General features: G+C 42.6%; 1 protein-coding gene and 1 pseudogene across 3 annotated transcripts; both read left to right on the top strand.

The window, feature by feature from the left end:
- Positions 1 to 14722: 14722 nt before the first annotated feature.
- Positions 14723 to 17873, top strand: LOC148010277 (trihelix transcription factor ASIL2-like). Of its 3 annotated transcripts, none has more exons than XR_015689683.1 (3): positions 14723 to 16308; positions 16404 to 16921; positions 17215 to 17873. XR_015689683.1 is itself a non-coding variant. In XM_087672703.1 (2 exons), the coding sequence occupies exons 1-2, from the start codon at positions 14937 to 14939 to the stop codon at positions 16415 to 16417; spliced, it is 1386 nt and encodes a 461-aa protein (XP_087528829.1). In that variant the 5' UTR covers positions 14723 to 14936; the 3' UTR covers positions 16418 to 17176. The 3 variants fall into 3 exon arrangements, 1 of the variants encoding a protein (XP_087528829.1); XR_015689682.1 differs by having other exon boundaries at positions 17247 to 17872; XM_087672703.1 differs by lacking the exon at positions 17215 to 17873 and having other exon boundaries at positions 16404 to 17176.
- Positions 17874 to 42611: 24738 nt separating this feature from the next.
- On the top strand, positions 42612 to 124868 carry LOC148010276 (uncharacterized; annotated as a pseudogene).
- Positions 124869 to 144179: the final 19311 nt, after the last annotated feature.

Raw genomic sequence — 144179 nt, 5'->3', positions numbered from 1 at the left:
CTCTCAAATTGGCTGAAAGCTACATGCTTTCTTTTACATGTCATCCTAATCTAGAAGTTGTCTATAGTTTTATGGATTTTTACAAGAGATAATATCTAAAATATCAAAAATTGGCTAAAATCTAATTTTTTTGAACCATGGACACTAACACTAATGTCTAAAATGGCATTGGCTCTCTAAATCAATAAGAAAGCCACACTCTAGATTTTTTTACACGGTGTACGCATAGTGGCACAACATCCATGCCCTCCTAACCTGCACGTCCTCTGGCATGTGCCAAAGTCTTACGGATTTGCAGTGTTAAAAGAAGTATATTTTGCCATGTCAATGTCTTCATCTTCTGCCTCTTCTTCTTCCTCTATGTCTTCATGCTCTTGAATTACATCCAAGTCTTCTAACTCATATGTTGAACTTTCTCTTTGTTTGAAGAGCTTGATTCTTTTTCCAGCTATGGGTATCTTCATGCTTGTTCCATCCAATTCAACTAATGAATATGTGGCATTGTTATGAATGACCTTTACCACATATGGGCCAAACCAACGCTTTACCATCTTCCTAGAAGCACTATATTGATTGTCTAGGTTACTGTCATAGACAAGCACCCAATCATTTTCTTGAATTGCTCTTGGCCGAAGCCGATGTCACTTATCAAATCTTCTTTTGTTCTTTAGTCTTGCTATCTTTAGCTTCTCAATAGCTGCTTGAACATCTTTAGGCCTTCTTTCTAGCTACCATACATGCAAAGTCAGCAACTCTTCTCTACTGATGCCTTCCTCCCAAGGTAGAAGACTCCATGTGAGAATAGATTCTTCAATTGGCATAATTGGTTGTTGTCCATGCATAAGTTTAGCTGGCATATAGTCAGTCACTGTACTGTGAGTAGTCCGGTCAGCCCATAATGCAAAAGGTAGCATTTTAGGCCATTCTTTGATCTTTCCTCTACAAGACTTTGCTAGAGCTTTGAGAATAGGTTGATGTTCTCTCTCACTCTTTCCATTGCCTTCAAGGTTGTAGGCTGATGTTAAAGCCAACTTAATACCCAATTGAGCAAAGAAGTTGTGTGCCTCATCAACATCCAATTCTCCTCTATCTGCAGTTACTGTACTCACACAACCATATCTACAAAACACTTCTTCAAGCAAAAAACAACAAACAGCTTGAGTGGTCTTGGTTGTTAAGGCTTTGCCTTCAACTTGATTGGTTAGATCCTCTCTTGCAAGCACTAAATACCACATTCATGAAATTCCTTCATTACCTATTGTTGCAATCTTTTGTTACCTAAAACTCGAACAAGCACTCCTTTCTTCTTCTTTGTGTGCTTTCATAGATGCCCTTCTTTAAGAAAAAGGCATAAGCTTTCCTCTTAATGTGCTTGAACTCTTCATCAGTCCAAGACTCCTCCTTCTTCATTGTGCTCAAATATTGGCAAATCTTCAGCTAATCTTCTTCATAATCTTCTTCAAGGAAATGAACTAGAACTTGAGCAATGCAATGAGCATGCTGGCTTCTAGTTGACCACCCTTCTTCCATAGATAAATCTTTGATCTTTGTTGCTGTATGTTGATTTACGACAGTACCTTTTCCTATTTTTACTGTAGTTAAATGCTATATCATTAAAAAGATCAGCTTCACCTGCAAGATTCAGCTTTGGGTTTGTATATGCAGCAACTGAAAAGGTACTTTTAGCAGCCATGGAATGAAATTCAGCAAGTATAGATTCTTCAGCTTCATCTTCTTCTATAAGCTCTTCTTCATTGTCATATCTTGCACGTGATAGCATGTCAACAACTGGATTCACCTTTCCTGCAATATGCTTTAATTCGGGGTTGAGAGATTTAATATATGCAATCCATCTTAGCATAGCAATGTGGGTATAGAGCAGTTGGCAATCATGTCCAAGAGTGGAAGACAATCAGCTTCTACCACTACAGAAGCACCTATAAAGTATTCACGATCACACTTTAATGCTGTTACAACTCCCCACAATTCCCTTTTTACTTGTGCATACCTTCTTTGATGTTCATTGAGAACCTTTGCTCCAAAACGAACTGCAAACCTATTACCTTCAAGGTCTTCTTGGCCAATATCTCATCCTATCCCAATTGGACTTGTATCCACAGTAAGGATGATGGGTTGACCATTTGAATAATCAGCCCTTTTGAGAGTGGGGGCTAAAATTAACAGCTTCTTTAATTTACGCATAGTAAGAGTATGCTCTTCCCCCCAAGAGAATCTTTGGCCTTTTCGTAATAATTGATAAAGATTTTCGGTGACATGAGCAAAATGTAGTATCCATATGAGGAGATAGAATACACATGCGCTAAGAAATCTTCTCGCCTATGAGATATTTGTGCATTTTTCTTGCATTTTGCTTGATGGCATCTATCTTGATTGGTGAAGGTTTACATCCATAGGGGCCACATAGATGTCCGACCACTAGGACTTCTTCTACTCCAAAAATTGACTTAGCTCCAGAAAGGGTAAGATGTACCTCTTCTAGTCTTGTCAAAATCCTGTCACAATCATGAATATGGTTAACTACAAATGTTATGCAGCCATCCTCATCAAGCTCCTCATTCTTTTCATTGACTTCACGTCCCTTGATAGGTACATCATCAAGAAATGGAAGAGTAAGTTGTGGAATAAAGTCCCTTAAGACTTTGTGCATGGCATTCATCAGATGGGCTATGGAGTTTGTTGCACCTTGTGGTAGAGTGCACATGCGGAACAATCCAAGAGGTGTCTTCATTGTGGTAATGTCTCGGCTTTCTAATGAAAGCTGAAATTGGTCATATCCTGAATATAGGTCGCCCATAGAATAAATTGCTCTACCTGCAAAAGCTTCAGCAAACTCGTCAACAATTGGACCCGAACCAACATTTTGGATTGTGACACGATTAACAGGCTGCAGATCTTGGATGAATAGTAAAGATCCATTTGTCTTGGGCATGGTAAACCATCGATTTGAGTAATGTGCTGAAGAAGGTTCTATAATCTTCATTCTAATCTTTTCATTTAGAAGTTCCAGTAATTTGGGAAAATGCGCCCTTGGAACAGGAATAGGCTTGAGGTTCCAAGGCATATGTGGGACCGTAAAAATGACCATAGGAGCCACAATATTTGGATCCACACAGCCTATTTCACTTGGTTGAAATGCAAAAGCTTTTCCATGTTTCATTAGCATTTGCATAAAAGAGTGTTTTTCAACCGACGAAAGGAAAGAATTTTTACCTATTTTGAGCTCTTTTATACTTTCAAATGTGAACTTGTGACCAATGTTAGAAGGATCGCGAAAACTTGGCTGATTTGCTGCCCTATCAGCCAGCCCTTCACTTTCAGGAGGTACTGGGACTACCACAGACTTGACTTTCTTATCCACCGTCCACTTTCTTATCCGTCTGGTATTTTGTCTCCACTTGCACTTCAGCCTAGTTGAGTAAACCAATGTCTTCCTGCTCAACAAATTCTTGAATTGTTTGATAAAAATCCAATGTACATACTTCTATGGACTGATTTTCAGCCTGATTTTCTGTATGAGCATCTGCATATATTTCAACCAATGTGTCAATAGTAATCAGTCCAAAAAAAATACCCGAAATATCTTTATTTTCAGCCATCATGTCATAAGTTTTCAGCTCCCTTTTACATGACATAAATATTTTCTTTCAGCTTTAGTCATGGCTGGAAAAGACTTATAACAACCCATACTATTGGTTGTACATACATACAGATTTGCTAGAGACACAGTTTCTATAGCATAAGGAGGTTCAATATTTTTACATCACGCACTACCATAGCCTCCTTTTATAGCAGTGTAGCCCGAAAACCCTTGAATTCTTGGGCATTAGGAGGCATAGGATAATCATGCAGTCGATCTCTGTTTCTATGATGGTTAATACACACAGTAAGAAATTGGACATCTTGTTCATTATCCTTGCTTCGGATTCAAGCATAGGAAGAACCATCATCAATAGCTTTTGTTTCCAAGTGGGCTTCAGAAATGTAAGGTTGCCTAAGAATGATAGGGTAACTACAAGAGTCTCGAACAAAAAAGTGAAAATTGTCTTTTATATCTCCAATAGTTACCTGCACATTAGGACATGCAGCATATAACTCTCTAGAAGAGTTGTTTGCAGCTCTCATTCGCCAACCTGGATCAACATCTATGGGCCATCCGCCACTTTCATAAAGACTCCTTGCCATTACGTTTATCTCCGAGTCATGGTCTAAGAGTGCAATACATGGTGTTTCTTTTTCTCCAATTTTGACGACTGTCTCCGTTGTTGCTGTTGCCCAATGCGTACGGGAGTAGTGACTACTTGGAATGAACCGAGCCTCTTCCTCCTCATGCATGTGTTGTAGACAGCCTTCTTTTTGAGAGGTGGGCTGCCCAATTGGTTTGAACCAGCCGACCATTACATTTTCAGCTATCACTTCTTTAATTTTTGCATTCATGCTTTCTTTATCTTTAGCTTCAATTGCTGTAATTAATTCTTTAACTGCTTCAAGATGAATTCCTTGTGAAGTCAGCTTCTCTTCATCCTGCACAAAAACTTGAAGAACTTGCAAAAAAGCGTGCACTGTTTCTTCAGCTTCATCACCAACATATTGTCTTTTCCTTTTTATTACATTAATAATTACATCATGGAATTCACGTTTGGCAATTCCAAGAATTTCTCCTAAGGTGAATTCAATTTTACTTCCCATTTGTTCTTCTAGGACTCGTTTGAGATCAGTTGCAGATTCTATGTTAGACTGTAATTTGTAGCCTGGCTGCTTGCCTTTCTTCTTTCCTTCGGTCTTCTTTGTTTGTGGTGCATCTTCCATCTCTTGATCTGGGGTTATATTTTCAGCAAGCTTTGGTTGTTCAGGCGTTCTTCTAGTTATCCATTTTGGAGGGCCATGAGAAAAAGGCCCTAGTTCATCTTCTCTTCTTCTCTTTTCTTCAATCAAGACTTATTTATGATTGAGGTCAGCCAAATGTGCAAAGGCGAAAAAAGAATCTACTGGTTCTTTCCAACCAGTTTTCCTTGAATGCATTGACTGGCGTTAGCCAAATCTTCTTTGGCTGCTTTATCACGTTCCATTTGATCTAGTGCATGCATCCATACTTTGGATTGCACATTAGCTTTACATGCTTTCAAACTTGATTTAGTTGACTCAATTTGTAGCCCATAGGTAGCTGCATCAATTGTTGCATAGGCATTATTTACAGCTAAATCTTCTAAACTTTTCTTCATTCCACCATTGCCAATTTTTGGCTCTACTGGAAGACCAGTTTCAACTGCATGAATTTTTCCGTCTTTCCAAAAGACGAGCTTCTATGCTTCAGCCTCACGGAAGGCAGAACACTCCCTCTTGTCATGTTGTTGGTTGTCATACCAAATATAGCGCCTCTTATAGCCTTCTCTCATGGGTCTTTGAGCTGATGTTCATCCTCGCTCTTCGACTTTGACATCCAGCTTCTCTACTTTAGAACTAATTTCTATAAGATTCAGATGAAGGTCATGAATGCTTTTAATGAGTTCATCCATGACATCATTTTTAGAAGGAATAGAAGAAGAAAGAGTTGGTTAATTAGTCAAAGGAATAGGGGATTTTGAAGGTTCAACAAGCTTCATCAATGGAGTTATTGAAGTTGAAGTAGAGCCCAATCTTAGTCGCATTTGCTCTCTTCGAGCAATCATGTTAACTGCATGAGTAACATCTGTCCATGCAGTCTTGACTCCTGATTCAAAGGTAGTATCTTCTAGGCGATCAGCAAGCTTCTCTTGCAGAATGGGATCTGTAGCCTTAAGGAATAATTCAATCTTCTGACCTTCCATACTTTGTTGGTCTTCAACATCAAGTTGTCCAAATTTACTTTCAAACTCATGGTATAAAGCTGTTGCAGCTAAACGTTTGTTGGGTTTCTCAACCTAATCAATGAAACTTTTCTTCATCATTAGGCCAGAGTCTTCTAAGAAGAATTCTTCGCGTAGGGCTTTTTTGAATACAGCAACACAACTAGCATCTCACTGAAAAAGACCATGGATTCTTCCTTGGAGACCATGCTTGGCTAGTCTGGCAAAATAGAGACTCCATGCATGTTGCGATACACCAAAGAAGAGCATTTTCTCAGCATATAAGCAAATAAAAACAAAGACATTTTGACCATTAAATTGTTTTAATTCACGCCCAACTTCCTCTAGGGCCTTGATAGCTGTGGAATCAATCTTCTCTTCGTCTTGCCTTTGTTGTTGTTGTTGTTGTTATAACATTTGGATTTGTTGTTGCTAAGTCTACTGCACTATGCACACCAATTGTTGTAGAGTATCTCCTAAAGAATCCCCCATCTTGGAGTTCTCTTACACCAACCTTCACGTCGGGTTCACCAATGTTGCAGCACGTAGGATTGAAGGTCACTACAAGGGTTTGGCAAGAGAAGAATATATGGAGGTTCAAGAGCTTAGACTCCGAAGATGGTAGAGATAAGAGAAGGGTTGAAGGTTTCAAGCCAAGTTCTTGAAGATGTTGATAGAGCTTCCAACTTTGATGATAGCATAAACTTCCCCTAACACGATGTCAGTGTGTTTGGTGTCGAGAGTCCACCACGGGGGTAAGAGACAGCAGGGTGAAGGTAGATTCAGGGAGAGGAGTAGAGGGAAGAGAAGGGGTTCAAAGAAATTGAAGACGTAGAAGAATACTCCCAAAAAGAAATAGAAAATGAAGAAGAATACGAACAGAGATAAAGAATGTCAATTTCTTTCGGCATTATGAGAAGATATAACTCTAATAGACAAAAATGTGTATAAAATAATACCTTCCTCTATGTTGCTCAGATCGTCAATCTAATGCTTCCATTGGCTCCGAAAGGGGGGTAAAATATCCACACACCTGGCCAGAATTCTGCCAGATCACTCCTTCTTCATCTCCCCCTTCGGAGTGCTGTTCACTACATGAAAATAGTGATTGCACGTTGGTGATTTCGTCAATCTCTCTTTTTACATAAAATCCTCTCAAATTGGATGAAAGCTACATACTTTCTTGTACATGTCATCCTAATCTAGAAGTTGTCTATAGTTTTATGGGTTTTATAAGAGACAATATCTAAAATATCAAAAATGGGCTAAAATCTAATATTTTTGAACCATGGACACTAACACTAATGTCTAAAATGGCATTGGCTCTCTAAATCAATAAGAAAGCCACACTCTAGATTTTCTTTTACATAGTGTGTGTGCGTAGCGGCACGACACCATTACGCTAAATACCATGCGCGATTTGAAGAACCGTTCTCATAGCCAAGTTTTGAACTACTTGCTCTGGATTTCAGCCCAACGATAAATCTATGATGTGCTTTAGGGTCTATATGGTCTCTGGGTCGATTTCAAGGGTTAGATGTTAAAATTTTGAAAAAACCAAATTCGACCGAGCATGTCCAAATTGTAGGGCTCAAATGTCCAATTCAGCCCGTCTGAATGGCCGAGGGCCGAATGCCACTAGTCCGAATGTGGTTGTCCAAGGGCCAAACAGTAGTGGGCCGAATCAATCGGGGCGAGGGCCAAGTGGTTTGTCCGAATGGGTTCGGGCAGAACGACTGAGGGCCAAGTCAGGTCCAAATGCAAAGTTGGTCTAAATGATAAATTCAACCGGGTTGAATGTCAACTTGTCCAAGTGGGATTGGGCTGAGTTCGTAAGCCCAAGGGCCAAATCAAGTGGACCAAATGCCAAGTTGGTCTGAATGGTCAATTTAGACGGGTCGATTCGGATGGGCCGAGCGGTGGGCATTCAAGTGGTAGTGGGTCGAATGGCCGACCTGGGCTGATTGGATGTGGCAAAATTATCATTATTATGTAAACTTGTCCAAGTGGCAACATCTGAGTGTTGCAGTGTCCAAGTTGCACACTTGGACGTCCGAGTCGTGTACCCATTCGAGTCCTGCTAGAGTTTGAGTGGTCTGCCATGTAAAAAAGGGGATAAGGGGATGACTGCCCAAAAGGGATTTAGGGTTTTATATATGAAGTTGAAAAGTGAATGTGAAGCCAATTCTTGTGTGTGGCCAAAAGTAGCTCTCCTCTTCTTCTTCTTCTCCTTGTTCTTGCTTGCTTGAGCTTGTGCTTGAGAGAGGGAGTGTGAGAGTGTGAAGGAGTGAGTGTGTGAGGGTGAGGGACCGTTGTGGAGAAGCTCTCCATCTTCTCCTCTCTTATTCTCTTCTCTTCTCTTCTCTTCTCTTGCTTGTGGCAATGGAGCTTGGAGTGTGGAGCTTGAGGATGGAGATTGCTTGAAGATTGCACTTGGATCGTGGAGCTACCGGAGTGCTCAGGAGAGGAGGCAACTCGATCGGGCATGGAGGTCAGCTCACTACACTCATAGAGAGAGATAGCGTGTCGGCTATGTGAGAGGTAGCCGTTAGTGCTCGGTTTGAAATGCTTGACCAATAAGAAGTTCATGGGTCTTGGCGGTTGAGCGTGAGCTCCCAACATTTTCGTTCCATTGGCGAGACCAACGAATTCAAGTCTTGAGTGCTTGCACGCTCTGAATCGAGCATTGAAGTAGGGTTTTCCTTGAACAATGCTTGAGGTAGATAGGTAGGAAGTGAAGGAGTTTGAAGAGGTATTTGATCTCCTTATAGTAAGTAAGTTTTTGGTTTTTTGGATTTGGAAAAGGATGTTGGAGTAGTATAGGTATTTGCTTTGTGATTTGGATGCATTAGGGTAGGAAAAAACAAAGAAAAAAAAGAAAAACAAGCATTGGGATTTCTGCTATCATGATGGGCAAGAGGGTTTGATTTGTTTGCCGATTTGCATTTTGGAGTATGCCGTATGACAACAGAAATCCATAGCTTTGATCTGGAGGTGCGTGCAGTATGCCGTGATCTAAATCATGTGATTCAACATGACTTGATAGTCTAGGAATGAGTGCGATCACAAACCATTAGTAGCTTATTCCTCTAGAGACCTAGACTAATTGACCGGACCTGCTACACCTCAGACCATACACCTAGAATATTGTAGAGACCAAAAGAGACCATCGAGAGTGGATGTCACCCATACGAAGAAGCTGTAGTTAGTGGGAACCAATTGGAAAGAGTGTGATCTACATTGTATTATTTCGATTGAATTTGCACACTGCAAACATTTGACGTGCACTAGATAAGCTGAAAGTCTAATTTCTCACAATAGTGCACTTTGAGGAGCACACTACTAGCATCTGAGTGCACATAACATTGAAGATTGTTTTGAACAACAAGGAATGTACACAAGATAAGATACGTTGAACGAACCCACTAGTAGGAGGAGACCCTAGACATTGAATAGTGGCAAAAAACAGTTGTCATCGAATGTAGAGAGACTTGAGTCGTCGAGCCGCTTAGGGGGGCAAACAACAGCAACATGCACAATTAGGGATGCAGCTCTACCTGACCTAATCAATGTGACCAATGCTCTAGTTGCTCAAAGAAACTTACAACATGTTAGGATCTAGCACCAACTCGAAAAATGACGAGCTTGACTTTGGAGAATTCCTAGTCGACATCCAGCAAATGATAACCCGGTATGACCTGTAAACTAAAATGGAGCATCACAGTAGACCAGCCAAAGACATCATAGCTGATCTTGAGGAAGAGCAAAAGTTGGCAAGGAAAGCATTGCAAGGCATAGCTGCCTACAATCAAGAGCAACAAGCTCAAAAAATGAGATAAGACATAGAAATGTGTGAGCTCCAACGCGTCTTAGCACTCGCCAATCAAAATAGGATAGGCCCCAACACAGAGAGGGAGAGAGCACTAGAGACCGTGGGCCCTTTTTCCCATTGTCCTCCTATCTTCCTAGCTTCCTTCCTACCACCCATCTACCTTTACAATTCACAGAGGTGAGAGCCCGATGCTCTTAAAATAAATCATGGTGGACCTTGCGCTCTTTTACAAAAGTATTGACTTGTGCTTAATGTTGATGATATGTTTATAGTTGGGAGTGCTCATGCTAAGCTAGATGCTTTAAAGACTTAGCTCAAGAAAAGCTTTGAGATAAAGAACATGGGGCATGCCTCACATATACTTATTATGTGCATCACGCACAATCACTTTGAGAAACTTGTCTACTTGTCTTAGAAGGAGTACATATATCGAGTACTTGAACGATTTCATACACAAGATGGTAAGCCTATTGGTTGTCCTTTATCTTTTCATGTAAAGGTTAGTTAGGTCGATTGTCTACAGTCAAATGATGAGAGCACCAAGATGTCTAAGGTTCCGTATGCATCCATAGTGAGCAATTTGATGTATGCCATGATAGCCACTCGCCCTAACGTAGCATTTGTAGTGGGAGTTATGGCATGTTATATGGCTACATGTGATAGGTGCCATTGGGATGCAGTGAAGGGTATCATGGGATACCTTGGCGGATATATGCATTTCCTATGGTAGCCAAGATATCAGAGTTATGGGTTACACTAACTCAAATTATGCAGGACATGCAGACAATAGGAAGTCTATCTTTGGGTATGTCTTTACCTATGCCGGAGGTACTATCTGTTGGATGTCCAAGGTACAGAAATGCATGGCATTGTCTATTTGAGTACATTGTAGCCATTCAGGCTTGCAAGGAGGCCCTATGGTTAGACTATCTCGTTGTAGATCTTGGTATGACAATCAATCCTATATTGCATTTGGATTTGATGAGTGCCATTCAATCGGCATGTAATCTAGACTTCCATAATACAAAGACAAAGTACATTGAGGCACACTATCACTTCATCAAAGAGGTGGTAGAGGACAAGTCCATTGAGCTTATCAAGATCCCTACAGATATAAATCCTAACAATTTGGTCATTAAAAGTCTCCCAGTGGGACAATATACCTTCCATAAGAGGTTGATGGGTATACTAGGATGAGATGACGTCTTTCCTCATCCTATTGTACTCTATGTACATATTGTATTTTTCTCATTTTCTTCCACTTCTTATATTGAGGCACATTCACCTTTAAGTGGGAGGTTGTTGGGGGTTAAAGGCCGGCTATGCCTAGCCACCTACATTTACTTGTATACAGACATGCACACCTATACACTATAGGTGGTGGGTGCCCATCACTGTCACTTTATTATTTATTAGTGACAAATATAATAAGGGAAGGCAGGCCACACATTGTGACTGTTGGAGTTCTCGCACACTGCTCTCTCTCTTCTCGCTTGAATCTCCATAGGTCTTGCCCTTTTCTTGCTTCTACTCATGCTTTCACCTTCCGCTCCACCTTTCAATAGGCTCACTTAGCAACCATATAAAACACATGGGTTTTTTCATAAAATCCATATGGATTTGTACCACATACCATGTTCTCTAACTAGTTCATGGGAGCACAAAACATTGATTATTTAGTTCAAATTTGGTTTTGGCAATTGAATAAATATAATCAATGATAAACATCATCATCATAGTCAAATGTACAACCCTACAATCTGCTTATGATGCTAGAACCAAGGGTAAAAAATAAGGGACCCCAATGATTTTTTATTATAAATAGGTGGGCAAATGCTTTGTTCATGAAAGGCCAATATTTAAAAAAATGAGACAAAATTTAACTAGAAAACATTACTTTTTATTGTTTTGGAGCGATCTATTTTCCAAAATATCCAATGTTTGTATGGGGAGGACACTTACTTTGTGGGTTTTAAAGCCCAAAAATTTAGCAATCTTACCACTAAAACCTTTAAAAAATAGCTATTGGGCTATAATTTGCCCTAATTTATTTTATACTAGCAACTAAATCCTAAGAGGAGCCTTTTGACCCTTAGAGAAAATATGGAATCTAACTTGGCACGAGAAGTTGAGACTTACCTCCTCTAGAAATCCTCCACCTTAATCAATCATTGTGCATTATCAAGATGATTGTGTCTTGATGAAGTAGGGTGCCTACATGTCCTTATCAACATCTATTGAGCCAAAACAAGCAATATATGGTGGTAATAGAAATCTACAACAATGGAGCAACAATGTAAATGGTGACTCTATTGCCACCTATCTTAGTGTAAGTGTAATAGAAAAGAAATACGTCACTATTTTCCTTATGTAAAATGATTTTCCATTGCTCATCAATGCTTCTAAAAACTTTCCACATCTCGAGATCTTAGGTAGTATACATGTTCTTCCTTTACAACACATGCATATATATCTATATCACAAAATTTGCAGCTGTCATCACCACCAACATTGAGTTGCCACGAGAACCAAGAACACATTTATCATATTGTCGTTGATGTTGCTCACCATCATCTCCTCTAAGAAATCTCCGTTATGTAAAATGCCTCATTTCCATGGAATGAAACTATGTATGAGTAGACAAGAAGAGGAAGAGAGACAAGGATTGGAAAGAGAGAGAGAGAGAGTGTGTGTGTGTGTGTGTGAAGATGAGACTTTTATTGCTTGCGAGATCTCTTGACAATTGAATTCCTTAGAGGTGGGGGGTTGGCCTTGTACAAGGTGATGTGTGATATGAAGAGGTGTGAGTGACGAGGTGTGAAAGGGTGTGAGGAGGAGATCTAAAGGGGTGTTATCACGAACCTTCATGGATGAGTGTTGGGGAAGGGGGACATGTAGTGTCTTCATAGCTAGGAAATGGACACCATTCCTTTAGTGGGGGTTGCAATAATGTAAACACCTGCATTCCATAATAGACTTTCAATTATTCCAACCACTACTCTCTATAAGTCTCTAGAGGCAAAGTCTTTACCACTACTATAAAATCGGTTTGAGTCAATATGATGCTCACATGTTTGAGAGTCTTATGGGGAGAAATTGAATGATTTGAATGCTTATGTTTGATTATTGGATGGTGTTTGTGTGGCCAATAGTTGAGGTCCATGATGGACTAAGCTCAAATTGTGAGAATTTATATTAGTGTCATATGGAAGGAAGTTGCTACCACAATATGAGAGGCTCAACTTAATGAGTGTAAATTTATTGCTATGAAAAGTACAAGGTGCAATTTTTGCAGGAGTTTCGAATGGGGAAGACCTTGACATATGTGTTGCAATACCTTCCTCATAGAGCAAAGTAAGTTGAGAGTAGAAGATAATACCTCTAAGTTTAAGAAGTTGCATTGATGATTGGAGAAGACTGAAAGACCAGCCTAGTAATCCATTAGTGGAGATATATATCAATGGTCCTTGAAAGGATTTGTGGCATTTTGTGATGACATTGGATTTTGGTGCATTAACATTGGGTAATGTAGTGGTTATTTGCATAGAGCAAGTGTGTTGCAAATTAAGCTATAGTCTTGATGATGAATATATATAAAATGTGCCACAAATAATGAAAGTATCAAGATCCATGCTTGAATGAGAAAGCTCTAATAAAGTGGGTTTTTTGAGTCGAAGAGCTTCAATGGTGGGGTTCATTGTTCATTCGACTTGTGAGCTATCCTATTTGCACATATGAAAATGCTTATGTGGCTCTTGCATCCTATCTTGGCTAATATTTGGAGGGGAGGCACCCCCCTTTGTGGGTGCTTAGGCACGTGTATCTTATCTTAGGAGAAAAAAAGTAGAGCCTTAATAGTGAGTTTGATTTGCAAGAACATCTAGCAAGAAGATTGGAAAGTCATGGAGTGTGGAGGTGGCAAAAGCAAAATCTTTGAAACGAGAAAGCTTGGATGTGGTCTCTTGACTCAATGATTTTTGCACAAGTTTAGGAATTCTTTTGCTCTAGAAAAATTGATTGTGCTTTAAATAATCTATAGCGCGAATTGTGTGCCATTGGTTTGAAACCAAAATTTGATTTGAAAGCAAATTCTCTCATACTATTTGTTCTTTACATTTTTGTGTGGTCACTTTTTTGACACAATGGTTAAGCTCAGTTTCTGGTTTTGTATACCATAGGAACAACTCCTTAGGGTTACCTCACATCGATGTGCAGTGGGGATAGTGGGAATGCAATACCCCCACTTGCACTTGCTTGCATTGAGAGTGAGTGGGAGGAGTTGGGTTTGTGAAATCCCCAAGAGTTCTTGCTAGCACTCACCAAAAGGGATGTTTTAGTAGCGTTTTAGCAGTCTTAACTAATGGGAAAAGTCGAGATGATGCAGCACCAACTCGTCGAACAAATGCAACACAACTCCTACAGAATTCCTTTAGGGACAATACTAGAAATGGAGGATTTCAATTTAGCCTCTTGCTATCTTGGGGCTGTGTTGCACCTCGTGGTGTCGGTGCGACACAGTTCTTAGATTGTAGGGAGGGCTGATAGGAACAACTCCCTAGTCTTTATTGGCCCGGAAGGAGCTTCATGTTCTACCTGCTCCAAAAGATGACCCTTCGGTGGGGTCGTAGCGGTGGGGGGCACCGAAAGCCCATGTGAAGGCGCGCGTAAAAGCGGCCCGGGAGGGGTGGGGGGTAGGTAAGTAAGCACAGCCAACGTGGCAGGGGCTGGCTAGCTGGGCAGAAGGCGACGGGGAACGGCGGGTGCGCGAGGAGTAAAAAGGCGTGATGGCACGGAACGGGCGTCAAACATTTAAAGCAGAAGGGGGGGGGGGGGGTAAAAAAGAAAGGCAAAGGGCCGGCAACTGCCAAAGCGGAACCGGATCACTACAATTTAAGAAAAAACCTTAAAATAAATAAAAGGAAGCCAGGAAAGAAAAATGCTTTTTGTCCTTGGGCGTCGGGGGGCCGTCGTTATCGGCCTCGTCGTCGTCGCTTCTCTCTCGAAGTTGGGCCTTTTGGGGGGGGGGTGGGGGGAGCGGGAAGGGGAAGGGTAAGGGTGAGAGAGAGAGAGAGAAAGAGAGAGGGGAAACGTTCAACGTTTTCTGGTTGCCCGCTCGGAAGGCGGAGCAGGCCGGCCCTGTCTTTGCCTGACGTTTCTCTTCTGTGTGTGTTTTCGCGGCTACCTGAGAAGCTTGCGTGCTTATCATTATTACCTACTCGACGACTTCCACTACTACTTCTACCACGACTACAACTACATGCATGGCTCCGCCTGCACCCTCTTCTTTTCCTGTGCCGGGGGGCCGCGACAGCGGTAGTAGCGGGGGCAGCAGCAGCGGCGTGGGCGGCGGAGACAGCGCCAGCAGTGCCAGCGCCAGCAGTTCTCCCCCCTCCGCCGCGGGTGCCCCTCCCCCTCCGCCGCCCTCGCATCCTGCTTCTACTGCTGCCTCTGCAGCCACAGCAGCTGCCCCTCCTGCTGCTATCCCACTCGCGCCTCCTCCCGTCTTATCCGTCCAGCAATTCCCCGTCCTCCACTACCAGAGCCAAATCCAGCAGCAGCAGCGCCTCCTGTCCCTCCACCTCTCCTCCGCCTCCTCCCCCTCCCCCCCTCACCTGCTCGCCCCTGCCTCCTCCTCCCCCAAACCCCTCCTCTCCCTCCCTTCCGATCCATCCCCAGCCCCAGTCCCCGTTCCTGCTCCAGCCCCCGCCCCGGCCCCGGCTCCGCACTCCCGTGACGACTGCTGGAGCGAGGGTGCCACCCTCACCCTCATCCAGGCCTGGGGCGACCGCTACCTGGAGCTCAACCGCGGCAACCTCAAGCAGAAGCACTGGAAAGATGTCGCCGACTGCGTCAATCGGCGCGCCAATGGCTCCAAGACCTCCAAGACTGATGTTCAGTGCAAGAACCGGCTGGATACCCTCAAGAAGAAGTACAAGTTGGAGAAGAGCAAGATGGTCACGGGTGGTGGCCCTTCCAAGTGGACCTTCTTCGAGCGCCTGGATGATCTGATTGGCCCCAACAAGAAGCCCAAGAAGCCTGCCCCGCCACAGCCTGCACCTGCACCACCTGCGGCCGCCACTGGCATCAATTGCAGCAGCAAGCAGCCTGCGCCGCTGCGGCCGCCATCCCCAAACAAGAGGCTCCTGGAGGAGGTCGAGCAGAAGCCAGCATCCCTCTTCTCTCCAAACCCTCCTCCTCCCGCATACACTTCCGCACCGACGCCCGCTCCCCACCTGCATGCCAATCCTAGCCCTAACCCTAACCCTAACCCTAACCCTCACCATTTGTCGGCCGGCGCCGCCCCTGTGGCCGCGGACACCATCTCCCAGTCTAAAGACAGTCCTGATACCACTGCTAGCTGCCCCAATGGCATTCCTAACAGCAACGGGAAAGGCATCAAGCGCAAGAAGTCTACTGACGACGATAATCCCTTTAAAGAGCTGGCCAAAGCCATCCTTAAGTTTGGAGAAGTCTATGAGCGAATCGAGACGTCCAAACAGCAACAGCTTATGGATCTTGAGAAGCAGAGAATGGAGTTCACCAAGGATCTCGAGCTTCAGAGGCTGCAGTTGTTTATGCAGACACAGGTGGAACTCGCGAAGCTGAAGCACAGTAGCAAGCATGGGAACACTGGTAGGTTGCTAATCACAGTATAGGTGCAGATTGATTCAATTCCGCCCTGTCCTGAACTGTTTGTCTGGTTCTTGCATTTGGCTGGCTTCTTGCAGAGCACTATTTGTAAATTGGAGATAAGCCTTTCTGGACATCTCTGCGCTGCTACACTGCTGCATCACACATCTTTGGTGTCCATTGTGGACCGTGGAGCGTGCACATCAGAAGGCTCTTTAGAGATCTTCGGGAGAGATCTATCTCTTACTAGATCTGTTCTTGTAGATGCCTTTGAATCATATGTTCTGAAGCAGCTGTGATATGGGTTCCAGAAACCTCGTCATGTTCTTTTTCCAAGTTAGTGAGAAGATAGGTGGACTAAGAAAGTGAAGAGCATTCTCTCATAATGGTGCAATCATGTGGAGCGTATGAAATGGGCTGCTCATAGGGTTATGATTCAGTCCTATGTGAGCAACTGGTAAGATGTACAGAACTGCATGTATCGGGAGAAGTGAAGAAAGGTCATCAGGAGGGTTGTGGATTCAGTGTTGTTAGCTCCATGGAGCCCACAGGTTATCAACAGAGCTCTTGAGCTGGTGCTAGTGCAACCCTGTCCCTTTTCTTGCGGTGAGATAAGGTAAGCTTTACCTGCTTGTACCCAGGAATTGGTGCCCGTGCAGTATCATGTTTGGTGTATGATACTTCCCACAGAAAATCTTATGCTATTTCAAGACGGGTCCTTAATAGGATTCCAATATGTAGCTAGTGGGCAAGGGGAACAGCTCCATTTTGCTTAGTGTTAGTGGATCACGTTATTATCCACAGATTCACACTTTCTTTTGATTGCAAATGTACAGTCTGCCTATTAATTTTGGATTTGAGATGTTTGGCTCTAAGGGCTGTTAATAATTCTCTAGGTGTTTTGTGCAGCTATAAAGCACTAAAATTGTTTCTTTTCCAAGGAATGGCGATGAGATACAAACTATCTGCTGTGCAAACAATGGACCTGAGTTCAAACTGAAATGAGAACTATCTGCTGTGAACAGGGAGCTCAGTTTTTGATTCTTAGCTACCCGTGCTGAAATGAGATAGAAACTATCTGCTGTGAACTGTGAATTGGGCTTCTTATGTTTTATTATCTACCCACTGGAATATTGATTCAAAAGTGGCGTGAATTAAGACTGATCCATTAAGGGGAAACCCATATGTTTGTGCTTCTTTCTCCATTATTCCAGTTTTCTCCACGTCTCCAATTTGGGAACTGCTGGAAAGCTCCTCCAGACTTTGATGGGCCGGAAGGATTCCTCCAAGCTCTGACGGTTCCATTTGTAGACCATTTGTAGAAGCTAAGATAGTAGAAGCTTGGGTTTCATGTGATTCTTGTATGTGTTTGAAATTTGGCTTTGTAAGAAATGCATGTTTCCATTCCCTTAACTTCGACAGATAGCAACACAGACAAGATCTATGTTCCATAAAGGAACGTTTGCTATCTCTGCCAAAGTGATGGTGTTCAAGTGACCAGAGTTTAAAGCCAATGAGATCAGTTGTCTTTCTGGGTTGGCACGCATTGGTCTTGTCCGCAGTACTCAGTTTGACCATTTGTTCTCCACTGGCATCTCAAATTACTGTGTTATAAAGCAATCCATTGTTTTTTTGGTTGCCTATTAGCTCTTCAACTTGTTCCATGGTACAAATTGGCTGGAACATCATGTGCTACTATGTTGATACGACCTCTGGGTGGAACACCAAAAGGAACGCGATGAAGTAAATCATATGCAAGATAACAAATTACGATATCGGGAGTTTTGGTAGGGGAGACTGCTGCCCAGTAAGTACACTATTCCATCTCTCGTTCAAGGATAGGAATTGATATTCTTGCCTCTTTGCCTGTGTCCAGTTGAAGTAGGGTAGTGCCCTTAGCGGAACTGGCAGCTCAGTTTTTTCGAGGGGGTTTATGAAGATGCCTTAGTGTCATGATTTTCATCCTCGTGCATGGGACTTTTGCCGTCTTCCTCATCATTTGAACTTTGCCTTTCGCTTCCATTAGGGTCTCCACGTCCTTGTCAATCTTAATGGGAGAAAGAATCCATGTTGGCATGTACGATGCAATAGATGACCTAGAAGGTGCATGCAGAGCAGAGTGACTTGTCCTATGCGGTCCTTGAGCACCATGAGGTCGCATATGGGGGGTTTGTAGGCTATTGCCATCTTCAATGGTGAATTGCACTCGTTTGCAAGTGTATTAATGCCCATGGGTGCATGAAAATGGGGTGGATACCTTGGTAGTGATGTTTGGATGCAACGATGGAAAGGTGTATGGGGCAAATTTGTGCAAGTTGATGAAAATACGAGTCCATACAATGGAAGAACATGAATGCAGCGAGAGAGGGAAGAGGTTGAAAAGAAAGAATAGAAAACTTGGAAATGAACTTTGAAGAATGTAGAATACAATGTGGATTGATTAGTCCTTGCATGCAACCCAAAGTATTGGCTTTGATACCATGTGAGTGTGCAATGGAAGAACATGAATGTGAAGCAAGGGAAGTGAGAGATTGAAGAGAATGGAAGAAGAGATCTACATAGAGCTCGAAAGATTGTTGAATATAACGTGGAACGATGAGTTCTTGCATGTAGCTCAAAGCATCAACAAGGACATCGGAATAGAGTGATCACAAAGATGAAGACCAACTATGAATAGTTAAGGATGCTAAAGTCCAATCAATTGCAACATCATGATGTCGCATAGTTGACTTGCTCTTAAGGGTGCATTCAATTTAATGCACTTGGTTGGCAAAATAGTTGGTCATTAGCATGAGGTTGATCACAACAATGTGGATGTAGCCCTTGGTCATCGAAAAACAAATGCAATGAGTTGGTTCTCTCAAACAACTAGTGTGAACATAGTAAAATTGACTAAAAGTGATTGGAAAGTGTAATGCACTAAGATGCACAATTTAGAAAGCGTAGAAAACAATCAAAAGCTCCCATGTCTTTGTCAGACTACACTGATGGAGCTTCCAACTAGGAGATGATAGATTGAAATAATATATGATAACAAAAAGGAGAGACGTTGCTGTGATGAGTGAGGAAAGGGGCTACAAAAATAAAAGGTGGTTGATAGGGTTGGGATAAAGCGAGTTTAAGACAAAAGCATGAGATGGTTTTTGAAAAAGCGCATGGGAAATGGAAGGTGGTGGGAATGGAATGGAAGTGCATGTGGGAATGAAATGGAAGCTTTGAGTGTTGGCTTGGCTTTCAATGGGTTTTGGAAAGGTAGGTCCCTAGACTAATGTGGCTAATAATTTTCTCATTGTCAAACATTTAGCTCTCATCTATATTGAAATGTGAAGTCATGCTTTTAAAACAATGTTGTACATGCAATGAACTAGGACACCAAAGTTTGGTGTATTGCAAACGTTACGAAACTAGCAAAACATTTGGTTGGTTAGCATAGTGTAAGATTCAAAGTCCTAATGCACAATTGAACAATACATTAGAGAATAAGAAAAGCAAAAGGCATCCTCAAATTTTAATAACAGTATTCTAATAGAGGTTTGTACAAGTATTGTCTTGGAGAGCCCAAGCATGAATCAACACTCCTAATTCATGTAGTTGTCTAATCATCCTATTTGTTCTATTTGGGTAGCTCTTCACTTCATCTTGATCCCCTTGGACAGTCTTCACCTCACTCAAGTAACAAACTCTCTAGCTTATCTTGATCTCACATGCTCCAACATGTTGGTAACTCGTCGAGCAACTTGCATGAATAGAAGAAGAGTATGACATTGTTGGTGCAAATTAAGTTGATCTCCATGATATTTACACCATGATGGTTTTTGTCACGAAGATGTGAAATCTTGATGGTTTGCTTAGCATTTGAATAAAGAGTTAATCAAATATGCACATGTGACTTGAAATATGTGAGGTAAATGTTAGTTATTTCACAATAGGACCCTTGAGATGTTGGTGCCAAAGGCAAAAGTTATAACAAGTTATATTGCACAAATATTAGGTGGTACTTGGTGTTAGAATTTGCCCCACAACCATAAGTGTTAGTTGTGATGCTAGGGAATCGCCATTAATTAGCTAATTAATACATACCAATTTTGAGGCTAATGAGTGCTCAGGATCACTTAAATGATAAATTGACCTATCCAATTTAATTATTGGCTAGTCGGAGTATTTTTTTGAGCCATAAATAATTATTAATTTATTTTTTAAAATTAATATTTTAAAAACTAATTTAATAAAGTTAAAAAATGCTAAAAATTAGATTTGGAAGGTTGGCAATGAGCAAAATTTGCCCATGTAAGTGGAGAAGGTTAGGGGATGCTGAGAAAGAGTTTGTTTAGCCTTGTGTAAGTTGAGAGAGGAATTTGGCTGCTATTACTGCTATAATAGTTGACATGTCATTTTCAATCAATAAAAGACTCTCTAGGAGGCTCACAATCTACCAAGAAGAGTCTGTATCAGTAGGCGACATCTTGGGAAGGTTGGTTGGCAACTGGCGATAACATTTTGGGCTAGAGACGTTCCATTTGGGCTTCAAAGCAACGGGCGACAACAGTAAATGCTCTTGGGAATAGGATATCAATTGATATGAAAAGATTATTGTGATGAAACTTCAAAAATTCTCTCTTTATAACATTCTCTTTCGTCCTCTAGCCATTTCTCATCCTTCATCAACAATTTCCAACAGATTTAGCCATTGGAGGTGAAAATTTTGGTGAATCTTTATTGTAAACCTAATTTATAATAGAAATTAGGGTTTGACAACCACCTTTGGAATCATACTAAAAAATTAAAGGTCGAGAGATATGAATTTTAGTTATTAAAATGAAGGCAATTTTAGGAGTTTCAAGTGGCCATTCAACTAGCAAGAAACATTTGGGGTTGAATTTGTTATCCAAGAAGCACACTCAAAGATCAATCTTCGAGCCAAGGGGAAAATTGGTTTGAAGGATTTCTAGTGATTTGTGATAGCAAGACACACTTGGATGAGCAGAGGAGATTAAAGAATCTCAATGTACTCCATCCATTTGCAATAAAAGATAAAGAAATACCACGAGGGGTGTTTGTTTTAGGGTCAATAGCTTATTTATTGTTCAAGGTTAAGTGGTCAATTGTGCATTTCAATTTATATGCCTTAATTACTTGATGTAATTATTGATTAATCAAATTAATACCACTCTCTTCGAGGAGGAAGATCGGTTTTATAGTTTCGTTGCCTAGATATCATCAATTTCCTTGACTTGATGGGCCCAAGGCACATGATTGAAGGAAAAAGCTTTGCTATGGTCCTAAAATTGTATTCAACTGAGCATTTACAATAGTAAGCATGCCTTCTTACAGTGGGATGGGATCGACTAGTGATGTGGCATATCATTTTGAAAATGCACGTAATGAAGGGAAAAATGCAATACCTAATCTTGGAACATGTTTACAACATGGACAACAATTAGAAAATGTGGTTGTTGACCAAGAAGTGGGTCCTTCTAGTCCGTAAGATGCTAATGACCAACAAGGAGGTGAAAAATATAATGGCCAATCTAAGGCTCAATTGGAGGCAACATGTGATTTCTTTAGTCAATTTGCCAAAGATCCATAGTTTGAGAGATTTATGAATCTCTAAAAAGGACATTGAGGGCAAGAGAAATATATAATCTTCAAAGACATACAATGTAGGAATTTTAGTGTTTCCACACATGATCATGAGCTAGAAGGCATGGCTATGGACGATGGTATTGCAAAATGCTCATGGTTGTGTGGAAAGAAAAGAGAAAGCATGATAGACAAGCTATATGCAAAGTAGAATGATCTTCATGTTGATAAGAAAAAGAATTGTTTCTACGATGAGAATGAGCCTCTTATATAGGCTAAGGCAAATGGATTGCTTATATCATCAATGATGTCATGATCACATGGATTCAATTACTTTTCTTAAAGATTCTAAATACATTCCCTTTTTTCACCAACTAGAGGAGGATTCACATGAGCCTATTAGAGAGGCATGTCTCAACACCCTCCTTGGCTTGAATAATAGGCAAGAGATGGGGCTTTGTAGCTATACCATAGTATGGCTACCAGAAACACCTACATAGGAAGTAGTAGTGACTTTGAGCCCTACTCGGTTTTCACCTTACGTGTGATTCCCTTTACCCAGTGGTAAACCCTTACGTGCAGTGTCACGAGGGTGTAGTCCTAGAATGTGCCTATGTTGTACTATTTTTTTCATTGAATAATACAAGAGTATACCTTGTCTCACATATCATGTTATCTTTATGTGCCATGTTGACTGAGATATTGAGTGCATGTACATTACACTTGGTATCAGAGTAACTCTTGCTCGAAGTTGAGGAGTGCTCATGGAAGTATGAGAAAAGATCCACTGCATGAGATCGTATCATGACACCCCATGTTGCATCATTCCACATTGTGTCAACCCCCATCGTGACGTCTCTCGGCACGATGACCCCTTGTGCGATGATCCCAACACGAGTTACCATCTAAAGATATGACACGGCTTCCCCATGGCACAATGACCACCTGAAGGCAAAACACAGCTTCTTTGCGATGACAACCCTAAAGCTGAGACATGGCTTCCCACAACAACATGGAGGGCAACAGAGAGAATGCACCCATCCTAGTGGTTGAAGAGAGGAAGAAGAGCCAATGTAAAAAATGGAGAGAAGCTTATGAAGAGAAAGTAGCCAGATTACGGAGGTAGTTTAGAGGGCATGTCAGGCTTGTTAGTCTCAATCGCGAAGAACATGCAAATGAAGGAGGAAGAGGAGGAAAAGAGAAGAAAGTTTGAAGAGGAGCAATGATATAGGGAGTGGATGATACAACAATAGGAGGAAGACAAGAGACACAAACTACAAGAGGAGATAGATAGATTGTCAGATAGGTTAGCTAGGGAGGAAACATCTAGGAGGTCTCAAGACACGAAGAAGGACAAGGAGAAGAAATCTAAACTAGGAGATAAGAAAAAGGACAAGAAGAAAGACAAGAGACAAAGTACAAGGATGGAGAGGAGAGTGATAGCTCAGAAAATGACTATGGCAAGTTTAAGATGCCTCAACCCACCAAGTACCACGGAGAGAGAGACAGGTTGATTTTGAAGAAATGGATTGCGGAGGTAGATAGGTACTTGAAGTATACTAGAATAACTAAAGATAGAAAGGGAGAAGTGGCAGCCATCTATTTGGAAGAGCTGCTAGTTGGTACACCTACTAGAGCAAGAGCAGGGACGCATTATCTTCTCATGGGAGCAAGTACAAGAGAAACTCAAAGATTACTTCATCCCAAAGATGAAGAAATTTAAAGTTAAAGATGAGTGGAGAAATCTCAAGCAGGCACAAGGAAAGATGAAGGAATATGTTAGCAAGTATAGACAATTGATGTTGCAATTCCCAAACATGGACATATATACATAATTGCATGGATTCCTATTCGGCATGCAGAAGTGGGCTAAAATTGATATAAAAAGACAAGAACCAAGGAGTTTGGCAGAGGCCATGAGTATGGATGAAATATTAATAGACTTAGAAGGGAGGAGAACAACCCAAGGGAGTTAATCTTGATTCAACACCAACCTTACCATCAACTCTTCGATCGTAAGACCCAAACCCCCAAGAGGCCCCATCTCAGAGATTCGAGGTCAAATCCTAGGAGTAACCCCATCCACTTCACATTCTACCTTGGTATAAAAAGGGGAGCATTTGGAAGGTGGGGAAACAACCATTATAGACAAACTCCTAGTACAACTTATAGGTTTGCATGGTCAGACACATCATGGTGGAGATCCCAAGCCTCTTAACCACAGGAGTTAAATGTTTCAAGTGTGAGGGACTACACTAGTAGAACAAATGTCCCATCATGGAAGAAACAACTTACAACAAGTGGATCGAGAGTAATAGTTACAAGTGCTTATGGTGGAGAGGAGCACCAACCCTCGTTCATTTAGGAGATTCCCAATGGAAGTGAAGAGAGCCTAGATCACCCAAGAGTGGAAACAGTTGGTGCATGTCCCCAATGCATGGTAGCTCAAGTAGTAGCTGTACACCATATATACATGAAGGGATGAGTTAGTGAAAGGGATCAAGCAATCGTGGTAGATATTGAAGCCACTCACAATTTCATTACACCAGAGTGTGTAGCAAAATATGGGCTAAAATTGTATAGGGCCCTAGAAGGACTAACAAAGAAAGGAAGTAAAGCAAGTGTTTGCAGTACAAGTGGAAGTTGGAAAATGGAAGGCCATGCTCAATTTTCAAGCAATATCAATGGATGACTTTGAAGTTATTTTGGGTTTGGAGTTCTATGACAAGTATGTGATTGCAATGTTTGGCAAAGGAGTTAATGAGATGCTGCTAGATATGCAAGGAGAGGTGTAAGAATTCCATGTGAAAGAATGCAACTTCCAGGTAGGATGCCAATCAAAGTATAGATGAAGGAGAGCAAGCCATGAGTCCCTTCCTAAGCTACAACATGAGGATCTAGCAAACCAAGAGCTCTAGTTCAAGCAACACAACTGCCACTCACAAACATTAGACCTTGTATCATGACTTGCAATGCCAAACATGTGGAGAAATTAGTGAAGGAGGGAGATATGGTGTACTTATGCATGATCATACTTGTGGAGAATTAGGTCACCAAGGGTCCCAAACCACAAGTTGGCAACAAAGAAGTGGAAGAGATACTTAAGGAGTATACATATGTGATGCTTGCGGAGCTAGCCAAAGGCTTACCCCCCCAAAAGAGATGTAGACCACAAGATTGAGTTAATCTGAGGGGCAATCCCACCAGCTAGGGTTCCATATCGAATGAATCACATCAAACTGATGGATTTGAAGAAGCAATTGCATTAATTATAAGAGCAAGGATTTATGACCAAGCAAGTCCCCATTTGGTGCCCTAATATTGTCTATCAATAAGAAGGATGGGAGACTCACATTCTATATAGAATATAGGGCCCTCGACAAGATCACCATCAATAATAAATATCCCATGCCCTTAGTTGAGGACTTGTTAGATCAACTCCATGGAGCAAAATATTTTAGCCGCCGCAAAGACCTTAGGCCAGTCTTCATAGCTAAAGAAGATGTCCCAAAAACAACTTTTCGCACTAGATATAGAAGCTTCAAGTAGCTAGTCCTAGGCTTTGCACTAAGTAATGATTCGGGAGCTTTTTGTAGCTTAACAGGTGGAGTATTCAAGCTAGAGGTAGATGTGTTGATCATTATCTACTTAGATGATCTATTAGTCTACAGCAAAACTTTAGAGGAGCATAAGAAACATTCAAGATTAATCTTTGAGAAACTAAGGCAGCACAAATTATATGCAAAACTCAAGAGATGTGAGTTTGTAGTGAAGGAGCTAGAATTTCTAGGGTTCATCGTAGGAGAAGAAGACATCAAAGTGGAGTCCAAGAAAGTTGAAGCAGTGAAGGAGTGGCAAGTCCTGAAAATAGTCAAAGAATTTTAGGGTTCATTGTATTATGTAGAAGGTTTATAAAGGATTACAATATGGTCACGGACCCACTATCCCACCTAAGTAAAGAAGAAGGAAATTTCACATGGGGGAGTTGTAATATCTCCGTGCTCCCCCATAGGAAACCAACCCCCCCCCCCCCCCCCCCCCCCATTCTGCCAGGCGACTGGCTGTGAGAAGAGAAGGTAGGAAGAGAGAGGAAGAGAAGAAGGAGAAGAGGAGAGAGAAGAGAAGGAGAAGAAGAAAGGTGAGAGGGGGAGAGAGAGAAGAAGAGAAGAAAAGAAGGGAGGAAGAGAGAGAAGAGGGAGAGAAGAGAGAAGGGTAGAAGAAGAAGGAGAAGGAAGAGAAGGAGAAGAAGAAGGGTGAGAGAGAAGACAGAGAAGAGGAGGAGAGTCTAGGGGAGATAAATAGAGAGAATATAGGTTGAGAGAGAAAGGTTAAGAAAAACAAATAGGCAGAAATAAAGGGAGAAGGTGAGAGGTATAGGGAGAGTGAATTGATAGTGAGAAAGAGAGAGATAAGGGACACGGATAGAGTTAGATTTTGTTATCCTCCCTCTTGACTATCATCATCACCTTACCCTCTTGATATCATATCCGCAATTTTTGGTTAGCTACTTACCATGGCTCCCAAGCGTCGCAAAGGAGTGAAGACCGCGGGAGCTACCATAGCTTCTCAAGGGACAAGTACAGATGGAATTCATGGTGCAATTGGAGCCGTTGGAATTGCGGCCATTAATGGAGCACCGGGTATAGCCAACGCGGGAATTAGCACAACTCTAGACCCCGTCTCGTGGAACCAGGTTCTCCTTGGCCTAGGGAAGAACTATTGATTTCATTCCGCCACATGAAATGATAAGGTTTTCGTAATATGTCATGATAGACTTTCACTTATTTTAGTGCATGATTTGTTAACTATAATTCATGGTTTACTTTCGTGATTAAAATAAATACATGAAATGTTAGTTTCCATTCATAGGATGCAACTGCACAAAAGCATAGAGGAATTGTCATCTATCTTGCATTCCACGCGGAAGATAGGTCTTGATCTTGCATACCACAAATAGGCTGTCTTATCCTATGATAGCCAATGTTTATGTTTGGAGAACACATGAAATGTTAGGGTAAATTGCATTTAGAATACTAACAGGTTCTTAGAATTTCATGGATCGCTTACAATGAAAGATTTTTATGCATTATATGATTATCTTTTACCTATGTTAGAGCATAGAGGTGATAAGTGATTTGAGTTTAAACTTTTATATACTCAAGTCACATGAGACCCTGAACTTTAGGAACAAGTACTCATTGCCAGATATGAAGAGAGTTAAAGGTTGTTTAGGCTTTACTAACATATTAAATGCACCATGTGCATGCGAGATAAGTTTGATTAGAAAATTCTGCATAGCATTGCATTAAGAGAGGATGGAAAGAATGTATGACAAGTCTTGTAATATATTTAATGTGCTTTAAAGATTACCAAGTATGTTAAAAGACGTGCAAGAAAATTGAGGATTCACAACTTGGAACCCTAGGATAAAACCCAAGGGAAAGAGAGATTCAAAAGAAGTTGAGTGATTAAACACACGTGCTTATGAGTTGTTTTTAAGGATCTTGTCTTAGATTATTGGAAGTGGATATCCTCCAGGTTTAAGCTAGGCTAGTAAGCTGACTCTAAATGGAATGTGGATCAAGGCTTATGCTTGGTTGTTTTGAAAGGATATTTCTAAGTGAATTGACTGGTTGCCTTGGTAAGAGGAGATCCTACTGAGGACAAGTGGTTTATAAGCAAAGTGATTGCTTGATGTAGAAAATGATATTCTCTTAATTGGAAAACCAAAGGTATGTTTTCCCTAGAAATTGTTGCTATGCTGGCTGCTTTAGTTGTGATTGATTTCCTAAAGGAATAATTAAGGAAGGATGGCGCTAAACCCCCCCCCCCCCCCCCCCCCCCCCGAACCGCCAAACCCTAACCAAGGGGGTTGTGAATCCGCGCCAGGAATGTGGACCGAACCCGCCGTGAGAGGTCCCTTGGTGGAAATCACTTGGCGTAGGACGATGCTTGGGTGCCAGTGGGGGCTTTGGCCGTAAATCCCAATGCCTCCGAGCCCTACACAAGTGTTCTACGTGACTCGAGATGGGATCTCGAGGGCTTGATACTAGTTAGAAGGTGGAATCTTGGGAGGATAAACCTTCGGGTTTTATTGCTGGGAGACATAAGGATTTTTCTTCGGAGGCAGAAAGGAACACTTAATTCTCCTGTATGGACAGGAGGCAAACCTTAATCTTAAGATAAGTTCAAAAAGTGCTTGATCTTGTTTTATCTTGTCTTCGTGTCAGTGTCCTAAATTACGTAAAAGAGCCTGCGACTAACGGGTTAATCAAGGAAGCTGCTTTTACGTGTCAAACATAACATGATAGGTAATTAGATAACTAAAACAACCCGCGAGGGAAGTGTGGTGGATGTGACCAATGGGTCTATCCTAAGGAAGGGTGGTCTCGGTTAGCCTAGAGCTTTCCTCAAAAGGAAATGTTAACGAGAAATGTTAGGGAAGGACGGACGATGACCTTAGACAATGTTGGTTAGAATCCTGATTCATACTGTTTTAGGGGATCGGAATGGCACTATGCCCTACGGGCGGAGAGGTCGAGCGATGCATCCCTCTCGTTTCCCATTCTCTTTGAACCAAGTGCGGTATGAGTCTGCTTGGGTCTAGTTGTATCTACGCAAAGTGGGACAACTGTAGACCAATGCTAGAAGGCTATTAGGAAGACTCGACTGCTAGGAACTCGGACTTCAGGTCGATTCTAGTGGGAACGGCCGGATAAGTTCCGTTGTGGGGCAGACTCGAGAGACCGTAGTTAGCAAACCCTATATCATTCCTTGGGAGTGTCGGGCGACATCTTCTAGATTGATCTCTCGATGGGCTGCTAAGACGTGTCCCACGATTTAAGGGACGGGCACATTACAGTTGGTATCAGAGCAAAACTTCCTAATGATGCATGATTGATTAATGTTCAGATCATAGACATAACCTAAATAACCTAAGTGGTATGGCTTGATTGTCAGGCACCTTCTATACCTACAAATGTTGACATGCAAGAGAAGAAGTTCCTTCTGAAGCAAATTAAGCCACCCGAGTTTGATGGTAAGGGAAGGACCGTCCAAACTGACACCGAGGTTTGGATCGAATCCATGGAGGATTACTTCGAAGCAGCAGGGACTGTACCCGCTAACCAAGCGATGCTCGCCAAACTGAAGCTTACCGACGAAGCAAGACTTTGGTGGAAGCAATGGTGCAGAGACCAAGGGATCTCGGCAGGGTTAGTTACTTGGGAGAAGCTTAAAAGAGCTGTGCGAGGGAGGTATCTACCATCTGCCTATCGCGCATAGAAGATGAACGAATTCTATGAATTAAAGCAGCTTGGACCATCCCTTGATGCATACTATTCAAAATTCGTATCTCTCTTAAAATACACGCCAAAAATGGATATGGCGCAATAGGTGTCAAAGTTCTGTGCTGGGTTAAATCCACCCATAAACAATCGATTGGAATCAATGCACCCAACGGACTTGCAAGACGCATTACTCCGAGTGAATTCAATTGTCCAAGAGCTTAAATCAGGCAACTATGATGTAGACGACTCACAGGATGAAGACAAGAGGTGCCACAAGTGCGGTGAGGTAGGACACATCCGTAAGAGATGTCCCAACCACCGATGTTTCCATTGCAATGAACTAGGACACATCCAAACAGATTTTCCTGAGTTGGACCTTGAGGGTAAGGAACATGCGGTCAAACGAAGCCGTCTAAACTCTGCTTTTGGCGCACATTATGGACCACATGATGATGAAGGCTTTGAGCCTGTTGTAACCTTTGAGGATGACTAGATATCCTAAGAAGATCCTCTTGAGATAATAAGTCTTGTACTTGGAATAAATCCAATTGAACCCTATGAGTTGTGACAAGTTGTCACTTTAATAATTTGAGTAATTAGAGTAGCGCAGCGGAAGCGTAATGCGCCCTAACCCACAGGCTCTAAGGCCTAGTAGTGCTTGACTCCCCCAGGTCTTTTCGAGATGAGGACATCTCGAATCCTCTAAAGGGGAGAGGATGTAATATCTCCATGCTCCCCATAAGAACCCCCCCCCCCCCCCCCCCCCCCTCAAGGAGAATTTTCAATTAAAAAAAAAAACCCTCTCTCTCTCCCCTTGCCGATTGCATGGCGGAGAGAGAGAGAGAGAGAGAGAGAGAGTGGAAGTAGTAAGGAGAGGGGGCATGCAGCTCCCTAGGAGGCGGGAGGACGTCGCCTCTCCCCCCCACACCACCTCTATAAAGCCTCAATGGGGGCTTGTCGAGGGGGAGGGAAGCTCCCCCCTCCTCTGAACTATCAGCTGGCACCTCCCCTCCAGCGCCGTCACCTACAACAGCCGCCCCTCCGACTGATGTAGCAATGGCCCCCTCCCTCCATTTTTGCAACGCGCCCCCTGTTGGCGATAACAGTGGCCCCTTCCGTTGCTGTGAGCTCTTCCCCCCCTACGACACTACGGCAGAACGCACCCCTCTAGCGGTAGCAACAACTGCCCACGTGGAAGCCTGGTAGGGAAAACCCCCCCTCCCTTAGATGATCATTTGAGACCCCCCCCATTCCGCCAGGTGACTGTGAGAAGAGAAGGTAGGAAGAGAGAGGAAGATAAGAAGGAGAAGAGGAGGGAGAAGAGAAGGAGAAAAAGAAGGGTGAGAGAGGGAGAGAGAGAAGAAGAGAAGAAAAGAAGAAGAAGGGAGAAAGAGAGAGAAGAGGGAGAGAAGAGAGAAGGGTAGAAGAAGAAGGAGAAGAAGAAGGGTGAGAGAGAAGAGAGAGAAGAGGAGGAGAGTCTAGGGGAGATAAATAGAGAGAATATAGGTTGAGAGAGAAAGGTTAAGAAAAACAAATAGGCAGAAATAAAGGGAGAAGGTGAGAGGTAGGGAGAGTGAATTGATAGTGAGAAAGAGAGAGATAAGGTACAGGGATAGAGTTAGATTTTGTTATCCTCCCTCTTGACTATCATCATCACCTTACCCTCTTGATATCATATCCGCAATTTTTGGCTAGCTACTTACCATGGCCCCCAATCATCGCAAAGGAGTGAAGACCGCGGGAGCTACCATAGTTTCTCAAGGGACAAGTAAAGATGGAATTCATGGTGCAATTGGAGTCCTTGGAATTGCGGCCATTAATGGAGCATCAGGTATAGCCAACGCGGGTATTAGAACAACTCCAGACCCCGTCTCACGGAACCAGGTTCTCCTTAGCCTAGGGAAGAAATATTGATTTCATTCCGCCACATGAAATGATAAGGTTTTCATAATATGTCATGATAGACTTTCACTTAGTTTAGTGCATGATTTGTTAACTATGATTCATGGTTTACTTCCATGATTGAAATAAAAACATGAAATGTTAGTCTCCATTCATAGGATGCAACTGCACAGAAGCATAGAGGACTTGTCATCTATCTTGCATTCCACGCGGAAGATATGTCTTGATCTTGCATACCGCAAATAGGTTGTCTTATCCTATGATAGCCAATGTTTATGTTTGGAGACCGCATGAAATGTTAGGTTAAAATTGCATTTAGAATAGTAACAGGTTCTTAGACTTTCATGGATCGCTTACAAGGAAAGATTTTTATGCATTATATGATTATCTTTTACCTATGTTAGAGCATAGAGGTGATAAGTGATTTGAGTTTAAACTTTTATATACTCAAGTCACATGAGACCCTCGTGCACTTTAGGAACAAGTACTCATTGCTAGATATAAAGAGAGTTAAAGATTGTTTAGGCTGTACTAATATATTAAACGCACCATGTGCATGCGAGATAAGTTTGATTAGAAAATTTTGCATAGCATCGCACTAAGAAATGAAAGGTGAGAAGGATTGAAGCTTGCACGCAAGCTATGGTGGGAGAGCAAGCGCAATAAAGAGAGAGACAAGAAATGGGAACTCCAATAGTCACAATGTGTGACCGGGCCTTCCTTTATTTACTAGTCACTAAAAATGAACGTAAAGAATAAAGTGACGTGACGGGCACCCGCCACCTACAGTGTGCAGTGGTGGGTACTGTCAGTGTAGTAATACAGGAGGCGGCACGGCAAAGGCGCCTTTACCCCAACAACCTCCCACTTAAAGGCGAATTTGTCCCAGTGAGAGAGAAAAGAAAAGAAAAAGACAGTATAATTGTACATAGGTACAAGGGATGAGGAAAGGCAACATCTCATCCAACGCCCATGAATCTCCTGAGGAAGACAAAGCGCTCAATAGTGAGGCTTTTCGTGAGTAGATCTGCAGGATTCTCGTCAGTGGAGATCTTGACAAGGTCAACAGACTTGTCCTCCACGATACCACATATGAAGTGATACCTCACCTCAATGTGTTTCATCTTGGCATGGAAGACCGGATTCTTAGCCAACTGAATGGCATTCATAGAATCCAAATGCAGTGTAGGTATAGCATCAATCCCAAGGTTAGCAACTAGACGGCCTAGCCATATGGCCTCCTTGCAAGCCTTAGTGGCTGCAACATACTCGGCCTCAGTGGTAGACAAAGCCGTACACTTCTGAACCCTGGACATCCAAGAGACAGTACCTCCAGCATAGGTGAATACATAGCCAGAAGTGGACTTCCTACTATTTGCATGTCCTGCATAATCGGAGTCAGTGTACCCCACGACCCCTGTATCCTGGCTGCCATAGCAAATACACATATCTATTGTGCCCTTCAGGTACCTCATGATACCCTTCACGGCATCCCAATGTTTCCTACCAGGTGTAGCTATATAGCGTGCAACAACACCAACTGCAAAGGCAATATCTGGACGAGTGGCTATCATGGCATACATCAAACTGCCCACGGCTGAAGCATAAGGGATCTGGGCCATCTTGGCCCTCTGCTCATCTGTCTGCGGACAATCAGCCTGTGATACCTTCACATAAGAAGGCAATGGACAGCCAATAGGCTTTACGTCCTACATGCAGAAGCGCTCAAGGACTTTATGAATATACTCCCTTTGTGACAAGTAGAGGAGTCCCTGATGCCTGTCGCGTCTAATGCGCATACCAAGTATGTGAGAGGCCTGTCCCAAATCCTTCATCTCAAAGCTCTTCTTCAGCTGAGATTTAAGAGCATCTAGCTCATCATGAGCTTTCCCTGCTATCAGCATATCATCCACATAGAGTACCAAAATAAGCAATGAACCATCACGGGCTTTCTTCGTGTAAAGATACGGATCCATAGCACTCCTGCTGTAGCCCTGTGACTGCATAAAGGCATCAAACTTATGATACCATTCCCTAGGTGCCTGCTTCAAGCCATAAAGACTTTTCTTCAACTTGCACACTAGGTGCTCCCTGCCAGGTTCTGCAAAGCCATTAGGCTACTCCATATAGATCTCATCATGCAAGTCCCCATGTAAGAAAGCCATCTTGACATCCATCTGATATAGATCTAAGTCAAGCTGAGCAACCAAAGCCAAGACCAAGTGCAGGGTGGTCATCTTAACCACAGGAGAAAAGACCTCATCAAAGTCTACACCATGCTCCTGCTTAAAACCCTTTGCTACCAATCTAGCCTTGTATGCCGGCTTGGGATGTCCAGGGGTACTTTTCAGCTTGTACACCCACTTGCATAGCAAAGCCTTCTTGCCCTTAGGCAAGGCAACCAAACCCCAAGTCTCATTTTTATGCAAGGAGTCAATCTCAGACTACATAGCCCTCTCCCAGGAGTGACTGTCACCCCTGCGCATAGCCTCATCATAAGTGAAAGGCTCTCCTGCATCTGTAACCAAAATATAATGCATAGAGGGCTGAAATCTATAAGGTGGACGTCTGTCTCTAGCAAACCATCTCACTGCACGCTCTGCTGCCTGCCCAGCTGCTTGTCCAACACCCTGACCATGAGCATCTGCTGCAGCTGTAGGCTGTCCAACTGGCTGTGCAGGAGCTCTAGGCTCCTCCTGAAAGATCACTCTGTGGATCTCAACCACCTTCTCAGGCTGCCTGTGCATCTTGTCTTCATGGAAGACTACATCATGGCTGCGTACTATTTTCCGCGCCTGCGGATCCCATAGGCGATAGCCCATCTCTCCTGAATCACCATAACCAAGAAAGATGCATTTAATGCTCTTTGGATCCAACTTACTCCTCTTGTCCTTGGGCACATGGCAGAATGCCTCACATCCAAAGACACGGAGATGCGCATAAGAGGGTGGCTTACCAGCCCAAAGTTTCTCTGCAACCTGGAAATCCAATCCACTAGAAGGCGATCGGTTTATGACATGCACTGCCGTACTAATTGCCTCAGCCCAAAAGCTCTGTGGTAGGCCTGCATGGCTAAGCATAGAGCGGACACGCTCCTGAATAGTCCTGTTCATGCGCTCAGCCAAACCATTCTGGGCGGGGATGTAAGGGGCGGTCAACTGACGCTTAATGCCACTGTCATCACAAAACTGCTCAAAAGCATGTGAGACATATTATCCCCCATTGTTAGTCCTAAGGCATTTCAGCCTATACCCAGTCTGGTTCTCAACAAGAGCAAGCCAACACTGAAAGACTGCCAAGATATCGGACTTTTGCTTTATGGGATAAGCCCACACTTTCCTAGAAAAATCATCAATGAAGGTAACAAAGTACTTCGCGCCACCCATAGACATACACAGCATGGGCCCATAAACATCTGAATGCACCAAAGCCAAGGGCTCACTCATGCATGGCCTACCCGATTTCTTATGCGTAGACCTATTCTGCTTACCATAAAGACAATGATCACACGAGTCAGAACGTGCATAGTCCAAAGGCGGAAGATACTGCAAACCAGATAACATTTTCATTCCCTTCAATGACATATGTCCCAAACGGGCATGCCAAAGTGATACATGTGGGATAGAACCCACTGCCAAAACATGGTCTATAGAAGACCCAGATACAACAAGAGGATAGAGGCTGCCAGCCTTGGCGCCTCTAGCAAGCACAAGTCTGCCTCTAGTAATCTTCCAGGCAGAATCCCCAAAACAGACATGAAACCCTGTATCATCCAACTGTCCTGCAAACATAAGACTGCGCGTAAGCGCAGGTACATGACGTACATCCCTGAGCAAAAAGGAATTGCCAGTGGAAAACTGCAACTGGATATCTCCACAGCCCACAATACCAAGAGACCTGTCATCTCCAAGTCTGACTGATCCAGATACAGTATGGTAAGAGTGAAACCACTCATAGTAAGGCGTCACATGGAAGGACGCACCTGAATCCAATAACCAGCACTGTGCATATATACTAGGTGTCTCAGTCAAGTGTGAGGCATCAGAAGAACTAGCTGCAAGTATGAACTCATCATTACCATCGGAATCCTTGGTCTGCGTGACATTAATTTCTTCAATCTTGACACTGGACTTCGCAAGTACTATGCTGCGATCAGAGGACTTCTCCTGCACTTTCTCTTTCCCCTTATCCTTGCGCTTCTCATTGCGGAACTCATGACACTGTGGTCTGATATGGCCCTTTTTTCCACAACGATGACAAGTGACATTATCGTTGCGCCCACGCGACTTACTACGCGACTTTCCATGAGATTTAGACCGACCCTTCTGAGAGTCATGGCCACGGCCATTCCCACGTTCATTTCTGTCATTCCTGCCTCTAACTGTCAAAGCATGTGAAACACGAGAGGCATCCAATTTTTTGCGATTAACCTCTTCCTGCAGAAGAGCACTCTCAACATCATTCAGTTTCAGAGTAGCACTAGAGGCACATAGGGCATTGCGGAATACATCCCATGACTCATTTAGAGTCCCAACCAAGAAAAGAGGAGTTACTTTTTCTCTAAAGGTGATATCCTGCGAAGTCAGGTTCTTCAGTATAGCATGAAACTGGCTCAAGTGAGCAGACATAGTCGCATTATCCTTCATGCGCAGATCCATAAGCTGCTTCAACCAGTACATCTGACTCGCCAAACTTTTCTTATCATAAAGATTCTTGATCTTATTCCATAGATCCCATGCACTTTGTGCTTCCTCAAATACATTATAATGTACCTGTTCAGTGAGAGACAATACAATCGTGGACTTGCATAGCTCATCAAGTTCAAGCCAGTTGTCATTGTCCATAGTTTCAGGTTGCTCCCCACTCAACCGAAGTGGCTTAATTTGAGATTTCTGCACCGACCTGCCAAATTTGACTCTTCCAATAAGATTAGTTGGTACCATCCAACTTTGTGATGTTAAATATGGCATTATCAGTCGAAGAGGACGCCATAATGCAGGCTGGAAATGCACAGACAATGTAAAACTGCTGGCTGTTTTACTACAGAAAATGCCCAAAATCCACTGAAATGAGCTCCAAATGGCGAGAAAAGTGTGCCAGAAGATGCTATCCACTTAGTACTAGGTGCGGTACACCAAATCAGGATATTTCAGCATAAAAAATACTGCTCAGTCCACCAATAAATGCTTGCTGTAAGAAATTTTAGAATTGCAATAATGAGAGCAAACTGTCCCAAAATTGGATCTAATGTCAACTAAACAATGCTAGGTCCAAAGCCGGCATAAAGAGGACAAAGCAAAGCCAAATGACAGTGAAAATACATGAGCATAACATCGAGAGATGTGAAATAGCATCTGCCAGTAAGAGGCACACCCCCAGACAATCTAGGCAAAATGTAGAACCAACTGCCAAACCCTGACACAAATAGGTGTCTGCTCAAAAGAAAGCGGATCCAAAATTGAGACTCAGCTCATAAGCATCCTGTGAACCAAGTATACTCAATGCAACATCCAATCATCGGAGTATAATCCCAAAGTCTCAATACATCTATAACTGCTCGATGACATAGACTGCTCCAATAGCATGTAATCCCTGCTCAAGGTCAAGTAAGCATGCAAGATGCTCCCACTGGCACAAAAGGCGTACAATCGAGTTAAGGGCTCAAGCAACCCAAGACAAAGTACCAGTGACAAGTGACCAAGTCAATGCGTCATACGCTTCCCAAGAGCATGACATACATGAAGCAACTGATGTAGCAACCACTAAGCAAGACATAATCCCAATGGCAAGATCTTTGTCAAGTCAATACATCCAGTAGTAGCAAGCCAAAGTCAATATTCTTGTGAGTCGGAAGTGCTCAAAACATCCAAATCAGAGCTCCAAAATATCTGTCAAGCATGGACGAACTAAGAGGCATCAACCACGGACCAAAGCATGCAAGTCGACCAAACTACCAATGAAAAACCAATAACAACGGAGAAAATGCGATGCTCAAAAGCATTCCGGAATCACGATCATGAGTTCAAAGTCGATCCACAAAGTGTAATACATCATGACATAACCCATAGCATACATCCGGTATCGATAGAGAAGCAATACATGTGACAAATGACCTTCAGCCTGCTCATGTACAACAGCTCTAAACAGTCCAAAACTATCAATTTCCAGCCCAAAAACAATGCCAAATCATGGGCAAATTGAATGCATACATTCCCAAGACATTAGGCATCATGTAGACCGCATACGGACATCAAACAAGGTAACCAGAGTAGAGTATAAGCATCAAATGCCAATGCCAAGTGTGGCTGCCCTGTTTCTAACACTGTATAACAGTAAATGATAGTCCCAAATCAGCCAATATTTCAGTCCAAAATCATGGCATAATCATGTGCATACATTCCCAAGGCACTAGGCATCATGTAGACCGCATACGGGCATCAAATAGCACAACCGGAATGGAGTGTAAGCAACAAATGCTAATGCCAATGGTGCTGCCCTGTTTTCAGCCTGTTATGATAGTCCCAAATCTGAAGAAATCAGCCCCGAATGATCAAGACCAATGCCCAAATCTTGAATGACATCAAACATGAAGTCTATAGCCCTCTTGATCAAGGTAGAGAGCAAGAAGCAATGGCCAAGTGTGGAGCTGAAGTAGACGACTGCTAACAGCCTGGAAAAAAATGGCTCAATCTGCCATGTTGGTGCTGAACTTGCTATTGCTCCACGTGGGCTGAAAGGGGGTAATGGGGGGCTCAAGAAGGGCCTATCAAAGGCCTATGACAAGCCTCTTTGAGCCTTGATAGGTGTAAGGCACAATATGAGGGGAATAAGCTTCAAGGGTTTGAAGCCATGGCTGCCCTTGCTGTTTGCAACCTGTAGAATGAAATAAAACCCTGAAAGAATGATCAAATACCTCAGTACCAATGCCTTGAAGGTGCCTCAATAGGCCGAGAAGGTGCTCGGGAAGCCGGGGAGTGATGGGAGCTCGGGGAGATCAGATATGGCTGCCGGGATGGAGACCCAATGCGTGAAGGGAGTCAATGCGAAGGTAGAGAAGCACCGAGTTGAGCTCGAGCAAGAGGAAGCCAAGCTCTGATACCAAGTTGAAAGATGAGAAGGATCGAAGCTTGCACGCGAGCTATGGTGGGAGAGCAAGCGCAAGAAAGAGAGACACAAGAAATGGGAACTCCAACAGTCACAATGTGTGATCGGGCCTTCCTTTATTTACTAGTCACTAAAAATGAATGTAAAGAATAAAGTGACGTGACGGGCACCCGCCACCTGCAGTGTGCAGTGGCGGGTACTGTCAGTGTAGTAATACAGGGGGCGGCACGGCGGAGGCACCTTTACCCCAACAAGAGAGGATGGAAAGAATGTGTGACAAGTCTTGCAATATATTTAATGTGCTTTAAAGATTACCACATATGTTAAAAGACGTGCATGAAAATTGAGGATTCACAACTTGGAACCCTAGGATAAAACCCAAGGGAAAGAGAGATTCAAAAGAAGTTGAATGCTTAAACACACGTGCTTATGAGTTGTTTTTAAGGATCTTGTCTTAGATTATTGGAAGTGGATATCCTCCAGGTTTAAGCTAGGCTAGTAAGCTGACTCCAAATGGAATGTGGATCAAGGCTTATGCTTGGTTGTTTTGAAAAGGATATTTCCAAGTGAATTGACTGGTTGCCTTGGTAAGAGGAGATCCTACTAAGGACAACTAGTTTATAAGCAAAGTGATTGCTTGATGTAGAAAATGATATTTTCTTGATTGGAAAAGGAAAGGGATGTTTTCCCTAGAAATTGTTGCTATGCTGGTTGCTTTAGTTGTGGTTGATTTCCTAAAGGAATAATTAAGGAAGGATGGCGCTAACTACCCCCCCGCAAACTGCCAAACCCTAACCAATGGGATTGTGAATCTGCGCCCAGAATGTGGACCGAACCCGCCGCAAGAGGTCTCTCCGTGGAAATCAGCTGGCGTAGGACGACGCTTGGGTGCCAGTGGGGGCTCTGGCCGTAAATCCCAATGCCTCTGGGCCCTACACAAGTGTTCTACGTGACTCGAGATGGGAACTTGAGGCCTTGATACTAGTAACAAGGCGGAATCTTGGGAGGATAAACCTTCGGGTTTTATTGCCGGGAGACATAAGGATTTTTTTGCGGAGGCAAAAAGGAACACTTAATTCTCCTATATGGGCAGGAGGTAAACCTTAATCTTAAGATAAGTTAAGGAAGTGTTTGATCTTGTTTTATCTTGTCTTTGTGTCAGTGTCCTAAATTACCTAAAACAGCTTGTGACTAACGGGTTAATAAAGGAAGTTGCTTTTATGTGTCAAACATAACATGGTAGGTAATTAGATAACTAAAACAACCCTCGAATGAAGCGTGGTGGATGTGACCAATGGGTCTTTCCTACGAAAGGGTGGTATCGGTTAGTCGAGAGCTTTCCTCAAAAGGAAATGTTAACAAGGAATGTTAGGGAAGGATAGACGATGACCTTAGACAATGTTGGTTAGAATCCTGATTCATATCGTTTTATGGGACCGGAATGGGACTATGCCCTACGGGCAGAGAGGTCGAGCAATGCATCCCTCTCGTTTTCCATTCTCTTTGAACCAAGTACGGTATGAGTCTGCTTGGGTCCAGTTGTATCTACGCAAAGTGGAGCAACTGTAGACCGATGCTAGAAGGTTGTTAGGAAGACTCGACTGCTAGGAACCCGGACTTCAGGTGGATCCTAGTGGGAATGGCCGGATAAGTTCTATTGCGGGGTAGACTCGAGAGACCCTAGTTGGCAAAACCTGTGTCATTTCTTGGGAGTATCGAGTGACGTCTTATAGATTGATCTCTCGATGGGCTGCTAAGACGTGTCCTGCGATTTGAGGGACGGGCACGTTACAGTTGGTATCAGAGCAAAACTTCCTAATGATGCATGGTTGATTAATGTTCAGATCGTAGACAGAACCTAAATAACCTAAGTGGTATGGCTTGACTGTCAGGCACCTTCTATACCTACGAATGTTGACATGCAAGAGAAGAAGTTTCTTCTCAAGCAAATTAAGCCACCCGAGTTTGATGGTAAGGGAAGGACTGTCCAAACTGACGCCGAGGTCTGGATCGATTCCATGGAGGAATACATCGAAGCAGCAGGGACTGCACCCGCTAACCAAGCGATGCTCGCCAAGCTTACCGATGAAGTAAGACTTTGGTAGAAGCAATGGTGCAGAGACCAAGGGATCTCAGAAGGGTCAGTTACTTGGGAGAAGCTTAAAAGAGCTGTGTGAGGGAGGTATCTGCCACCTGCCTATTGCACACAGAAGATGAACGAATTCTATGAATTAAAGTAGCTTGGCCCATCCCTTGATGCATACCATTCAAAATTCATCTCTCTCTTAAAATATGCGCCACAAATGGATATGGCACAACAGGTGTCAAAGTTCGGTGCTGGGTTGAATCCACCCATAAACAGTCGATTGGAATCAATGCGCCCAACAGATTTGCAAGACGCATTACTCCGAGCGAATCCAATCGTCCAAGAGCTTAAATTAGGCAACTATGATGTAGAGGACTCAGGGATCAAGACAAGAGGTGCCACAAGTGCCGTGAGGAAGGACACATCCATAAGAAATGTCCCAACCACCGATGTTTCCACTGCAATGAACTAGGACACATCCAAACAGATTGGTCCTAAGTTGTGGTCCTAAGTTGGACCTTGAGAATCAGGAACATGCGGTCAAATGAAGCCGTCTAAACTCTGCAGTTGGCCCACAATATGGACCACATGATGATGAAGGCTTGGAGCCTCTTGTAACCTTTGAGGATGACTAGATATCGTAAGAAGATCCTCTTAAGATAATAAGTCTTGTACTTGGAATAAATCCAATTGAACCCTATGAGTTGTGACAAGTTGTCATTTTAATAATTTGAGTAATCAGAGTAGCGCAGCGGAAGCGTGATGGGCCCTAACCCACAGGCTCTAAGGCCCAGTAGTGCTTGACTCCCCCAGGTCTTTTCGAGATGAGGACATCTCGATTCCTCTAAGGGGGAGAGGATGTAATATCTCCGTGCTCCCTGTAGGAACCCCCTCGCACCCCCCCACCCCCCCACCTCTTAGGAGAATTTTCAAAAATTTTAAAAGTTTTTTTAACCCTCTCTCTCCCCCCTGCCGATTGCATGGCAGGGAGAGAGAGAGAGAGTGGAAGTATTAAGGAGAGGGGGGCATGCAGCCCCCTAGGTGGCGGGAGGATGTCGCCTCTCCACCCCCCACACCACCTCTATAAAGCCCCAATGGGGGTTCGTCGAGGGGGAGGGAATCTCCCCCCTCCTCTGGACAATCAGGCGATGCCTCCCCTCTAGCGCCGTCAGCTGCAACAGCCACCCTTCGACTGATGTAGCAACGGCCCTAAGAAGATCCTCTTGACATAATAAGTCTTGTACTTGGAATAAATCCAATTGAACCCTATAAGTTGTGACAAGTTGTCATTTTAATAATTTGAGTAATCAAACTAGCGTAGCGGAAGCGTGATGGGCCCTAACCCACAGGGTCTAAGGCCCAGTAGTGCTTGACTCCCCCAGGTCTTTTCGAGATGAGGACATCTCGATTCCTCTAAGGGGGAGGGGATGTAATATCTCCGTGCTCCCCATAGGAACGCCCCCCTTGCCGATTGCTTGGCGAGGAGAGAGAGAGAGAGTGGAAGTAGTAAGGAGAGGGGGGCATGCAGCCCCCCAGGTGGCGGGAGGACGTCGACTCTCCCCCCCCCACACCACCTCTATAAAGCCCCAATGGGGGAGGGAAGCTCCCCCCTCCTCTGGACTATCAGGCGGCACCTTCCCTCCAGCACCGTCACCTGCAACAGCCGCCCCTCCGACTGATCTAGCAACGGCCCGCTCCCTCCATTTCTGCAGTGCGCCCCCCTATTGGCAATAACAGTGGCCCCTTCACTTTCTGTGAGCTCTCCCCCCCCCCCCCCCCCCTACGGCACTACGGTAGAACGCCCCCCCTCTAGCGGTAGCAACAACTGCCAACGTGGAAGCCTGGTAGGGAAAACCCCCCCCTCCCTTAGGCCATCATTTGAGACCCCCCCCCATTCCGCTAGGCGACTATGAGAAGAGAAGGTAGGAAGAGAGACGAAGAGAAGAAGAAGAAGAGGAGGGAGAAGAGGAGTAAAAGAAGGGTGAGAGAGGGAGAGAGAGAAGAATCGAAGAAAGGAAGAAGAAGGGAGGAAGAGAGAGAAGAGGGAGAGAAGAGAGAAGGGTAGGAGAAGAAAGAGAAGAAGAAGGGTGAGAGAGAAGAGAGAGAAGAGGAGGAGAGTCTAGGGGAGATAAATAGAGAGAATATAGGTTGAGAGAGAAAGGTTAAGAAAAACAAATAGGCAAAAATAAAGGGAGAAGGTGAGAGGTAGGGAGAGTGAATTGATAGTGAGAAAGAGAGAGATAAGGTATAGGGATAGAGTTAGATTTTGTTATCCTCCCTCTTGACTATCATCATCACCTTACCCTCTTGATATCATATCCACAATTTTTGGCTAGCTACTTACCATGGCCCCCAAGCATCGTGAAGAAGTCAAGACTGCGGGAGCTACCAAAGTTTCTCAAGGGACAAGTAAATATGGAATTCATGGTGCAATTGGAGCCGTTGGAATTGTGGCCATTAATGAAGCAGCGGGTATAGCCAACATGGGTATTAGAACAACTCCAGACCCCGTCTCACGGAACCAGGTTCTCCTTGGCCTAGGGAAGAAATATTGATTTCATTCCACCACATGAAATGATAAGGTTTTTGTAATATGAAAATGATAAACTTTCACTTAGTTTAGTGCATGATTTGTTAACTATAATTCATGGTTTACTTCCATGAGTAAAATAATTACATGAAATGTTAGTTTCCATTCATAGGATGCAACTGCACAGAAGCATAGAGGACTTGTCATCTATCTTGCATTCCACGCGGAAGATAGGTCTTGATCTTGCATACCACAAATAGGTTGTCTTATCCTATGATAGCCAATGTTTATGTTTGGAGACCGCATGAAATGTTAGGGTAAAATTGCATTTAGAATACTAACAGGTTCTTAGACTTTCATGGATCGCTTACAAGGAAAGATTTTTATGCATTATATGATTATCTTTTACCTATGTTAGAGCATAGAGGTGATAAGTGATTTGAGTTTAAACTTTTATATACTCAAGTCACATGAGACCCTCCTGCACTTTAGGAACAAGTACTCATTGCCAGATATAAAGAGAGTTAAAGATTGTTTAGGTTGTACTAATATATTAAACGCACCATGTGCATGCGAGATAAGTTTGATTAGAAAATTCTGCATAGCATCGCACTAAGAGAGGATGGAAAGAATGTGTGACAAGGCTTGCAATATATTTAATGTGCTTTAAAGATTACCAGGTATGTTAAAAGACGTGCATGAAAATTGAGGATTCACAACTTGGAACCCTAGGATAAAGCCCAAGGGAAAGAGAGATTCAAAAGAAGTTGATGATTAAACACATGTGCTTATGAGTTGTTTTTAAGGATCTTGTCTTAGATTATTGGAAGTGGATATCCTCCAGGTTTAAGCTAGGCTAGTAAGCTGACTCCAAATGGAATGTGGATCAGGCTTATGCTTGGTTGTTTTGAAAAGGATATTTCTAAGTGAATTGACTGGTTGCCTTGGTAAGAGGAGATCCTACTAAGGACAACTAGTTTATAAGCAAAGTGATTGCTTGATGTAGAAAATGATATTTTCTTGATTGGAAAAGGAAAGGGATGTTTTCCCTAGAAATTGTTGCTATGCTGGTCGCTTTAGCTGTGGTTGATTTCCTAAAGGAATAACTAAGGAAGGATGGCACTAACTACCCCCCCGCGAACTGCCAAACCCTAACCAATGGGATTGTGAATCCGCGCCCGGAATGTGGACCAAACCCGTCGCAAGAAGTCTCTCCGTGGAAATCAGCTGGCGTAGGACAACGCTTGGGTGCCAGTGGGGGCTCTGCCCGTAAATCCCAATGCCTGCGGGCCCTACACAAGTGTTCTACATGACTCGAGATGGGATCTCAAGGCCTTGATACTAGTTACAAGGCGGAATCTTGGGAGGATAAACCTTCGGGTTTTATTGCCGGGAGATAGAAGGATTTTTCTGCGGAGGCAAAAAGGAACACTTAATTCTCCTGTATAGGCAGGAGGTAAACCTTAATCTTAAGATAAGTTAATGAAGTGTTTGATATTGTTTTATCTTGTCTTCGTGTCAGTGTCCTACATTACGTAAAAGAGCCTGTGACTAACGGGTTAATCAAAGAAGCTGCTTTTACGTGTCAAACATAACATGGTAGGTAATTAGATAACTAAAACAACCCTCGAATGAAGCGTGGTGGATGTGACCAATGGGTCTATCCTACGGAAGAGTGGTCTCGGTTAGCCGAGAGCTTTCCTCAAAAGGAAATGTTAACAAGGAATGTTAGGGAAGGACAGACGATGACCTTAGACAATGCTGGTTAGAATCCTAATTCATACCATTTTATGGGACCGGAATGGGACTATGCCCTACGGGCAGAGAGGTCGAGCGATGCATCCGTCTCATTTTCCATTCTCTTTGAACCAAGTGCGGTATGAGTCTATTTGGGTCCAATTGTATCTACGCAAAGTGGAGCAACTGTAGACCAACCCTAGAAGGCTGTTAGGAAGACTCAACTGCTAGGAACCCAGACTTCAGGTCGATCCTAGTGGGAACGGCCGGATGAGTTCTGTTGCGGGGTAGACTCGAGAGACCCTAGTTGGCAAACCCTGTGTCATTCCTTGGGAGTATCGGGCGACGTCTTCTAGATTGATCTCTTGATGGGCTGCTAAGACGTGTCCCGTGATTTGAGGGACGGGCATGTTACAGTTTGTATCGGAGCAAAACTTCCTAATGATGCATGGTTGATTAATGTTCACATCATAGACATAACCTAAGTAACCTAAGTGGTATGGCTTGACTGTCAGGCACCTTCTATACCTATGAATGCTGACATGCAAGAGAAGAAGTTTCTTCTCAAGGAAATTAAGCCACCCGAGTTTGATGGTAAGGGAAGGACCGTCCAAACTGACACCGAGGTTTGGATCGAATCCATGGAGGATTACTTCGAAGCAGCAGGGACTGCACCCGCTAACCAAGCGATGCTCGCCAAACTGAAGCTTACCGGTGAAGCAAGACTTTGGTGGAAGCAATGATGTAGAGACCAATGGATCTCGGCAGGGTCAGTTACTTGGGAGAAGCTTAGAAGAACTGTGCGAGGGAGGTATCTGCCACCTGCCTATCGCACACAGAAGATGAAAAAATTCTATGAATTAAAGCAGCTTGGACCATCCCTTGATGCATACCATTCAAAATTCATCTCTCTCTTAAAATACGTGTCACAAATGGATATGGCACAACATGTGTCAAAGTTCTGTGCTGGGTTGAATCCACCCATAAACAGTCGATTGGAATCAATGCGCCCAATGGATTTGCAAGACGCATTGCTACGAGTGAATCCAATCGTCCAAGAGCTTAAATCAGGCAACTATGATGTAGATGACTCACAGGATTAAGACAAGAGGTGCCACAAGTGCGGTGAGGTAGGACACATCCGTAAGAGATGTCCTAACCGCCGATGTTTCCACTGCAATGAACTAGGACACATCCAAACAGATTGTCTTGAGTTGGATCTTGAGAATCAGGAACATGCGGTCAAATGAAGCCGTCTAAACTCTACATTTGGCACACATTATGGACCACATGATGATGAAGGCTTGGAGCCTGTTGTAACCTTTGAGGATGACTAGATATTGTTAAGAAGATCCTCTTGAGATAATAAGTCTTGTACTTGGAATAAATCCAATTGAACCCTATGAGTTGTGACAAGTTGTCATTTTAATAATTTGAGTAATCAGAGTAGCGTAGCGGAAGCTTGATGGGCCCTAACCCACAGGCTCTAAGGCCCAGTAGTGCTTGAATCCCCCAGGTCTTTTCGAGATGAGGACATCTCGATTCCTCTAAGGGGGAGAGGATGTAATATCTTCGTGCTCCCTGTAGGAACCCCTCCCCTCCCCCCCGCAAGGAGAATTTTCAAAAATTTTAAAAGTTTTTTTAACCCTCTCTCTCTCCCCCTGCCGATTCCATGGCAGGGAGAGAGAGAGAGTGGAAGTAGTAAGGAGAGGGGGGCATGCAGCTCCCCAAGTGCCGGGAGGACGTCGCCTCTCCCCCCCACACCACCTCTATTAATCCCCAATGGGGGCTCGTTGAGGGGGAGGGAAGCTCCCCCCTTCTTTGGACTATCAAGCGGTGCCTCCCCTCTAGTGCCATCAACTGCAACAGCCGCCCTTCGACTGATGTAGCAACGGCCTTAAGAAGATTCTCTTGACATAATAAGTCTTGTACTTGGAATAAATCCAATTGAACCCTATGAGTTGTGACAAGTTGTCATTTTAATAATTTGAAAAAAGTAGAGTAGCGCAGCGGAAGCGTGATGGGCCCTAACCCACAGGCTCTAAGGCCCAATAGTGCTTGACTCCCCCAGGTCTTTTCGAGATGAGGACATCTTGATTCCTCTAAGGGGGAGAGGATGTAATATCTTTGTGCTCCCCACAGGAATGCGCGCCCCCCCCAAGGAGAATTTTCAAATTTTTTAATTTTTTTTAAAACCCTCTCTCTCTCCCCCTGCCGATTGCATGGCGAAGAGAGAGAGAGAGTGGAAGTAGTAAGGAGAGGGGGGCATGCAGCCTCCCAGGTGGCGGGAGGACGTCGACTCTCCTCCCCCACACCACCTCTATAAAGCCCCAATGGGGGCTTGTCGAGGGGGAGGGAAGCTACCCCCTCCTCTGGACTATTAGGCGGTGCCTCCCCTCCAGCGCCGTCACCTGCAATAGTCGCCCCTCCGACTGATGTAGCAATGGCCCCCTCTCTCCATTTCTATAGCGCAACCCCCTCTTGGTGATAACAGTGGCCCCTTCAGTTGCTGTGAGCTCTTCCCCCCCCCCCCCCCCCCCCCCAACGGCAGTACGACAGAACGCCCCCCTCTAGCGGTAGCAACAACTGCCAACGTGGAAGCCTGATAGGGAAAACCCCCCCTCCGTTAGACCATCATTTGAGACCCCCCCATTCCGCCAAGCGACTGTGAGAAGAGAAGGTAGGAAGAGAGAGGAAGAGAAGAAGTAGAAGAGGAGGGAGAAGAGAAGGAGAAAAAGAAGGGTGAGAGAGGAGAGAGAGAAGAAGAGAAGAAAAGAAGAAGAAGGGAGGAAGAGAGAGAAGAGGGAGAGAAGAGAGAAGGGTAGAAGAAGAAGGAGAAGAAGAAGGGTGAGAGAGAAGAGGAGGAGAGTCTAGGGGAGATAAATAGAGAGAATATAGGTTGAGAGAGAAAGGTTAAGAAAAACAAATAGGCAAAAATAAAGGGAGAAGGTGAGAGGTAGGGAGAGTGAATTGATAGTGAGAAAGAGAGAGATAAGGTACAGGGATAGAGTTAGATTTTGTTATCCTCCCTCTTGACTATCATCATCACCTTACCCTCTTGATATCATATCCACAATTTTTGGCTAGCTACTTACCATGGCCCCCAAGCGTCGCGAAGGAGTGAAGATGGCGGGAGCTATCATAGTTGCTCAAGGGACAAGTACGGATGGAATTCATGGTGCAATTGGAGCAATTGGAATTGCGGCCATTAATGGAGCACCGGGTAGCCAACGCGGGAATTAGCACAACTCTAGACCCCATCTCGCGGAACCAGGTTCTCCTTGGCCTAGGGAAGAAATATTGATTTCATTCCGCCACATGAAATGATAAGGTTTTTGTAATATGTCATGATAGACTTTCACTTAGTTTAGTGCATGATTTGTTAATTATAATTTATGGTTTACTTTTGTGATTAAAATAAATACATGAAATGTTAGTTTCCATTCATAGGATGCAGTTGCACAGAAGCATAGAGAGGACTTGTCATCTATCTTGCATTCCACGCGGAAGATAGGTCTTGATCTTGCATACCACAAATAGGTTGTCTTATCCTATGATAGCCAATGTTTATGTTTGGAGACCGCATGAAATGTTAGGGTAAAATTGCATTTAGAATACTAACAGGTTCTTAGACTTTCATGGATCGCTTACAAGGAAAGATTTTTATGCATTATATGATTATCTTTTACCTATGTTAGAGCATAGAGGTGATAAGTGATTTGAGTTTAAACTTTTATATACTCAAGTCACATGAGATCCTGCACTTTAGGAACAAGTACTCATTGCCAGATATGAAGAGAGTTAAAGATTGTTTAGGCTGTACTAATATATTAAACGCACCATGTGCATGCGAGATAAGTTTGATTAGAAAATTTTGCATAGCATTGCACTAAGAGAGGATGGAAAGAATGTATTACAAGTCTTGCAATATATTTAACGTGCTTTAAAGATTACTAGGTATGTTAAAAGACGTGCAAGAAAATTGAGGATTCACAACTTGGAACCCTAGGATAAAACCCAAGGGAAAGAGAGATTCAAAAGAAGTTGAGTGATTAAACACACGTGCTTATGAGTTGTTTTTAAGGATATTGTCTTAGATTATTGGAAGTGGATATCCTCCAGGTTTAAGCTAGGCTAGTAAGCTGACTCTAAATGGAATGTGGATCAAGGCTTATGCTTGGTTGTTTTGAAAAGTATATTTCTAAGTGAATTGACTGGTTGCCTTGGTAAGAGGAGATCCTACTGAGGACAAGTGGTTTATAAGAAAAGTGATTGCTTGATGTAGAAAATGATATTCTCTTGATTGGAAAACCAAAGGGACGTTTTCCCTAGAAATTGTTGCTATGCTGGTTGCTTCAGCTGCGGTTGATTTCCTAAAGGAATATCTAAGGAAGGATGCTGATAACCACCCCCCCTCCCACCCCCCCCCCTCCCCCCCGCCGCCCCCCGAACCGCCAAATCCTAACCAAGGGGGTTGTGAATCCGCACCAGGAATGTGAACCGAACCCGCCGCAAGAGGTCTCTCCATGGAAATCACTTGGCATAGGACGATGCTTGGGTACTAGTAGGGGCTCTGGCCGTAAATCCCAATGCCTCCGGGCCCTACACAAGTATTCTACGTGACTCTGGGATCTCGAGGCCTTGATACTAGTTACAAGGCGGAATCTTGGGAGGATAAACCTTCGGGTTTTATTGCCGGGAGACAGAAGGATTTTTCTGTGGCGGCATAAAGGAACACTTAATTCTCCTGTATGGGCAGGAGGCAAACCTTAATCTTGAGATAAGTTGAGGAAGTGTTTAATCTTGTCTTCGTGTCAGTGTCCTAAATTACGTAAAAGAGCCTGTGACTAACGGGTTAATTAAGGAAGCTACTTTTACGTGTCAAACATAGCATGGTAGGTAATTAGATAACTAAAACAACCCCCGAGGGAAGCGTGGTGGATGTGACGAATTGGTCTATCCTACGGAAGGGTGGTCTCAGTTAGCCTAGAGCTTTCCTCAAAAGGAAATGTTAACAAGGAATGTTAGGGAAGGACGGACGATGACCTTAGACAATGTTGGTTAGAATCCTAATTCATACCGTTTTAGGGGACCGGAATGGGACTATGCCCTATGGGCAGAGAGGTCGAGCGATGCACCCCTCTCATTTCCCATTCTCTTTGAACCAAGTGCGGTATGAGTCTACTTGGGTCTAGTTGTATCTACGCAAAGTGGAGCAACTGTAGACCGATGCTAGAAGGCTATTAGGAAGACTTGACTGCTAGGAACTCGGACTTCAGGTCGATCCTAGTGGGAACGGCCGGATAAGTTCCGTTGTGGGGCAGACTCGAGAGACCCTAGTTGGCAAACCCCGTGTCATTCCTTGGTAGTGTTGGGCGGCGTCTTCTAGATTGATCTCTCGATGGGCTGCTAAGATGTGTCCCACGATTTGAGGGACGAGCACGTTACAGGAGTGATCAAGAAGACACCTTTGAAATAATGAAAGAGTGTATGAGTTAGACCTCAATACTCAAAGTACTAGACTCCACCAAGCCCTTTGAAATCTCCACAGACATGTCAAATTATGGAATTAGGAGAGTGTTGATACAAGATGGGCACCCCATAGCCTATGAATCCAAGAAGCTCACAGACATAGAAACTAGGTGGAGTACATAGGAGAAAGAGATGCTAGCATTTGATCCATTGCCTTAGAAAGTGGAAGCACTATGTACAAGACAAGCACATAGTCGTGTTCATGGACAACATATTGTTAGAGTCATTCCCTGGAATGGCAGGCAATGCCATGCAAATAGGTGCCACGTGGTAGTAGTCGAATTGTAGCAACAGTCGGACTACATCGATAGGCTACAGTTAATGCAGTTGACCTAATCATTTGTGGGCATTATTTTTAGCCTATAAATAGGCTGTGTTTCCAATAGTTTTGGCATATTGTGTCTCACAGATTTTAGCCTGCAGACTATGGAGATTGCTCTCAGGGCCGACCGAGATTGAGATCCTTGAGGTGGAGGCATACGCAGATATTCTCTTTGCACCTGTGTACAATTCTGCATCCTTATACAACATTCTTCACTGTAGATTTTTTGCATTTCACTGTCTCTCTCTCTCTCTCTCTCTCTCTCTCTCTCTCTCCCTCTCTCTTCTCTCTTTGTTCACTCTTTGTCATAGTCATTCGCTTCTGCATTGCTTTACTCTCACATGGTATTAGAGTATTGAAGGATTGGACCTATCTAAGGGGAGTTTTCAATGCGATACAAGGCTATGCTTTCAACATTCAAGTGTGAGCAGATGGGCTACACATCAGAATAAGGATGAGGTGAGCGTGGACATGCATGAATAGAGAAGATTTGTTGAAGTTGCTACTATTTGTGCTGTTAGAGAAGGAAGAAGGCTATATTTTTGGCCTTCAAGTGTAGATTTTAGATTTTCATCGCCTTCGACAGGTGAAGAAGGAGTGGGATAAGCGAACCACAACCCTAGCAGGCTGTATTTTCATAGTCAAAGGGGGTTGCTCTTTGTGTTTTTGTGCAGGCATTGTAGGTGAAGATGTCTTTTGAGGCCAAGACAGAGTTTCAGGCGATCATGGACTAGAAGGTGCCCATCCTACCTGCTCTTCCTTCAGATAAAAAGCTCAATGGTGAGAACTACCGCATTTGGCGAGTTATGATGCTTGCCATATTGGAGTCCTATGATTTGGCAGAGCTTGTTATGGAGGCTATCAATTTTCCTTCTTCACGAGACGAGTCCATGCGGGAGCATATCAACAAGCTAAGGTAACTTCAGATGTAGGTTCAAAACGTAGGGAAAGTGATCACTTCTGAAGACATGGCGATAACTCTTCTTTCACAGTTACCGCCTCACTTCACTAGTTTTTATTCTGCCTTGATTGCTTCAGGGCAGTCTGAGACTCTTCATTAGAAAGAGTTGGTTCCTATGGTCTTGGACCAAGAGGAGCAACTAAAAGGTTCCAATGCTTCAAAATGTGAATCTTTGGTTGATCAATCCTCTCAGAAGAAGGAGAAGGACCAAAAGAAGAAGAAGGAATACAAATCTAAGAAGGACAAATACAAGGAGTCTACTTATCCCATTTTGTTAAGATATTGCCAATCACACATGGCTTAGCCTCTTTGTATGGGGTAGTGTGGGCTGAAGATGCAGAATCCCATATGCACAATGGTGGAAAGTGCAGCCTAGTCTATTCCTATAAAGCATTGTACTTTCTCTCTTTTTGAATGCAATGCCATAGTACTTTTGTACTTCCAACAAAGTGTCTGTGTCATTGTCAACACAACACAAGATTGTGTTTATGAGTCTAAGTTTCAATCTTGGAACCTAATTCACTTGTGTGACAGTCACTCTGAATGTTTATGTCCTCATGAGCTCACTCTTCCTCTTTCAACCTCCATAGCCATGCTCTAGATCCAACATTTTAACATGGTATCAAAGCTCTTTGCATGCCTCAGTGGCAGCCACATATTTTGCCTCCGTAGTAGACAGTGCAACACACTTTTGTAGCATGGATATCCAAGAGACAGATCCCCTGTGAAGTTAAACACATACCCTGTAGTGGACTTCTTGTAGTCCGTATGTCCAACATAGTCTGCATTCGTAAAGCCAACGACAGATGCCTTTTTCTTACCAAAGCAGATGCACAAATCCTTTGTACCCTTGAGGTATCTCATAATACCTTTGACTGCTTCCCAATGCTTCTTGCCAGGGTTTGCCATGTACATGCTAACTGTAAAAACATGGATCTAGAACATGGCTTGAGGCAGAAGCTATGGAGGTTGGAAGAGAAAGAGTGAGTTCATGAGGACACTGACATGACTGGCTATTACACAAGTGAATTAGGTTCCAAGAAGATGGAATCTTGGACTCATAAACACAATCTTGTGTATAGATTGACAATGACACAGAGACTTTACTAAAGGACAAAAGTACTATGACATTGCATTAGAAAAGAGAGCAAGTCCAATGCTTTATAGGAAGCTGGATGGTAGCACTTCTCCTACTGTGCTTATGGGATTCTAGTCATGAGCCCTCATTGCTCCTTCCAAAGAGATTGAAGTAGGTGTGATTGCAAACATCTCAATACCCATCCTCAATCACAACCAGAAGTACAATGCGTGTAGAGGCTTTAGTAAGAGCAACACCTGTAAAGTGTGGGCACACCATATACATGGAAAAACACCAGAGGCTATCACAAAAAAGGCTAAGTGTGGGTATTACAAACATGATGGACATCCAGAGGCTGTAACAAGGGCCTCACAAAGTGTTTAGAGGCTGCAATACAAGGCTACATGAGGAGTTTACAAGCTTATGTTAAAAGCATTAGGGCTAGGCAATACAAGGCTAAAAAAGTCTATGCGAATAGAAGGACTGATGAGGTTTGTCCTTCTCCTGGTGGTCTCTTTGTTCTTCTTCTTCTTTTGCTCTGTGTTCTTTAATAGCAACTAGATAGGCCTTTTGGGACCTCTTTTTGGCATGGCAAAACTTCTCGGTGTGTCCGGTCCTTTTGCAAAATTCACAAAAACGTCTGTCCTTCTTGCCTTTGTAAATGTTGCCAACATATAATGCTTATTCATATCTAGAGGTGCTTGGTTCTTCCTTAGTTTTTAGTTTCTTTACCTCCTCTAACAGTGATACCTAGATATCAAAAAGCTTAGGGTTTGGCATATTGATTAGAGTTGTTGACACATTATTATATTCAGGAGGTAAAATTTTGAGCAGAACAGCAATGCAAACATCTTCTTCCATTTTAATGTTGATTCCTGCAAGCTGAGTTAGAAGTCCTTCCATGTAATTTAGATGTGTGGCAAGTGATGTGCTGGACTTCATTTCAAGCCTGAAAAATTCAATCAAGAGACCATACTTTGACGACTTAGATTGTGCACGAAACAAAGTGTCAAGTCTCTTCCATGTATCTTGTGAAGCATCACAGTTATCCATATGGTGGATATAGTTGTCATCTAGCTCCAGTTTGATAATGGCCTGAGCCTTATCATCATTCTTCTGCCAAGTGACTGCAAGGTCTGCATCACAAGGCTTCTTCTCTTTGCCACTGGTGATGGCCCAAAGACCCTTCTTCATTAGGATGAGCTTGATGCGGGCTGCCAGGTGTGAAACCCGACCCCTTTGAAGTGAACTGTCAAAGAGTCCTTGCCCATGCTAGAGTTGGAGGATCAATAGCAAATCAATCTTCAAAATTCTCAAATTTCAGCAATAGAAGACTTGATCTTGAGTGTACTTGATAAGCACGTGCCAAAAGACACTAGATGAATAGTATCAACAGATATAGATGCTTGTGGCTCGAAGCTTGAGACATTCGGAATATCCCCTCCTTGATTTGATGCTAAAAAAAGTGTTGGACAACTTCAAATTCAGTGGATCAGAGTGGCAAAGGCTTGGTTTGAGTGTCAGGAGAGAGAGAAAATAATGGAAAGATGAAGCTTTGAGTTCTTGGCTATGGCAGTCATAGTTAGGGTTTGTAGGGCAACCTTGTTTTTCATAGATTGTAGAAGCTGTAGTGCGTCATTTTTAAATTTTTTTTTATAGAAATGAAGCTTACTTCATGGGCTATCAGTGCCCTATGATGACAATATACATCGCATTGTGTGGAGAGAGATCAGGGCATATGACTAGCATGGGCACAGTTCTAGACAACGTGATGAAATTTCAACAATGTTGAAGCACATGATGGCCAATGTTGCACTCTAAGATGTCAAGAACCAGCACCTTGATTAGAGAAACAAGTACCTAGAAGGAATCATGAGCTGATATGGGTTGGAGTGGAGATATAAGAGCTCCAAGCAAGGTTGGTACTGCCTGGCTAGGGCTACCATGGAAGGTTGGTGAAGATAGAGTAAGAAAATGAACTCATTGGTTGGACTTGTGAGCAGAGTTGGAGAGAGGTTGGAAGGGAGGTTTATTGATTTGAAGTGATGTATGCCATGCTCACCATGGCTCTGATACCATGTAAAAACATGGATCTAGAACGTGGCTTGAGGTAGAATCTATGGAGGTTGGAAGAGAAAGAGTGAGTTCATGAATACACTGACATGAATGACTGTTACACAAGTGAATTAGGTTTCAAGATGGAAGCTTGGACTCATAAACAAAATCTTGTGTATAGATTGACAATGAAACATAGACTTTACTGAAGGACGAAAGTACTATGACATTGCATTAGAAAAGAGAGGAAGCATGATGCTTTATAGGAAACTGGATGGTAACACTGCTCTTACTGTACTTATGGGATTCTAGTCATGAGGCCTCATTGCTCCTTCCAAAGAGACTGAAGGAGGTGTGATTGCAAACATCTAAACACTAACCACTCCCACTACAAAGGCAATGTCAGGACATGTAGCAACCATATCATACATTAAACTACCAATGACTGAAGCACATGGAATCTTTTCCATTTCAACCTTCTCATCATCAGATGCAGGGCTGTTCTTTGCACTGAGTTTCACATATGGAGACAATGGAACTCCGATTGCTTTCCTCTCTTTCATATTGAAATACTGCAAAATCTTTGGATACATACTCGTGCTGAGATAGATAGAGTAACCCCTTTGATCTATCTCTGAGTATCCACATCCCAAGAATGTGATTGGCATCACCAAGATCCTTCATGTCAAAGCTGCCATGAAGACTTTGCTTCAATGAATCCAAGGCATGAGTATCCCTGCCAGCAAAATCGACATGTCATCAACATATAGAACCAAGATAATCAGGCTGCCATCTATTGCCTTCTTGGTGTACAAGCAATGATCAACTTGACTTCTTTGAAAGCCATGAGATTGCATGAAAGTATCAAACTTAGGATACCATTCCCTTGGTGCCTGTTTCAACCCATACAAACTCCGTTTTAGTTTACAAACCAACGTCTCTTTGCCTTTAGCAACAAAACCTTCAAGTTGCTGCATATATATGTCTTCATGTAGATCACCATGTAAGAATGTAGTCTTTACATCCATCTGTATGAGCTCCATATCTTCAACTGGAACCAAGCCCAAAATGGTTCTTAGAGTAGTCATCTTGACTACAGGAGAGAAGATAACATCAAAGTCAATTCCTTGTTTCTGCTTGTATCCCTTTGCAACTAACTGTGCTTTATACTTTGGCGAAGAATGAGAAGCGATCTTCACCTTGTAAACCCACTTGTATGGAAGAGTTTTTAGCCCTTTAGGCAGCTGCACCAAGTCCCAAGTACCATTATTATCAAGTGATTCCATTTTTGATAGCATGGCCTTGAACCACTTCTTGCTGTCCGGTTTAGTTATTGCTTCCTTGAAGCATGATGGCTCACCACAATCCATCAACATGACATAATCTATATTATACTGCATACCAGGAATAAACCTATTTGGTTGCCTTGAAGATCGGGTTGACCTACGCAGTGAAGGTTTTGCATTTGCTGGATGTTGGGCCTACAAATCTACATTTATAGGTTGTCTTGAAATATGAGCATGTAATTCTGCATGTACAGGTTGTTGTCATGAAATACGAGCCTACAATTCTACATGTACAGGTTGCTGTCCTAAAATTCCAGCATGCTGTCATAGAAAAAGCTATCCTAACTGCATGTTTTCAAGCTAAAACTATATGTATCATGGGCAATACCTTGCTGGTCATTTCCAATACCGTTTCTTGCATTTTTAGGAGTATTTACAGTAGGTATACGCTGCTGTCCCTAGTAGGCATAAACTACTATCCACCAACAAGTATATCCTCCCTGAAAAAACAACCCTCTTGACTTCCTCAGTCTTCTCGGGCTGCTTATGTATGCGATATTCACGGAAGATGATGTCATTTTTCTGTACTATCTTTCTCTTTTTGGAGTCCCATAGTTTGTACTCCATCTCACCCTCATCACCGTATCCTAGGAATATTACACGACTTTGGTTCTAGTTTGTTGCATTCTTCTTTCCATATATGTACAAAAGCATTGCAGCCAAACACTTGCAAATGAGCATAATAAAGTAGCTTGCCCGACCACTCTTTTGTAGGGACTCTCCCCCCAAAGACATGTCTAGTGACTTGTTAATCAGATGAACGGTTGCCATAATAGCCTCTGCTCAAAAGACATGGGGTAATGCAGCATGAGACATCATCGTACGGACCTTATCCTGTATGGTCCGATTCATGTGCTTTGCAACTTTGTTCTGGGTGGATTATGAGGGGAAATGAGCTCCCTCTTTATCCCCTTGTTGTCACAAAATGCCTAAAAGGCTTTGGAGACATACTTCCTACCGCTATTAGAGCAAAGACACTTAAGTGTCTTATCAGTTTGGTTCTCAACCAATGCTAAGCATTTTTGAAACCTGTCAAGCACTTCGTCCTTGCTACGAATAGGGTAAACCCATACCTTTTGTGTAGCATCATCAACAAATGTGACAAAGTATTTCTTTCCTCATGGAGATAACCCTGGCATCTGACATACATCAAAATGTACTAACTCTAGAGGCAAAGATTTCAGTGAAAGAGACTTTTTATGAGATTTCTGCGCATGTTTACCATAAACACAATGATCATAGTGCTCAAAATTAGCATAATGAAGACAATGCAAGTAACCCAAATGAGAAAGTACTTTCATTCCTATTTGACTCATGTGTCCTAACCGGCCATGCCACAAGGAAACACTTGACTGCTTGGTCAATAACGACAACATGGTCACGCATACTAGATACATGAAGTGGATACAAAGTATCACTCTTGCAACCTCTGGCAATATCCCTAGATCCCTTATAGATCTTCCATTTCCCATAACCAAAGGTGGTATAAAAACTATCATCATCTAGATAATTAGTACTAATCAAGCTCTTCTCTTGAGCTATGGTACATGTTGATCCGCATTTTTTACAAACTGGATTTCTACCACAAAATTTGGCCATTACCCGTATCAAGAGCCTTACCCATAGCTTAAACCCTATATCTTATCACTTTGGGTTACTCTTCAAGCACTAGGTATGCTACATTGCTTCTCGGTTATGATAACTCTAGCAAGTGGAAAAACAAGTTCTTAGGAGGGATATCAATGTAAAGGGTAAAAGGGATGGGTTATCTTAGTGATGATGGAAATGGATTACACCTAGGGGTTGAGTGAGTATATAGATTTTTTTCAAAGGACTAACCTCCAACTACACTTGGGTTCCACCTGCATCACCAAGATTTGGGATCTATCACCATCATTAGAGGACACCTCACCCTTATACACAAGTCAATGTCCACATCATAGTGTCATTTGGATCTTACACAAAAGCTTACAAGCATGGACCCCCTCTGTCACATGCTTATATGCATTTATATATATATATAAGGAATTAAAGTCAAAGCAGATTTTGAAAGCCGTTTTTAATAATTTTAGTAAATCCTAGGAGAAATCGAATTTCAAAAAAATTCTCGCGTAACGTGATCTATGACTTGGTCTACAAAGTTGCAGAAGAAACTATTTTCAGATTCTTCACCGTTTTGAAGTTACAAAGGTGTAGACTCCTGGCTGCTGCTGCAGGAATTTTCTTCTCTCTTTCACCCTTATCATATCAACTTCCTATTTTATCTTTCTTGTAAATATATTATAATAATGTGCTTCGGGAACCACCTCTTGTAATCTAGTTTCCTTTCTCTAGCTTGTCTACCACCACCCTTGGCTTCTTGCATGATGACTAAGGTGGAGACTTGTCCCATCCACTATTCTCCATATTATCAAAGATGCTATACATCATCTAAGATTATGCTAATAAAAAATATTATCTTAATTTAATCTCTCACGGAGGCTATATAAGGTGCCCATGAAGATGTAAAGACACACAATCATAAGTACATGAGAGCACTCTAGATCACCAAGCCCAAAGGAGAGCCACTAAGAGCATATTATGCAACATCCTCATGCTACTCCATCTCTTTGAGGTAAGCTATAAGTGATTCTATTTTTTTATATAAAATTCCATGAATATATAATGGTAAGATTCCTCTACCTCTTCTCCTCTTGTCTCCCTCTATTCTCATCTCCCTTCCTCTCTCTTATATTCTAATATGACATCTAGATCATATGGTGTCCAGATCATATGTACTCTCTTCTAATTCTTCCTCTACATTCATACTTAAACTTATTAAGTAAGACTTGTCATATGCTCTATTGATAGGAAATCTTTATTTTCTTCTATTATATATATATTCATGAGAGAAATTAGGAGCCATAATCTCTCTTAACCTTCCATTATCTTCAGTTCCCTTAAGATGGGCTACAAATTCTCTCTTGTGAAGTTGCATTTTGGTTCTTTCCATTCACTTAGGAAAGGGATGTCCTAGCCCATCCTCCCTTTGGCTAGGTGGTGCCCTTATTTAGCTCTCTTAGTGAGGATTGGAGGCTGGGTGGGTAAGAGGCAACTCACTCATATTTTCAGCTCTCAATGCCTTACATTTTGAAGAGTGAAGATAGATCTATGTTGAAACTGCAGTTGCACACTACTAATGCCTGCAATGTCATATGTGTAATTATCCCCAAGATGGACAACACCATGTCAACCTCCTGTATAGGCTGTAAACCACTCATAGTGAGAGGTGACATGAAAAGAGGCACCTGAATCCAAAATCCAAGTGTGAATGTCATCATCCGTATCGACTATCAAAGCATGTGCACTAAAACATGAAGAGACAAAGAGTACATCATTCCCATTGTCACTCTCATGGCTAACTACATTTACCTCTTTGATCTTTACACTACTCTTCTTAATAGGCTGACTCTCTTTCTTCTCTTCCTTTTGCTGTCATCCGTCTTCTTTCCCTTCCCTTTCTCTTTCTTCCATTTATAGTAGTCACGTTTGAACTGACTCTTCTTGCTATAGTGATGGCATTCAACATCCTTATTACGTGATTTACTACGTCTCTTGTTATCAGATTTACCTTTCTATTGTAATCTACCCCTAGTATGCAAAGCACTAGAAGACTTAGTAGATGAATTGTTATGTCGATTCATTTCTTCCATAAGTAGAGCACTCTCTACATCAACATACAAAAGCATAGCATTAGAATTGCTCATAAAAGTCTTGAAGGTATCCCAGCTCTCTGGCAGAGTGCAAAGCAATAACATAGCTTTGAACTCATCATCAATATTGAACTTCAAAGGGGCAAGTTGGTTGAAAATGGAGTTAAACTCACTAAGGTGAGTAGACATTGCAGTATCCTCTTTCATATGCAAATCCATGAGTTTCTTTAGCCAGTAGACTTTGCTTACGATACTCTTTTGGGCATACTATTCCTTCGGTCGCTTCCGAATGTCATAAGTAGAATCCAACCCTTCAATGTTAAACATCAAGGCATAAAAAATCTATAGCTCAATGGTCAAGCATGCAAGCTCATTCAGCTCATCCCAGTCGTCCTGCTCTACATCAGCTGGTTTTGTTCCCTCTACTTTAATCGTCTTTGCTTGCTTCTTTTGCAACAAGATATTATATCACTGCCTTTGCCAAACTAGAAAGTTGTGTGCTCCTTCAAGCTTCTTAATATGTATAAGATGATTGTCACTATTGTTAGCCATGATTCACAGCCAAATAAGTGTATGACAGTAAATGACAGCTAATGCCAATCAATGGAAGCTCAAAAATCCACTCAGTAGTATGTTAGGAATATCCCCAAGTATGTAACAAGAAAAACATACATTAATTTATTGCCCAAAATGCCTCAAAAGCATTAAATGACAATAAACATACCAATTTCATGACAAAAACAAAGTGCAGTCTTGAAATTCTTGATAATATAGGTGGTTGTCCTGCAATTCAGGAGTGCAGTGACATTCAGGAAAAATCGTTCTTGAAAATTTAGAATTAAAATAACCTCTTAGATTAACTGAGATTGAGCTCTAAAGATCATGCAATAGTGCTCAAAACATCACCATAATGTTTTTGCATAGAAACATATCAAATTTCCTAACAGTGAGGTATGTTGTCCTAAATATGCAGGAAACTATCTTGAATGTACAGCAATAGACCTGTAGGTAAAGCTGATCCAAAAATGAGCTTTAATCACTTCTCAAATGCATTACAAAATCAAATCCAAGCATGTAACATCAACTATAAGCATGAATACTTGGTTTAGAATGCCCGAGACCAAGTCTAGAAGCAAGATGTAATGCATACACAATCAAAATATCATTTAGCCTTGTTATTCCATAGCCAAATCTTTGGTTAAACCAAGCAAAATGATGACTCTAATCACCCCAAAATGATCTTTAATCATGGACATAACATCTCCAAGTCATATAGCACCAAATGGGCATAAGATAGTCATCACATAAGTGAATCATAAGTATTATTCATTCAAGAAATAGTTGCTGCCATGTTTTTAGCCACAAATATGTCTACAAAATGAGCAAAATCCTTGCCAAGTTTAGCTCAAAATGGTCTCAAGACAATGCCACATGGTTCCCAAATCATCCTGCAGCATCAAGATACATCCAAATAGCTATCATATGAGCATCAATCTCAAGAGAGCAGGTACTACCCTGTTTATTATAGATGTGAATACTGTGTATTTCAAGACATGAAGCTAAAAGTATATCAATCCCAAGTGTAATACTACACTTCGATGCTCAATGCTAATCATTAGATGCAAAGTCTGGAGCACAACCATGATGCCAAATGAAGAGGAGTAGCTGCTGTAGGTCTTGAGCATGCTGAAAACAAGATTTGCATGCCCACACTGATGGCGCCTTTAGTCTTGAAGAGATTGGAATGCTGGTCCAAGTGTTGGAGATGATGGGGAGGGTCACCAAGTGGCCAAGGATGACTACCAACAAGATCAAATGAAGAGGGAAGCTTCAAGCTTCAAGAAGAAGCTTCGAACCTTGATGCGCTGCCTCTAGACTCTTCACAGTGAACTCTTCTTTAACTTCAAGCTCTTGCACTTGAAGAAATGTCAAGCTCTTGATTGCCTGAACCAAGCTCTATTACCACTTTGTTGAATTAGCTACAATGGAGCTTATGTGTAGAGATGCAGGTTGAGAGAGAGAAGAGATAGAGACACATGATTTGTGGTAGTGAAGAGTGTGCCTCAATAATGATTTAGATAGGTATATGCACTATTTACAACCTGACCCTTACGGGTGAACACATGCACTACCCTTTATCCCAATAGCTTTCTTCTGGGGGTTTTTTTCTCTACTCAAGGTGTTGGTTCCTAACACCTCAGAGTGCAACATTGGCCACTGTATGCTTCAACATTGCTGGAATTCATCGTGCTTCAAAACTATGCCCATGCTATTTGTACAGCCTAACCTCTCTCCATGCAGTGTGATTCGTCATGAGAGTTTAGGGCAATTGAAGGTCTATATTATTGAGAGTCATTTTCCTACCACGTTAGTAGTGCCACGTGGCTGCACTCGTGGACTATCTGGACTGTAGTTGGTTGAATTAAATATAGCCGACGTAGCTATTTCAAGTATTTTCTCAGGCATTCTTTTTAGCCTTTTTAAGGCTGAGTTTCCAACAGACTTCTACACTTGTATTTGATAGATTTCAGCCTACTGGTGATAGAGACAGCACTCGGGGTTGATAGAGATCGAGATTCTCAAGGTGGAGAAATACACATATATTCTTTCTGCACCCGCATATAATTCTACATTCTTATACAACATTCTTCACTGCAGATTTTTTGCATTTCATTGTCTCTTTCTCTCTCTATTCACTCTTTGTCATGATCATTCACTTTCACATTGCTTCACTCTAACATGGTATCAGAGCATTGAAGGATGACCTATCTGAAGAGGAGTTTTTAGCGCGACACAAGATCACGTTTTCAGCATTCAAGTGCAAGTAGGTGGGCTATGCATTAGCACAGGGCTGAGGCAAGGGTGGGTGTGCAAGAAAAGAGAAGATTTGCTGAAGCTCTGCTGCTGTTTTTTTGCTATTAGAGAAGGAAGAAGGTTATGTTTTTGGCCTTCAAGTGCAAATTTTACCTTTTCATCACCTCTGGGGTTGAAGAAGGTTCAGGAATCAGAGACAAGAGCCTTAGCAAGTTGCATTTTCACAGTTAGAGGGGGTTTCTTTTGTGTTTGTGTAGGCATTGCAGGTGGATGTCTATAGAGATTGACGTGGAGTTCTAGGTGATCATGGACCGAAAGGTGCTTGTCTTACCGGCTTCCAAATTAGATCAAAAGCTCGATGGTGACAATTATCGCATATGGCATGTGATGATGTTGGCCATATTAGAGTCTTATGATTTAGCGGAGCTTGTGATGGAGGAGATCAATCGGCCCTCGGTGAGAGATGAGTCCAAAGTCTCTTCAAGTGCTTGTATGGAGTTGACCAAAGCCCCAGTCTCATTAGGACAAGCTAAATGCTAGTATTCGTTCTTTTCTTTTTCTGTCTTGTACAACAGTCGTGATAGCCCATATTGAGCACTTGACAGTGGCTCAGGAGATATGTCTGGAGCTTAACCAGATGTATAATTGGATGACTCTTATGAAAAGGGTTTCTTTGGAGGTGCAGATGCGGACCCTATCTGTGAATAAGTCTTCTTTCCTTTAGGAACACTGTCAAGAATCGCCTGATGGGGGGATTTGCTTGAGTTGCTATGCAAAAAAGCACTGTATACATAAGAGGAAGCTCACTCAAGAACACAAGAAGAGAGATGGAGGCCAAAATGTTTTCTTGTTGATTTTTCTTCTTCTTCCACACACTATACAATGTACACAAAGTATAGATAAGATACAACATAAAGGAAAGTGGCCTTCTAAGTCAAACAGTGCATAACCGACTACACTAATCGACTGGCATTATATCATTGCTAGCTGTAGGTAGGTGTAACAAATTAGATATAATAAGTGATAAGACAGTGGCCATGTGAGTATCATAATGACCACAAACGTGCTAAGTGTAGATGTGCGAACTCATCTAACCAGGCGGTCCATCATCAATGTCCGCACGTGTTGAGCTTGCCATCTCAACACTCCCCCTCAAGCTCAATTCTATCTCTGCAACTCGAAGTAAGCTTTGAAACTTTCAAATCTTCTCTGCACCCAATGCCTTTGTGAAAATGTCAGCTATCTGATCTTGTGTGCTAACATATACCAAGTCAATCTCTCCTGCAAGTACCTTCTCTCTCACAAAGTGGTAGTGCACCTCAATGTGTATTGTCCTAGCATGGAACACTGGATTCCTAGCTAGCTGTATGCTTCTCATGTTGTCACAATGAATGACAACTGGAGTATCTCCCTGCACGTCCAAATCACCTAATAATTTTTGCAGCCATACCACCTCACATGCTGCCATAGTAGCACCTCTATACTCAGCCTCTGTACTCGGTAAAGCAATTGTAGGTTACTTTTTGCTGCTCCATGTAACTGTTGCACTACCAAGGGAAAACATGAATCCACTCGTAGATCTTCTATCTGATATGCTAGTAGCCCAATCTGCATATGTGTATCCAAAGACCTGTACATCCTTACTTGTCTCATGAAAAAAGTCCATAATGTAAAGTGGACTTCACATACCTCAATATACGTCTAGTTGCATCCAAATGAGGCTTTAACTCTACTTCTCACAAATTTTTTAAGACTAGTTAGACCTGCCTTAGGGATGCTTTGTGAGGGTCTTAGCATTGGTTCGAAGCAAGACTCTCACGAAGGCAGCAGACAACATTGGTTCTGTATGCGAAAAAAATTGCAAAGCAAGATTGTTATGAATCGGCCATGAGGAAGGAGATCAACGCCTCTGAGAGATCTGAAGAAGCCGGGCCTTGCGCATGATTCGCTACCTGCTTGAGTTAGCGTGACGATCATCGCGCCATCGTCTGTTCCCTCCAGCGCAAATCAACACACGATGCTCGTTCTAATAAAGTAAAGCATCATCAGAGTCCGCTAGATTGCTAGCGCGAAACAGGCCCATGGCCACACATCATTATTAGACCATCAAGTCGAGAAGGACTGCTCGTGAGCTTTACACAGCACTACACCAAGCAACCTTTTTCACTGATTGCTCAATGGTACATGTAATATGCAACCTATTTGTAGATAAACCTTATGTTTGCTTCTTGCAAATACCTCAAAACTTACAGATTTGCAATCTGTACATGTGTATCCACTTTTAGTCAATACTGTCGAAATCACAATGTATCCTAAAACTACTGTCCGCAACTTTGCGGCTCTAAAACGGGGCCTGAAACGGCCTCAGACACCCAAAATAACAGTAGGAAAGCCCTGAAGGAGCAGTTAGCTGAATATACAGTGCTCTGCTCGCACACCAAATCTCACAGCAATTGGAGATTTTTGCTCGAGCCTGCTTTCAGTGCCTCCACAGGCACTATCCAAGAGAGAGAGTGGAAGAATGGGAGAGCTTCTTACTCGTTGCTTGCTTGCTTGGACCTTGCTTCTTCTCCTTCACTTTAGCCTTCACAATCAACCTCTCTGAGTGGCGTGGCTCTGATACCATGTCAAGAATTGCATGATGGGGGGATTTGCTTGAGCTGCTGCGCCAAACAAACACTGTATACACAAGAGGAAGTTCACTCAAGAACACAAAAAGAGAGATGGAGGCCAAAACGTTTTCTTGCTGATTTTTATTCTTCTTCCACACAGTATACAATGTACACAAAGTATAGATAAGATACAATATAAAGGAAAGTGGCCTTCTAAGTCAAATAGTGCATAACTGACTACACTAATCGAGTGGCATTATATCTTTGCCAGCTGTAGGCATGTGTAACAAACTAAATATAATAAGTGATAAGTCAGTGGCCATGTAAGTATCATAATGACCACCAACGTGCTAAGTGTAGACTTGCGGACTCATCTAGCTAGGCGGTCCATCATCAATGTCCACACGTGTTGAGCTTGCCATCTCAACAAACACATCAACAAGCTTCGGTAGCTTCAAATTCATGTTCAAAATGTGGGAAAGCCCATTTCCTCTGAAGACATGGCGATCACTTTATTGTCCCAGTTGCCGCCATGATTTGGTACATTTTATTCATCTCTTATTGCTTCAGGATGGGAGTTGTCTCTTCGGTGGGAAGACTTAGTTCCTATGGACTTGGACTAAGCGGAACATTTGAAGGGATAGAATGCTTCTGAATTGGAGGCTTTGATTGATCAAGCATCTCAGAAGAAGGGGAAGGACCAAAAGAAAAAGAAGGAGGACAACAAATCTAAGAAGGACAAAGAGAAAGAATCTACTTGCCATATTTGTGGTAAGACCGGCCATTGGAAGAAGGATTGCCTCGACAAGGACAAGAAGGATACGAAGGATTCTGGAGCGATAACTGCACCCTCATTAATTGCTTTTCTACACTTAGTGATCATTGAGAACTCTACACCGAAGACTTCTGATGCTGTGTGATGACAGCTCCCTAGGCTCGAGAGTGGATTATGGACAATGGTGCCTCATGACACATGACTCCTTCAATAGTGGTGTTGCCCATTTGCAACCCTCGCATGGATAGATTCTCATAGGAGACAACTCTTCTATATATATTGCTGCATAGGGTGAGGTGCATGTGATTCCAGATGGACGTGGTGGTACCCACACTTTTGAGGTGTTGCATATGCTAGGTTTAGGGTATCATTTTCTTTTGGTACATAAGATTTGTTCTCTTGGTCTCTTAGTGGAGTTTGAGAGTGATGCTATATTCACAATCTTGATCATGGATCAAGGAAGGTTCTCTCTTCAAGGTATGAGGAGAATGGCATCTACAAATTAAAGTCTTCTTCCACTCTTATCTCTCTTCTTTTTATCTCTTACACATTCCGATCCATGGCATGCTTGGTTTGGCCACCTGAACTATGAGTATCTTTAGAAGGTGTTGCGAGGATCGCTTGTTTGAGGTTTGTAGTGATGGGTCTGGCACGGAGATCAAGACAATCAGCTGTTACGCACAGTGAGAGATAGAGAGAGTGAGAGAGAGAAGAGTAGAGAGTGAGTACATTTGTAAGTACAATGATGAGTGAGTACCTTTAGGTTTTTAGATAGATATATATGTGTAAGTACAAGTGCTAAGGGCGTGTTCACACCCAAGCACATTTAAAGGCATGAGGTCTTTATTTCCAAAAACCTCCCACCTAAAGGAAACGTGCCTTTAGAGGAGAAAAGAATCAGCTAACTCTAGGTATGTACAAAGCTGAAATACATATATCTATCCAACTCCCATCATCTGTCGGCAATGAGCAAACTGCTCTGTTGGAAGACCCTTCGTGAGAAGGTCTGCAGGGTTATCATTTGTATGCACTTTGACAAGCTCAATGCTCTTGCTGTCAAGTACATCTCTAATGAAGTGGTACTTCACCTATATGTGCTTTGTCTTTGCATGAAAGACAGGATTTCACGCTAGCATGATAGCACTCTGACTATCATAATGGAGAATAGGTAACTCTGTGATGCCAAGCTTTCCCACTAGACATGAAAGCCATAAAGCCTCCTTGCATGCCTCAGTGGGGTAGCCACATACTTTGCCTCTGTAGTAGACAATGCAACACACTTTTGTAGCCTGGAGATCCAAGAGATTGCTCCTCCTGTGAAAGAAAACACATACCCAGAAGTGGACTTTCTGCAGTCCACATGACCAACATAGTCTACATCCGTAAGGCCAACAACAGACGCCTTCTACTTTCCAAAGCAGATGCACAACTCCTTTGTGCCTTTGAGGTATCTCATAATACCTTTCACTGCATCCCAATGCTTTTTGCCAGGGGTTTCCATGTATATGCTAACCACTCCCACTGCAAAGGCAATGTCAGGACGTGTAGCAACCATAGCATACATCAAACTGCCAACACTTGAAGCATATGGTGTCTTGACCATTTCAGCCTTCTCATCATCAGATGCAGGGTTGTCCTCTGCACTAAGTTTCATATGTGGAGGCAATGGAACCCCAATTTTTTTCCCCCTCTCCATATTGAAATGCTGCAAAACCTTGGAGATATACTCTTGCTGAGATAGATAGAGTAAGCCTTTTGATCTATCTTTGAGTATTCGCATGCCAAGAATGTGATTTGCATCACCAAGTTCCTTCATGTTAAAAATTCCATGAAGACTTTGCTTCAATGAATCCAAGGCATGAATATCCTTGCCAGCAATCAGCATGTCATCAACATACAAAACCAAGATAATCAGGCTGCCATCTGCTATCTTCTTGGTGAAGCACTGATCCACTTGACTTCTATGAAAGCCTTGAGACTACATGCATGTATCAAACTTATGATACCATTCTCTTGGTGCTTGTTTCAGCCCATACAAAGTCCTTTTGAGTTTATATACTATCTTCTCTTTCCCTTTTTCCACAAACCCTTTAGGCTACTGCATATATATGTCTTTATGCAAATCACCATGTAAAAATGCAGTCTTTACATCCATCTATATGAATTCCATATCCTCAACTGCAACCAAGCCCAAAATGGTTCTCAATGTAGTCATCTTGACTACAGGAGTGAAAATCTCATCAAATTCAATTCCATGCTCGTACTTATACCCCTTTGCAACCAATCTTGCTTTGTACTTTGGTAAGGAACCAAAAGTGACCTTCACCTTGTAAACCCATTTGTATGGAAGTGTTTTTTGCACTCTTAGGCAACTGCATCAAGTCCCAAGTGCCATTTTTCTCAAGAGATTCCATTTCTGACAACATGGCTTTATACCATTTCTTGCTATCCTATCTGTCCATTACTTCCTTGAAGCAAGACAGTTCACCACAATCTGTCAACATGACATAATCAGCCACATTGTTTGCACTAGGAACAAATCTGTCAGGTTTTCTATTAGCTGTAGACGATCTCCTAACCCAATGGTCATTGTTTGGTGGCTGTTCCTGCAAATTTTCATTTTCAGCATGCTCTCTTGACATTTCAGCCTGCAAATCAACATTAATAGCTTGCTGTCTTGGCTGTTCCTGCACATGTAGTTGCTCATTATCATGGATAATATCTGGCTGATCATTTTTAGCATCATTTTTTGCATTTACGGGCTTATTTACAGCAGGTATTTGCTGTTGTACAATGGGCACATTTTGCTGTCCAAAAGGTATTTCTTTCCGGAATACAACCCTACGCACCTCCTCAGTCTCTTTTCGCGTTGTTTGTGCATGCGATCTTCTCGAAAGATAACGTCATTGTTGCATACTACTTTCCTTTTAGTGGGACCCCACAATTTATACCCCATTTCACCCTCGTCACCATATCCTAGGAAAATGCATTTACAGGACTTTGGCTCAAGTTTGCTGTGTTTTTCTTTACCGATGTGCACAAAAGCCTCGTAGCCAAACACTTTCAGATGAATATATGAAGGTGGCTTGTCAGATCACGCTTCTTGGGAAAATCCCCCCTCCCCGAAATACCTCTTTGGTGACCGATTAATTAAGTCCACGGCTATCACAATAGCATTTGCCCAAAAACCATGGGGTAATGCAGCATGAGATAGCATTGTACGGACCTTATCCTATATGGTCCGATTCATATGCTCTGCAACTCCACTTTGGGGCAGATTATGAGGGGCAGTGAGCTCCCTCTTTATCTCTTTGCTGTCACAAAATGCTTGAAAGGCCTTGGACACATATTCCCCCCCGTTATCAGAGCAAAGACACTTAAGTGTCTTATCTATCTGATTTTCAGCCAATGCCAATAATTTTTTAAACTTGTCAAGCACTTCATCCTTGCTATGAATAGGGTAACCCCATATCTTCAGTGTAGCATCATTGACACAGGTGACAAAATATTAATGTCCCCCTAAAGATAATCCTGGAATTTGGCATACATCTGAATGTACTAACTCTAGAGGAGAAGATTTCAAAGAAAGAGACTTTTTATGTGACTTCTGTGCATGTTTGCCATAAATACAATGATCACAATGCTCAAAATCAGCATAATGAAGACAAGGCAAGTAACCCAAATGAGAAAGAACTTTCATTCCCATTTGACTCATGTGTCCCAACCGGCCATGCCACAAAGAAACACTTGGCTACTCGGTCATGGCAACAACATGGTCACACACACTAGATACATGAAATGGATACAAAGTATCACTCTTGCAACCTTTGGCAATCATTCTTGATCCCTTACAGATCTTCCATTTTCCATCACCCAAGGTGGTATGAAAATCATCATCATCTAGCTGCTCTGTGCTAATCAAGCTCTTCTTGAGCTGAGGTACGTGCCGTACTCTTGATCCCTTATAGATCTTCCATTTTCCATCACCAAAGGTATTATGAAAACCATCATCATCTAGCTTCCCTCTGCTAATCAAGCTCTTCTCGAGCTAAGGTACATGCTGAACATGTTGAAAAGTAAAGACAAAACCATGTTAAAACTGTAACTACACACTGCCAATATTTGCAATCTCACATGCATAGTTGTCCCCAAGATGGACAACACCATGTCGACCCCCTGTATAGGCAGAGAACCACTCACGATGAGGGGTGACATAAAAGGAAGCACCTAAATCGAGAATCCAAGTATGCATGTCATCATCTGTATATGTAAGTAAAACATATGCACCAAAGTGTGAAGAGACAAAGAGTAAGTCACTCCCACTATCATTGTCATGAGTGACTACATTCACCTCTTTAATTTTTACACTGCTCTTCTTAGGCTGATTGTCCTTCTTCTCTTCCTTGCTATCATTTGTCCTCTTTCCTTTTCCTTTCTCTTTCTACCATTTGTAGCAATCACGTTTAAAGTGACCCTTCTTGCCCACAGAGATGACATTCAACATCTTTGCCATGTGATTTACTACGTCCCTTGCTATCATATTTTCCCTTTTGCTTTGATCTGCCCCTAGTATGCAAAGCAGTAGAGGACTTACTGGATGCATTGTTTTGCCGATTCATTTCTTCCATGAGTAGAGCACTTTCTACATCAACATACAAAAGGATCACATTAGAATTGCTCATAGCAGTCCTGAATGTATCCCAACTCTTTGGTAGAGTGCAAAGCAAGAAAGTAGCCTTAAATTCCTCATCAATCATGAACTTCAAGGCAACCAGCTGGCTAAAAATGGAGTTAAACTCACTCAAGTGAGTAGACATTGCTGTACCCTCTTTCATACACAAATCCATAAGCTTTTTTACCCAATACACTTTGCCTGCAACACTCTTTTGAAAATTAAAATATAGCGAAGTTATCATCTATTTAGAGTCTAGTCCATATAGCATATGCAGAATCCAAACCTTCAATGTTGAACAACAAGGCATCAGAAATCGATAGCTCTATAGTTGAGTATGCAAGCTCATTTAACTCATCCCAAACGTCCTGTTCCATATCTGCAGGCTTTGCTCCTTGTGTTTTGATTGGCTTTGCCTGCTTCTTTTGTAATAGGATATTGTAGCACTGCTTTTGCCAAACTACAAAGTTATGTGCTCCTTCAAGATTCTTTATGTGCATCAGATTACTATTGTCATTGTTGTGAGCCATGATTTTCAACCCAAATGTGACAAAAAAACAACAAATGCAGGCCCAAAACTATCACCCAAGTGATCAAGGTACAAACAAGTACCAACTAGCAATAGATGACCATGCAAAAGCATATATTTCAGATCTATAAATAAATTTTTAGGAGCACCAAACCATGTGCTATAGCATTCCACAACTGATTATAACTGTTCCAACAAGGGCATATGCATCACATTACATGAGAAATCCCAGATTTTAGTTGCAATTTCTATTGTACATGTACCCACGGGCATAAAATTTGACACACACGGTCAAAAGCCCCAAAATTTTTGTGCTCAAAGCATCAACCACACATCTGCATTTTTTCTATCATGCATAGAACAAGCCAATTTTGCCAAAATAGAGCAATTTCAGCAAAACCCCCAAAATTTACCAAGTGTTGATGTCCAAATTGCGTGGAATTCAACCTGCATGTACATAAAATGACCAAATGCTACACAGAATTTTGCCCAAACTACAAAAGCCCAAATTGTACGGGGTCCAATGTGCATCAATATGTCAAATTATGTTATTAGGTGTAATTTTCTTAGGGAAGTTACTATATGTATATCCTCTACATCATGTGCATTCAAGGCCTATTTATAAATATCCTTATCTATGAATTTCTCTTGAATAAAGCATAACTCTTTTCTATTCAATCTATAAATAATCCCTTTATATTACACCCTTAAGTATGTAAAGAATGTATAAAAATGGTATTTTAAAAATAGCTTATTTTGAACCCATGTGATGCACATATATATTCATGAGTAACTTACTCGAGGTAATTTGTCACACTTATCATTTGCATTTGTATAGATAATGCATAATGAGTAAAATATCACGCAAAGAAAGAAAACAAGGCATAGTGTAAGGAAGGAGAAAGGGGAAGAGCATGAAGGGAAAGAAAACAGTGTGTTGAAGAGAAAGAGGGAAGAGACAAGAGCAACATTGATGGGAAGGAAGAGCACGCAAAGCTAGCCTGCAAAAGAAGCTTTGGTAATTACAAGGGAGGCGATGCAGACATTGCAACTTGTGTCCATGCGTAGATTGCTAATTTTCTAAGACCTACTTGATGAAGATTAAATCCACCATGAGTGCGACCATAGCGTTTAACTGACAACTGGGAAGAACGAATGCACCCCTTAACACACCTAAATATGGAGATACTCCAAGTATAGTTGCTGGTGATGGCGAGCTATACTAGCTATTTAAGAGGAGACATCAATGGAAGTACAAAGAAGGTAGAATCTATAATGCCTTATGTGATGAGGTGACTAGGACTGCAGTGATAATCGTAGAATATTGAGGGACATAAGGGAAGGTGGTGGTCAACTTCATCAATTGCAGAGGAGTAATAGAGAAAGAGGTCGTTAATAACATAAAGCTATCCAATCATGGGGGAGGAAGCATAGTTGGTCTTTATCTATTAGCACAATGAGAAGGCATCCTTGATCTTCATGTGTGTAAGAAGACAAGTCGGTGAGTAGTTGTTGCAGTTAAAGTTAGCCCTTTCATTAGGAGAGGATGATTGCATTAGTGGGAGGTCATCGGCAACACAACATGGACCGATCGTTAAGGCCGTATGATAATGTTACTTCCCCCTCTAGTCATACAAGTGATAATAGTTACATAAATCCATCTCAACTTCAAGAAAGAAAATCATCTCAGATTGCCAATAATTAGGAAAGCAGATGTCAAAGTTGCACCTACCTATTGTAATTGCATGATGGAGTGTTGAAGAAGAAAGACCTACTAACATGTAGTGCAATTAGTTGTTTTTCCTTGGATCAATTTATTCGCAACGCATGAATCTAAGAAGCAATCATGTAGTGCAATTTAGTTGTTTTGCCTTGGATCAATTCAGTCACAACACATGAATCTAAGAAGCAATCATGATACAATCCATCCAATCTATTGATGGAGTTTGAATTGCTTATAGTACCCCTCTCTTTTTTTTCATACTTTCTACACCATGTATTTGCCTTGACTTCCTTTGAGATCCCTTCTTAGTCCACTACTGTTGCACAAATGGGATGTGAGACTTGCATGTAGCAAGTAGAAGAAACTCTCCCTTACTCTCTTTTACTCATAAAAATGAAAGCACAACCTCAGAGGGAGGGGGGGGGGGGGGTTACTCATGAATATATGTATACATAATGTGAGTTCAAAATAAGGGGTTTTTAAAACACCATTTTTATGCATTTTTTACTTACAGAAGGGTGTCATATAAAGGGGTTACTTATAGATTGAATAAAAAAGGGTTGTGTTTTATTCAAGAAAAATTCACAGATTAGGATATTTATAAATAGGCCATGAATGCATGTCACATAGAGAATACATATATAGTGAATGCCTTGAGAGTACAACTCATAAAACTCAAAATAGACTTAAAGAAGAAACTCTCCCTTACTCACTTTTACTCATAAAAATGAAAGCACAACTCATAAAACTCAAAATAGACTTAAAGAAGAGAAAAAAAAAACTGAGCGATACCCTATTGGGTGCAATTTTTCATTGTACATGGAGTGGGCATTTGGTCCATGTCATATTTATAATATTAAAATGAATCTTGGTTTGCGCCCAAAGATAGGCCCTTTACAATCACTCTTTTTGCAAAAGAGTTTGAATTCACTGAATTGATGGTTGCTATAAAATATTTCTAGAATATCTTCAATATATCTCCTAGAATCTCAAGTATTAATAGATATTTACAAAGAAGATGTGTGCACGCCTTAGACTAAATGACGATGCATCTATTTAAATGATTCAATGAAAAAGTCTATGGAATAAATTGCACTTGTTGTGTGTATCAAATTCATATTGCTCTACACATCACCTATATCAAAAATTTAAAAATATATATTAGAAAAATAATTAATTGACTAAATGTATTAGCCATAATAAATCAAATAATAATTGGAATTTCATCAAATAGTCAGATCACGTAGACGTTAGCACTTGAGATCTGAATATTATGGCATCATCGACGTACAGCTTTACCCGCGTTCACACCTATAAGTCTTATGCCTGGAAAGGATAGGCATCCCCATCAACATTTTGCCCAAGATGAAAATGGAGACAAAATACAAGATGATGGATAAGAAAGTCAAGCCTGTGGCAGTCCCACTACCTCTTGAAAGTGAAGGGCTGGCTGATAGGGCAAAAATCCAGCCAAGTCTTCATGATCCTTCCAACATTGGTCACAAGTTCACATCTGAAAGTATAAAAGAGCTCAAAATAGGTGAAAATCGTTTCCTTTCGTCGGTTGAAAAACACTCTTTTATGCAAATGCTAATGAAACATGGAAAAGCTTTTGCATTTCAACCAAGTGAAATAGGTTGTGTGGATCCAAATATTGTGGCTCCTAATGGTCATTTTTACGATCCCACATGTACCTTGGAACCTCAAGCCCATTCCCGTTCCAAGGGTGCATTTGCCCAAATTATTGGAACTTCTAAATGAGAACATTAAAATGAAGATTTTAGAACCTTCTTCAGCACCTTACTCAAATTGTTGGTTTACTGTACCCAATAAAAATGGATCTTTACAATCCATCCAAGATCTACAGCCTGTTAATCGTGCCACAATCCGAAATGTTGGTTCGGGTCCAATTGTTGACGAGTTTGCTGAAGCTTTTGCAGGTAGAGTAATTTATTCTATGGGGACCTATATTCAGGATATTACCAATTTCAGCTTTCATTAGAAAGCCAAGACATTACCACAATGAAGACGCCTCTTGGATTGGTCCGCATGTGCACTCTACCATAAGGTGCAACAAACTCCATAGCCCATATGATGAATGCCATGCACAAAGTCTTAAGGGACTTTATTCCACAACCTACTCTTCCATTTCTTGATGATGTACCTATCAAGGGATGTGAAGTCAATGAAAAGAATGAGGAACTTGACGAAGATGGCTACATGACATTTGTAGTTAACCATATTTGTGATTGTGATAGGATTTTAACAAGGCTAGAAGAGGTACATCTTACCCTTTCTGGAGCTAAGTCAATTTTTGGAGTAGAAGAAGTCCTAGTGGTTGGACATCTGTGTGGCCCCTACGGACGTAAACCTTCACCAATCAAGATAGATGCCATTAGCAGAATGCAAGAAAAATGCACAAATATCTCAGAGGTGAGAAGATTTCTTGGCGCATGTGTATTCTAGCTCATGTAGCTGAAAATTTCTATCAATTATTAAGAAAATGCCAAAGATTCTCTTGGGGGGAAGAGCATACTCTCACTGTATGCAAACTAAAGAAGTTGTTAATTTCAGTCCCCACTCTCAAAAGGGCTAATTATTCAAATGGTCAACCCATCATCCTTACTGTGGATACAAGTCCCATTGGGATAGGATGGGTTGTTGGCCAAGAAGACCTTGAAGGTAACATGTATGCAATTCATTTTGGAGCAAAGGTTCTCAATAAATGTCAAAGAAGGTATGCATAAGTAAAAAGGGAATTGTAGGGAGTTGTAATAGCATTTAAGTGTGATCGTGAATACTTTATAGATGCTTCCGTAGTGATAGAAACCGATTGTCTTCCACTCGTGGGTATGATTGCCAACTGCTCTACACCCGACATTGCTATGCTAAGATGGATTGCATATATTAAATCTCTCAATCCCAAATTAAAACATATTGCAGGAAAGGCAAATCCAATTGCTAACATGCTATCACATGCAAGATATGACAATGAAGAAGAGCTGATGGAAGAAGATGAAGCTGAAGAATCTATACTTGCTGAATTTCATTCCATGGCTACTAAAAGTACATTTTCAGTTTGCTGCATATACAAACACAAAGCTGAATCTTACAGGTGAAGCTGATCTTTTTAATGATGTAGCATTAAGTATAGTAAGAACAGGAAAATGTAGTGCTGTAAATTAGTATACAACAACAAAGATCAAATATTTATCTATGGAAGAAGGGTGATCAACTAGAAGCCAGCATGCTCATTGCATTGCTCAAGTTCTAGTTCATTTCCTTGAAGAAGATTATGAAGAAGATTGACTGAAGATCGGCCAATATTTGAGCACAATGAAGAAGGAGGAGTCTTGGATTGATGAAGAGTTCAAGCATATTAAGAGGAAAGCTTATGGATTTTTTCTTAAAGAAGGGCATCTATGGAAGCACGCAAAGAAGAAGAAATGAGCGTCTACTTGAGTTTTAGGTAACAAAAGATTGCAACAACAGGTAATGAAGGAATTTCATGAAAGCCTATGGGCTTGCGATAGAGGCATATGGGGAACCTTTAGTAAAGTCAAATAAAAATATTGGTGGCAAAACATGTATTGGGACATAACAAATTTTGATAAAACTTGTTATATGTGTCAGATGTATTCTATGGTCAAGCATCGAGATGGGTTAGAACCAACTTATCCCTTGTCTATACATTATAGATGGATTATTGATCTTGTAACCATATCTATAGGAATATGGAATATGCGATATTTAGTGCTTACAAGAGAGGATCTAATCGATCAAGTTGAAAGCAAAGACTTAACAACAAAGACCACTCAAGCTGTTTGTCGTTTTTTGCTTGAAGATGTGTTTTGCAGATATGGCCCTATCACTTCTTGAATGATTGCCGTAAGGACACCTCCAAACCCTATGGTGGAGGCCTTGGAGGATGATGCCTTGCGGGTCGATCGGGATGATGGGGACTCTCCTGCCATGGCTCTTCCTCCCGTCTCGCCAGGGCCTTTGTCGAAGCCTCAATTGTCTTTCTCACGAATCCATTGAGGTTCACCTCGTCTAACGATTGCGCTGCGATGCTGTCGAGCAAAGGTACATTGATTTGGGTCATAATGCTGTTGTACCTCTGGCTCGAGAACAGGGCGTGCACCGTCCTTGCCTGCAGCTAAATTTCTTGGTTGGGGATGTCCGCCAGGCTAATTCTGTCATTGGTGTGAACCTTCACTTTATCCATCCCCAACATGGCATAGGTGTCTCTTTTTGGCTTCCTTTCCACCTTATTTGGCAGCCCTAGTGCCCTTTCCACCAGCTCGGGGAATATCTCGATCTGCACCTGTCTGGTAGCTTCCTTGTCACGCACCGTGACGGTGCCCCTGTTTCTGTTGAAGGTACGCAAGAAATCAGCGCACAGGGTGTAGTCTATCCTCCGGCCCACTGTGTCCATGTACTTCTGTAGGTGGCACTGCTCTATGATTTGACATACCGCCGGTTCTTCGATGACTACGTCTTCCAGGTTGAAGACGTGGCAGAACTTTAATTGGTTGAAAGCTCTTGTTTCCACCGTGAGGCCATACTTTACTTGTTCCTCCTCCGAGAAGGGAAGCTTGCCTGCTTTGTCCTGGCTTGCCATGCTCGCCACCTGCACATTTAGCCATTTCCATTTTTAGTATTTTTTGGCAACTACTTTGCTGGACAAACAAAAGCATAGCAGATTTTATTGCCCATAGCCTTAACTTTGCCTTTCAGAATTCTATCACCACCTTTTATATTTGCATTTCAATTTTGAGTGTTTCACACTTGGTTTATTTTTTAGATTTTATTTCGTTTATCCCCTTACTGCCCCTTCCCCCCTTTGGAAAAGAAGAATTCGTCCCAGGATTGGAGGTTGTGGGGCCAAGGCGTTCATGTTTATTTGTGTAGGAGCCAAGCGTAGAAGTTGGGGTTATATTCCAGTTGTGCAGCGCAGTCCAGGTCAAAGGGTCGAATGCCCACCTGTGTGATGTACATGAGGACATCTGTGAGGAAATCACCAGAGTTGACCCAACTTGCGATGTGGAGCTCTTCCTCTATTAAGAGGCAGTCGAGATAGGGGTGCCTTGAGATATGATTGTCCATGGGTCGACCCCAAAGAGTGGTTAACACTCTATACGAGGTAGGTGCGACGTAGGTGGGGTCATACTCGGCCGTTTTGATGGCTCGGCGTTGTTCGGCGTTGGTCATTATGCGACATCCGTCGACTTCCCATTGCAACCTAAGAGCATACCACTACCTCAAGAAGGGTGATCCCATATTAGCCAGGTGGGATAACCTTGCGATCTCTTGGTCGGTGATGGCAGACGTTGTCCGTGGGTCAAATGATGTGATGAGGCATTGCTTAATGGCTTCCTCTTTGGAGACCTCGCTAACGAGCAACTCAGCCGGTAGAGCGAGAAGCCTGTGCAAATGCAAATTAAAAAGTCTCCCAAGAGCAAGGCATATTGCGCACGTCTGTTGCAAAGGGTTCTGCTAATAGACCCAAGTCCAGGCGGTCATAGCTGAGGGCCAATGCAACAAAGGTGGCATCGAGTTGTTTGATGTAGTCCACCACATTATCTCCAGTGTCCTCTGTAAGGTTAGCGGCCAGAGTTAGAAATGACTTTCGTTCATAGGAGGGCTTAAGGCCGACGGGTGGTTGAGGTTTGCTGGGACTGGAGGTTCTGACTATACAGAGTTGCGGCTGGGGGTCCGTTTGAGTCGGAAACCTGGCTGTTCGCAAGATGGATGGGTCGGGTTTGATCTCAGCAGTTATGCTGCTGCAGTCAGCTAGGCTGCGGAGCGCCAGGTTGACTTGGTTGGATGATGCCACTTGTGGTGATGGCCGTTGTTTGGGCCGATAGGCGTGTGCAACTCTCTTGGGTTGACGCGTAGAGGGGTCGGATGAGTGGGGTGAGCACTGCGGTTCATGGTCTTGAGGTATCGGGGGACAAGGGCTGATCACGTAGGACTAGTGCTTTTGGCAGTGGGGACCTTAGGGATCCACAACGAGGCATTCCCCTCATAGTAGCCTTGTGCATGCAGGAGGATTTTAGGGACCCATATTTGTTTAATCACGTGGCACTTGCGATGATGGCGTCTTGGTTTCCTAGATTTAGATTTGTAGGTCTTATGCATACATGCGCATCTAGTCCTAGGCGGTTCTCGAGGCTGTTTAGGTACCCATTGCAAGAGAGGCTGTTGGGGTTTTGCTTTGGTTGCTGCGGCCTGCGGTTTATGGGGATCTGGGAGTGGTAGATATGCATGACTCCCCCTCCTTAGTCTTACCTACGGCTGTTTCTATCGGTGGCCCTGTGAGCGGTGATAGTGTTACGAGGCCCTTGCTGAAAGCTGTGACAATGCGCACGTTGCCGATCGCTAAGTGGATGCGCTGCGACTCATAATCAACATTGCAGTGAGTCTGCTTTTTAAAGGTTCGCCCGAGCAATGACTCTGTGCCTGCATCCATGGTACTTGGCAACACGTAAAACATCATGGGGATAGTTTCAGACTCGATAGAAACGATGACTCTGCATGTGCTGAGAAGCGCGTAGGATTGAGCCCCGTATGGGCTTAATTTGGCCGTTGTGGGATGAAGTAGTGGTTTTCCGAGCTGGATCCAATGCTTGTGCGATAAGACATTGAAATCTGCCCCCTCATCAATCATGGCGTTGAACGAGCACGTTTGCTTGGCAGTGACCGTGACACGGAGGTAGGCGGGTTCTACAGGCTCCTCCTCATTCTCGTAGATTTCCGTAATTGTGACTACTCGTATTTTGACGGGTGGTTCTACCATTGGTGGCTCATGCAAAGGATGAGTGGGCGGGTAGTACTTCTTGACACGGATGCCATTGAAGAAGCCTATTCCTTCAGCATCCAGTGTCTCAAGCTCGACATTACCAGTTCGCGGCGGCTGATTGCCCGAACCTTGAAGGGTCCGAGACCTCTGAATTTCATCTTTTGCTTATGTCCTTTAATTGAGTAGAGGAGCACTAGGTCACCCTGCTCAAACTCCCATTGCTTGACATGTTTGTCAAACCTGCTCTTGCGTCGGGCTTTCTTGTAGATAAGTGCATGGGTGGCTAGAAGACGAATCTCTGATAGGCGTTCCAGCTCAACCAAGCGTTGCGTCCATGCTTCCTTCCCTTCCCACCGTTCTTGGAGCGCTATTCTCAGGCTAGGGACGAAGAATTATAATGGGAGAATGGCTTCAGTCCCATAGGTCAGCCTAAAAGGTATTTGACCGAAGGCCGTTTTATAAGCTGTTCGGTAGGCCCACAAGGCTGCCATCAACTTGTTATCCTAGTTGCTTCGTGAGGCTGAGACTACTTTAGTCAGGACATTGATGAGAATTTTGTTTGTTGATTCCGCCTGGCCATTAGCCTGAGGGTAGTATGGTGAGGATTTGCGATGGATGATAAGAAAGGCGGATAGGTGATGGGCTCTCACTTCGTTGATGAAGTGCGTTCTCTGGTCGCTAACCAGTTCGATGGGGCAACCAAAGCGCGAGATTACTTGCTCCCATAAGAACTTGGCAGTCATCCTGGCATCATTTTTTCGTGTGGCTCTCGCCTCTGCCCATTTGGTGAGGTAATCCGTGGCCACCACGATGTACTTGGCTTGTGAGTATTGCGCCGCGGGGCTGGTGGGTCCTATGAAGTCAATCCCCCATTTTTCGAAGGGTTGGTGAGCAATAACAAGGGTTAACTCCATCTGATCCTTATGAATCGGGACTTTTGTCCGTTGGCACTTGTCACAATGCTTGACGAATTGTTTAGCATCGCAAAAAAGTGTGGGCCACCATAGCTGGGACTGCAGCACCTTTCGTGCTGTCGTGTCTCCGCTAAAGTGTCCTCCTACAATGCCGCTGTGCGCCTTTGAGAGCACATCGTGCATCTCATGCTCACATACATACCTACATAGCAATCCGTCTTGCCCCAGCCTATAGAGTTGTCCTGCAATCAGCTGGTAGGGCTGGATTTTTAGGATCAAGTGCCTAAGCCACGCCCGTTCTATTGGTCATTCGGGTAGTCCATGCTCGAGCACTTGGACTATGTCGTCTGCCCAGTATGGTGTCAGATCGGCCCTAAATAGGTCTCCTTCGTTGGACAGATGGAATAAGTGGCTGTCAGGTAATTCGTCCACGATGCCTTGTCCAGTGGCTTCTCCTGTGGGTATACGGGACAAATGATCAGCCATGTAATGTTGTTTTCCCTTCCGTACCACCACAGAGAAATCGAACTCTAGGAGCAGGAGAAGCCATCGGGCTATACGTCTTGCAGCACAAGGTTTGTTCACTAAATAGAGCAGAGCTTGATGGTCCACGAAGAAGGTGAAGGGGGTGGCCAACATGTGATGCCAGAACTTCTTCACGGCGAATACCATGGCTAATCCCTCCCTTTCCGTTGTCAAATAATTCATCTCCATCTCAGTGAGTTGCCTGCTAGCAAAACTTACTGGGTAATCTAGGTTATGCTCACCAGGTTGGCACAACACTGCCCCCACGGCAAACTTAGAGGCGTCAATGTGTATGTGGAAAGTAATGGTCCAGTCTGCGGCTCGTAGAATAGGTGCTATTGTTAGAGCCTTTTTCAACTCTTCGTACGCCCGTTGGCATGCTTCGATCCACTCGAAGACAATTAGTAGCTTGTACAATGGCCTAGCGATCAGTGCGTAGTTCAGTACAAACCGCCAATAGTATCCTGTGTGACCTAAGAAGCATTGTACTCTCTTGTAATTACTTGGGGGTGGAAGGTCAACGATAACTTTGACTTTCGAGAAGTCCGTGGCAATGCCGTTCTTCGATACCACGTGTCCTAAGATGCATCCGTGCTTCACCCAAAACTGACATTTCAAGGGGTTCAGGGAAAGACGATATAAGCGGCACCATTCAAAGACCGCACAGAGTTTTTCTAGGTGTTCAATCCAGGTCGAATGGACACAAAGGTCATCGACAAAGACCTCTAATTCCTTGCGGAGCATGTCCTTGAATATGGTGCACATGAGGCGTTGAAAGGTGGCGGGAGCATTGGTCAACCAGAAGGGCATGACTACGTACGCAAAGACGCCCCACTCAGTGGCAAAGGCGCGGTCTTGTGCTTGTCTGCAGGATGCACTTGCACCTGGTTGTACCCTGAGAAGACATCCAGAAAACTATAGGCTTCCTTGCCTGCCACTCTCTCAAGCATGTGCTCGGTGTACGGCAAGGGATAATTGTCTCTCTTTGTAGCAGCGTTCACCTTTTTGTAATTGACGCACACTCGGATCTTGCCGTTCTTCTTCATCACAATGACTATGGGTGATACCCAGTATGTGTGATCAATTTCGTAAATGAATCTGGCTCTCATTAGCTTGCCAATTTCCTCCTTGACAGCATGGGCGTGTTTTGGATTCATGGGATACGGTCGCTGCTTGACCGGCGTTGCGTCCGATGTCATGGGTATATTATGAGTCACAACACTCGGATCTACCCCCCGTAGCTCCTCTAAGGACCAGGCAAATACGTCCATGTACTCTTGCAAGAGAGTGACAAGACTTAACTCTTCCTCACTGGTTAAGTCATCGGCAATGAACACTGGTCGGGGTGTCTTTCCTTCCAGGGCTAGGTCAACCTCCTTGACCTTGGCTGGTCCTTCGATCGGTTCGCTTGTCTGCCCTTGATGCTTGGCACCTAGCAGAACCACTACCCTATCCCCTTTTTTGAATTTAGTGAATCTCTTAGGGAGGTCCTGTAGCTTCCGCTGCTCTTCTGATCGCGCATCTTTGGGGTGCTTTGCCCTCTCATGGTGTGACCATCTACATCTCAGGTGGACGGGTAAGTCCCCCTTGGTGCGTCTGGTCATGGGCAGCCTAGGGATCTCTGGGTCGCTATCTGAAGTAACTTCTGATTCGGAGTCAAACCCTCCATCTTCGCTAGAAGAGGCGGTGTCCCCTGGTGGAAGCAACTCGGATGGCGATTCGGTTCTAAGTATTGACGTCGTTCTTGCTTGGGCTAGGCCTGCTTGCTCCAGGTTTATGGCCCCCATACATTCCAACCACGCACGATCACAATCCATGCGCATGACTTCGTGCTCTAGTCTAAGGGCCTGCCTTTTCTGTGGTTTGGCGTCCGCTTGTATCTGCTCAATTTCGTGTCCATCCATGTTGTACTCTATGGTATCCACTTCACCCTCGCTCTCACCACTGAAAGATTGGTAGTCTTCGTATTCAACGTAGGAATCTTTGTCGTTCAATTGCCCATCATCTCCTAGGGCTTGGAATGCTCCGTCTCGTTGGTCTCGAATCAGGGCCCAGTTATACATGAGGTTCAGCTCGTGCACTCTGGTCCATTGCCACTTAGGATTTTCTAAGAGATCATGGAGCAGCTTGAAGTTGGCAGTTGGGTTACCCACTAGCTGGTCTGCTAGATATTCCAGTACCCCCTGGAGTTCCCTTTTGTTGGATGGTACTTGGAAGGTGACATACTTAGGCCCTTCATGGAGGCTTGCTGCCATCATGTAGATGGGTGTAGAGAGCGTTTCGTTTGTCTTGCCAATTGTTTTGATAGCCTGCTAGTACGCCTCATAGTCTGAGAATGGCAGGTCAGGTGTAGCGAGGATATGCATCCAATCCCGCTCGTCCTTTGGGCATGGGATATACTTAGTTAAGGACCCATAGGGTTCCTTGACCTAAGTATTCCCTTTGAGCATAGCAGAGATGGCGTCTAGGTCGACTGGTGAGGACTTCCAAGTGTCCATCTCTATTCTTATGGCGTCAGTTCGATTTCCAAGGAAGATCAGGCAGTTACCCCAATCTTTGATGACTCTAGCATTGCGCATCCAGGGTCGGCCCAATAGGATATCATAGTCCACTCCCTTCATGACTATAAAGTCGACAGAGAACTGGACTCCTACAATCTTTACTGGCCAATTCTTCAAGACCCCGAATGGTTTCACTCTCATATCGTTTGCTAGCGTGACATTAAATCAAGCAGCTTCGACAGGCGGGTTTCCCCAAGTCTGCAGCACCGCGTGGCTAAGCACACTAACCCCGGCTCTCGTGTCTACGATTCCCTTCCTTGTTGCGTCACCCAGGGCTAGGACCGGCAGGACTGCATGCATCTCAGAGCCTTCCCAAAAGGCATTGACGTGCAAAGATTTAGGCACAGAGTGCAGCGTTAGACTAGGCAATTGTGCTTCTGCATCCTGGTCTTGAGGGTCTACTGTGACCTGCTCTTGTGAGCCCTCGACCCATTGCCTAAGGTCTTGCCATAGGGCAGGGTGCTGCTTAAGCAGAACTTCCAAGCCAAATGTTACAGGGGTGGTCACTAGTGTGGTCAGGAGATTGCTAAATACTCGTCCTTCCTTTAGCCTAGACTATCCTAGCCAATGGCCACGGCTGATCTGCGGCTCTGTTGCGTCTAGGCTTGGTCTCAGTGGCACTGCTTGTGGCATAGTAGCCTCGGTCGACTTAGGTTGAGGCGGTGACATTGGCGTGCTCATGCTGGAGAGATCATCAATCTCATCCTCCGTGATGGGCTCAGCATCTTTGAGGTGCTGTTGAGCCTCCCTCACCCATTCCTTCACCTTTTCTATGGCCTCCAATTGTCGCTTGGGGTGCGGGTATTCCCCTATCTTAGCGCTTCCCTTTTCGGCTGTCTTAGGGGCTGAAGTCTCCGCCTCCACGTCTGAGACTTTCTTCCCAGCAGGTAAAGTTGTAGCACTCTCGGTCTTCAATGCGACCTTAGCGTCCGATCTCTTCTTTTTCCGCCTGCGGCTTTTCTTTCCTATTGAGGCTACGTCCAGATTGCTAGGTCCTGGCAGAGAGATGCCGGCTTGCTTGGTTTGGGCTCGGGTTATAACTCATAAGGAAATAGGTGTGGCCTCCCCATCGGGGTTTTCGACACCAAACAGCCCTAATGGGACAGATGGCAAATTAGCTGCGCTAGAGGACGACTTTCGCTTTGGGCAATCAATGAAAAGATGGGTGATTCCGCACTCTGCGCATCTTTGGTCAGCCTTATCCCTGTTTTGCTGCTCTCTTTCAGGGCAGCGTGATGAGACATGACCGGGGTGTCCGCAAGTCCAACAAGTGACTGGATCCTGTGGTTGCCCTCCTAGGCCTCTACCCCGTCCTCGTCCTAACGCCATCACCGGCACGGGTCGATAATCCATGAGGACCGTGTTACCCTTGTCGTCATGCGAGCCTATTAGCTAGATAAGGCTGGCCGTAGGGTTGCGAGTATGGAAACCTTCTTGGTAGTCTGCATTGTGCGGCATTGTGGCCGAACCTCCCGCAGTTAGCGCAAGGTCTTGACCTAGGGTCTTGACACTCGGTCGGCAAGTGGTTTCCGCCATAGTACATGCACTGGATGTGCGGGCGCGTTGGTCATCTCAGCATGTCCTGTATCTTGGCTAATTCCATCTTGACCTCCGCCAGGCCTTGGTCTGTCTCGGTGGCTTTCCCCTTATCTTGGGATGATGGGTTCGACCGCTCACTAGAGGCTGGCGTTCTCTCTAAACTCCGCGGGTTGGTTTCTTCTAGATTTGAGCTCCTAGAGCTTCGCTCTTTCAGCTGGTCATTGACTCTGATGGCTTCCTCAAAAAGTCTAGCCACCACGTCTCGCTGCAAGCTTGAATTGCCTGCCTATATAACTCCTCATCTCTAATTTCGCTCATGAATACATTAGACACTGCTCTGTCAATCGGTCGCTCGCCTAAGGGGATTCTCTTAAAGAGACTTCTCACGTGGGTCACATAGTCGCGGATGCCCTCCTTCTCCTTCTGTTTGACATTCATCAAGCGTACTAGTAGGTTGTCGGAGTATCCGGGCTCGGCAAACCTCTTGACGAAGAGATCCTTGAGGTTATTGAAGTTGGCTCGTTCTACGGCATCCAGGCTTGTATACCACGTCCTACCCTTATCGCTTAAGCAAAGTCCGAATGCTTGCAAACGTTGAGTTTGGTTGTTGAGGCCATTGGCTTTGCAGACTTACTCAAACTGCTTAACAAAGCTGTACGGATCGTCATGTGGCTGGTACTTGTCGAGTTGCTTGGCAACAATCGGTATTTTGGCCTGGCTCTTTGAGCCCTGATTTGCCCCTAATCCTGCAAGCAGCGACGTCGCTAGTGCAGTGGCACTCTGCTCTACTGCGGTGTTATCTAGCAGCCGTTTCATAAGGAGCTCGCTCAGCGTCAGGTCTCCCTCTAGCGCTCTCTCATGGTCTGTTCGGTTCCGGCTAGCCAAGTTCAGCACTCGCTGCACCTCATGCAGCTCCATGCTTTGCCTTAGCTCCTAGCTTGTTGATCCCTATTATACTCAGCTATGCCTTGCAATGCCCTACGGGCTAGCCTTCTCTCCTCCTCTAGGTCTTCAATGATTGCATCTGCCGTCCTGCCACGGTGCTCGTATCGGGCGTGTGCATCGTAACTGCTTACTATCTGCTGTATAGCGTTTGGGAATACACTCACATCGAGCTCCTCGGTAGACCGATGGTCTGAGCTTTCCTCTGTCATGGTTGAATTCTTGCGCCTCGCTGCACTCTCGATCAGGTTAACTGGTCGTGAGACAGATCCTTGTTGTTGACGCTCCTTGCTTGGTTCTATCCTGTGCTTCGCGCGTTTGCCTATGTCTTGGGTCTTTTCCTATTGGTGGGTTTCTTGAGCGATTTATTTGAGCGAGTTCCCTTAATTTTTGAATATAGTGCTCAACTTATGGTCACTCGTAAGTGTGTTGTTCCTCGTGCACTTGTGCTTAATCAGGCTTTCAGCTTTCCTAAGTGTACTTCAAGTGCGAAAATTCAACATGAGTGCTGCAAGCAATTTCCCGATGTCTTACTCACTCTCGCTTGTTTTGGGCCTGATAGGCTTTGTTATTCCAGTCCTGGCCATTCTAACAAGTTCTAGGGTATTGTGCTGCTTCTCATTGTTCATGAGGGGGTAGGTCGCTGGGGAGTGCCCCAGTGTGTCCCTGGGTGGGTAAAGTTTTGATGTTTTTCCCTTTTTTTTTTGTTCGACTTTGGGAATCGGACGTCCGATTTACCAGTGGTCTGATTTACCAGTGGTTCGATTCTGGGAATCAGACCAGGTGTGTCAGGACTGAGTGGCAGTCTCAGAGTCCGAGTGTCCGATTCTCAAAAATCAGACGGGCAAGTGTTCAATGAATCAGACAAAGGTGGTCCGATTCTGGGTGGTCCGATTTGTACGAATGGTCCGATCGGACAGGGTGGTCCGATTTCTAAAACTCAGACGGCCTGGTCCGAGTGTCCGATCTTGGTGGTCTGATTATGGGTGGGTCCGATTCTGGGGATCAGATCGGGTAGGTGGTCCGATTGTTGCTGACGTGTCTTAATTCGTCCGATCGGACAGGGTGGGTCCGAGTCTCCGAGCGTCTGATCGAATGGTTGTCCAAGTGTCCGAATTGGACAGGGTGGTCCGATTGGACAGTTTTTCGAGTGTCCGATTCTGGGAATCGGACATTGGGTTGGACGTCCGAGTCCGCCGGCCCGACCAACTTGCGCACACGGATTTGCCCAAATATCTCCAGGGATCTATTACTATTGACCACGAAATTCACTAGCGATGAAGTTGGAGTGGTGAGGGAGAGATCGGTGTACTTGGGGATCGCCGAATGCAATGTCACTTCGTGCCCTGGTCGATCGGTCGCCAAGCTTGCTCTCTCTCTCTCTCTCTCTCACACACTCTCCGCTGGTTGCAAATGAGGGTTCTCTTGCCCTTCCACAGTTTATACCCTGCTGATCCTTCCCTGAACACTACAGATCACTCTCCTGGCATTTCCTACGCAGTTACATTCACATTTCCTCCATTTTTCCCTTGTTTCCCCCGATTTTCTCCCTGTTTCACAGCAGCAACCCTCTGTCTCTCGTGTGTGATTTCCTACTGTTAATCTACCCTAAACACAACATAAATCGAAAGCAAAACATTGAACTAATTACTCCATGTTTTCCAATCATCAAACAACCAGAATATCCCAAAATACTTACCTATTTTGAAGATCGAAAACACCCAACTTCCTACCTATCTCAAGCTCCGCTTCGGGGATGAATACCCTACTTCGATGCTCGATATGAGGTGTGCAAGTGCTCAAGCTTGAATCCATAGGTCCCGGCAACGGAATCAAAATGTGGGAGCTTTCACTCAAACGCCAAGACCCTTGGACCGCTTATTACTTCAAGCGTTTCAAGTGAGCTCTAATGGCTATCTCTCACCTAGCCGACGCGCCATCAATCCTACGAGTGTAGTGAGCTTACCTTGATGCTCGATCAAGTATCCTCCTCTCTCTCGCACTCTGGTAGCTCCACGATCCTAGATGCTAGCTCAAGCATCCTCAAGCCTCCTCCATCTCCAAGCTCCATCCTCCATAGCTCTTTTACAGGATTTTAGGGTGCGCCTTTTCATTTTAAAATGCGCCTTTCTCCCCTTTTGCATTTTCCTTGGACTTTTAAGGTTGCCCTTGCGCTTTTGGTCTTCTTTCCTCTTCTTTCTTCAGTCGGGCTGCCTTTTTTCTGCCTTTGCCTTGCATCTTTCCCACTTTCTTTTGCTTTCTTCGTGTTGGGGTTAACAGTTAATCATCCTAGGAATCAAGATATGCTTTGAGAGTCTCCTTTGCCTCCAAGTGCAAGGAAATTTAAAGGCCTAGATTTTCATTAAGAACTGTTGTAATGCGGGCTACAATAGTGTTGTTCAAAGGATGTACTCACCTCTTGATGGAATGAAGCATGTATTTACTATTGGATATTCTCAGTTTACAGCAAATAGTTCATGTTGGTTTAAGCCTATGGAAGCTATGTGCAAGGCTGAACACATATCTATGAAACGGGCTACTAAGGAACTAAGAGCACTAGGGTTGTTAGCTAAAAATGAAGGCATTTCAAGCATCTTTTATAGGCTGAATGTTAATGACACTATGGTTGACAACAACTATATATGCAAAAACTGAGGTTGAAAATAGAGTGTTGTCAATATCTTCTTTGGACATGTATGATGTTATAGCATTGTTTGCTCAGCACAAAGGATTACAATGGGCTAAAGCACATGTGAAGACAAAGTATAAGACAGTTGACAAAAGGTAAAACTAGTCTCTTTGCTGCTTCCACTCACCAGAAAGGGAGGGTCTACATGAAAAAGTGTCAAGGCAGTCAACCTTACAGGATCCTAAAGATATAGGTCATCAGTTTACAACTAAAACATTATAGGAATTGAAAGTTGGTGCATAAGGGTTTCTTTTGCCTACTGAAAGAGACTATTTTATGCAGATGTTGGTTGGGCATGGAAAAGCATTTGCATTTCAGCCAACTAAAATAGCTTTTGTGGATCCGAATGTTGTCTCTCCTATGGTAATGTTTACTGTGCCACATGTACCATGGAACTTGAGGCTTATTCCAGTGCCTAAAGCTTACTTGCCAAAGCTAATGGATTTGCTAAATGAAAAGATTCGCATGAAGATCTTGGAGCTCTCTTCAACCCTATACTCAAATCATTGGTTTACTGTACCAAAAAAGAATGGGGCTTTGAGATTTGTTCAAGACATGCAACCGGTCAATAAAGTGACCATAAGAAATGTGGGTGCAGGTCCTGCGGTTGATGAATTTGCAAAGGCTTTTGCAGGCATAGAGATCTATTCTTTGGGTGATCTTTACTCAGGGTATGATCAATTTCAGTGTAATATCCCACCCCCTACCCGTAATCATAAGACCCCCCTTCATAAATTAACAAAAAAAATTTTAAAAATAAAAAAACACCCCCTTCCTCACGCCGCCAGCTAGCAGATAGAGGGGGGGACTGCAATGGGATGATGGCACGAAATGGTGGAGGCATGGGGGAGCTCCAGCTAGAAGAGAACGGCATGCTGCTGCCACAGTACATAGATGCAAACAAGGTGTGCTTATGTGGGCATGAGGAAGCTACAGTAATTGGAGACTCCAAATGGAGATGAGATGATGGGTGGCAATGGAGCCGCAATGACTATCCCTTCTCTCCCCCCTCCACCATACTCTACATGGCGGCCATCCACTTGGTCATCCTGATGGGGATAAGGGGGGGGATCCATGCCACACCATTTCTTCCCCTCCAATACCACTATAAAATCCCCCCCTTAGGCCAGAGAAGAAGGGCATTTTTATTATCATTATTCTCCCCTGCTATCAAACTAAAGGTGAGAGAAAGAGAGGGAGGGAGAAAGAGAGCGAGAGAAGAGAGAGAGAGAGGGGAGAGAGAGAGGAGAGAGAGAAAGGGGAAATCCCCTTGGAAGCTTTCAAGCTTCCTCTTTTCTTTCCCCCCCCTCTCTAAGTGGGTTCCCATGGCCATTCTTCCTGGCGAGGACGACCCCTTTATAGGCCGCGTACATATCTGCAAAGAAAAGACCAAACTAAATAATGCCTCCCAAGTGAAGTAAGGTCCAATCGAGCATGAATCCCACATCAATCAATGGAGCTACAGGTCAAGGAACCATGACACTTGGTAACCAAGTGCATTCCATAAATCTTACTCTGGTGGGAATCTTTTTAAAAAAAATGTAGATTTACGACATTAGGAGGAGTATCCATGCAAAAATATATGATAGTTAACTACCAACTAGGCTGTATTATAAAATCAAGTTCGGTATTGTGTTTTATTGCATTGTGGCCTGTTATAGAACGAACAACTTGCACAAAAGATTACACATTGATGCACACTAAAATCAAGGACTTTATTGATTGTGTTTGATTTATACACTAGCATTGGCATGCTTAAGAGGTAAAAGAAACTGAAAAATGGGTTATCGGGACGATAAAACATAGTCATCATTAGGAAGAAATCACATTGTTGCATTGCGAAATTTGCATAACCGGTAAGGTAGGTGTAAAGGATTGAATCAAGTCCATGATGATCATGAGTTGCCATGAAAATGGTTAAGTATGTATGGGTTATTGCAATACTAAGCCGAGTATTAGGCTCTTGTAAACCTTTAAAGAGAAGTAGCTCACATTTGCATTAGGCCTGATGACTTCATGTTCCTTGCACAAAGAAAAATACGAGTCTCTATTTATGATTCGCATAAGTGCATTGAAATGAATTCTCAAGAGTAGAAGCTCCGTATTGCATCATCTCCTTAGGAAAGACTCGCATCTAGATTGTGTGGCATCATGGACAGTTTTAGTTGCACTACTAGGGATTCATCTTAAAAGATAGATTTAAGATGCGCATGTAGACTACTAAACTTAATCATAGGATGACCTTGAGACAAGTAAACCACTCATTGGTCTCTATCCTACAACTAGCCACGATAATTCCAAAACACCCTTGGAGATATCACCTTTAACCATGATACAACTCGATGTCAATACAAGAAAACTCAAGCGTCATATCCCCAAGATAAGAACCCTAGACTAAAGGCTAGCAAATTAGGGCCGCTACCATCCAAAGACTAACGGATACAAATCCAATAGGCTAATGGCTTGCTCATATCACATGGGAATGAGGTCAAGAACAAGGGTATTCTTTATCCCTCAAAAGGTCATGGCAACTATCGCCAAGGCAAGAAAGACCCATGAAGGGTGAATGCTAAGCGCTCAAAGAGGGGAACTCCACCTTAGCAGATGCTCGAGGACTTGCCTTCACCATTGTTTATGCTTGTAAATTTAGAAACACCATCTGTAAAAGGATTGTATGACCTCAAACTCACAAAAGAAATGGGAATAATGAATCAGGTTGAACTCTTGGAGGGCATGCCAAACCACCCCCAACTGGCTACCAATCCTAGCCAAGGGGGTTCTAAACAGTTGTGACGGGAACACAGACCAAACCCACCACGAGAGGTCTCTCTGTGGGTTGGTTTGAACGTAGGAGGACGCTTGGATGCTGGGGGGGCTTTGGCTATAAATTCCCTGTGTTCGGGTCCTACTCAAACGATCTGCATGACTCGAGATATATTCTCAAGGCCTTGTTACTAGTACAAGGACGGAAACTTGGAGGAAATAAGATGCATCCTCACGGATTGTAAAAATCGTCCTTTTTGGGCAAGATTTGTACATAAATTAAGATGCTAATATTAAGTTTACTTCCAAGGAACCTATCCGAATTGTTTTCATGTCAGTGCCATAAGTTACACAACGGACCCTGTTCCCTAAAAGGCTTAATTAAGAAAGCTGATTTTAAATGTCGTATAAATGTGATAGGGTCTAATTAGATAACTAAAGAACGCCTATTGAGGGAATCCGGTGGACAGAACCCTTGACGGGTCTGTCCTATAGAAAGGTGGTCCCAGAGAACTGGGAGGCCTTTTACAAGGTTTTACCGACCTTTAGATAGTGCTAAGTTAGAACCCGATCCATATTGTTTTAAGGGACTAGAATGGGAATATGCCCCACGGTAGAGGGGTTGAGTGGCGCACCCCTCTCGTTTTCCATTCTCTTTGAACCTAGTGCAACATGGATCTACTTTGGCTTGGGTATCTCTACGTAAAGTAGAATGTCTAGGACTCAATGCTAAAATGCTGTCAAGAGACCTTGATCATGAGGAACCCAGATTTCAAGTCGATCCTAGTGGATTTGGCCGTGAACATTTCGTTAAGAGGTGGACTTTGGAAACCCTAGGCCACAAACCCCGAAACATTCCATGGGAGTGTCGGGCAGCAACACTTAGACTCGGGGTACCAAAATGTGCTCGGGTAGCGTTAGGCAAGTATGTTACAGTTGGTATCAAAGCCAACCAACAAATAAAACAATTAGGATAGGTCAGGAACAGTGAAGTGATGTTTTCACTAGAAAATATTTGTCCTTTTACTTACTTGTGGATTGCTGCCACTTCCAGAAATACGAGGCATGGAGCAGGTTCGTCGTATTTCATATCATGTTCAAGATGGCTATGAACTCTTCAAGTTATTGTAGGTGATCCGACATGATGGGGGATCCTGGATCGGCTCTACAACCCCTCACCACTGTATGTAGAAAGGTATTGGACTTGGAGTGTGGGTTACTGCTACATAGACGCCAATTGACTCACCTATCTTCAAAACAATCTGAAGATGCTAAAGTGGTTGGAGGACTTGAATATTATCAAGTTATTCATGTTCCATGAGGCCTGTGTGAACTTGATCCTACACATCAGACACCAGCAAGTAGAACAAAATCGCTATATCTATGAGGAGGTGGTCAAAGTGTTGCCAACAGACAGAATTGAAGTAATGGGAGGAAATGAACAACATGGCTATAAAAAAAAGAGTTTTCCTAAACTTCCCATGACTTACCACTTCCTGAGAATCCATTCCCCCAATCCATATTACTATTCTATCCCTGTAGTTGAATCCAATAGGGAATTATTAACCTGGTGCTAATGTATCACTTGAAAAGAAAATCATCACTGTTAATCTCTGTCTATTCCCAAATAATTGTATTTGAGGCTTATGCTTCTTTATGGATAAATAATAATTCTAAGTTCATTCGATTTGTTGCACAGTAGCAATGGAAAATAATTTGTGTGTTGATTTAAGTTATGCAGGGAGGTGTAAATGCAATCCTAACATGGAAAGTTTAAATTGGTAACCAGATACAACCCCAAGTGCAGAACCAGAATCGTGTTTTCGCATTAAGCCCGGCAAAGGCACAAGAGAAGAAGTTTCTTCTCAAACAAAGTAAACCATCGGAATTTAACAGAAAAGGGAAGACTATTGAAGCGGATGCCAAAATACGGATTGAATCCACGAAGGATTATTTAAGTGCGGCAAGAACAACACCTATGAACCAAGCCATGATTGCCAAGCTCAAGCTCACCAACGAAGCTAGGCTGTGGTGGAAGCAATGGTGTAAAGACAAGTAGTCATGAAAAGAAAAATAATTTGGGATAAAATAAAGGAAGCAGTGCAAGGAAGGTATATGCCACTTGCATACAGAACTCAGAAGATGAATGAGTTATTCAAGTTGAAACAGTTGGGCCTGTCTTTGGAGGCATACTACTCAAAATTTGTCTCCAATCTGAAATATGCCCTGACAATGAGTATCCCCCAACAAGTCTCAAAGTTCTATAATGGGCTGAACCCACCTATGAACACTTAGTTGGAATCAATGTGTCCTTTGGATTTGCAAGATGCATTGATAAGAGCAGGATCTATTGCCCAAGAAGTCCAGCCAAAGTCCAGGCCTTGGTCTCACAAAGACCAGAATCCAGGGATATTGAAAGCTTAGATTAAAAGGGCACAAGGACAAAGTCAAGGGCAATGGAAGAAGCCGAGAGAAAATGCAATCAATGACTTTGTCCCCACTCAAAGAAGTGATCAAAGTCTGTGATGTTTTCACTCCAATGAACTTGGGCACTTCAAAAGGGAATGTCCCAAACTTGGTGGAGATTGCCGTCAAGGAAAATTCAGTGACCAAGCTAGGGCTACCCGTGGCCGCATTCGTGTAGCATTGGGAAGGGCAAAAACTTCCAATATTACCACTAAGGGAATCAACAAAGAAGAAGAGCCATCCATGGAAGCTGAGATTGAGAGGGCAACCGTTCATGCCGCTCTTCATAAAAAGGGGTTGAACCACCAATTTTCGGTGATCCAAACACCATCAAACTACCATGGGTAAGAAATCCAAAACCCTGACTGACTATGGAAGCACTCATTCTTTCATTTCACCAGCCTGTGCAAGAAGGCTAGGGATAACCAATGTAGCTGCACCCACTTTGCTTGTTGAACTAGCAAATGGGTGAGAAATCACTTGCACTAGACAAATTGCTAAGGTGGAATTCCTACTCTGAAATGAGCCCACATCTGTTAAGTTTAGGGGGTAATGAATCTAGGAGTCCATGAGTGCCTACTCGAAATGGATTGGCTAATCCCCAATGATGCTCACATATTATGGAAAGGGTCAAGTCTCCTTTTAGAATCCTAAGGTTGAGCTAGTTACAACTCAAGAAGAAGCAGGTAAACCAAAGATTCAGCTAGCTAAGGCAACACGAATAGTTCAAGGAATAAGGAAAGGATTATCCATCTACTTGATCAAGCTAAACAAACTGAAACATGTAGAGGAGACCAATGAAGAACCATCATGGTTAAAAGAATATGTGGATGTGTTCCTAGAAGAATTGACTGAATTACCACCGCCTAGGGAAGTGGATCATGAGATTAAGCTAATGCCAAGAGCTACACCGGTTGCGAAAAGGCCTTACAAGATGTCCATTATTGAAGCTATTGAGTTAAAGGAACAACTTAAATAGCTAATGGATCAAGGGTACATCCACCCCAGCAATTTTCCTTGGGGGGACTTCGGTCTTGTTCCAAAAGAAGAAAGATGGTACACTTCGCCTTTACATCGATTATAGAGGCTTAAACCAAGTAACCATAAAAAATAAATACCCCATTCCAAGGATAGATGAGTTAGTCGATTGATTGCAGGGAGGAAAAACCTTCTCCAAGATTGATTTGAGATCAGGGTACTATCAGATCCGCATCAAGAATGAGGATATTCCAAAGATGGCATTCAATACTAGATATGGCCATTTTGAATTCACAATAACGTCTTTTGGATTGACTAATGCCCCTGCCACCTTTAATAGGATAATGCATGACATGTTTAGACCATATCTCGATGATTTTGTACTTGTCTTATTTGATGACACCTTGGTTTATTCCAAGGAAGAGGAGGATCATGAATCCCAAGTCCGCATTGTCCTTGAGACCATGAGGACTCATAAGATATTTGTAAGAAGAAAAAGTGTGCCTTCCTCAAGAGAGGCAGATTGAATATCTTGGATTTATTATGTCAAATAAAGGTATCTCTGTAGACCCTACAAAGGTTAAGGATGTCCAAGAGTGGTCTCCACCAACTACTATTAAGGAAGTGCATGACTTCGTAGGATTAACAGGTTGGTATAGGATCTTCATTAAAGACTATGCCTTAATCGCAGCACCCCTCACAAATTTGCTAAAAAAGCAAGTTTCCATAGTATGGACACCCACTGAACAATCAAGATTTGATAAAATCAAGCATAGCTTAGTGACAACACCGATTCTAAAACTCCCTAACTTGAGCAAGGAATTTGAAGTTTTCATGGATGCTAGCTCACTTGCACTGGGCTGTGTATTAATGCAAGAAGGTCATCCTATAGTCTACTCCTCGAGGAAGATAAAAACCCATGAAAGAAATTATGCAACCCATGACCTGGAGTTGCTAGCAGTTATTCATGCTTTCAAACTTTGGTGACATTACTTGCTTGGTAACATGTTCTCCTTGGTCACAGACCACAAGAGCCTTAAATGGATCTTCACCCAAACCAACCTCAACATGAGGCAACATCATTGGATTGAAGTCCTACAAGAGTATGATTTTGAGATCAGGTATCGACCAAGCAAAGAGAACGTGGTCACTGATGCATTAAGTCACAAGGAGTTCCTCAACTCTTTTATCATGGAGGAACCCTCAATAGCGGAATCATTGGCAACTATGGTGTCAATGCCTAGCAACCCTATCTGTGAACTAGCTAAGGAAGAAGCTAGCCATGACCCAGAATATCTAAAGATGATGAGGGAGATTTTGGAAAAGGACCAAAACCCGAGACTTAAGGTCAAGTATCAAGAATTCTCTGTCAATGAGGGACTTGTCTATTTTAGGATAAGATTATGCATACCCTAAAGCAAGACACTTAAATAGAGAATACTTTGGGAAGCACATGACTCCCCCTTTTCACGCCATCCCAGATATGTCAAGACCCTCAACACGGTTAAAAAGAGCTACCATTGGGGAAGGCTTAAGGGAGACATGCTCAAATATGTCATGGAAAGTTTGTCTTGAGAGAGGAGTAGAATCCTCAAGGAGTACCTGATCCAGTGGAAGGACTATCCAGAAGAAGATGCCACATGGATTGATGAGAGTGCTCTCAACCAACAATACCCCCAATTCCTTTCGAGATGAGGACATCTCGATTACTTAAGGGAGGAAGGATGTAATATTCCTCCCCCCCCCTCGCCCATGACCGTAAGACCCCCCTTTATAACTTAACGAATTAAAAAAAAAAACACCCCCCCTTCCTCATGCCACCTAGCTGGCGGACGGAGGGGGGAATGCTATGGAATGATGGAATGAAATGGCGGAGGCATGGGGAAGCTCCAGCTCAAAGAGAACGACTTATTGCTACCGCAGTATGCAGATGCAGACAAGGTGTGCTTATGTGGGCATGGGGGAGTTGCGGTGATCAAGGACTCCAAGTGGGGACGAGACGACGGGTGGCAGTGGAGCCGCAATGATTATCCCTTCTCTCCCCCATCCACCGTACTCTACATGGCGCCCATCCACCTGGTCATCTTGATGGGGATAGGGGGGGGCTCCATGCCACACATTTCTTCCCCCCCAATACCATTATAAAATCCCCCCCTTAGGCCAGAGAAGAAGGGCACTTTTATTATCATTATTCTCCCCTATTGTCCGACTAAAGGTGAGAGAGAGAGAGGGAGGGAGAAAGAGAGTGAGAGAAGAGAGAGAGGGGGAGAGAGAGAAAGGGGTCTCTGAGTGGGTTCCCACGGCCGTCCCCTCCCCTTCGGCGAGGAGTCAACCCCTGTATAGGCCGCATGCATATCTGTGAAGAAAAGGCCGAGCTAAACAATACCTCCCAAGTGAAGTAAGGTCCACTCGAGCGTGAATCCCGTGTCAATCGATGGTCCAATCGAGTGTGAATCCCACGTCAACAACTGATGGAGCTCCAAGTCAAGGAACTGTGACACTCGGTAACCAGGTGCATTCCATAAATCTTACTCTGATGGGAATCTTTTAAAAAAAATGTAGATTTATGACATTAGGAGGAGTATCCATGCAAAAATATTTGATAGTTAACTACCAACTAGGCTGTATTATAAAATCAAGTTCGGTATTGTGTTTTATTGCACTCTGGCCTGTTATAGAACGAACAACTTGCAACAAGAACAAACCAAGAGGGAGCAATGCACTCACCACAGAGACCCGATGATAGATTCTTCATCTCCTCTTTGCAACGACGGCTCCTCTTTGCCCTTCATGCACTTCCTCCTCTTTGCCCTTCATGCACTTCCTCCTCTTATTCGTGAACGGCAGTGGCGACGATGAGAAGCCCATGTTGTCCATTATAACCATACTGTCCAGGATTGCCAACCTGGCCATTTGTACCATATTGTCCTCCAAGAAGATAACTATTCTAAATCTATAGTTAATTTTGGGCAAAAATATTTTCCCCCCTCTACTAAGTCTGTGTCTCTTGCCCAATCCAATATTCTCCTTTGGCAAATTTGGGGCAATTTAGGAAAATAGTCCCTTAGAAAGGAGACATTGTATTCACTCATAAACACCTAGGATTTTAATATCCTAGGGAGATCAATCACCCGCTCAAGTACACTTGGCTCCCTGCAAGACGCACCAAAAAATGACCAAGCCATTTTTAACTAGGTTGTAAAGTAAACTCCTAGGAGTTATTGCATTGAATAGGTGATATTGATAACTAATTTCTATGATTTATCCTAGCCTTTCTCAATAGTTATGATACTCATTCGTAGTAGTCCAACTAATCTAATATCGAGAACTCAATAAACTTGCATATTCTCTCACTTCGTCTCTATCTATGTACTGGACACTAAAATACCAAACCTAGGATTTTTATTTTTATCCCTTGAGGAATTAACTTCAGAGCATAGACCCAATAATTCTATCTAATTCCTTTTATTATCGAATCAACTAAATTCCTCAAATCCATAAACTCTAATTTTCTTGATAAAAATTTTCCTTGTTCCATATTGGTATAATTTAATACCTCATCAACACTTTTAATTTGCATAAAGTTAGACACACCATATTTTATAGTAATAATATTCAAAGTAATAACATCAAATTAATTTTCTTTTTCTCTAATCCGAAGAAAATATCTAGGATTTTAATGTCAAATATCCCAAGAAAACATCAAATTAATAATAGTCCCTTAGAAAAGAGACCTCTTATTCACTCATAAATACCTAGGATTTTAATATCCTAGGGAGATCGATCACCCGTTCGAGTGCACTTGGCTCTCGACAAAATGCACCAAAAAATGACCGGCCAAAGACCAAACTACTTTTAACTAGGTTGTCAAGCCAACTCTAGGAGTTGTTGCACTGAATAGGTAATATTGATAACTAATTACTATGATTTATCCTAGCCTTCCTCAATAATTACGACACTCATTTGTAGTAGTCCAACTAATCTAATGGAAAATTAACTTCAGAGCATAGACCTAATAATTCTATCTAATTTCTTTTATTATCAAATCAACTAACATTTCTCAAACCCATAAACTCTAATTTTGTTTATAAAAAATTTCCTTGTCCCATATTGGTATAATTTAATACCTCGTCAACACTTTTAATTTGCATAAAGTTAGACACCCCATATTTTATATTAATAATATTCAAAGTAATAATATCAAATTAATTTTCTTTTTCTCTAATCCCAAGAAAATATCATAAAATATCCAAAACTATATTCTTAGGTTTTCTATAGAAGATTCTAATTTTTGTTGATTATAAATCGTGATTTTTATTAAAAAATACTATAATTTTTATATAAAATAATTATTTTTTAAATTTTTAAGACATATTAAAAATATTCCAAAAATTTTATAAAAATTTAAAATACTTTTACAAGTATATAATTCATTATAAAAATATTACATCTCATAATTGTTTAACTAAATATTTTATAACAATTTATATATACCATTTAAAGTAATTTTAAAGTATTATTTACTTTTTTTCATATTAAAATATAAAATCAGACCTACATAAATTCTAACAACTATCCAGAGTTGAAACTGAGGTTCAAATACATTTTAGAAAAATTCAAAACCAAAGAAATATTTATGTTGAATCACTTTTTTTATTAAATGAGTTAAGGCACTTACGTAAAGTACGAGAATCGTAATTGCGTCTTTGGGAGCCGTGTCCTTTGCAGTCCAGCGAAGGGAAGTCTATCCAGTCGTTCCAAACAGCGAGCTCATCATTTTCCCTCTCTCAAGAGATCCATTGGCCAATTTCATTGTTGCCTTAGGAATGGCACCTTAGAACTCTTTTAGATAAATTTTGATTAGTTTTAAGCTTGAAATTATGGCTTCCATGGAGTTGGGGATGACGAGTTGTGAAGGAGAAGAGAGTAATTGAATATCTCCATCGTGCTTCCACGGAATGAGGAGCGAAGTGAAGCGATTGGAAGGCAGAAAATTGTTCTCCCGCCCTATCACTTCAGATTAGGCAAGTATATTGAAGCTCAGAAATTGAGGTTGGAGGAGAAGACATGGCAATGGTTTCCTACAAGCCATTGGCTTCATTTCTCCTCTCTTGCTCTTCCTCAATTACATTTCTTTTGTAATCCTCTTGTTTTGATGGCTTGGGGAGTCTCCTATCTCTCTCCCTCTCTCTAATTGATGGCATTTAGGAATATGGCACCCTCTTCTTCATCATGTTTGCTCTCTCTATCTCTCACACCTCATTGTAGCATGATGGTGCCCCCTTTTTTTTGTTGAGATACCGAGCTCCACTTGTGATATGCCAGGGTGACCGTTGTGCATTTATGTCACGGACTTGTCAGTTGTAGATGCGGTTGGTACACCGCCCATGAATAATAGCTAGATGACAGCTATCCTTATCTACTCTAGTTCGTGGCTCAGTTAGTATGCCACCTTAGTTAGTTAAGTTTGGTTTGAGACCCATATATAGGGTTCTTCTATTTCTTTGTAAGAGAGTTCTTTTGGCTTACACAAACTAAGAAGAGGAAAACTGTTTTCAGCCTCCACCTTTGTGTGTATTCCCCCATTGTGCAAGCAAGAAAGCTACAAGTGAGACTCCTTCCTTCTTTCCCACAATCTTGACATGGTATCAGAGCCTTGTTCGTGGTAAGGAGCTCAAGAAAGCAAGCCAAGTTCGCGGTGTTCTGGTAAGAGGAGCAGTGTTGCTTTCATTTTCTGTTTTGGGAGCAGATCTCTGCAAGTAGCACAGCCGGAAATTGCAAGAGTGCATTGTCTCAGGTTGAGACACCCTTCGCGGTGAAGCAAGAGGGTAGTATATGCTGCGGGAGAGGCTTTAGCCCTTGGCGACCCTGTTTTTTTGATTTGAGGCCATTTCGAGGCCTGTTTTTGAGGGCAGTATATGCACTCAGGAAAAGGCCCAGTTTTATGCTGTGCAGCCACTGTTCTACAGGTCGGTGAAAAGTTACTGTAGAAATTGCATCCTATGCTTGTGCGCAGAGACATTGGGAGTTACAGAATCATCCTTGGTTCCTGTTTATGCAAAATTGTCACTAGGAAGTGACTGTGTGGTCAAATACCACTTTCGCCAGTTTTGCAGATTTGCCCTTGTGAGGGTGAAGCTGTGTTTTTTGCAGTGACAGAATTTTTTGCAGTGTTCTGTAATGGCGTCTGATTCTCTTTCACAGATTGTCACTGAAAAGCTTGACAAGAACAACTTCCAAGCATGGAAGTTTAGAATGACGAATTTCCTTATGGGAAAAGGATATTGGGAATTTGTTGCAGGAAATAAAGAAGAACCAGTTCTTCCTGATGTTCCCAATCAACAGCAAATGCATGCTTTTAAAGCATGGCATGAGAGAGCCAGGAAAGTTATGTATTGGCTGTCTATCAGCATTTCAGACTCTATGATTGTGCATATTTAGGATGCAAGTACGCCAAAGGAGGCATGGGATACTTTGTCAAAAATGTATAGCACAAATACGCAAGCCAGAAAAATGCAGCTCAAGCAAGAGTTGCATAATGTGCAAAGAGAAAATATGAGCATCAATGACTACCACATGAAGGTGAAGAAGATTGCAGATGCACTTGCTTCCATTGGGTCGCCAGTGGAAGATGATGATTTAGTTTCTGTGACCTTGAATGGTCTAGGAAAGGATTATGCACAGTTTCAGACATCCATTTCAGTTCGTGAAAGATTTCCTGATTTTGAGGAGCTGATTGCTCTTCTAATTTCCGAGGAGCAAAGAAATGGTGGTGCATCTTCTTCAGGAGGAACTTCAAAAGAAGCTGTCTTCTACTCAAATGCTGGAAGAGGTAGAGGCAAAGGTAGAGGAGGCCGATTTGGAGGCCGTGGTAGAAATCAGAATATGCAGCAAACTCAAGAAAACCAGTCCTATGGAGGAGGACGTGGTAACTCTAGAGGTAGGGAGAGCCAAAGAGGTCATGGTGGATGGCAAAGAGGCCAAAATGCAAACAGTAATGTTGAATGCTACTATTGTGGTAAAATGGGTCATATGGCTAAAGATTGCTATAAAAAGCAGAATGACATCATGAATGGAAAACTGCAACAAGAAAATTATGCATCTTCTAGCAGACAGGGTGATGACAGAAATGAGCATTTGTTTATGGTGCAGCACATGAACAATTCTGTGACAAGTGCAGAAGAAAGCAACGATGTATGGTATGTTGACTCAGGTGCATCAAACCACATGACAGGTCATGCAGAATGGATGGAGGATGCAAGGAAAATGGAAAAACCAGGATTTGTGGAGACTGGTGATGATACTGCACATCCTATTGTGCAGATTGGAAAAATTTCTTTGTCTATGCAGGATGGGAAAAAGAAATACCTGTCCGATGTATTTCATGTTCCCAATATCACCAAGAATCTGGTTTCTGTTGGTCAAATGGTTGAGCAGGGCTTACAGGTCAGATTTAATCCTCATGGATGCTTTGTTGAGGATATGAAAAATAAAGGTCGCTTGATAGCAAAAGGAAAGAAGAAGGGCAGAATGTTTACATTGGATGCAGACATGCCTGAATTGAGTGCAGCAATGTTTGCACATGGAACTGGTGTAGTTGCAGATATTGATATTTGGCATAAACGCATTGGTCATGTTAATGTACAACGACTTAAATCAATGCAGGCCCAAAATATTGTTGTAGGATTGCCCAAATTCAAGGTTACAGAAATGCATAAGGTATGTGAAGCCTGTCAGTTTGGAAAACAGGCAAGGAAACCATTTCCTAGACATGTTCAAGAGAGTAAGAAGCCATTGGAATTAATCCACTCTGATGTGTGGACTACTAAAGCTGCATCTCTTGGAGGCTATCATTATTTTATCAGTTTTATTGATGACTATAGCAGAAAAGTTTGGGTGTATTTTATGAAAAAGAAAAGTGAAGTGTTTGGGCATTTCAAAACTCTTAAAGCTATGGTTGAAAAAGAAACAGGCCTGCAAATAAAATGCCTAAGGTCAGATGGAGGGGGAGAGTACCTCTCAAATGAGTTTGCAAGGTTCCTGGCATAAAGCAGCAATATTCATGCAGTCATACCCCACAACAAAATGGAATTGCAGAAAGGAAAAATAGGCATATTGGAGAGGTATCTCGTGCCATGCTCAATGAAAAAGACTTGCCAGATTTTTATTGGGCTGAAGCAGTTGCTACAGCAGTCTACATAATGAACAGGACTCCCACTGCAGCAATACATGGGATGACTCCAGAGGAGAGGTATACTGGTAGGAAACCAGATATTTCTCATTTGAAAATTTTTGGTTGCATTGCCTATGTACATGTGCCAGATGAGTTGAGATCCAAGTTGGATCCAAAAGGTGAGAAGTGCATCTTTATTGGTTACTCTCTACAGCAGAAAGGGTATAGATGCTATAACCCTTCTACTCGTAAGTTTACAGTGAGCAGATATGTTTTTTTTAATGAGATGAGTAGCTGGTATAAACCAGTAAATGTGATTGATGATGTAGATGCACAAAGTGGTAATGCTGCATAGAATTCACAGCAACAGTCACAAAATATTAGTGGACCTGGAGCATCCTCTAGCAGTGGTTCACATTCTTTGCCATGGACAGGCAGATTGAGATCAGGAGAATCTTCTCAAAGCAATGTAGATAGTGGTATGCAGGTATCACGAAAAGGAAAAGAGAAGGTAGATCAGCCCATGTTTGATGTGAATGCAGGTGACTCTTATGTGGATGGTGAATCCAGTGGCTCAGAACAGAGCATTGATGATGAGTTGGGTATTCCTTCTATTGTTACACCTGGAGTAAGAAAGACCAGGGATGTTTTGAGAGCACCTGGGAGTGAACCTACTTTGCGCAGGTCTACCAGAGCTAGGTATCCTGTGGATAGGCTGAAATATGATGGATTTACAGCCATTCACTATGCATATATGGTCAAAGTGATACATGAACCAGAACCCACTTCTTTTGAGCAAGCCATGGGAAAAGAAAAATGGGAGAAAGCCATGGATGAAGAAATGGATGCCTTGGAAGCAAATGCTACATGGGAATTGGTACCTTTGCCTAAAGGTAAAAATGCAATTGGCTGTAAGTGGGTTTATAAGGTGAAGCACAATGCAGATGGTTCTGTGAACAGATACAAGGCAAGATTAGTAGTCAAGGGGTATGCACAAACATATGGCATTGACTATGAAAAAACATTCAGTCCGGTTGCAAGGATGGCAACCGTAAGAGCAGTCATTGCTATGGCTGCATCAAAGGGATGGTCTTTACATCAGATGGATGTAAAGAATGCCTTCTTGCATGGTGATTTGCAAGAAGAGGTCTATATGGAGCAGTCACCAGGTTATGTGCATGCTGTTCATCTTGAGTTTGTTTGTAGGTTGAAGAAAGCCTTGTATGGCTTGAAGCAAGCACCTAGAGCATGGTCAGACAAGATAGGACAGTATCTTGTCACTATTGGCTTTCAGATTTCCAAGGCAGATTTCTCACTTTATGTGAGAAAAACAGAGAAAGGTATTATGCTACTTGTCATTTATGTTGATGATTTGATTATGACAGGTGACAGTGATGAAGATATCCTTCATGTGAAAATGCTATTGAAGCAGAAGTTTGAGATGAAGGATTTGGGATAGCTGCGTTATTTCTTGGGCATTGAGGTGATTAGATCACCAAGTGGGATACAGCTCTTGCAGAGGCAGTATGGATTGGACATGCTGTCCAAATATGGGATGACAGGCTGTAAGCCTATTTCAATTCCTTTGGAGCAGAATGTGAAGCTGAGCACAGATGCAGGTGAGCTTTTGGAAGACCCTACTATGTACAGACGCATAGTAGGAAGCTTGATTTATATGACTATTACCAGGCCAGATTTGAGCTATGCTGTTGGACTGGTAAGTCAGTTTATGCAGGCTCCAAGGAAACCGCATTTGGATGCGGCTAGACGCATACTCAGGTATGTGAAGTTCACATTGCAGTATGGACTATTTTATGAGACTTGGGTTCAGATACAGATGCATGGAGACACTGATGTTGATTGGGCTGGTAGCATTTCTGATAGACGATCTACCAGTGGATATGTATTCTCTTTTGGGAGTGCTGCAGTCACTTGGAGCAGCAAGAAACAGCCTACAGTTGCCTTGTCGAGCATAGAGGCTAAGTACAGGGGTGCAGCAATGGCTGCATGTGAGGTAGCTTGGTTGCATAAGCTACTTTATGATATGCATCAGCCTCCTACTACAGATGGGCCAGTTGTCATTTATTGTGACAACATGAGTAGTATACACTTGGCAAATAACCCAGTCTATCATGCTAGAACAAAGCACATGGAGGTGCATTATCACTATGTGCGGGAGAGGGTTTTACTAGGTCTTATTGATCTAGTTTATGTCAGCACAGAGGATCAGGTAGCTGACATATTTACGAAGGCATTGGGCACAGAGAAGCTGCGCAAGTTCAGAGACCTGCTTGGTGTGCAGGAATTGGGATTGAGCTCGAGGGGGAGTGTTGAGATACCGAGCTCCACTCGTGATATGCCAGGGTGACCGTTGTGCATTTATGTCAACGACTTGTCAGTTGTAGATGCGGTTGGTACACCGTCCATGAATAATAGCTAGATGACAGCTATCCTTATCTACTCTAGTTCGTGGCTCAGTTAGTATGCCACCTTAATTAGTTAAGTTTGGTTTGAGACCCATATATAGGGTTCTTCTATTTCTTTGTAAGAGAGTTCTTTTGGCTTACACAAACTAAGAAGAGGAAAACTGTTTTCAGCCTCCACCTTTGTGTGTATTCCCCCATTGTGCAAGCAAGAAAGCTACAAGTGAGACTCCTTCCTTCTCTCCCACAATCTTGACAGTTTTTCCACGACTCCTCCTTCTTTAATGAACTCCCTCTTTCTCTCTTCTCCCATTGCCTCCCTATTGACTTCCTTCTCCTTTCCTAATCCTCTTCCACCAGCAATCATAGCCTTTTCCCCTTCTCCCTCTCTCCATCTTCCACTATGATGGTGCCATCCTTCATCTTTATGACCTCTCCAATTTCCAATGGCCTCCAATGGCCTTTCTTCCCCTAATTTTCAAATTTTCTTTTAATTCATTTCCTTCCCTTCCAAATCCTTAATAATAGTTGGACTATTATCCATACTAATTATGTTTCTTATCCCTTATTTTTCTTACAATCTCCATGTTTACTTCAAACATATGATGAATGATCCCCATAAACTCACATCAAGACTTTAGTGAGCTGCCAAAGTGAGTATCATACTAATATCCCTAGGTCATGGTTCTAGTGACCCTTTGATTCCTTGAGAGTCTCTTGGTCAGCCTCTTCCACACGCTTGTGAAACAAGTTCCACTCATACTAACATGTTTCTCTGACCCCTCCCATGGAGACTATCCATTGATTGAGTGTCCCTAGAAATCCAAATATGGGAGAAGCTTGTGGACTATCCATTAAGTATCTAGAACTCCCACTTTCTCATACACAGGCTTCACACACCTTCCTAAGGCGAAGTCAAGACCTAAACCATGAATCAAATCATTCTAGATCAGATGCCAAAAACATTTCCATGTATTTACAGGAGCCCTTTGTCAAGATTGTGGGAGAGAAGGAAGGAGTCTCACTTGTAGCTTTCTTGCTTGCACAATGGGGGAATACACACAAGGGTGGAGGCTGAAAATAGTTTTCCTCTTCTTAGTTGTGTAAGTCAAAGAACTCTCATACAAATAAATAGAAGAACCCTATATATGGGTCTCAAACCAAACTCAACTAACTAAGGTGGCATACTAATTGAGCCACGAACTAGAGTAGATAAGGATAGCTGTCATGTAGCTATTATTCATGGGTGGTATACCAACCGCATCTGCAACTGACACGTAGGTGACATAAATGCACAACGATCACCCTGGCATATCACGAGTGGAGCTCGATATCTCAACACTCCCCCTCGAGCTCAATCCCAATTCCTGCACACCAAGAAGGTCTCTGAACTTGCACAGTTTCTTTGCGCCCAATGCCTTCGTGAATATGTCAGCTACTTGATCCTCTGTGCTGACATAAACTAGATCAATAAGACCTAGTAAAACCCTCTCCCGCACATAGTGATAATGCACCTCAATGTGCTTTGTTCTAGCATGGTAGACTGGGTTATTTGCCAAGTGTATACTACTCATGTTGTCACAATAAATGACAACTGGCCCATCTATAGGCTGATGCATATCATAAAGTAGCTTATGCAACCAAGCTACCTCACATGCAGCCATTGCTGCGCCCCTGTACTCAGCCTCTGTGCTCGACAAGGCAACTGTAGGCTGTTTCTTGCTGCTCCAAGTGACTGCAGCACTCCCAAAAGAGAACACATATCCACTGGTAGATCGTCTATCATAAATACTACCAACCCAATCAGCATCAGTGTATCCATGCAACTGTATTTGAACCGCAGTCTCATAAAGTAGTCCATACTGCAATGTGGACTTCACATACCTGAGTATGCGTCTAGCCGCATCCAAATGCGGTTTCCTTGGAGCCTGCATAAACTGACTTACCAGTCCAACAACATAGCTCAAATTTGGCCTGGTAATAGTCATATAAATCAAGCTTCCTACTATGCGTCTGTACATAGTAGGGTCTTCCAGAAGCTCACCTGCATCTGCACTCAGCTTCACATTCTGCTCCAAAGGAATTGAAATAGGCTTACAGCCTGCCATCCCATATTTGGACAGCATGTCCAATCCATACTGCCTCTGCAAGAGCTATATCCCACTTGGTGATCTAATCACCTCAATGCCCAAGAAATAATGCAGCTCTCCCAAATCCTTCATCTCAAACTTCTGCTTCAATAGCATTTTCACATGAAGGATATCTTCATCACTGTCACCTGTCATAATCAAATCATCAACATAAATGACAAGTAGCATAATACATTTCTTTGTTTTTCTCACATAAAGTGAGAAGTCTGCCTTGGAAATCTGAAAGCCAATAGTGACAAGATATTGTTCTATCTTGTCAGACCATGCTCTAGGTGCTTGCTTCAAGCCATACAATGCTTTCTTCAACCTGCAAACAAACTTAGGATGAACAGCATGCACATAACCTGGTGGCTACTCCATATAGACCTCTTCTTGCAAATCACCATGCAAGAAGGCATTCTTTACATCCATTTGATGTAAAGACCATTCCTTTGATGCAGCCATAGCAATGATTGCTCTTACAGTTGCCATCCTTGCAACCGGACTGAATGTTTCTTCATAGTCAATGCCATATGTTTGTGCATACCCCTTGACTACTAATCTTGCCTTGTATCTGTTCACAGAACCATCTGCATTGTGCTTCACCTTACAAACCCACTTACAACCAATTGCATTCTTACCTTTAGGCAAAGGTACCAATTCCCATGTAACATTTGCTTCCAAGGCATCCATTTCTTCATCCATGGCTTTCTCCCATTTTTCTTTTCCCATGGCTTGCTCAAAAGAAGTGGGTTCTGGTTCCTGTATCACTTTGACCATATATGCATAGTGAATGGCTGTAAATCCATCATATTTCAGCCTATCCACAGGATACCTAGCTCTAGTAGACCTGCGCAAAGTAGGTTCACTCCCAGGTGCTCTCAAAACATCCCTGGTCTTCCTTACTCTAGGTGTAACAATAGAAGGAATACCCAACTCATCATCAATGCTCTGTTCTGAGCCACTGGATTCACCATCCACATAAGAGTCACCTGCATTCACATCAAACATGGGCTGATCTACCTTCTCTTTTCCTTTTCGTGATACCTGCATACCACTATCTACATTGCTTTGAGAAGATTCTCCTGATCTCAATCTGCCTGTCCATGGCAAAGAATGTGAACCACTGCTAGAGGATGCTCCAGGTCCACTAATATTTTGTGACTGTTGCTGTGAATTCTATGCAGCATTACCACTTTGTGCATCTATATCATCAATCACATTTACTGGTTTATACCAGCTACTCATCTCATAAAAAAAAACATCTCTGCTCACTGTAAACTTACGAGTAGAAGGGTTATAGCATCTATACCCTTTCTGCTGTAGAGAGTAACCAATAAAGATGCACTTCTCAGCTTTTGGATCCAACTTGGATCTCAACTCATCTGGCACATGAACATAAGCAATGCAACCAAAAATTTTCAAATGAGAAATATCTGGTTTCCTACCAATATACATCTCCTTTGGAGTCATCCCATGTATTGCTGCAGTGGGAGTCCTGTTCATTATGTAGACTGCTGTAGCAACTGCCTCAGCCCAGTAAAAATCTGGCAAGTCTTTTTCGTTGAGCATGGCACGAGATACCTCTCCAATATGCCTGTTTTTCCTTTCTGCAATTCCATTTTGCTGTGGGATATGACTGCATGAATATTGCTGCTTTATGCCATGCTCTTGCAGGAACCTTGCAAACTCATTTGAGAGGTACTCTTCCCCTCCATCTGACCTTAGGCATTTTATTTGCAGGCCTGTTTCTTTTTCAACCATAGCTTTAAGAGTTTTGAAGTGCCCAAAAACTTCACTTTTCTTTTTCATAAAATACACCCAAACTTTTCTGCTATAATCATCAATAAAAGTGACAAAATAATGACAGCCTCCAAGAGATGCAGCTTTAGTAGTCCACACATCAGAGTGGATGAATTTCAATGGCTTTTTACTCTCTTAAACATGTCTAGGAAATGGTTTCCTTGCCTGTTTTCCAAATTGACAGGCTTCACATACCTTATGCATTTCTGCAACCTTGAATTTAGGCAATCCTACAACAATATTTTGGGCTTGCATTGATTTAAGTCGCTGTACATTAACATGACCAATGCGTTTATGCCAGATATCAATATCTGCAACTACACCGGTCCCATGTGCAAACATTGCTGCACTCAATTCAGACATGTCTGCATCTAACGTAAACATTCTTCCCTTCTTCTTTCCTTTTGCTATCAAGCGACCTTTATTTTTCATATCCTCAACAAAGCATCCATGAGGATTAAATCTGACCTGCAAGCCCTGCTAAACCATTTGACCAACAGAAATCAGATTCTTGGTGATATTTGGGACATGAAATACATCGGACAGAAAAACAGGGTCGCCAAGGGCTAAAGCCCTCTCCCGCAGCATATACTGCCCTCTTGCTTCACCGCGAAGGGCGTCTCAACCTGAGACAATGCACTCTTGCAATTTCCAGCTGTGCTGCCTGCAGAGATCTACTCCCAAAATAGAAAAAATGAAAGCAACACTGCTCCTCTTACCAGAACACCGCGAGCTTGGCTTGCTTTCTTGAGCTCCTTACCACGAACAAGGCTCTGATACCATGTCAAGATTGTGGGAGAGAAGGAAGGAGTCTCACTTGTAGCTTTCTTGCTTGCACAATGGGGGAATACACACAAGGGTGGAGGCTGAAAATAGTTTTCCTCTTCTTAGTTGTGTAAGTCAAAGAACTCTCATACAAAGAAATAGAAGAACCCTATATATGGGTCTCAAACCAAACTCAACTAACTAAGGTGGCATACTAACTGAGCCACGAACTAGAGTAGATAAGGATAGCTGTCATGTAGCTATTATTCATGGGCAGTGTACCAACCGCATCTGCACCAACTGACACGTCGGTGACATAAATGCACAACGATCACCCTGGCATATCACAAGTGGAGCTCGATATCTCAACACCCTTATCTCGACAAACCCCCTACATGGAGGCTTATTTGGATCTTTGCATTGGCGAGAGCTTTATGTAGTCACTCTATGAATTTATATCAATAGAAAGGCTCCATGGGAAGGGGTCAGGGGAAGAGGTCATTATGAGTGGAACTTGTTTCACAAGCGCATGGAAGAGGCTGCTGACCAAGAGGCTCTCAAGGAATCAAAGGGTCACTAGAACCATGACCTGGGGATATTAGTATGATACTCACTTTGGCAACTCAATGAAGTCTTGACTTGAGTTTGTGGGCATCATTCGTTATATGTTTGAAGTAAACATAGAGATTATAGGAAAAATGAGGGATAAGAAACATTATTGGTAGGGATAATAATCGAACTATTATTGAAGGAGTTGGAAGGGAAGGAAATGAATTAAAAGGAAATTTGAAAATTAGGGGAAAGAAAGGCCATTGGAGGCCGTTGGAAATTGGAGAGGTCATGAAGATGAAGGATGGTGCCATCATAGTGGAAGATGGAGAGAGGGAAAAGGGGAAAAGGCTACGATTGTTGGTGGAAGAGGATTAGGAAAGGAGAAGGAAGGCAATAGGGAGGCAATGGAAGAAGAGAGAGAGAGGAAGTTCGTTGAAGAAGGAGCACTTGTGGAAAAAGAAGGGGGGGCCATCTTGCTACCATGAGGTGTGAGAGATAGAGAGAGCAAACATGATGAAGAAGAGGGCACCATATTCCTGAACACCATCAATTAGAGAGAGGGAGAGAGATAGGAGGTTCCCCAAGCCATCAAAACAAGAGGATTGCAAAAGAAATGTAATTGAGGAAGAGCAAGAGAGGAGCATTGAAGCCAATGGCTTGTAGGAAACCATCGCCATGTCTTCTCCTCCAACCTCAATTTTCGAGCTTCAACATACTTGCCTAATATGAAGTGATAGGGTAGGAGAACAATTTTCTGCCTTCCAATCGCTTCACTTCGCTCCTCATTCCGTGGAAGCACGATGGAGATATTCAATTACCCTCTTCTACCTCACAACGCGTCATCCCCAACTCCATGGAAGCCATAATTTCAAGCTTAAAACTAATCAAAATTTATCTAAAAGAGTTCTAAGTGGCCATTCCTAAGGCAACAATGAAATTGGTCAATGGGTCTCTTGAGAGAGGGGAAATGATGAGCTCGCTATTTGGAACAACTAGATAGAATTCCCTTTGCTGGACTGCAAAGGACACGGCTCCCAAAGAAGCAATTACGATTCTCGTACTTTATGTAAGTGCTTTAACTCGTTTAACAAAAAAAAGTGATTCAGCATAAATATTTCTTTGGTTTGGAATTTTTATAAAATGTATTTGAACCTTACTTTCAACTCTGGATAGTTGTTAGAATTTATGTAGGTCTCATTTTATATTTTAAAAATAAGAAATTTCAAAAGATGCTTTAAAATTGCTTAAAATGGTATAGATAAATTTTTATAAAATATTTGGTTGAACAATTATGAGATGGAATATCTTCATGATGATTTATATATTGCTAAAAGTATCTTCAAAATTTTTAAGAATTTAAAGAAGATTTCTAATATGTCTTAAAATTAAAAAATAAATATTCTAAATAAAAATTAAAATATTTTAAAACAAAAATCATGTTTTATATTCAACAAAAATTAGGATATTCTATACAAAACTTGAGAATATAGTTTTGGATGTTTTATGAAATTTTATTAGGGTTAGAGAAAAAGAAAATTAATTTGATGTTATTACTTTGAACATTATTAATATAAAATATGGTGTGTCTAACTTTATGCAAATTAAAAGTATTGACCAGGTATTAAATTATACCAATGTGAGACAAGATAAATGTTTATAAATAAAATTAGAGTTTATGGGTTTGAGCAATGTTAGTTGATTTGATAATAAAAGGAACTAGATAGAATTATTGGGTCTACGCTCTGAAGTTAATTTCTCAAGGGATAAAAATCCTAGGTTTAGTGTTTTAGTGTCCAGTATAGAGATAGAGACGAAGTGCAAGAATATGCAAGTTTATTGAGTTTTCAATATTAGATTAGTTGGACTACTATGAATGAGTGTCGTAATTATTGAGGAAGGCTAGGATAAATGGTGCGCAGATCGGTCGCTGTATGCTCGCGTAGTGAATCCCGGAAGGTCCCCAAGAACAATGAACTCTACTTTTTGCACAAGTTACAAGGTAAAAAGCATGAACGACAAGAGCAAGAGACCAATTGGGTGCAATCTCCCCCCATGCCTTGTGTGAGCGCTTCACAAAGCATGTATTTTATGTATATTTCATCTTCATGCTCAATAATAGCCCAATTTACAAAAATATAACAAGCTTTTAGCTTTTGAGTTTGCTTTTACAAAAATAGGAATAAAGCTAATGGACGGTGCCCAAAGAGTCTGGCACGCCCAATACAATGTCCAAATAGAAATAACATAACCGTACGCCCATGCGCATACAAAATAATAATAAATAATCGATGCCTCAATAGACATGACAAAATATAGGCATGGCGCCTATCAAAATATAATCCATAGATCGAATACTCACTATCCTTCAATGCTTTCCTTCGCTATCTCTACACATCAACTGAAGCATTCACAATCGTTAGTAAAATAATACAATTAAACCGACAAAAGTGAATACCTAGCAGTCTTCAGCTACATAAATAAATCAACTGGTTAGAAATAAATCCTAATCTTAATTTATTACGAGTGCGCACTCTAAACTCATAAATGTTTATTAATTTAATATGCATTTTGCGGAATCACTCGCTATGGAATCACCCGCTATGGAATCACCCATGTACACACTAAATTAATGAAACGCCCGAAAAGGACAGGTGTCCCCATCAACTTCTCGCACAAAGAATCCACTTTGTGTATGAGCCCCGGTCATCAAAGTTTACGGATTCCACCGTAAAACCTCACGGAATCCACTGTGGCACGGAATCCACCGTGGAATATGCCTCATGGCATCATACCCCCGAGGTGGGATAGCAATTGACCTCAATTGCTATTAGCTCAATGTGGAGCTAACAGAGTGGGGAAAGCATTTAAGTCTCTAGCGTGCATCCATTGTGCTTCCTCTACAGGATGGTTATTAAATTTAACTAGATATCTAGAATACCTTCGACCAATTCTAGTGGTCATAAAGTCAGTGTCTATAATAGCTTCTGATTCAAGTATTTCAGTCTCTTCCTCTAATAAAGGTGGGTTTTCATAAACAGGGTGTACAGGTAATTGGCCTCTAAATGGTCTCAATAAACTAATGTGAAATGTGTTGTGAATTTTCCAATGAGGTGGTATTTCTAACTTGAATCCATTGTCATTAATTTTATGAATGATCCTAAATGGTCCATAGAATCTGGGGACTAATTTGACAACTGGGTGTCTATCTACACTTTGTGGTCTACGTTTTTCTATTCTCAGCCAAACATAATCATCAACTTTGAAATTAATTGCTTGTCTTTTCTTGTTGGCTTGTTTGGTATATGATTGCTGGGCTTTAGCAATCATATCTTTAACCTCATCAAAAATAGTGTTATGCATACTAGCAATATCATCAGCACTTTGAATTCTATTTGACAAAGATGCAACAGGTGTAGATAATCTATATCCATAAATCACTTCAAACGGTGCTTTCTTTGTAGATGTGTGTGGTGTATTGTTATATGCAAACTATAACAAATGCAAATGTGTGTCCCATGTCCGTGGTTTAGAGATAGTATATGCACGTAAAAGATCTAGAATTGTGCTGTTAGTGGCTTCTGTTTGTCCATTAGTTTTTGGATGAAATGCAGATGAGAAATCAATCTTTGTGCCTAGGTTAGCAAACAGAGTAATCCAAAAGTTGTTACAAAATCTAGAATCACGATCTAAAATAATAACTTTTGGCAATCATGGTTAGTAAAAATAGTTTTCAAAAATAACTGTGCTGCCTGTGATGCTGTTAAAGTTTTCTTACATGAAATGAAATATGCTTGTTTACTAAATCTATCTACAACTGTCCAAATCATATCATGGTTAGATTTAGTATTAGGTAAACCGGTAATGAAATCCATAGAAATTTGTTCCCAAGGTTTAGATGGAATAGACAAAGACATAAGTAATCCATACTGTTTACTATGATGTCTCTTAACTCTTTGACAAATCAAACATTTAGAAACAAAGTTAGATACTTCAGTGTCCATATGCGGCCAATAAAAATCTTCAGTTAACGTACGTAAGGTAGATATGATACCTCTATGACCTTGGTATGGGGGACAATGAATTTCATTCAAAACAAAAGATCGGAATGGAATTGTAACAGACAATCTCTTTTCATAAAACATAAATCCATCATTATATGACAATGAATCAATAGGAATCAAATTATTTTGAACTAATTTATTCCAATCAGAATGAAAAGTAATATCTTGATGATATGTATCTTTCATAGCAATCAAAGAATCAAAAGATATGACAGAAATATTATGAATGGCAGGTCTTCTACTCAATGCATCAGCCACTACATTTTCTTTTCCGGGTTGGTATTGAATGATAGGATGAAAAATTTGAATAAAGGAGGCCCATTTGATATGACGGTCAAAGATTTGAGGTTGGCTAAGTAAATGTCTAATACTTTGCTGATCGGTCTTAATCATAAATTCTGAACCCATTAAGTAGTGTTTCCACTGTCTTAATGCTTGTAGAACTGCTAATAGTTCTTTGTCATATGTGGAATATTTCAGCTCAGGAGGTTTCAGCTTAGAACTAGAATAGGCTATAGGATGATTGTCTTGCATAAGTACAGCTCCTATTCCTAATCCACTAGCATCAGTCACTACTAGAAAGAATGGTCTATTAAAATCAGGCAACTGTAGAACAGGGGCATGGGTTAATGCATATTTCAGTAAGTCAAAGGATTTCTGTTGATTTTCGGACCAATGATAAACAATTTCTTTCTTCAAAAGTTTGGTTAATGGTAATGCAAGTAATGAAAAATTACGTACAAACTTCCTATAGAAACTAGCAAGACCAAGGAATGAGCGTAACTCATGCACGTTTTTAGGTACAGGCCAATTCAATATTGCATCAATTATCTTAGGATCAACTTTAATTCCATTAGATGATACAATATGACCTAAATACTCAATTTCTGTTTTAAAGAATTCACTCTTTTCAGGATTTGCATACAGTTGATTTTCTTTCAATAACTGAAAAACCAATGACAAATGCTCATAATGTTCTTTCTCATTTTGACTAAACACCAAAATATCATCAAAGAAGACAATTACACAATACTGATATTTTAGAAATATATGGTTCATCATTCTACTAAAGGTAGCAGGTGCATTAGTCAATCCAAATGGCATGACTAAAAATTCGTAATGACCAAACTGTGTTCTAAATGCAGTCTTGAATATGTCTGACTTATCTAGTCTTACCTGATGATAACCAGACTTAAGGTCTATTTTACTAAATATAACAGATCCTTGCAGTTTTTCCATAAGGTCATCAACTCTAGGAATGGGATACCTATTCTTTACAGTGATCTTATTTAAAGCGCGATAGTCAATGCACATACGGTAGGTATTATTCTTTTTCTTGACTAACAGAACAGGTGCACCGAATGGAGAACTGCTAGGTCTAATCAATCCTCTATTTAGTAATTCCTCAGCTTGACTCTGGATATCTTTTTGCTCTATCTGGTTATGCCTATATGGTGCTTTGCAAGGTGGTTGTGTGCCAGGGATCAAATCTATCTTATGGTCTTCTGGACGTGAAGGAGGTAAACCAGGTGGTAGGTCTTCTGCAAAACAGTCCTTAAAATATGCAAGAAATTCTTTATGCCTAGGGTGCATATGATTTTCTTTTACTTGCAATTGATTCACCCAAATGAGATAAGATTTACTACTCTTGCGTAATGCACGTTTAGCTTAAGTATGCGAAAGCAGTGGAAAAATATTAGATGCATGCATACCATATAATGTAATAGATTTTCCTTGAAAATTAATATTCATTGTGTGTGTGGAATAATCTATATCTGGGTTATGCTGGTGTCGCCAAGGCATACCTAAAATAATGTCACTCGACTGGAATGGAACAACTAGAAAATTTCTTCTTTCAATGTATTGACCAATTTGAATCTCTAAGTCTTGCACTTCCTGTGTACCATTATACCTAGTGCCTAAGAATGCAGCTTTTATGCGATAATGCGTAGATACAGTCTGTAATTTCAATTCTTTTACTAATTTTGCTGAAATAAAATCATGAGTACTACCGTCATCATGCAAAATAGTCTTTTCCTTTCCATGCACCAAACATTTCATAGTCAATAATGAATGTGGAGTAGGCATACCTGGTAAAGTATCAGAAGTAGTAGTAGTGTCGTCCTCATCTTCAGTAAAATCAGGCATATCTTCATGTTCGTCTTCGTCCATTGCTCCAAGGTAGCTGATATGAGCTGGTGGCTTCTTTGAATGACAATTTGCTGCTAGATGTCCAGGCTGGTGGCATTTATAGCATACTATTGGCTTGGCTTTGGTTACATTATTTGCAATGGCGGGAAGTCTAGGTACATTGGGATTTGGCTGTGGAATAGGCTTAGAGTTTTGATTCACATTGGATGGTAATGCAGGTGGTTTTGCCCAATTTTTGCGAAAAGATGATGAAGAGAAACGACCTGGATTAAATCTTCTAAAATTGGAATTGAAATGTTTAGATCCATAGTTACCATTGGCTTGGAATTGCTGTGGACGTCTGTCTCTACCTCGTAGCTTATCTTTAGTGTCGTGAGCTAGTGAAATGGCATCTTCAAGAGTAGCAGGCTTGAACATGTTAACTTCAGCGTAGTAATGCCCAAGGAGTCCAGACATATACTTGCGCTTGTGTGTCGCTTCAGGTACGTCTTCAAGCATGCGTAACTGGAGTAGTGCATTCCAAAAACGCTCTATATACTGAGGTATAGGCTCACGATCCCGTTGCTGGAGAAGATCCCATTGCTTAATAGCTTTCTCATGAAATTGCAGTGGAAGGAAATTCTGCATGAACTTCTTCTTGAAATTCTCCCAAGTATCAGGACATTCTATGCTCTTGCGTACTACAGTCCACCAAAGAGATGCTCTCTCTACTAAATGATTAGTGACTCACTTGATTTTATCTTTTTCTGCATAGGTTTCCTCATGGAAATAGTCATCAAACTGACTAATGAATGCTAGAACAGTTTTTCCTTCTCGTATGCCATTGAAAGTACAAAATTTGAAACTTCTTTTACTTATCTTTGATTCCTTGCGAATGGTTTGAGCTTCGAGAGTTGCGTCGATGGTACGTCGAATCAATTCTTCAGCTTGAGGTTCTTCTTTGTTAGTAGACGCTCTTTGTAAATTTGCCAGTTGAGCTTGCAATGCTTGCCTAGCCCTTCGTTCTTCTTCCAATTGCATCATGATTAAGTCCAGCTTTTGCTCCATCGTAGGCTCAGGTAGGTCGCCTTCAGCCATAAGATCATCCATATGTGGTTCCGTCATCCTGCAAAACTCAAAAGACCTTTCTCACTCAAAATCAGGTTAGCGGGATGAGCGTAGCTCAAGTTCAGGAATACAAGGCTTATGTATTTTTGGGTATAGCTTTCTCAATCTTCAGAAAATCTACGATTTATCCTTCTTTGTATGCTAAAAATGATTTAGCAAACCTGCGTATGGGTAGAATACCTTCCAAGGAACAACTTTGCAGTTTGGAGTTTCTGCATAGGAACAGTCCTTCTAGGAGTTTTGAGCACAAGTCAGTTCTGACTCCAGTTGACTAGTCTGACTTGCAGAGTTGCAGACTTATGTGACTTGCAGAGTTACAGACTTGCAGAACTTATTCGATTTATGGAACTTGCAAAACTTGATCAGAAAATACTTGCTGAACTTGATTTTGTTGGGTGTGACCTGGAGTTTGTGACTTACAGGGTTGAAAACTTAGGTGGCTAAGCTTGATGGATTAAGCTTAAGCTTAATGGAGCATAATCGGCGCAGATCGTGGGGGGGGGAGGGGGCGTTTTTAGCCGTTGCGAAAAAAACGGAGATCCTCTAAGGCGTCACGAATCAAATTTGAAGCTTAAAGCTTCACTTAAGGTCTCTAAGCTTTAAAGCTTAAAGCTTGGAAAGTGAAGAATTGATGACTTATATCTCTGTGTAGCCACGACTTGATGAAGGAGATGAAGGAGTGGTCCTCCACCTGTATAGCCCGGTCCTTCGCGATCTAATGACAGAAACAGGGGTTCTTGATCGCCAGAAGTCTGCCTGTATCGACGGTTTGTGACGAGATTGACCGTAGAGCCCGATTGTTCCAGGAGCTCTGCTTTGCACGAGATGGGTAGCGATTGGAAGCTCTTGATCTCAGCTCCGCTCTGATACCACTGGTGCGCAGATCGGTCGCTGTATGCTCGCATAGTGAATCCTGGAAGGTCCCCAAGAACAATGAACTCTACTTTTTGCACAAGTTACAAGGTAAAAAGCATGAACGACAAGAGCAAGAGACCAATTGGGTGCAATCTCCCCCCATGCCTCTTGTGAGCGCTTCACAAAGCATGTATTTTATGTATATTTCATCTTCATGCTCAATAATAGCCCAATTTACAAAAATATAACAAGCTTTTAGCTTTTGAGTTTGCTTTTACAAAAATAAGAATAAAGCTAATGGACGGTGCCCAAAGTGTCTGGCACGCCCAATACAATGTCCAAATAGAAATAACATAACCGTACACCCATGCGCATACAAAATAATAATAAATAATCGATGCCTCAATAGACATGACAAAATATAGGCGTGACGCCTATCAAAATATAATCCATAGATCGAATACTCGCTATCCTTCAATGCTTTCCTCCGCCCACTGCTGCTATCTCTACACATCAACTGAAGCATTCACAATCGTTAGTAAAATAATACAATTAAACCGACAAAAGTGAATACCTAGCAGTCTTCAGCTACATAAATAAATCAACTGGTTAGAAATAAATCCTAACCTTAATTTATTACGAGTGCGCACTCTAAACTCATAAACGTTTATTAATTTAATATGCATTTTGCGGAATCACCCGCTATGGAATCACCCATGTACACACTAAATTAATGAAACGCTCGAAAAGGACAGGCGTTCCCATCAACTTCTCGCACAAAGAATCCACTTTGTGTATGAGCCCCGGTCATCAAAGTTTACGGAATCCATCGTAAAACCTCAGGAATCCACCGTGGCACGGAATCCATCGTGGCATGGAATCCACCGTGGAATATGCCTCTTGGCATCAATAAATCATAGTAATTAGTTATTAATATCACCTATTTCGTGCAACAACTCCTAGGAGTTGGCTTGACAACCTAGTTAAAAGTGGCTTGGTCTTTGGTCAATCATTTTTTGGTGCGTTTTGTCAAGAGCCAAGTGCACTGGATCGATCTTCCTAGGATATTAAAATCCTAGGTATTTATGAGTGAATACGAGGTCTCTTTTCTAAGGAACTATTTTCCTAATTTGCCCCAAAATTTCCAAAGGAGAATATTGGATTGGGAAAGAGACACAGAATTAGTAGAGGGAGGAAAATATTTTGGCCCAAAATTAAATATAGATGTAAAACAGTTATCTTCTTGGAGTTGGGGTTATAATGATTGCACATAAATCATAGTTTTATTAGCAGCGCACTTTGGGCTAATAGATGTAGTGGAAATAAATACAATCACTGTATCGTACCACTTTGATTGGTATTATCGTAACACGTATCAAACTTTTAGAAGAGTGGTATGGGATAATGTGTTGCCTTGGATACGTGTATCCTGAGGTTTAAAAGTTACTTTCGACACAAAAGATGTTAGAGTATTCATTATTGTTGTTTTTGGAGGACGTGTCTCTGCAATCTGACGAGATATTGATACAAGGAAGTTTTTGTGCGGGAGAAAAGTGGTGTTGTAGATAAAATTTGATAGATTTCCTTAGTGAATCCTAACCATGACCAATCAATGTGCTAGCAATCTTTGAAACTCCTCAGAGAAATCCTGCATATGGGTGTATAAGGTAGATAGATGGCCAAATGTCCTACTCTATAATATGCTGTTCACATTTCTCAAATAGAGGACTTAAGTGCCCAAGAAATTTAGTATGCAAGAAAATAGTCAAAATGGTGGTTTGCAAAATGGTTTCTATATCCTGATGTCGTGGCCCCGTATGAGTACATTTTTATATGGGATGAAGACATTGGTGTCGACAACTTTGATGCTGAAATATATATAGAATTTATTAACAAGTATGGCCTTAAGATATCTCAACTTGCTTTAGAGCCAAGTTATAAGGTGACATGGAGAATGACAATGCGTTGTCGTGATGCTATGCGGACATAGTGTGAAAAAGCATGGAATGCATCATCATCCAACTTCTTATTAATCAAGAGAGTCAATGTGATCTGAGTCATTAGTATCAGTGTGAGTTGCATGGATTAAACAAAAATAATAGATTTTTGGATAATTTTAGCTGATTTTTGATATTATTTATTGTAATAATTTGGAAAAGTTAGAAAAGTTTCTAGATTAGGATGACATGCAAAAAGCAAGTTGCTTTTTCAGCGAGTTAAGGGTTTTTCATAAAAAAGATAGATTGACGAAATCACATGCATCATGATCGTTGTAAATAGGTTGAAAACTGTACTTTGAATTGAAAGAAGAAGAAAGAGTGATTTGGAAGATCCGTGCCTAGAGGTGTCTTGGAGTTTTACCCCCCTTTCGGAGCCATCAGAGCCATCAGAGCCATCAGATTTGGGTTCCGAGCAGCAGAGAAGGAGCTGTAATTTGGATGCACATTTTGTTCTACGAAGAAGCTCCAGGAGATCTAATGCCTAGAGATTGCTTCTGAGTAGTGCAAGGATTCTAGGTTCTTTCAATACATATTGATTTAGTTCATTGTGCTTTGTCTTTATCATGTTTACCTTTTGTCTATTCTTTATCTTCTCTTTCATCTCCTATCTCTACTTCCTTCTATCACTGATCCTTGGTGGATTCCACTTTTTGACAAAAACCCCTCTGACATTAGTGAACCCGACGTGAAAGGTCATCAAAAGAAGGAAAGAAAAGATGGGAGAATCTTCAAATACAATCTCTAGTGATGTTTTGTAACAGTTGGTGCAAAATATGAATATGCTTATGCAAGTACAACAACAACAGGTGATGCAAGCTTCTACTCAAACAGAAAGTGTTGCGATGAATGCTTTGCAAGAAATTGAGCATGAGATGAAGTTATTTAATGGCATGAATGTATCTACATATGTACAAACCTATGCTCAAAAGAAGGAATTCTTTGGGGTGGCTCAATCTGTATGGAGCAGGTATTTTGTACGTGTTACTGTTCATGAACTAAAGCACGGATTACTGAATTATACTTGCAAGATGCTGACTGGGTAGCCTTCAAGAAGACACTCAGGGAAGAATTTTACATGGAGGACACCAGTTTGATTACACACAAGACTTTTCAGGAGTGGGTTTTACAACCCAGTAAGGGTCTTGTGGCTATAGAATTGTTAAGAGAACTTGAAAGTCGATTTGAGTAATTGGATCTTGCAAAACAACAAGCTATTGCAAGTCAGAAATTGAATTGTTTCTGCAGGCAGCTGATCCTGAGCTTCAAGAGAAGCTTGATGATTTGTTGGAGGATCAGACTATAGAGACATGTTTGAAAATAGAGTGGAGACATGTCAAGGAAGTTGTTACTGCACTTGTGAAGAAGCATAGAAGAAGAGAAAGATTTCATGTCTCTAGCTTGCCCACTGTCATGAGCAAGACAATTGATGTATCCAGTAAGCTACCTATTTCTGTGGCAAACCCTATGGCAGTTCCCTCTCTTAGGAAAGATGTCTTAGATGAATTGGTCAAAGGCATGAGGGATATTCAATTGAATGTTGCAAAATTGGATGAAAAAGGACAAGAGGAAAGGGGACGGGCAGCAGCCCCTAAGCTAGGAAAAAGATGTATGTGGTGTGACAGTTTGCAGCATGAGAGAAAGGATTGTGCTGCTTATCAGGAGGCCTTGGCATGACAGCTCATCTTTTGGAAAGATGGCAAGATCCATGCACAAGAAACGGGATTGCCTCTTGCTTTGAATTTTGGAAAGGAGGTATGTAGAAGTTGTTGGAAGACTTGGCTGTCCAAAATGCTTATGCGACGGTACATGCTTCTACTTTTGGTCTACAGTTGGATAGAATGCATGGCCAAGTCCAAAGGCTGAAATATGGACACATGATTTACATGCAGTTGAAAAGAGAAAGGTTGATGCTTGTGAAATGTCTCATGTAGAGCAAGACATTCATGGCATAACTGATTGGGAATCATTGATAGATGCATATTTAGTGTATGCATATTTAGCAAATGTACAAAACACGGATGTACTTGTGGAAGAAAAATGAAAAAGAGATGAAGATATTGTAGGGACATCTAAAAGAATGACAAGAAGAAGTGTGGATTAGCCTAAAGCTCCAAATCAGCCACCTTCCGAGCATGTTATGAAAGAGATTGGGCAAGAGCAAAAACATGATAATGAGCAAGAGGACAAACAACTGGGATGTAAGCTGCAGTTTGATATTGAGACATGCATAGATGCCTTGGAAGATCATGTGTTGAAAGATTCAGCCATTGCATCTATAGATTTTCTTAATGTATCTAAAGAGATTTATGAAGATCATGTTTTACTTGATGGAGGGAGTCAAAGGGAGATTGATGACTTGTCGGATGCACATGATTTGCAGGATAAAGTTATTACCTATGAGACAGCTCATGAGCTTGAGGATATGCCTGTATTAGAGGATGTTAGATATGCAGCTCCACAGTTGGAAACTGTTTCAAATGCTTTATCAAAGGCCTTGATAGAAAAATCAAAGATGCTTCAAGATATTGATTGTTTCACTATTTTTGGTGATGCTGAGAATGTGTTGAATGCAAGTGAGACTCAATTTATGTTGGATGAGGAGCAAAAAGGTTATTAGAAGCATCTTCCCATGTGATGGACTTTGAAAGAGCAAGCATGTTGCTATGTATTTGTTGATGGGTGTATTGATAGCATGTATATGGAGATTCAACAACCTCTAATGTATGATAAGCACCCAAGGCCTTATGACCCTAGAGGGGGTACTAAGTATAGCTCAAGAGTTGTACAAATGTCGAGTATTTTGATCTATGATCCAGGGGGATACTTTATTATATGCATGATAAGCAACAAGTTGATGCTATGGGTGTTTGATCTGAGTGGTGCATTGGTGGCACATACCGGAGGATGTGCAGGTTCAGAGGGGGTGGATATCATGATGCTATGTGGACACAGTGTGAAAAAGCATGGAATGCATCATCATCTGACTTCTTATTAATCAAGAGAGTCAATGTGATCTAAGTCATTAGTATTAGTGTGAGTTGCATGGATTATCTAAAAATACTAGCTTTTTGGATAATTTTAGCCTATTTTTGATATTATTTATTGTAAAAATCTGAAAAAGTAAAAAAAGCTTCTAGATTAGGATGGCATGCAAAAAGCAAGTTGCTTTTTCAACCACTTATGGGTTTTTCATAAAAAAGACAGATTGACGAAATGGCGTGCGTCGCGATCGCTATAAATAGGCTGAAAACTGCACTTTGAACTGAAAGAAGAAGGAGTGATTTGGGAGATTCTTGATCAAGTGTCATGCAATTTTACCCCCCTTTTGGAGCCAACAGAGCCATCAGATTTGGGTTCTGAGCAGCAGAGAAGGAGCTATAATTTGGATGCACATTTTGTTCTATGAAGAATCTCCAGGAGATCTAATGCCTGGAGATTGCTTCTGAGTAGTGCAAGGATTCTAGGTTCTTTTAAAACATATTGATTTAGTTCATTGTGCTTTGTCTTTGTTGTGTTTACCTCTTGTCTATTCTCTATCTTCTCTTCCATCTCCTATCTCTACTTCCTTCTACCTCTAATCCTCGGTGGATTCAACCTTTCGACAAAAACCCCTCCGACAGCGTTAGAAAAAAAAAATAGAAATTCCTAGAGTGACTACAGAAAGCTCTGGCCAATGCAAAGATCCAAATAAGCCTCCATGTAGGGGGTTTGTTGAGATAATGGCTTCTGTAAATGCATGGAAATGTGTTTCACCATCTGATCTAGAATGATTTGATTCATGGATGGGGTGTTGACTTCGCCTTAGGGTGGTGTGTGAAGCTTGCGTATGAGAAAGTGGGAGTTGTGGATACTCAATGGATAGTCCACAAGCTTCTCCCATCTTTGGATTTCCAGAGAGAGTCAATCAATGGAAAGGCTCCATGGGAAGGGGTCAGGGAAAGATGTGAGTATGAGTAGAACTTGTTTCACAAACGTGTTGAAGAGGTTGACCAAGAGGCTCTCAATGAATCAAAGGGTCACTAGAACCATGACTTGGGGATATTAGTATGATACTCACTTTGGCAGCTCACTGAAATCTTGAACTGAGTTTGTCGGCATCATTCATTATATGTTTGAAGTAAACAATGTGGAGATTGTAGGAAAAATGAGGGATAAGAAACATGATTAGTAGGGATAATAGTCCAACTATTATTAAGGAGTTGGAAGGGAAGGAAAAGAATTAAAACGAAATTTGAAAATTCGGGAAAGGAAAGGCCATTGGATGCCATTGGAAATTGGAGAGGTCGTAAAGATGAAGGATGGCACAATCATAGTGGAAGATGGAGAGAGGGAGAAGGGGAAAAGTCTATGATTGCTAGTGGAAGAGGATTAGGAAAGGAGAAGGAAGGCAATAGGGAGGCAATGGGAGAAGAGAGAGAGAGGGATTTTGTTGAAGAAGGAGGAGTCATGGAAAAAGAAGGGGGTGCCATCATGCTACGATGAGGTGTAAGAGATAGAGAGAGCAAACATGATGAAGAAGAGGGCGCCATATTCCTGAACGCCATCAATTAGAGAGAGGGAGAGAGATAGGAGGCTCCCCAAGCTATCAAAACGAGAGGATTGCAAAAGAAATGTAATTGAGGAAGAGCAAGAGAGGAACATTGAAGCCAATGTCTTGTAGGAAACCATGGCCATGTCTTCTCCTCCAACCTCAATTTCGGAGCTTCAATATACCTGCCTAATCTGAAGTGATGGGGTAGGAGAACCATTTTCTGCCTCCAATCGCTTCACTTCGCTCCTCATTCCGTGGAAGCAAGATGGAGATATTCAATTACCCTCTTTTCCTTCACAAGTCATTATCCCCAACTCCATGGAAGCCATAGTTTCAAGCTTAAAACTAATCAAAATTTATCAAAAAGAGTTTTAAGGGGCCATTCATAAGGTAACAATGCAATTGGCCAATGGATCTCTCAGGAAAGGGAAAATGATGAGCTCGCTATTTGGAACGGTTGGATAGACTCTCCTTGGCTGGATTGCAAAGGACACGACTCCCAAAGACGCAATTACGATTCTCGTACTTTACGTAAGTGCCTTAACTCGTTTAATAGAAAAAAGTGATTCAGTATAAACATTTCTTTGGTTTGGATTTTTCATAAAATGTCTTTGAACCTTAGTTTCAACTCTGGATAGTTGTTAGAATTTATGTAGGTCTAATTTTATATTGTAAAAATAAAAATAGTAAAATATGCTTTAAAATGGCTTAAAATGGTATATATTAATTTTTATTAAATCATTGATTGAACAATTATGAGATGAAATATTTTTATAATGAATTAAATATTTCTTAAAGTATTTTAATATTTTCTATAATTTTTAATGATTTTTAGTATGTATTAAAAATAAAAAATAATTATTTTAGATAAAAATTACAGTATTTTTGATTAAAATCATGGTTTATATTAAACCAAAATTAGGATCTTTTGTAGAAAACCTAAGAATATAGTTTTGGATGTTTAATGAAATTTTCTTGGGATTAGAGAAAAAGAAAATTAATTTGATGTTATTACTTCGAACATTATTAATATAAAATATAGTGTGTCTAACTTTATGAAAATTAAAAGTGTTGATGAGGTATTAAGTTATACCAATATGGGACAAGGGAAATGTTTATAAAGAAAATTAGAGTTTATGGGTTTGAGGAATGTTAGTTGATTTGATAATAAAAGGAATTAGATAGAATTATGGGGTCTATGCTGCTTTGAAGTTAATTCCTCAAGGGATAAAAATCCTAGATTTAGTAGTTTAGTGTCTAGTACAGAGATAGAGAGGAAGTGCGAGAATATGCAAGTTTATGGAGTTTTGGACAGTAGATTAGCTGGACTACTATGAACGAGTGTCGTAACTATTGAGGAAGGCTAGGATAAATCATAGAAATTAGTTATCAATATCACCTATTCAGTGCAACAACTCCTAGGAGTTGGCTTGACAACCTGGTCAAAAGTGGCTTGGTCTTTGGCCAGTCAAAAATTTAGGCAAAGAGATAGAAGTACAAGAATTCTTCGAGAAGGAACTAGAATCCTCCTTTTTTGGGGACCTATGCATAGACCTTCCCATCTATATCAAGCTATGCCAAGAGCTTATCATGGAGCTATGGGGCCAGTCGTATTTGCATCTTCTTCTTGTTAATTTATTGATTATTTTCTTATATTTGTACTTTAATATATGTTTTTTGAATACCATCCTTCTATGCAAATATATGTTATCATGCTTCACCTTCATGCTTATATTGATTGTACTAACATAGTTTTCTATTTGTGCAAGTCACTATAGATAATCCATAGAGTAGGATGAGTCAAAGCATGACAAATGAGAAGCTATAGGAGATCTTCATGTATATATCTCCATATCAAAAGGCATACTTTAGAGATATGAAAGACCAAGACTTGCCTTGATTTTTTTTTGGGTGTTTTGCACGTTCTACCTTAGCATGTTCCAAAACATCGATCTGAGGCAGAGTTGATGATCTAGGCTAGCCATGGAGGGAGGCTCAGGATGTAGTCAGAGGGGTTTTGAGTCAAAAGGTCATATCCACTAGGGATTAGAGAGAGAAGGAAGTAGAGAATAGGATATAGAAGAGAAGAAAAAGAATAGACAAGAGGTACATAAGATAAAGACAAAGCTCAATGAAACAAAGTGTGGTGTATTGATAGAACCTAAGAAGATAAATAAAATCCTTGTCTAGGGCTACTTGAATGCAATCTCCAAGCATTAGATCTCCTGGAGGTTCCTGGCAGAACAAAAATGTGCATCAAACACTAGCTTCTTCTCTGTTGCTCAAATGGCAAATTTGAAGGTTTTGTTGGCTTCGAAAGGGGGTAAAACCCCATGACACCTGATCAGAACTCTTCCAAATCACTTCTTCTTCTTCTCCCTGTTCGGAGTGCTTTTTGCTACTTGTAAATTTTGATCACATGCTACACCACACAATTTAGAAAGCCCTTTCTTTTTGCATGAGATCTCTAGAACTAGTTGAAAAAGCCACTTGCTTTTTTCATTTCACACTATTCTAGAAGTTTTCTACACATTTTTTGGATATTTACAAGAACTAATATCCAAAATATAAAAAATAGGCTAAAATCATTCAAAAATGTCATATTTTTGAACCATCCATACTATGGACACTGACATTAATGACTAATATGGCATTGATTCTCTAGATTAATAAGAAAGTTGAATGATGATGCACTTTAGAGTTTTTCACACTATGTCCGTGTAGCATGGGGGGTACACTCATAGTAAAGAAGACATGTCACCTACGTGCTAGGACTTCTAAGAAAATCCCTATTTATGAAGCTTGTAAGACTAATATATCCCCCTATTTAAGCTTATAAGATATATACATGTATGACTTTTTATGTATCCCCTTTCTTAAATGTAAGTCTTCATAGAACATATACTAACTTTCTTTTTAAAATTTGAAATTATCCTAAGCAATTAAAAGTATCAAAATGGTCATATCACAAAGTGATTTATGTAGTGGCACTTGGATACCATCGAAGTATGTGTCACAATGTTTTTGAGTGCCCGTGTCCCCTTACCACATGAGGAGAGAGAGTAGTGGAATTGAACCCCTTTATACTTAAAGTGACTACACCAAGCAGACACCAATCTCTCTTAGGAGGAAGGGGAGTTGAATCTCTCTACCAAAACCATGGGAGAGTGCCAAATCCCTCCCTCCCACACTATGTTTAATTCAATAACCCTACTATGTGAGGGTTTAGGGTTTTAACCTTACTTGTCAAGGTCTCTTGTATGCCATGGAGAAACCAATATATGGAGAGAGGTGATCAAATGCATTCCCCCTCTTCTTTTTTCCCTCTATCCCCTCCTTAAATTTATATTCAATATAGGAAATTAAGAGAAGTCTACCTCTAATGTATATGCTTAAGTGTCTCCTTCCAAAAACCCCCCTCCCTTACACTCGTGTGATACCATACAACATCTATAGTGAACCCCCGGGGCCATGTAGTGACATGACATCCACCCCCTCTAAATGTGCACATCCTTCGATATGTGCCAAAGTCCTAGTTGTCATTGGATTTTGAGTCCTCATCCTCTGCAACCATATTCTTTGCTTCTTCATCTTCCATATCGTTTGGCTAGCCCTTGTCTCATGGCCACTATTTTCTTCCAATTTTGGAAACTCATAGACAATAGATTCCCACCTCTTGAATAATTTGATTTTTTTCCTTGCTGCCAAAAGTTTTATGTTTTTCCCATCCATATCATATAATGCATAAGTAGCATTATCAAACACTTGTCTTACCACATAGGGTCCAAACCATCTTTTGGAGACTTTACGCATGGCACTATGTTGGTTATCTAAATTGCTATCATAAACTAGTACTCAATCCCCATCTTGTATGGTTCTTGGACTCAATCTATGTCTTTAACTTTGCGATTGATGCCTCTATATCTTCTGACTTTCTTTCCAACTATCTAATACGTAAGGCCAACCACTCCTCTTGATTCAACTCCTCTTCCCAAGATAGCACACTCCATGTGATTGTCATCTCTTCTATCGGCATGATAGGTTTTTGACCATATATCAATTGAGTACACATATATCCTATAACAACACTATGAGTTATTGTTAACCCCAAGTCGAGATGGCGAAAAATGAAGGAAAAAGTAGAAAAGTGTGTAATAAGAGCAAAGACACGCAAGCGACCTCTAAAGGCTAAGCCGAGACCAAAGGCGCGATTTTAAATGAAAGGCGCCTCAAAAAAACTTGGAAAACTCTTGTAAAAGAGCGCCAGGCTCCCTCCTGTGCCAATTGTAAAATATTAGATGGGCATAGGCTAGAGACATAAGGATAGAAGAGGGAAATTGAAAAATGACCTTGCCACAATGGCCAGTCATGTAAAAAAGGGGATGGGCGCCCATGGGATTTTAGGGTTTGTATATAAAGTTCAAAAAGTGAATGGAAACTCATTCTTTGGTGTGTGGCAAAAGGAGTCTTCTTCTTCCTCTCTTCTTTTCTCCTTCTTGCTTGTGTACGCCCTTGAGAGAGGGAGTGTGAGTGTGTGGGAGTGAGGGATCAAGAGGGTAAAGCTCTTCACCATCTCCTCTTCGCTTCTTCTCTTCTCTTCTCTTCTCTTCTCTTCTCTTCTCTTGCACGCACGGCTATGGAGGATGGAGCTTGGAGATGGAGGAGGCTTGAGGATGCTTGAGCTAGCATCGAGAATCGTGGAGCTACCGAGGTGTGCAAGAGAGGAGGCTACTCACATTGGCATCAAGGTAAGCTCACTACACTCGTAGGATCGACGGTGCGTCGGCTAGGTGAGAGATAGCCATTAGAGCTTGCTTGAAACGCTTGAAACAATAAGCGGTCCATGGGTCTTGGCAGTTGAGCAAAGGCTCCCACATTTTGGTTCCGTTGCTGGGACAAATGGATTCAAGCTTGAGCACTTGTGCACCTCATATCGAGCATTGAAGTAGGGGATTCATCCCCGAAACGGAGCTTGAGATAGGTAGGAAGTTTGGGTGTTTTTGATATTCAAAACAAGTAAGTATTTTGGGATATTTTGGTTGTTTGATGATGGGAAAGCATGGAGAATCTATTTCAGTTTTTTGCCTTCAATTTTTGTTGCATTTAGCGTAGATTAGAATTAGGAAATCGAACCGGAGAAGGGTAGGGTTTACTGTTTCAAAACAGGGCAAAACAGGGCAAAAATCGTGCAAAAATGGGTAAAATGCTCGCTAGTAGTGATGCCTAAGAGGTATAAGAGCTAGGAGGCCAAGGGAGAGCTCATTTGTGCCATTTTAGTGAGAGAGAGAGAGAGAAAGAAAGAAAGAAAGAAAGAAAGTTATATTAACGTCTTCTAAAGACCAAAACTGGCCTATGAGACGAACTGTGATACAACTGATGAGGTTTAGCTATCCAAAATAAAAGTGTTGAATGAAAAGCTAAAAACTGGAAATTGAAAATACGGTGCTGTGAGTGTGATAAGTGTCGTGTATGTGTATGTGCGTATGTAGCTCTGGTACTCCAGATAATGGCTACAAAAGAGAGAGAGAGAGAGAGAGAGAGAGAGAGAGAGAGAGAGAGAGAGAGAGAGAGAGAGAGAGAGAGAGAGAGAGAGAGAGAGAGAGAGAGAGAGAGAGAGAGAGCTCCAGCCCCCCCGCATCGATTCGATCACATCACTGACGCACTTATCGGCCCATTCAGGTATATGAATCTCTCCCTCTACTCCCCTAGATAGGAACTGGAAGTACATGGCCATGGTGCTGGCCTACATCTGGTGAATCGATCAAAATCGTGTTCGTGCGGGTTACGCGTACCGCATTTGGCCCCCGTCCGAGTGGCCTTTCTTGGGCCGAGTCCCAGAATCGGCCCTTGTCAGCCGGCCACTCGGCCATAGTCGGCCCTCGGACCCCGTTTGAGTCAAAACTGTCCGAGAGAGTCCATTCAGCCCGTCCAAATCAAAACTTTTGCCACATGGCACATTCGACCTCGGCCCGTCCGAGCCTCCAATTCGGTCCTTGGCCACTCTCCACACTCGGCCCTCGGCTAAGTGCCATTCGGCCCGTCCGAGTCACCTTGTCCAAATTTTCCACTTGGCCCGTCTGAGTCAAAACTTTCCGAGTCTAACCCTAAAATTCGGCCCTCGGCCCTGTGCCTCGACCCATCCGAGTGACCTACTCGGACCCTGCAATTCGGGCCAATTGGTCTGATGCAACCGGCAAATACGCAGCAGTGCAAACTGTCGAAACCCTTCAGGCGCTCAGAACTTGATTCTAGCGCATGTAATAGGAGAAATCGTAGTGCACAGTCGCTTGGCAACTAGAAGTGGGCAGTTGCGAGACCCAAGGTCTTAGACGCGAACTGCTGAGCTGTAAAACCTGATTGACCGAAAACGAACAAGGCGACACACGAGAAAACCCTAAACCCTGACAAAACAGCCAAAAAATGGATCTACAAGCCTATCAGGCCCGAAACAAGCAAGAGTGTGTAAGACGCTGAGGAATTGCTTGCTGCACTCACATTGAATTTCCGCACTTGAAGTACACTTAAGAAAGCTGAAAGCCTGATTGGGCACAAGTGCACAAGAAACGACACATGCACTGAGTGATCATAAATTGAGGTTTGCATTCAATAACCAAAGGAGCTCACTCAGATAAACCACTCAAGGAACCCACCAATAGGAGAGGACCCAAAACATACAAAAACCATCAAAGTGCAGAGTAGGACCAAGCAAGGGGTGCCAACGACGTGGATTTAATAAGTCTACTGAACCTAATCGACAGCTTAGTGAAGCAAGACAACTCGACAATGGCAGAGGAAATCTTAGACCGTGGGTCTAATGAGGAACTTGATTTGAATGTCTTCCCAGATGCTATTCAGCAGTTGGTGAGCAGTTACGACACGCACGCCCGGTACGAGCACTGCAGTAGGACAGCAGACGCAATCATCACAGATCTAGAAGAGGAGAGAAGGGTAGCCTGCAGAGCATAACCGAATACAATAGGGAGCAGCAGGCTAGGAGCCAAAGGCAAAGCATGGAGCTGCATGAGGTGCAGCGAGCTGAACTTAGCTGGCCGAAACCAAACGAACCATGAGAGAGCACTAGAGGGAGACTTGATGTTGAGCAAGCTTCTCATGAAGCGGCTTCTTGATAATACAGCAGCAGAGCAGAGTGCCACCGCACTAGCGACGTCACTGCTTGCAGGACTAGGGGCGAACCAAGGCTCAAAGAGCCAATCCAAAATACCGATTGTTGCCAAGTAACTTGACAAGTACCAACCCTATGATGACCCATACAGCTTTGTTGAGAAGTTTGAGCAAGTTTGCGAAGTCAACGGTCTCAACGACCTAACTCAACACTCGCAAGCGTTCGGGCTTTGCCTAGGTGGCAAGGGTAGGACATGGTACACAAGCCTAAATGCTGTAGAGCGAGCCAACTTCAATGACCTCAAGGATCTCTTCGTCAAGAGATTTGCCGAGCCCGGATACTCGGATAACTTGCTAGTACGCTTGATGAATGTCAAGTAGAAAGAGAAGGAGGACATCCGCGACTACGTGACCCATGTGAGGAGTCTCTTCAAGACAATCCCTCTGGGCGAGCGACCTGGTTGAGTGACCGATTGAAAGTGCAGTTTCGACTGTATTCATTAGCAGAATTTGAGACAATGAGTTATACAAGGCTTTGGCAGGCAATTCAAGCTTGCAGCGAGATGCGGTAGCTAGAGTATTTGAGGAAGCCATCAGAGTCGATAATCAGCTGAAAGAGCGGAGCTCCAGGAGCTTGAATCTAGAGGAAACCAACTCGCGAAGCTCAGAGAGAACGTAAGCCTCTAGTGAGCGATCAATCCCATCACCCCAAGATAAGGGGAAGGCCAGCGAGATAGACCAAGGCTTGGCTGATGTCAAGATGGAGTTAGCTAAGTTGCAAGACATGTTGAGACGACCAATGCGCCCGCACGTCCAATGCGTGTACTATGGAGGAAACCACTTATCGGCCGAGTGTCAAGACCCTAGGTCAAGACCTTGTGCTAACTGTGGTAGGTTTGGCCATGACATCGCGTAATGCAGATTACCCAGAAGACTTCCGTATTCACAACCCTACGGCCAGCCTTACCTAGCGAACAGGCCGCAGCCATTCTTCAGAAGGGGAGCCCCATTGGCTCTTCCCACGCCTAACGATATGAAACCAGCCATCCCTAGAATGGACATAAACCCTACAGGCATTCCTAGACCGCTTGGTCCTTACGTGACCCATCCAACGAGCGACGCTCCAGTCCACTACGTGGAGGAGCCAAATGAGGAAGAGACCTACATATACCCTTACGTCTCGCATGAAGATGAGGGCAACACGGTCCTCATGGATTATCGACTTGTGCTAGTGATGGCATTAGGAAGGGGATGAGGTAGGGGCCTAGGAGGGCAGACGCAGGACCCAGTCACGTGTTGGACTTACGGTGGTCACCCCGGCCATGTCTCATCACGCTGCCCTGAAAGAGAGCAGCAACAGAGACAAGGCTGACCAAAGGTGCGCAGAGTGCAGAATCACCCATCTTTTCGTAGATTGCCCAAAGTGAAAGCTATCCTCTAGCTCAACCAATGTGCCATTTGTCCCATTGAGGCTATTTGGTGTCGAAAACCTCGATGGGGAGGCCACACCTATCCCATTGCGGTTCATGACCCGAGCCCAAATGAAGTAGGACGGCATCTCTTTGCCAGGACCTAACAATCTTGACGCAACCTCGATAGGGAAGAAAAGCCGTAGGCGGAAAAAGAAGATATTGGAAGCTAAAATCACCCTAAAAACCGAGAGTGCTATGACCCTGCCTGCTGGAAAGAAGGTTTCAGATGCAGAGGTAGAGAATTCAGCCCTTAAGACGGCCGAAAAGGGAAGCTCTAAGGTAGGGGAATACCCGCATCTCAAGCGACAGTTAGAGGCCATAGAAAAGGTGAAGGAATGGGTGAAGGAGGCGCAAGAGCATCTCAAAGATGCTGAGCCCCTCATAGAGGATGAGATCGATGATCTTTCCAGCATGAGCATGCCAATATCACTGCCTCAACCTAAGTCGGCAGAAGCAACCGCGCCACAAGCAGTGCCGCTAAGACCAAGCATTGACGCGAGAGAGCCGCAGATCAGCCGCGGCCATTGGCCCGGACAATCTAGGTTAAAGGAAGGATGAGTATCCAACGATCTCCTGGCCACGCTAGTGACTACCCCGGTAACACTTAGCCTGGGAGATCTGCTTAGCCAGCATCCTACCCTATGGCAAGATCTTAAGCAGTGGGTCGAAGGGTCATAAGAGCAGGTCACGGCAGACCCTCAAGACCATGATGCAGAAACACAATTACCAAGTTTGACGCTGCACTCCGTGCCTAAATCCTTGCACGTCAATGCCTTTTGGGAAGGCTCCGAGATGCACACAGTCTTATTGGTCGTAGCCCTAGGTGACACAACAAGAAAGGGAATCGTAGATATGGGAGTTGGGGTTAGTGTGCTTAGCCATGCAGTGCTTCAGACTTGGGGAAACCCGCCTGTCAAAACTGCTAGGTTCAATGTCACGTTAGCAAATGGTATGAGAGTGGAGCCATTCGGGGTACTTAAGAATTGGCCAGTGAAGATTGTAGGTGTCCAGTTCTCTGTTGACTTTATAGTCGTGAAGGGAGTGGACTATGATATCCTAGTAGGCCGACCCTGGATGCGCAATTCTAGAGTCATCGAAGATTGGGGCAACGGCTTGATCTTCCTTGGCAATAGAACGGATGCCATAAGGATAGAGATGGACACTTGGAAGACCTCACCAGTCGACCTAGACGCCATCTCTGCTATGCTCAAGTGTAACACTCACGTCAAGAAGTCTTATGGGCCCTTGACCAAGTATATCCCATGCCCAGAGGATGAGCGGGATTGGATGCACGTTTTCGCTACAATCGACTTGCCATTCTCAGATCATGAGGTGTATGAGCAAGCCATCAAAACGATTGGAAAGTCTAATGAAGCACTCTCTATACCAGTCTGCATGATGGCAAAAAGCCCCCATGGAAAGCCTAAGCCTGTCACCTTCCAAGTACCATCCAACAAAAGGGAACTCCAGAGGATACTGGAATACCTAACGGACAAGCTAGCTGGCAATCCAGCTGCAAACTTCAAACCACTCTAGGATCTCTTAGAGGAATCCAGGTGGCAATGGACCAGGGTGCATGATTTAAACCTCATGTATAACTGGGCCCTAGTTCCTGGCCAACGACACGAGACATACCAAATCTTAGGAGATGACAAGCAGTCGGATGACAAAGATTTTAGCGACAAATACGAAGACTGCCAATCCTTCAGTGATGAGAGTGAGGGTGAAGCAGATACCATAGAATACGACATTGAAGGACAAGAAATTGAGCAGATATGAGCAGACTCCAAGCCGCAGAAAAGGTAGACCTTTAGGGTAGAGCAAGGAGTCATGTGCATGGAATGTGATCGCGCTTGGTTGGAACATGTAGGAGCCATAGACCTTGAGCAAGCGGGCCTAGCCCAGCCAGGAACGACATCAATACTTAGGACTGAATCGCCATCTGAATTGCGGCCACCAGGGGGAGACCACCTCTTCTAATGAAGACGGAGGGTTTGAATCTGAATTAGAAGTTAGTTCGGACAGTGATCCAGAGATCCCTCGGCCACCCACTACCAGTCGTACCAAGGGGGACCTACTCGTCTACTTGAGGCGCAGATGGCTAAGGCAGGAAAAGGCAAAGAAACCCAGGGATACGCAAACAGAAGAACAACGAAAGCCGCAGGACCTCCCTAAACGCTTCACAAAATTCAAAAAAGGGGATAGGGTAGTAGTTCTGTTAGGTGCCAAATGTCAAGGGCAGACGAGCGAACCAATCGAGGGACCAGCCAAAGTCAAGGAGGTAGACTTAGCCCAGGAAGAGGAAACACCCTGGCCAGTATTCATTGCTGATGACTTGACCAATGAGGAAGAAACAAGTCTTGTTGCTCTCTTGCGAGAGTATATAGACATGTTTGCCTGGTCCTTAGAGGAACTTAAGGGGGTAGATCCGAGCGTCGTGACTCACAACATACCCATGACGCCAGACGCAACGCCCGTCAAGCAGCGATTGTACCCTATGAATCCAAAATGATGAAAAAGAATGGAAAAATCCGAGTGTGTGTCAATTACAAGAAGGTGAATGCTGTTATGAAGAGGGACAACTATCCATTGCCGTACACCGAGCACATGCTTGAGAGGGTGGCATGCAAGGAAGCCTACAGTTTTCTGGATGGCTTCTCAAGGTACAACTAGGTGCAAGTGCATCTTGCTAACAGGCACAAGACTGCCTTTGCCACTGAGTGGGGTGTTTTTGCATACATAGTCATGCCCTTTGGGTTGACCAATGCCCCTGCCACTTTCCAACATCTCATGTGCACCATCTTTAAGGACATGCTTCGCAAAGAGTTAGAAGTATTTGTCGACGAGCTGTGTGTCCATTTGACTTGGATCGAACACGTAGACAAACTCCGTACAGTCTTTGAACGGTGTTGCTTGTATCATCTCTCCTTGAACCCCTTGAAGTGACAGTTTTGGGTAAAGCACAGATGCATCTTAGGACACGTGGTGTCGAAGAATGGCATTGCCACCGACTTCTCGAAGGTCAGGGTTATTATTGACCTTCCACCCCTAATTAATTACAAGGGAGTTCAATGCTTCTTAGGCCATACAGGATACTATCGGCGGTTTGTACTGAACTATGCGCTGATTGCCAGACCATTGTACAAGTTGCTGGTTGTCTTCGAGTGGACCGAGGCATGCCAACGAGTGTACGAAGAGTTGGAAAAGGCTCTAACAACAGCACCAATTCTACGAGCACCAGATTGGAGCATTACCTTTGATGTGTACATCAATGCTTCTAAGTTTGTCGTGGGGGCAGTGGTGTGCCAACCTGGTGAGCACAACTTAGATTATCCAGTGAGCTTTGCTAGCAGACAACTCATGGAGACGGAGATGAACTACTCGACAACAGAAAGAGAGGGATTAGCCATGGTGTTCACTGTGAACAAATTCCGGCATTATCTATTGGCCACACCCTTCATCTTTTTTGTGGACCATCAAGCCCTGCTCTATTTAGTAAACAAACCTTGTGCTATAGGATGCATAGCTCGATGGCTCCCCCTGCTTCTAGAGTTCAATTTCTCCGTGGTAGTACGAAAGGGAAAACAACATTACATGGCTGATCACATGTCATGCATCCCCACGGGAGAAGTTGTTGGACAAGGCATCGTTGATGAGTTCCCGACGCCCACCTATTCCACCTGTCCAGCGAGAGAGATTTATTTAAGGCTGATCTAATGCCATATTGGGCGGACGACATAGTCCAAGTGCTTGAGCACGGACTACCTGAGCGACCAATAGAAAAAGCCCGACTTAGATGCTTGATCCTGAATATCCAGCCCTACCAGCTGATTGCAGGCCAACTCTATAGGCTAGGGCAAGACGGATTGCTGCGTAGATGCATGTATGAGCATGAGATGCACAATGTGTTCTCACAGACGCACAACGGCATTGCGGGAGGACACTTTAGTGGAGACATGACATCACGAAAGGTGCTACAGTCTCAACTATGGTGGCCCACGCTTTTCCGCGATGCCAAGCGATTCGTCAAGCGTTGTGATGAGTGCCAATGGAAAAAAGTCCTGATTCGCAAGGATCAAATGGAGTTGACCCCAATTATTGCTCGCCAACCCTTCGAAAAATGGGAAATCGACTTCATAGGACCCATCAGCCCTACGGCGTAGTACTCACAAGCCAAGTACATCATTGTGGCCACAAATTACCTCACGAAATGGGCAGAGGCAAGAGCCACACAAAAAAACGATGCTAGAACGATTGTCAAGTTCTTATGGGAGCAAGTGATCTCGCGATTTGGCTGTCCCATCGAACTGGTCAGTGACCAGGGCACACACTTCATCAACGAAGTGATAGCGCATCTCCTATCCACCTTTCTCATTATCCATCGCAAATCATCTCCATACTACCCTCAAGCGTATGGTCAGGTAGAATCCACGAATAAGATTCTCGTCAATGTCCTGACCAAAGTAGTCTCAGCCTCACGGAGTGATTGGGACAATAAACTTATGGCAGTTTTGTGGGCTTACTATACAGCTTATAAAACGGCTGTCGGTCAAACCCCGTTTAGGCTGACCTATGGAACAGAAGCAATCCTACCCTTAGAGTTTTTTGTTCCTAGCCTGAGAATAGCCCTTCAAGAATGATGGGAAGGGAAGGAGGCATGGACGCAACGCCTGGTTGAGCTCGAACGCCTCTCAGAGACCCGTCTTCTAGCCACCCATGCACTTATATGTGAGAAGGCCCGTTGCAAGAGTTGGTTTGACAAGCATGTCAAGCAACGTGACTTTGAACAGGGCGTCTTAGTGCTTCTCTACTCCGTTAAGGGACATAAACAGAAAATGAAATTTTGAGGCCTTGGACCCTTCAAAGTTTGTGCAATCAGCCGCACAGGCAATGTCGAACTCGAAACCATAGACGGTGAAGGAATAGGCTTCTTCAATGGCAGTCGTGTCAAGAAGTACTACCCGCCCACCCATCCTTTGCACGAGCCACCGATGTTAGGACCGCTTGTCAAAGTACGAGTGGCCACAATCACTGAGATTGAGGATGAGGATGAGGAAGCCGTAGAGCCCGCATACCTCCACCCATAACGGTCACTGCAAAACAAACCTGCGCTTTCAACGCTCTGATCGATGAGGGAGTAGACTTCAATGTCCTAACTCACCCAAACTTGGCAACCCACCACTTCAGCCCACGAATGCTAAATTAAGCCCATATGGGGCCCATTCCTATGCACTCCTCAGCAAGTGCAAAGTAGCCGTTTCTATCGAGTCTGAGACTGTTGCAATGATTTTTTACGTGTTGCCAAATGCTAAAGATGCAGGAATGGAGTCGCTGCTAGGATGCACTTTCAAAAAGCAGACTCACTGCAATGTTGATTACGAGTCGCAACGCATCCACCTCGTAATAGGCAACGTTCGCATTGTCATAGCCTTCAGCAAGGGCTGCGTGACTTCATCACCGTCCGAGCCACCGATAGAATTATCCATGACCAAATCTACGGAGGGGGGTAGTGCGCAGACGCCACCTTCCATAATTCAGGAATCACAGCCCATAGTAGCAAAGCATCAGGCTCAACAACCTAGATTTCAATGGAAGCCCAAACAGCTGCAACCGCCGACTAGGAGTCAACACTCCTATCCTCGTAGGACCAAAAACTCTAGCCCTAGGAGGTCACGATGCAGTAATAGAAAGCGCCACATGATCAAGCAAAGATGGGTCCCTAAAGCCCTCTTACGTACACAAGGCTACTACGAGGGAAATACCTGGCTATGGATCCCTAAGGCCCACACGCCCAAAGGCACCATTCATACACCACCCTCAAGCTTGATCAAACCGCGTTCCATAAACCCTCAAAACCGCAAGCCGCAGTGCTCTCGTGAACCACAACCATCTGCCTCATCCATGCTTAGACCCAAGGGAGTCCCACAAGTCTATCGGCCCAAACCGCAGGCTCTGTCACAAGAGTCATCACCCGCCGAAGTCAATCCGCCTCCCCAACTCCAACTTGAATGCAGCAGCCCGTCCATCATGGCTACTCCCAATCCGCTCAACGTCCAAATGGCCCAACCACAAACTCACAAACCCTCCCAACCACCCATCTTCGTTGTCAAAAGTTCTTGTTCTGTCAAACCTCAACCACCCGTTGGCCTTATGCCCTCCTATGAACGAAAATCCTTTCTAGTGCTAGCCACTGACCTTGCTGCGGACACCGAGGATGACGTGCTAGATTGTATTAAAAGACTAGACGACACTTTCGTGTCACTCGCACTAAGCTACGACCGCTTGGACTTAGGCCTATTAGAAGAACCCTTTGCAACTGAAGTGAAAAATATGCCTTGCTCTTGGGATACCTTTGAATTCGCGTTCACAAAAGCTTCTCTCTCCGCTACTACTGAGTTGATTAATAGCAAAATCTCCAAGGAGCAAGCCATCAAACAACGCCTTATCACGTCATACGATCCACGAACCACTTCTGCTATCACTGACCAAGAAATCGCGGAGTTATCACACCTCGCTGATACTGGATCACCTTTCTTGAGGTAGTGGTACGCTCTTAGGTTGCAATGGGAAGTTGAAGGATGTCGCATAATGACCAACGCCGCACCATCAAAACAGCAGAATATGATCCCACTTATGTGACTCCCACCTTGTATAGAGTGTTAACCATTCTTCGGGGCCGACCCATGGAAGAACACCTCAAAGGACATCCCTACCTCGATCGCTTGTTGACCGAGGAAGAGCTACACATTGCTAGCCATGTCAACTCTGGTGACTTCCTCACAGATGTTCTCACATACATCACGCACGTGCGAATTCGACCCTTTGATTTAGACCGCGCAGCTCAACTGGAATACAATCCAAATTTCTATACTTGGCTTCTTCACAAGTAACTCCTACCCCAACATGCCGGAAGCCCTTAACCTTTTGACCCTCAATCCTAGGAAGGATTCTTCTCAAGATGGAAGGGGAGGGGGTAAGGTGAAATGAATCAAATGAGAAATGAATCAAAGGGGATAAATCAAAGTAAAATTAGTGAAAAGCATAAACATGTAGTATGAAAAAATGGATGGGATAGGAAAATGGACAAGAAAACTTTGAAGTAAAGGGCAAAAAGTCCAAGTCTAAAAAGGAAAATCTACATGGCTTCCTAATGAATTCATTCAAAAAGCATAGAGTTTTTCTTTTCCAGCAATCAACGAATTGATATGTGGAAAATACTAATGAAAGTCACGATTTATGGCAGGAGCATAAAATGTCGCAGTAAGACCGTGCCCATCGACTCCCATTCACAGACGAGGAAAGGGAGGAATACCGCATCCATCTAGAGAACCGCGCCTTCAGCTAGCTCAAATTTCGAACCATCCACAACGTAGAAGTTGTGGTGGCCAAGGAGGAAGCAGTCAGGAGGGTAGTTGAACAATACAAACTCACAAAGTATCTTGAAAAGTTCTCGTAGGAGCCGGACCACCTGAAGTGCGTGGAGTTCCTAAGAACATACAACCCAGATCAAGAATGTGGTACTGAGACGGTGGGCAGAGGAGAAGATGCAAAGCAGGTATAGGTCCATTTATACCCAGCCTTGGTGGAGAAGGCTTTGGGATTGGTACCAAAGACGAAGAGGAAACAAAAAAGGGATGTTTATGCCATGCTTAAAATGAAGAAGGAAGATGTGTTCACAAATGACGGCATAAGCATCCAAGATATCCCTGACGCAGAAGCTAGGATGCAGGCCAAGCTGATACATGTGCTCTTCTCTAGCCAGCACTACAATTCATTGATGCATCGAATTAGCATACCTGTGTTGGAGAATGTAGCAGCCCATACCCTAGACGAAGTAGATTGGAATGGGTACGTGCGAAAAACGATCGATCAGGCAGCCAAAGCATTGGCCCTAGGAAGTGTACTAGTAGGAGGAGAATCCACGGCCTCTAAAGTTACAGAAAGAAAGAAAGCATCCTCCAAAGCCTCCTTCATCGGGTATGGAGGTGTCTTGACTGCGCTCATCCAGGAGGCAGTGAAGGAAGCACAAGATGCGGAAGAAGGAGAAGGAGAAACGCCAGAAAGGTCGCCTCCTCACCAGGACAAGGATAGGTCCACCGATAGAACTGAGACAGAAGAAGACGGGGAGGGATAGACAGGCAAAAAGACAACCAAGAAACCCAAGAAGAAGACAACGCAGAGAAAGAAGAAGGATGACGAAGGCAGGAAGAAGGAGAGAGAAGACTTGGAAAGGGCAAAGAAAGAGTCCCTAAAAGAGGCCAAGGCAAGAGAGAAGACGAAGAGACAGGAGGAGGAGAAGGAAAAAGAAGAATTATAGAAAGCAAAGAAGGCATCGAAATAGGAAGCAGAGGAGAAGAAAAGAAAGGAAAAAGAAGACAAAGGGAAAAAGAAGGAAGAGTAGAAAAAAGTGGAGGAGGAAAGAGCAGAAAGGCGGATGAGGAAGAGGAAGAGCTACGAAGGAAGGAGGAAGAGGACCTGGCAGAAGCCACACGCCGGTCCATCGAGCAACAAAGCCGAGCAGATGAATTGGGGAACCTGAGCCCGCATAGAGAAGAAGGGCCAGGGTCTAGCACACAGGTGCCGGAGTTTGTGCCACCTCCAGTCCCTGAGGGCAAGGGCAAGGCCCTGATTCATCCAATTCCTACCCTCCTAGTGCCTCCCACTGAACCCACCACCATCACCCCTAGCATCCCGACCAGTGCCGACGTGTCAAATTTCGTGGCGTGGATGCAATATTTCATCAACAAAGAGATGACCCAGGGACAGAGCACGGGAACCATAGCTGCAGGACAAAAGAGGCTAGCTACTAATGCAGAATCTAGGCAAGAGCCTAAAAGGCAGAAGGTAGAAGTCTCAACCTCACCCATCCACATAACGATGACGCCACCGGCTAACTACGACGAGTACGTCACCGAGCTGCTCTCCCAATTGGAGAAAGCTAAGGAGGAATGTAAGATAGTCGTGGCTGAGTTGGTAGCCGAGAAGGAATCACCAAAGACATGGTGGACATCTAGAGGCTACAACAGGGGCCTCACAAAGTGTACATAGGCTATAGTACAAGGTTACATGAGGAGTTTACAAGCTTATGTAATAAGCATTAGGGCTAGGTAATACAAGGCTAAAAACATCTATTAGAATAGGAGTAGAAGGACAGATGAGGCTTGTCCTTCCCTTGGTGGTCTTCTTCTTCTTCTTCTTCTTCTTCTTCTTATTCTTTTGCTCCATGGTCTTGTTCTTCTTTAATAGCAGCTAGATAGGCCTTTTGAGACCTCTTCCTGGCATGACAGAATTTCTCAATGTGTCCAATCTGTTTATAGAAGTCACATACCAACTGATCTTTCTTACCCTTGTACCTATTACCAACATATAACATTTGTTTGTCTTTAGATATGCTTGGTTCTTCTTTGGATTTGATCTTCTTTTCTTCTTCTAGCAGGGAGGCCTTAATGTCAACTAGTTTAGGACTAGGCATGTTGATTAATGTAGTTGACACATTATTATAGTCAAAAGGCAGGGTTTTTAACAACACACTAATACAAATATCTTCATCCATCTTGAGATTTATCCCTACAAGCTGGGTTAGTAGACTTTCCATGTAGTTCAAATGAGATGCCAGGGATGTGTTAGGGTTCATATCAAGTTGAAAGAATTCAATCAATAAACCATACATTGAGGATTTGGATTGTGCACCAAACAAGGTATCTAATCTATCCCAAGTGTTACGGGAAGTCACAAGCATCTACATGATGGATGTAGCTATCATCCAACTCCAATTTGATAATGCTTGTGCTTTGTCATCATTCTCCTGCCAAGTAGCTACAAAAGTTGCATCTTGGGGCTTCTTTTCTTGTCCATTAGTAATGGCCCATAGGCCCTTCTTCATCAGAATGAGTTTGATGCGGGGTTGCCAGGTGTGAAACCTGACTTCATTGAATCAATATGTCAATGAATCTTTGCCCATGCTACATGTCTGGAGCAGAAGAAATGTCAAGAATCGCGTGGTGGGGAGAGTAGCTCAAGATGCTGCGCCAAACATACACAGAATGCACAAGGAGAAGCTCACTCAAGAGACAAGAAGAAAGATGGAGGCCAAAACGTTTTCTTGCTAGTTTCTTCTTCTTCTTCCACACACTTTACAATGTACACAAAGTATAGATAAGATACAGCATAAAAGGAAAGTGGCCTACTAAGTCAAACAATGAATAACCG

The sequence above is a fragment of the Lygodium microphyllum genome, chromosome 30, assembly GCF_053477565.2.
Source record: "Lygodium microphyllum isolate KBCC chromosome 30, Lygodium_microphyllum_v1.1.10, whole genome shotgun sequence".
NCBI lineage: Eukaryota > Viridiplantae > Streptophyta > Polypodiopsida > Schizaeales > Lygodiaceae > Lygodium > Lygodium microphyllum.
The sequence above is the reverse complement of the archived record's forward strand: the minus strand, read 5'-3'. Positions and strand labels throughout refer to the sequence as shown.

Coding starts and splice junctions, on each gene's coding strand:
- LOC148010277 (XM_087672703.1), top strand. CDS start 14,937: ATGGCTCCGCCTGCACCCTCTTCTTTTCCTGTGCCGGGGGGCCGCGAC.